Below are 144,179 nucleotides of genomic sequence, written 5' to 3'. Positions count from 1 at the left end.
ATATAATTTCGTTTTTTCTCCTTTGTTATATTCTTCTTCCAAATTTGCCCCCTGCCTTTTTTTCATTTCTGTTCACATGGTACTATTTTTGGTCATTACATTTTTCCCTTCATTTTTTAGAGAGGAGAATTAAATTCTTCATGTATACAATTTTATTTAATAGTGATTTGAATGATAATATTAACTTAATAAAATCTAAAGTTCATCAGCCTTTTTAACCTTCTATTTGAACAGTAAAAATAAATGTAATAATATAATATGAAGAAAAATAGTTACAATTACTTACCCCATTTTCATTCTGCTATTGTTTAATATTATAGTTCTGGGTTTTACAACCCAGACATTGTTAATATTTAGTTGTACTGTAAATATCAGCTTAGCTTTTATCTATTATTTACAATACTTATGTTTCATTCTAAAATTTTCAGTTTCTCTGAGAACATTCTTCTTCCTTGATATATTTCTTAAAATTATCTTTACAGATCTTTTGGTGAAAGGGGAAGCTATTTCCAGTAGGGAGGGATACTAAGACTTTGAACCCTGGCACTGATTAGTCATTGGCTAAGGTCTGCCTGAAAAAGAAGCTGTGACCTCACTCAGTAAAGCAGCTTTCTCCAGCTGAGATGATGCCCGAAGTGGGTTAAGAGTTCAGAGCTGTCTTCCTGAACCATTCTCGGATGCTGGTGTAATAAATTCTTTATTCCTGTACATTGATCCTGGCAATTCATTTCAGTGACCCCCTCACAAAGAATTTTATGTTGGCAATTGTTTTCTGTCATCACAGGGAGCTAAGTGATGGGTATGTTTGTTTGGAACTATAGAACAATGATTCCATTGTATTCTGGCTTCCTTTTTTTTTTGCTGTTGAGAAAAGACTAATCAGTTTAATTGTTCTATACAAGATGGTTGACTCTTTGTTCTGTCTACTTCAAAAAATCTTCATCTCTTTCAAAAACACTTTTTTATGTGTTTATTTTGTGGTTACTATGATGTTGCATGTGGGGACTGTTTTCATTAACTTGTAAGAAATTTGGAAGGCTTTCTAGATATGAGTGTTTCACTGCCCTCAATCATAGGAATGTTTAAGCAATTATCTCTTTAGTTTCGTGTTTTCTTTCTGTTACAGCTTCCTAGACATCTAAATAGACTTTTGTTAGACCAAATTCTATGGCGATGTTTCTTAAGATGCCTTTTATATTTCCCTTAGTTTTGTCTCTGGATTGCACTCTGCATAATTGATTTTGCTGTATAGCAATTTTTTATTAATTCTCTTTTAGCTGTTTTTAATTTGTTGTTTAATCTATCCATGGAGATTTTAATTTAAATTATTAAAAATAATTTATTTCTAAAGGTTCTATTTTGTGACTTGGGAAACATGATTTGTTCCCTCTTGTTTCATATCATTTTTTTATCTTTTAGTTTTTAATACCTTATACATTATTGCTTTATGTTCTGTATCTGATAAATCTTACATCTTCTTTTAATATAAGATTGTGAACTTTCCTATACCTTGTCTGTTATCTTTGATACAGGGGACATCATTTACATGTTTAAAAAAATTAAATGTAAACACTCTATTTCCCTTAGGCCTCTTGGTGTGTGTGTGTGTGTGTGTGTGTGTGTGTGTGTGTGTGTGTGTGGTTGAGTAGCAAGAAGTACAGTTTCACTAGTAAGCATTTGCCTTGGTCTTTTCAGTCGAAATGGTGGTGCTTTAACTCAAAATCTGTAATGTTTTCCAGACCAAATAGTGTTAATTTCGATGAAAGCCTCTGAAACTGATGATTCTATGATTGCAAGTCCACAGGGACTGTCTTCCTCCATCAACTTAATACCAAGTTCATGGTAGATTACTGTTCTCCAAAGTGAGATTTCTTTCTCATTTGTTCTTACATTGAAACTGTAACTATTCAAGGTCTCAGCTTTATACCAGATATCAGGTTTATGTTGAGGTATTTAATTATATTTCTAAAATTGGGAATAAGTTCTAGATCCTTTTTTCAATATCTTATGCAGGCCCTAAATTAGATGATTAACACTTCCAGGTTTTGGCAGAAATATAACTTGAGCTCCTAAATGCCTTCTAAGTTTTCTGTATTCAATTTGTTTCTGATATCTATAAATGTATTATTTTAAATATTTAGCAATTCATTAAAAATTATACACACACATATGCACTATATCTTTATCTCTATGTATTCCAATTATTTTATATACTATAATAAAATGATAATTCAAGTATGTATTCAACTATATTTCTTCAAATGTTCCATACATGAGTAGAAATATCACATCTAAATGTTTCAGAGATTTTCCAAATTGTCTCTTTTGTGGATAAAACATAAGACAACCTTCATCATACTTTCTGACCACTAATTCAAATATCTCCTATTATAACATACTAAGACTCATTGTTTTTTTAGGTCACCCCTTTAAAATTCTCTAAATTATAAAAAAAAAATCTTAGTTACAATTCTGCTGATAGTCTAATAATACACAGTATAAATTATTAACAAACATAAAGTCATAACAAAGTAAAATTTAAAAATAAGCTCTAACATGATTGTGGAAGTGTGATTAATTTAATATAGAAATCCAAAATCTTCAAAATAACAGTATATTCTTCTACCCTCATATATTTTGTTTAAGATAAATGGAGGGAAATCACACTAAGCTATGCAATACAATGTAATTAATTCCTATTTCAGACTTCTCAAATTTATGTGAAATTTATAAACATATGTATACATGTTTACATGTATATTTTTAAAAATAATAATTGGGAGAAAATAAAATAGTAACAATCTCCTTATTTCAATTATTCTTACTCTTCCATTCAGATTATTGAAATAAATAACACATTTTAATATAACACAAAATAATTCAAAGAATAAATACAGGAAAATAGAAGATTCTATAGTGTCCTATGCTGTGAGGAAACTATAATTAATTCTAGGATGTCAAAAAACCTGATAAACAAGATATTGTCATTCTAATCCTATTATTCCTCAGATAAAGCAGCCAAATACTTCTTGTTATTTTTGCTTTATATTGTGATGTGATTTTGTTTTATTCTTTATGAGTTATCTCCAGTATGTCAGAGATGCTTAACACTTTCACTAGATAGTGATAATCTTTGAAAATTACTTATGTCTCATAAAGATATATAAATATGTAAAATAGACCAGAATTTTAGGAATTCTGGCGAGAGATTATTAGAAATAAGGGGTCTAAAATGTTAGCTTATAGGTTAGCATTAACCTTCATTGGGTTGGAGTAAAGTACCAATATTAAAGGCTGTGAAACAAAAGGTAATATGATTGAGTGAAATGGTGACGTGCAAAACAGCAAGGCATGATGGGAATGAAATGAGCTCTGAAGTACATGCTTCTTGGCAGTTCTTACTGACTCCAGGATATTATTTGAACGTAGGCTCTACGAACAGATTTTGTTTGTTTATTTATTTATTTATTTTCCGGAGAAGACATATATCTTATTTTTTGATGAGTCTTATAGAAATTTAAGACTTACAATTAAATTGTTACTGTTCTTTAGCTTAAATTCCCTTTTCTACTCACTCCCCACTTTGCTTCCTCTAAATTGGAGGCTGCCAGCCTGCCAACTTATATCTCTTTAAGGTCATTGATGTTTCACTGATGGCAGAGATTGGCAAGTGTCACATTTGACCTAAGATTCATTATGTGTTTTCAGTCAGGCTCATTGAAAAAGCAAAAGCTGTTCCTGATCCATATTACTCATGCCAAAAGTAGCTCCACTTTTCTATTTGTGAAAAAAACAGATCTCACTTTTTATGTGAAGATCAAAATAATTTAGAAAGACATTCATACAATTAAATTAAACAAATATTTACTAAGAAATGCCTGGGTCTTAAGCACATCACTAATGCACTTTTGAACTGTGTTTATGTATTTATATGCTGTGCTGTTTTGCACTGTGTTAATATATTTATATGTTGTGCTGTTGCATTTGTTGATTGTTTGATGGATAAATAGGATCTTTGGCTTTTTTTTTCCTGTAGCTGTATTTATCATTGTTTTTGTCTTTTGGATTTAACCAGACTCAGAAATACCACATCTCCTCACCATTATCCTTAACAGAGCACTCTTCTTTGATAAAAATGTAGAAATCTTACTGAATGTACAGACATGTAGCATGAGGGTGATTGCATGTATTTTGAGAAATGGGTTTCAGGGTAAGACTTGAGCACTAAACCTCATCATCCTTGACCCAACTCTTGTCAGAATTTTAACCTTTCTGCCTGTGCACTCCAAGCTTGAGCCAAGGGCCTTGTATGACAATCCCAACAATAGTTCAATAGTTAAACATCGCCTAGACCTTTTCTGTTCTTCTTCCAGAGTTGGATGAGGTAATGCATTTTTGTATGTTAGTAATGCCAGACTCTGCCATGTAGCCAGTTAGCGCGCACCTGCCTTAGAACTTTGAAAGATAGAGAGGGACTCTGAAATTTTATTAAGATCCTACAGTTTCAACATCTCTACTATTAGAGAGCTGTAAACCTTCAGAAAGGGAATGTGTAAACCTAGTTTTTTGTTTGTTTTATTGAGGAAGGAGGTTATAATTGTTTTAATTATTTTTTCCCAAATATTCCTGAACATTGTTCAGGTTTTTAAAACAATAAATAGGTAGAGATGCCCACAAAATATTTAAAGTTTGAAAATTTTGCACAGAGGCTCTTACATGCATATAAACAATAGATATTGGACAGATAAATAAATTGAACATTTTATAATCTTAGAATATTTTCCATGGGTCTAAAAGCAGAATTTTCTCACTCTTTTCCAAGTTAATGAATATTTCATAGATCTAAAAAGAAAAAGAGAAGTGGAAACATGAATAAAATTTTAGAAGTCCAGGAAAATAGTATATTTTTTCATTCCAGAGTTGCTTTGCTGTGTCTTTAAAGAAATTATCATTGCCTTCAACTGCATAAAATTTGATTTGCAATTAAACTTAAACTACCTTCACAAATAAGATGTGATTATTAACAAATAGGATTTAAAATATCAGATCATTTATAAGAGTAAATATTATCCTGAGAAATACAAAATAGATTCCTGTAGCCCAAATGGTAGTAACTAATATGAATTACTAATATAAATTTTTCATGTTATAAGCAAGATATTATAGTAAGTTCTTTACAGAAATTACCTAATTAAATCCTTTGCACACACTCATGAGGCAAGTATAATAACATCTACACAACACTATTCAGACATATTCATTTTCTTAGGAGCAACATCCCCTTTTTATAAAGACACATACTTTCCAGACTTAATAATAGGGTAAGTCACTAGCGCTGTGGTAGCAAGTAAGACCTCTCCCGTGAGCATGTTAGAGGGTGATCAATTTTCAATGCAATGGCCTCTGGCTTTTATTTGACAGACTAGGATATTGAAGTGAGGATTAAGAAGTAATTTTAAACATCAGATTCATGAGGTGATTTAATTCTTTATAGAGGGGAAGGAGACAAATGACTTGCAGAGAAAAGATCTTAATGGGGAGAAAACAAGCTATGAATTAGGCAAGTTGAGCTAGCTTTTTCTGTAAAGCATATAATGTAAAACCTGGTCACCTGTCTTCACAGTATCTTCAGTAAGCTCTGTGATCTTTGGGAATGCAGAGTGCATTGGATCCGTTTGGTTGGTAGGATAATAGCAGCTGATATTTACTGAATTTTATTCTGAACCAAAAATATGATGACCTTCATTCTTCCCCCAAAATGTTTCAGTAGCACTATTGTTATCCCTACTTTTAGAGGAGGAAACTGATCCTTCAAGCAGTTTTGTCATTGCCCAAGTTTATTGAGTTGCTGTAACAATAGGGAATGCTAACAACATAATAGCGGGGACTTACAAACCCTCTCCACCAGTCCTTTTGACATTGTTTCTGAAAATGCTGATTCCAACTAATCCGAGCTTGTAGAGAAAGAGCATGCTTCTATAAGAATTCTTGGAATTAATTACAAAAAGATACAGACTCCAATCTTCAGGCATCCTATCTCTGGGAGATTTGCTGACCTGCAAACACCGAGCCAGATGATCTAAGGCCAGGATGACTGAACCAGGGTGACAAACACCAGGTCATCACTTGTCTCACTGGAATGGACTGTGCTCATCTGCATATAGGAAACTTTTTCAATCTCCTCCCTTGATTTCTTTGTTCTGCTTACACTTTCCCTCCTTATAAAAACCTCTGCCCACACTGAGATGTGGAAATGGGATTTCAGACATGAGTACCCCATCTTGCAGGTGGCCAGCCTCTGAATAAACCACTTTCCTTTACACTAGCTCCTGTGTCTTGAGTATTGGTTTTCCAAGCCCCAGGCAGCAGGGCCTGCATTCAGGTACACTCTTTAGCTACTCAGATGGGAAATGTGGATCCTGGTAATTAAGCCCTGAAGGGCCCAGGTTAGAGTTTTAACTGCTTGTGGCGAGTTAACCCCATGGTAGGGATTGTAGGAATTTTCCAGTAGTTTCCAAAAGGTGTTTGTCTCAGGGAATCTCCCTGCTTCCTTTCTCAAGGCATCAGCCAACTTTAAATGTTTTGCTGGTGAAAGAAAATAGGTCTCTGGGGAGTCAACAGACTTGAATCTGGGGAACTGATGGACTCCAAGCCTGGGTGAGTCTCTGGTGTGCATGATCAGGAGCTTCTGCCCTACCACTTGGTTTTTTTTAATCATTTGGATTCTGTTGGAATCAATAGGGGCTATTCAGTGGTAGGCATAACTAGGTACCAAGAAAAAACACCATTCTTCAGCTTGAGATTTGGTCAGAGTACTATTTCTGGTCTGATTACATTAATTCTAGGTACTATTGCTTTCTTAATTGCTTATGTGTTGTGTTTTTTTTTTCATTGTGTTTTTACCCTGTTCCTCTGTGTGAGGAAGGCACCTTCTGTCTGCAAGCTCTTATCTGTCTGAAATAAAATGTATACAGAGGTTGGCAAAAGTAAGTGTACATTTATGAGTATTCAAAAAGTTTATTCTTGTATTATTATTTATTATATTATTTATTTGTATGATCTATCCTCTTATTATTATTGTTATTATGTCATATTCTTATGATTTAGCCTTTAGGTAATGATGGCTGGTCATTTAACGTACTATTGCCCACTCCTATACTTAATAAAGCAAAGCATCTAAGTAAAAATTATATTTCCCAGTCTCCCTTACAATTAGTGTTAATAAGTTTTGACCAGTTAGAGGTAAGAAGTTTGTTTTTATTTACTTTTATGATATTTCTTGGAATGATCCTTAAAACAAGAACAATTTGTTCCTTATTTAAACCCTTCCCTGTGCAGAATTTACATGGTATACTAGTTTGAGAAAATTTTGAATATCGACCTGGAATAAGCCTAGGTTCTAAAAGAGAAGGCCTAGGTGAAATGCCTTGAGAGAAAAAGAGCAAACTTCTTCATCCATTATTTATGTTGTTTGATTTGATTTTAGTTGTGTTTTGTCACATGTTTTTGAGACTAAAACTAGCACATTCAGGTCCAAAATTTCCTAGCAAAAAAAAATTATTGACACTTTTTAAAGTTCTAGAAATGCATGCATTTAAAATTAATAATACAAAAAGGCATAAAAAGAAAAACTAAAACTATTTGTACTCTATTTCCTCTTCTTCACAGATTGTCGGCTGAAAGTTTTGTTTTCTTGCTCTAAATAAATATCTACAAATCTAGATAAAAACATGTAGAATGGGTAACTACACATGTGCATTTGACTGTGTTAGTTATGTTTGTGGTATTTTAATCCATAAAGACAAACATTGATGCAGATATATATGGATACATATACATACACACACACACATATATAGTCACATGCATTCTTTTTTCTGATTTTCCAAAATTCCTGATTTTGAAATACATTATCTACTTATATGTTATGAAAGATAAGAGGAAAATATTTTCACTTTTTTCTATCCTTCCTCTCTCCTTCACCTCCTTAATTTTGTTTTTTAAAACAGTAATGGCTACTCTCATTTTTAACCTTTATTTTTAAGTTTATTCAATATTTTTAATTCTCTACCAACTAAATTGATAGACTAAGAGAATTTAATATCTACTATTTTTCACTCTGCTTTACAGTTTTTGTGCTATTATTATGACTTCTACATGTGTAGTATTACAGTTATTATGTCATATAGTGCATAATATATAGTGTATGAAATTTAATGTCCATAACCATATTTTATGTAGGTTTATATATAAATGATTTCAGTACTGACAACTGTCCTTTCATTATGGCTTATTTTTTATCTTGACATGCCTGAATTTTCCTACTAGTTATATCTCAAGAGGCTTTTCTGCCCTGGCCAGGTTGCTCAGTTGGTTAGAGAGTCATCCCCATACACCAAGGTTGCAGGGTTGATCCCAGGTCAGGGCACATACAAAAAGCAACCAATGAATTCATAAATAAGTGGAACAACAAATCAATGTTTCCTTCTCTCTCTCAAATCTATATATAGATTTTAGAAAGAGAAAAACACTAATTTGTTTTATGTATGTGTGTGTGTGCTTTTATGTTTGGAAATGTCTTTCTGCTTCCTGTGCACTTTAACACCCTTAGGTGCACACTCCTTTGCTGTGTCTTCATTATTTTACAGTCATTGCTCCATTGTTCTCAAGGATTGTTTGGGTCATCATGATTCTCAGGAGCATTGAGTATAACTTCCTTTATTTGTCCTTCTAAATGTTTGAGAAGTTCTTTATCCTTAATATTCATTTGTCTCTGCATAGATGACTTAGAATCAGCTTTTCCTAGATTAGTGATTCCTTTCAATCTCAGAAAATTCAATTATTTTTTAAATTTCAAGATACATTTCCATATTTTTGTTCTTAATATTTAGCCCACTTTTTAAATTTTATATCATAAACATTATTTTCTTTAGATAAGGTCAGTTTTTCTATCTTTTAATGATTGTTCTGAAATATAAAGTGGTATTTGATTTTTGTTTACACTTGTGGGTAAAAGAATGTTTTTTTTCATATACATAATTTGACTTCATTTTTCCTACAATTTAAGGACACTGTTAGGTAAACAAACCTTAAATACAACCAATCTATGTTCAAATTTATTCTCAATGCCTGAAAAAAAGTGACAGAGGTAATTATGGTAGGGTTTTGCCTACTGAAAATGCCTTTATTCTATCTTTAAATATCATTTGGTGGGATAGATAATCCTGGCTGGAAGTCATTTTCCTTTAAATTTTGAAGACTTTACTTAATTTCCTTTAGCTTTTAGTGTTCTTGTTTAAAAGTCTTATGCCATTCTGTTTATAGATTTTTTATATTAGTGACTAATATTGTTATTTCTTTCTGAAATCCTTTAGAATAGTTTCTTTATTGTGAGCTCTAACATTTCAGTATACTAAATGTTGACATCAATCTTTTTCATTTATTTTGTTGGGTATTCAGTGATCCTTTCCAAATGTATGTCTCAGATCTTATGACATTTTAATATTACTCGTTTCGTATTTTTCTTTTCTATATCTTTTCTTTTCTACATCTTTTTTCTACATATGAAATACTTTCACTGACAGAAAGAATTTTATCCCTTGAAAAGAATAGAACTCCAGACTTCTGGTTTCACAAAGGAAGAGAAATTATCTGACCTCGTTAAACTATGTTTTTTTTTAGGAGTCTAACTTCTTATTAAACACATTTTCAAACTACCTTGATTTAGTTCAGTTTTATTTTCACCTCTTCTTTCTGAGAGATACCAGATGCTAACAATCCCCAGCCTTTAGGTCTCTGTAATATAAACTGTGTTGTTTTATTAATACCAGAGCTTTAGAAGTGAGCTTTAGGATTTGGTTTTCTTAGGTATGTTAACATTCATAAATCTGTCTACAGTTCTTAAAATTGTTTGGATATTTCCCCCTCTCCACCTTGTGTCCTTTTAGGTGCATTGTGACTTAAAAAAATTAAACCCTTTTCTGTCATTTTTATAGGGGTTGGGGGGTGAAAAAATACAAATATATGCCTTTATTCTATTTTCTTTAACTAGACAATTCTTATTAATTTTCTTGATAAAAATGATGGCCGAATATTTTATAAAAGTTATGTTACTTTTGTGCATAAAATAGAAACAAAATAAAAAAGAGAGATCTTGAGTAGGCTGCCAGGATACAAATAGGAGGAGAGAAAAAGATGTGCAGATTTTCTCAACTTGAAGGTGAGGATTATGGGATGTGGGTTAATAATGACCTTGGTAAGAAATATTACATTCTTCGGGGCCTTATTTATATTCTAATGTAAGTATTTAATTGTCTAACTGAATTCAGCCCAAAAGAAGTGGTCTGAACTATTCTGATCTAAATTATGAAAAATACTTACAATCTTTAAAATTTGAGTGTTGCAATAACATCTCACAGGGATAAAAATTACCAGTGTGACAATTCTCCTGTCTACACAAGGTTGTAACAGCTTCAAGAAAGTGCTCTGAGTTGATCCCAATGTTTTGTTTTTCATTGTCTCTCCTTTTTTCACGCCTCCTCCATTTCCCTCCTACTCACTCTCTTCTTCCTCTATCTCTCTGAATCTTTCATTCCCAAACCCATTTTGGCATCTGAATGTGAGTGCATGTAAAATGTAAGAAGAAAAGAAAACCCTGAATGGTATGGACTTGAAACTTCTAGACAAAAATACAGCTGCTTATGTTAGAGGACATTTCGTTGAAAACATAAATTCCCATAAGTGGCACCTGGAGTCCAATAATCTTCTAGCTGACAACACTGTGCTATGAACATTCTAACCAAATATTTAACAACTGTGACAAATGTCAAGTATGTAAATGGTGAAAGGATATACTCTGGATTTATGTAGCAGAAACTGAGCTCATTATAGGGCAAGTCCATGCAAATAATCACTGGTGGAATATTTGAGTTCTTAATAAAATATTCCAGAAAACTCTTAAAAACAGGAGTGCAAACCACTAGTTTCCACTAGATAATAATTAATAAATGCATATGGAATAGGAACTCACAATGTGATATGGAGGAAGTTAATAATGGAATTGCAGTTTCCTGACCACAAAGTGATATTATAGATGTAGCACCAGTTTCTCTCTGTGAACAGCCTACTTCCCCTTTTCCTACCTAAAAACTTTTTATGATGCTAAGCATCTGGACGAGAATTACATTTTTCAGTTGAAGGACTAAATATTTAAAGATATTTGGGTGCTCTTTGTTGAGTACACCAAACCCATAACTGTATTTTTTTCTTAATTTTCATCTGTTATTGTTCTAAAACATCTCATTAATTTGTTCAAAAGTAAATTATTTAAGTGTCCTCTTTTTTATTAAACTAATATACACAACGTAACCTCAGGTTCTATTTAGGTTCAGTATTAATCATATCTTCTTGGGGCCCAGATTCTCAATGAGTATGACTATAACCATGATCTTCAAGGATATATTTGGTTTGGAGGTGATGGAGTTTTTCAAAACATAAATTTATCCAACCTCTGAAACTGATGAATTCCTAGAAGTAAATAGTTTCTCTTTCTCAAAATCTTCTCATCTACCTTTAGCAACATTGCACTAAGAATCTATTGTGCACTACAAAATTATGTTACCCAGGTTAAAATAGTTATATAGTATTGCTTCAGAGTTGCCTTCAATCTTGTACTTCCAAGATGCCTTCAAACTTGCCTTCAGTCTTCAAGGCATACAATGGATGGCTATGATAAAAACAATACTAGATTGTTCAGAAATAATTATTGATTGTCAGAATATAGAGTCAGTGCATGCAAACATCGCACATTTTCAACTTTTAAAAGTAGAAAATTAACTTTGAATAATTGTAAAGAATTATTAAATAAATAATTTTAGGCTTTGATTCTGTGTGTGTAACTAATTGCATCTTCAAAAAGATGTAAAGCCAAAAGTGGGAAAACAATATGAAAGAACCCTACAACTGCAGAAGAAATTTAAAGTTGAAAGACAAGATCGAATTAATCATTGGTCTACACCACAATGTTTGCTCAAATTGTTTGAGTGCTAATTGTATACCAAGCACTGTTCTAGGTGCTTTATGTGAATTAACCAATTTACTTCTCATAGCAACACTTTGACATTATTCTCACTTTCTCAAAATGTAGGCTTATGTTAAGACAATTGTGGGTTAGGAAAGCCTGTATCCAGTTGTGGTCTTTTCATTTGGCTGGGGAGTGTGTAGGCATAATTCTGAAATGTTTCATCGATAAAATGAGATTCTGTAATAAGGAGACTTAAATTTATCTTTTTCAGTTCTAAAAAACCATAGATTTTAAGCTTTTTCACTTATGAATTGAGAAGAATGAAGATATATGATTTTAAGCATTTTCTTTTTATTGGTTCTGACTCCATGAACTGTACCTTAGTTGTTTTTCTTTAATTCATTAATAATAATAATAGTAATAATGCTATTCTCAGAGGGTTTATTGGAAAAGACACTGAATTATTATGCGTTAATTCAAGTAAATACTTAGAGCAGTACCTGGTCTGTCACAAGCAGTCAGTAAATTTGGCCTGATATAATTTTTAACTAAATATTAAAATATAAAGATTTTTATTATTCTTTACATTTAAAAGGATATTTTACTACTCATTATTCAACAAATCTACATGATGCTTTGAGTTATACAGAGATAATATAGCCATTAATGATAATAGTGAACTTAACTGTTAATCATAAATTGTTAATAGAATTTTAACATGTTAGTATTATGATGTTACCCATTATCAGCATTTAATAATATCTGATTGCTTGGACCATATTTTATCTAACATTTACAATATTGTTTAAGTATCTTATATTCACTCAAATAAATTTTTACCTTTTTCCCCTCAGTGTTCCTTTGACGTACCTAATTTAGAACACTCATACATATTTTATTGACACTTAATCTAAAACATTGTTTGATTTCAAACTTCCCCACAGTCTTGATCTCACAATAGTTTCATGTTGCTTTTAACTTCCATTACCATCTACCTTTCCCTGCCTTTCATGGCTGTACTTCTAATAAAAACTTAGTACTACCTAATTTTTCATTGATTTTTGATCCAATTATGAAGTGACGAGGACAAAAATTCTGTAACTCTGTTATCAAAAATGAAGTTGGCAGCCAGTATAACTATTTTCAAAGCTTCAAATTTCAACATCCTCAAAACGAGTAATCTTCTAATATTATTCTTTGTATATCCTCAAAAAAACTGATTTAAATTATACACATTTTCACATATTTGTAAATTGGGATCTCAAAAATTTTCATTACAAGTTTAAATAGTAAGAAAGAGTATAATTTCTAATATTATGTAAATAATGCCATTTGAAACTAAAGGTGTTAGGTCACTCTTGTGAATATATCCATTGGAAATGAAATACCATATTGATCTAATACCATTCATTTAAAAATATAAATAAACAATGAAGAGTATGAACTTATCATTATGCTCTTTTTTTCTTAAATAACATTGACATTCCATTCCCTGCACTCATAATGTGCCCGTTACATATTTATGCTTGAAAGTGTCTGTTAGACACTCTATCATTTTTCACTGACTCGAAAATATATATGTGTATTTAAATGTAATTCATTCAAAAACATAATTTAATTAGGACTAATGTTAAATTTTGGATTGCATTTTCATTATTAATGCATATTTATTATAACAATAAATAAATATATAACATAAACATAACTGGATGTACATAAACATACCTGGTATGGCAAAAGTAGGTTTAGAGTTGTCAGTATGCAAAACAGAGTTTGTTTTTATATTATTTCTTAATTGTATTATTTATTTGTATTACAACTTTTGTCACACCCTGTGTGTTGAGTTTATATTCATAGTAATTAGTCATAAAGCAGAGTTGGAGAGTCTGCATTATACCTTGACTGTAAAGAATCTAGCGTTTTTAATTAGATTATGTATCTATAGGTGAATGGTAGCAATAAAATTGAACATTATGTGGCATCACTTTTGTCTTATGGACCTAAGTTTGAGGAAAATGTCTTTACATAAATTTAAGTTCCTAGAAATGGAAGAAGTTTGGTATAACAATGTTAGATGTCTTTTGAGAGTTTTTTTTCCTTAAGTTATATTCCCAAAACTGTATTTTGACATTTCCATTGATCTAGTAATGTATAACTCAAGTTATTATTTATTTTTTTAATTAGAGATCTAGAAAGTATTTAGTTTATAAGAGAATGTGTTACTTGGCCTTTTTCTCAATTTTTTAGAAGTAACAAATGCTTTACTTTGTCTTATCAGATAATTATCAGTTAATATAATTCTTTTAGTTGATGCACCAGAAAGGGCTGGATAAATAAATTTTTCAATATATTGAGTTAATGCTTTTAATAATACATTTTTATGTTAACATAGGCCTTAATATATTTTATTAAAATATTGTATCTGCAGATTTTACTGTTTCTATCATTAAAATAAATTTTATCTTATAAACGAAATGTTAAGAATGTTTCTTTTTGACAATCAGCTACATCAGACTAAGATTTTAGCAAGAAAATCATAACTTCATGTTTTAGTACAAATACATTTCTAAGGTAATAATTTGACTTCTGAATTTTAATTCTAAAATGAATGGATGAATGTCCATCTCAAAAAAGGGATAGAGCCTTATGGCAAGTTTAAGACTAGATGAAAAGAGGCACTGCTTTTATCAATATTTCCTATCAATACTTTACTTTGATCTCATGATACCCCCTCAGGAATAATACGTTTTTAAGTGAGTACTAGAGACAAGCATTGAGGAGGAAGGCTGCAATATAGATAAATAAACAATTTCATATTCCATAAGTTTCACCCTGCAAAATATTTAAATTCCAAAAACTTAATCACTAGTCAAAATACACCATTTCCAAAGCCATGATTCAAGTTATTAAGACTGGCAAAGATGTGAAGCTCTATATATGTTTTGTCTTACTTGTCTCTAACAGACATTGCTGATACCAATACTTTGAATTCTTCCCATAGTTTTTGAACTAGGCTTTGACATTGTGGGGCAATGCAACATAGTAAGATTTAAACTTAACGAGAGGTAGAGATGAACAGTTGTGTAAGGAAATGTTGCTAAGAAAGCAGGCTGGTTGCCCCCAGATTTTTCAGGCAAATGAATCTGAAGATGGAATGCATGTATGTTTGAGATTTGAAATTTGATTCCCTTGGAACCATGAAGGGCGATGTGTACATTGTAGTCTTAGGGAGCCCTGTAGGCTGCACACCTCAGCATGAAGACAGCTATTTTTAACCAGAAATTCCAGTTGGTGATAGACCCAGGTGGGTACCATAACTGCATTGAGTCTTCATAGACTTTACTGTGGTAAGCAGAGAACACAGGAGCAGTGGTAAATTCAAGAGAAGGTGCTCTAACAAAATATTGCAGATATTTTGACATTCAGGAATACAATGTTAATTTTACAGTTTAGTTTTCAAGGTTAGAATTTAAGATTTTTTTACTCCTCTGAAGAATTCTAATGTCTAAATGTTGGGAATTCATTCACTATTTTCTAAAAACATCAAATAAGCTAAATGAAACATGCCTGTAGGCAAAATTTATCTCAGTGCTATATGTTTATCTGCCTTTATTCTTTCTCTTCATGTTCTTTACCATTCACATGTGTTTATACTGTCATTTTTTTATTAACATTTCATTACATAACTGAGATTAGAGACTGGTCTTGCTATAAGCTCATTAACACCTGCTTTGTTCTTGACATTGCTCTCTGATGTTAGGGTGGGTAGCTTACTGTCTTCACCCTTGGTGTGTCTACACATGAATGGACAGATCACTTAGGGTAATGCATTTTCAGGCATTTATCTTAAAGGTAGCATTCTGTGTCAGATCCTCTGTTACTCACTCAATCACATTTTTAAAAATTTATTTTTGTTCAGTTATAGTTGTCCTGCCTTTTTCCCCACTGCTTATGCCTTCCCCATCTCCCCACTCCCACAGTTAATCCCTCCTATTGTCTGTGACCATGAGTCTTCTATTAATGTTCCCTTGCTTGCCCCTTCCTTATCTCTCCCCCATTATCCTCTCCCCTCTGGTCACTGTAAGTTTGTTCTTTATTGCCAAGCCTCTGGTTCTATTTTGCTAATTTGTTTCTCTTTAATGCTACACAGAAGCTTTCAAAACTATGTCTGAATTTGATTTGCTTTTGCAAATGCTATGCATTCAACCACCCAGTGGCTTGCAAATAGTCCAGTCTCTACAAGCACATTAGCTTCCTTAATATATTCCATCAGTACTCCTGCCTCCTTTTTCTGTTTCCAATTGGCTCTGTTGCTGTGGACACCCAAGTAAACTCACCAATTTCTTTATATTTCTCTCCCCTGTGTCTGACGCTTGTGCTCTACTTAGTGCCTACTGCATACTTTGTCATTTACCACTTTGCAGTGGACTCTCCCTTGAAATTCTTCTTGTATGCTTACTCCTTGTCAACGTTGTACGCATTTTTCATTACTTAATTCCAGCTTTATACACTCCACTTACTCTAGGAGTGTGTTTTTTTCCCTTTTTCCTTTTTTTTTTTTTTTTGCTTGAGTACTTCAACCTAATTCAAGCTCTTTCTTTTGAGCAAAACTGCATCATTAAGTTCAAACTACAAAGTGAGTTACACTATTATTATGATTATATTTTAAACTTCTTAGAAACTGGTCATGTAATTCAACTCAAACAAATTGCTTTAAAACTCATTAATGACAGGCCTACAATCAGTATTTACTAAATGCTTGTTGTTTAATTAATCATGGAATTACAAATAAATGCTATAAAAGTAAACAGAATGTTTTAAGTAGTATAATTAGGGCTCAATGACTATCTTATGAAAGTAGTTCAATGCACAATTCTTGTGAAAATAATTGGAATTTAATTATTAATTGATTTTAAGTTACTTTTCTGTCTTTTGTATTGTTTTCTTTCTACTTTTCTTTGAATTTTAGTGAGTTATATATTTTCTTTCAATTACAACATTTGATACTCCAGATCACATCCTAAATGTCATTCAGCAGCTTAGAAGAAATTAACAAGAAAAAAAACAACAGTATTCAAGAGAGAGAATAGCTATAAAGTGATAAAAATAGCAATCTTTAAATCTCCAATATTTATCAGCTGTATATACAAGGATCTTTTCAGAAAAGAGGCTTTCACCAAGAGTATGTATCAGAAAAGTAAACTTCAGTTCCTTCAGTGTTAGATAGAGAGAAGTTTTGGTATCTTTTGGGACAAATTCGATTTAATCTATGTTCTCTTATATACTTCTTTCCTCATTTTTGACTACCAAATATCTTTCTGAATTCTTAGTATTCTGTTATTCACACTTTTATAATGTCAGTGAGATTTTCTGATTTTTTTATTCTTCTTATTGATATGTTTTACAACAGTCAACCATATTGAGAAAACAGTGATGCCTAATATTATCTTTAAATTAGTTTCACATTTAATTTACATTTATACACAAACCCTTTGCTTAATACAGTTTTAGTGTCTACCCAACCTCACAGCCAGAGCTAGCCCTTTAAGGTAACATACAGAAATTAATCTACTTGCCTATTTGTACTACAGTTAAGTTCATGATGATGTAATTATCAAATTTGATGGAAAGAACTATTTTAATGCATAGAAATGTTCTAAGGTAATTAAAGTTAGAATTTATTTAAATAGCAAGGAATATAGCTTGTGGTTTTTCTTTGCCTTTACATATTCTATTCAGGATTACAATAAACTAATCAGTTATAATCAGTGCATTAGCATTCCTACCTTCTACCGACCCTTCTGTGAATGGCAGACTCAATGTCTAGGTTCTACTACCTGCCTTCTGTGCTCCCAGTGGAGTTCGTTCTTCAGTTTATCATTTACCACCTGTTAGGTGAACAGAATAGTAAGTATCAAACAGATTTCACTATAAATATAAAAAATTTGAAATCACATTTTCTTCCACACGGATTATTCTCTCCAGTATACTTACACTTGGTAGTGTGATCTGTTAATGACTAAAATTCTGATCAGTTGATTTCTGGGTGTCAACATTTTTATTTTCCTTTGATGAAGCAAGTTTTATGTTGCAGAAAAGCATTTCCCATGTGAAAGCTTACACAAGCATATTCTGCATCTGTACATCAATGGTTCCTCTGGTTTAAATTGAAAGCACTGATTTTTGGAAAATGAAGTGCAAGCTTATGCCATAAAGAAGTTGAAGAGCTGGACCATAATGAATCAGTAATGAGTCATTAGTGAATAAGGTGAAGGGGAAATTGCTGTGAAGTAATAAATGGCTTTTCAGCACTTACACTATTTGGCAACAACCAAATGTCAATGGGAATCCAGGTGCCAAGGCTTCCTGTGAGTTTATAAACTATTCAGAAAAGCACAAACAATTTATACCTTAGAGGAAAGAATAAAACTGAATGCTTAAATGCCAGGGCGCATGTAGCCTAAGCCACTTAGGTGATAGAACAGTAAAAACAGTTAATAAATCTGTGTAGCATACTGATTACTTGCAGCTCTTTCTAAAGTCAGACCTATAATCATAGTCCAAAACAGCTGATAGGAGTGCTCCTCATGTCTCTGAAACTGCTTTTCTTTTCAGAAAATTAAGCAGAGACTTTAAATTCTCTGACAGAACCATGTACATCTTATTCTGAGAGGCAGTTGGTACATTCAAGAATTATTTGTTAAAAGCAAAATATTTTAAAATCTAATTTATAACCAGTATACCAGGAACTCTGTTTTATTAGAAAGGGTGTGACCTGTGGAGCTAGAGCAGGATTCTGGAGGATCTTGCTGATCCTAGCCTTGTCCTTTATTTTTTTGGACAGGAAAAAGGCCGTATGGATTCAGGAAAAGAAGATGGAAGACACAGCCTAGGAAGTGCAGCGGCGCTCAGGACCCTGAGAAACATCTACTGTGTCTATTATCCAGGAAGTGTTTTAGCATTACGATCACCAGTATCAGCCTGATGGCATAAAGGCTGAGCATCAACACTTCAGCAAGGCTGAAAATGTGCTGAGCAGAGAATTTGTTAGTGCTAATGTAACCACATGACACTGTCACCAGATGTCCAGTGAAGCTGACACCTTTTATTTCAAATAGACATTTTTTGTTCTCTTCACAGATTAAAACATAAAAGCTCAGCCAAGTTATGTGACAATTTACAGAGCTAGGCAATGGCAGGGCAGGACTTTAGCAAATGCAACAGTTTGCCATGCTCGTTGCTTTTAACACTCTCTCTCCAGAGAATAAAAAGCCCCTAATGGAACCTTGTATGAGGGCTCCAAGTCCAAGTAAAACCATGGGAAAAACTGGGGTTCTGCTCAGTACAGTGGGAGGGAAGGGATAAAAAGCATATTTTAGGAAACCCGTGGAACACTTTGCCCTTTATAATTAAAAAAATAAAAATTTCTGTGTACTATCCAATCAAATACTTTGCACGAATTATATGTAGATAGGGCTTAGTTACTGTCCAGGGGAAATAGGTGCTGTGGACACAGACACTCCCTAGTGAATGATAGGGAGCCTGAACTGAGTTCTCTAGGGTATTCTGCCAGGTCAGTTCCAGGCTGCTGCAGTGTGAATCCTAACAGTACTCTTCACTGGGCATAGTACATTGGACATTGAATCTCTCTACGACTCAGTTCCCTTGACTTTAACACAAGCATGTTTTTCTTAAGTTGATTGTGAAAATTTTATGAGGTGAATTTTATTTGAAGCTTAGCACAATGTTTGTTTTTTATTGATTTCATCTTTATTGCATTTTTTATTACCATTTAGTCCCCTACTACCCCTCCACCAGCAATCAACACACTGTTGTCCATGTCCATGAGTCCTTGTTCCTTTATTCTCACTCCCTACACCAGCTCACACCTTGACCCTAGTAGCTGTCATCCTGCTCTCCAACTGTGAGTGTGTCCCTATTTACCTTATTAGTTCAGTTTGTCCATTGGATTCCGCATATGAGTGAAATCATATGGTATTTTCCTTTCTCTGACTGGCTTATTTCACTTAACATAATGTTCTCCAGGTCCATTCATACTGTTGCAAAGGGTAATTTTTTCCTTTTTTATGCCTGAGTAGTATTCCATTTTGTAAATGTTCCATGGTTGTTTTATTCACTCATCTATTGATGGACACGGGCTGCTTCCATATCTTGGACTGCTTCCATTGTATTATAAATAATGCTACATGAACATAGGGGTGTTTATGTTCTTTCATATTAGTGTTTCAGGGATTTTTTTATATAGTCCCAAAAGTTAGATCACTAGGTAAAAATGTATATACATTTTTATTTGTTTGAGGTATCTCCACGCTGCTTTCCACGCTGATTGAAACAACCTGCATTCCCACCAATAGTGCAGAAGGGCTTCCCTTTCTCCATATATTGGGTTAATATCCAAAAATTTTAAAGAACTTATAGAACTCAACACCAAAAAAAAAACCAATTAAAAAACAGACAAAGGACCTGAATAGACACTTCTCCAAAGAGGACATACGGATGACCAATAGATGCATGAAAAAATGCCCAACATCACTAATCATCAGAGAAATGCAAAAGAAAACCACAATGAGATAGCATCTTACACCTGTCAGAATGGCTATCATCAATAAATCAACAAAAAAGCAAGTGCTTTGTGACAGTATGGATGGATCTGGAGAAAATTATAATAACTGAAATAAGCCAATCAGAAAAAGAAGAATGCCATTTGATTCACTCATATGTGAAATCTAATTAACAAACTGAACTAATAAGAAAAATGGGGCCAGACTCATAAATGGAGAGCAGGGTGACAGCTAGGTTGGGGGGAGGTTATTTAGTGGAGAGACTGAGCAAAAAAGAAAAGGGACTAATGAACATTGAAAATAGTGGGCTGATTGCTGGGAAGAGGATGGATAAGGGGACTAAATGGTAACAGAAAAAAATACAATAGAGATTATTTTTAAAATTAAAAAAACTATGATACGGTTACTCATTTTCTACCTCTTTTATATTTATCTTTTAAAAAGTATTTTATTTATCCCAGTTTTATCCATTTTGTACAATTTTCATTAGACAGTCCTTTTTTTACATGCTACCATTATTATATTTTAAGTCTTCTAAGACCAAATATCTACAATTTATTCAACTATTTCCAAATAATGCTGTTTCTAGGTCTTTGATCATTTAGCAAAGATAAATGTTTTTTCAGTAGCAAGGATAGATTTGAGATTACTAATAAGAGCTGGGGTATCTGGCCACTTTATTCTAAAAAGAGCCACATTTGCTGATGGCTTTTTTAGAATAAAGTACCTGCAGTACTTCTTTGTCCCCACCTTTTTTGTTATTTCTTCCAATTTTCATATTAGTTTTTATAGTTCTTTGTATTCTGTTATAATTACTTGGCTTTTAGATAAACTATCAGTCTTTTCTTATTGTGATTATGGTGGCATTATATTTTGATCTTTATAGTTGATTTATTAGAAAGGCAGCAGCTTAATCTCACCTGTGCCCATATTACCACTCTGCACCTCTAAGTTCCTCTTCTGCAAAATAGTCATGATCAGATTAATTCCCAAGTAAACCTTGGCTCTAAAGTTTTTATTCCACGTGTCTATTATTCTATTTGAATAAATGGGGACATAAGAGGTAAGTATTCTCTTTGCTGACTACATAACATCAATATTATGTAACAATAATAATTACAAAACAACAATGACAAAGAAAATTTTTGTGGAAGCAGATATGTTATCTTTGTCCCTCGCTAGATTTCAGTAGAGTGTATATAATTTATAGCAGAGAAAAAGCAGGAGAGGGAGGTGGAAGGCTGACATGACCTTGTAATGAGGAGCACAGCAATTGTTCTTCTCCCATGAAAGAGAAAAATAAGGACAAATAAACACCACTTCACAGAGTAACAGACACCAAAGAAAAGAAAGGACAACTATTGGTAAATAATGGGGCAATGCTGCTATCTCTCGCCATTCTTTATTCTGTCCATGACATGAATGTAGCCTTATAAATTACTTTCTAAAGCTAGAAGTGTTTTTCTTTGAAAAGAGATTCATCATCTATGATTCTGGTTCCCTTACTGAAATGAATGGAATCAACTGCATTCCCTGTAATAATGCTGAATAAAAATGACCCTTTAAGATCATAACCTTCTCCAAATAGCATAATAATTGAAAAGCTAGTCTGCTACATGACAATTGTGAGACTCTTACTTCTTCTCCTTCTATTCCATATGAGACCTGAAAATTTCTCAGTGATACAATGAATGAATACACCTAATACTCTACAAGTCCATCTCCTTTCCCCTGAGCAGGTCAAATTATCTCAATTGTGCAAAGCCTCAGGAGTGCGCAGCCTCAGGAGAGGTTTCTCCACGCTGCTTTCTACATTGACTGAAACAACCTGCATCCCCACCAATAGTACAAAAGGGTTCTCCTTTCTCCATATATTGGGTTAATATCCAAAATTTTTAAAGAACTTACATAATTCAACATAAAAAAATTAAAAACAAAGGACCTGAATAGGTTACATACAGATGACCAACAGACACATGAAAAAATGCTCAATGTCACTAATCATCAGAGAAATGCAAAGAAACCACAATGAGATAGCATCTTACACCTGTCAGAATGGCTATCATCAATAAATCAACAAAAACAAGTGCTTTGTGACAGCATGGATGGACCTGGAGAATATTATGCTAAGTGAAATAAGCCAATCAGAGAGAGACAAATGCCATTTGATTCACTCATATGTAAAATCTAATGAACAAACTGAACTAATTAGGAAAATGGGGACAGATCCATAGAGATTCATGGAGAGCAGGATGGCAGCTAGGTCGGGGGGAGGTTATAGGGTGAAGGAACTGAGCAAAAAAGAAAAGGGACTAATGGACATTGAAAAAGTGGGCTGATTGCTGAGGAGAGGGTGAATAAGTGCAAAGCTGTGATGTGTTCTGGTAATGTATAAAATTACTAATTATCTACTTTCCCAACAATTGTATCTAATAGATTATAAATGAATAAAAGATTATAAGTAAAAGTGTATACTGCATAAATAAGCAATACATACTTATATATGTGTGCACACACATGCATACTGCAAACGTGTGTTTCAGTTCATGTAGTGCTTTTTCTAAGTGCTCATACAATCTTCACAATTCACAATAAACCTATAGGGTATTATTATCACTGTATTATAGGTGAGTTGTATGAGGTAAAAAAAAAAGGGAAGTGACTTACTAAAGTCATACAGGACAGGGGTGGAGGGTACTGTGTGACTCCAGGCACATTAGTCCTGTCATTGCTCATCTCTTTATCTATATACACATATTCCACAAATCTATATGATGAATATCTACCTCCTATTCCCTACTTATCAACTATGGAATTGATAGTTAACTAAACTGAATATTTGCTTAATAATGTTACATGGATTCTTTTGGACTCTTATAGTAGAAAAGTGTAGAAAATGATGGATAGAATAAGTTTCCTCCAAAACTTACCACTTGAAGTTTAAAACTAAAAATTAACCATACCCTTTCCTTCTCATATACATTGCCCCTTCACAATGCTTTAATGTGTCCATAGGATGAAGAAATAATCTGTTACCAAGGAGTTTTCCTTTCTAAATCCCAGGCATATCTGTAGGGTCCAGTAGAAGATAGCATACAAGTCATAATTCTTATCACAAATCATATTCGGTCGTATTTAATTTCCCTTAGAATAAGCTTGAAAGTCTGAGAGGGATGTAGAAGGAAAAGGTACACCATTCAAACTCAGAGTAAAGAGGAAAGTAATGAGGAAAATTGACCTTGAAAGTCTATCCTCACAGTTAGTCATCTCAAATGGAACTAGTCATCTAGATCTCTGCTTTACTGAGAATGCAAACATCTGCCAGCAAAACTCTAGTGTATTATCATACAAAAGGACTCACTATTTTATCTTTAATTCATCATTCTATTATCTTAACTCTTCTCCTTCCAGGTCATTAGAAAAGGAGTTAGATAATTAATAATGAAAATTCTCAAATATCCAGGAGTACCCTGGTGTAAACCCATCCGTATGCTACTTCAGTTCAGCAGATACCAGAAATATAAGCTCAGAACAATTAAAAACATAATCTTCGGCAGTGAGACCCAAGAATGGGATTGTTATGATCACTCCAGGTGATTACAATGTACATTGAGAACACTTTGTGCATTTCCACTATAGGTAGATATTGCAACCCCACTTCAGTGGCTAGGATGCAAAGTCAAGAAACTTGGGCTTTCTGAGGGGGCAAGCAGAACCCTCTGAAGGAAATTGTGATTACATGCTGTGCCATATTCATAGCTCATGTGGCACTGCAGAATCTCAGTCCCCATTGTCTTTAATGTCATCCCATGTGCCTCTCCTTTACTATTATCCAACCACTTTCATTCTTGATTCATCAAATGTACCAAACACTAATGTCTCAGGGATTTCACACATATTGGCTCCAATGCCCAGAATATATGTTTCCCTACTCTTTACCTGACTAGTGTAATATTTTTTGGTTGTATTTTATCAACTTAGCTGAGAGGTAATTGCATTCCTTGAATTCTTTCCCATATGATTGCAAATTAGAAGCAAAGACAAGAGATATTTGGCAGGAGATTTGAAATACAGAAGAGGAGCAATGAATATACACTTTTTATTCATTTTCACACTGGAACAGTGGATGAAAGGGAAATGCATACATGTGCTGTAGTTCACATGTTTTTTTTCTTTTTCTCCTCAGCTTATTCACCTTGTTCACAAGAAGCAGCAGTAAGGCTTATGACTCCTTCAGAAAATACCGTGTCCTCTGGCAGCTCTTTCAAATCCTGTGCTCAGTAAATATTTAGCTCCATGACAAGCATTCCAGCTTTTTCTGAAAGTAACTTGAATCATTGAAGTTGGCAGCTTGGCGGTGGTGAAGAACTGATGTCAGTCCAAGTCCACCCTCACCTGTTCCAGTGTGTCCTCACTCTCCACATCCATTTTTCCTTTCCAACTTTCTGCACTGCTGACTTCAGCCCCAGCATCAAGATGCAAAACTGGGAGCCTTATATTGGCTTCATCATCTTCCACATCATTATGTCAGCTCCAATCTCTGTAAGAAATTCTGAATGGTGTTTTTCTTTGTTTTTTTTGTTTCTATAAGAGAAAGAGTTATATCTGTTCTTTTTGTCACTTCAGTTTCAATGTCCATTACAGTGCCTGGTATTCAGAAAATGTTCGTTAAATTTTTTTTTACATGCGAGTAAGTGAAATAAGCCAGTCAGAGAAAGACAAATACCATATTATTTATCTTTCATGTGGAATCTAATGAACAAACTGAACTAACAAGCAAAACAAAGACAGACTCATAAAGAGCAGGATGACAGCTAAGGGGGATAAGTGGTGGAAAGATTGAGCAAAAAGGAAAAAAGATTCATGGACACAGACAACAGTGTGGTGATTGTGGTATATAAGGGGACGAAATGGTAATGAGATAAATGCAATAATTTTTTAAAGAATAAGATAAAAATTTAAAAAATAAAGTCCAAAATAAAATAAATGGTAGCTCTGAGGTTCATATGAACAAAGAATTCAAAGATTGATGGCTGGCTGACCAGAGAGGAGAAAATTGAAATGGATAAAGGTCTGAAAGAGGGCAGGATGAGAAATGAAGGTGAACCATCTCAGACAAGGACAAAAAAAAGCCTAGATAAGTTAATTTGAATTTTCTATGAAGAAGGTGGTGAAACAAGAAAGAAGAATCAAGATAGCAGATTCCTCATTTGATTGAAGAGGCAGAATCCCTAGAAGTGACATATAAAGAATTTCTTACAGTGGTTTGAGCACACACAGTGCAAGAGCTGATTAAGCCTCTGCAAGGCTTCCCTCTGCAATTTATGGGCTGAAATCAGCAGTGCAGGAAGTCGGATGGATGTGAAGTGGGGGGAATGAGAACACACTAAGACAGGTGAGAGTGGACTGGAACTTGCATCAGTTTCTCATTTCTCATTGCTTGCAGCCCGAAAGATGATGATTCTTCAACAGATTAAAAATGAAGAACAGGCTTTAAGGAGTAAGATACTGATTTTTGAAGTTTTTGATTTGGATGGAAATTTCTGGATTAAAACCAGAATTGGTGACATATACTACTTTAGACATATCAGATGGTAGTATTTTTTAAAGCCATGACAATAATTAAGATTATCCAGACAGATTGTAGAATTGAGTTAGGAAGTCCAAGGAATCCTTAAATATTTATGGTGTAGGAGGGCAAGTAAAAATATGAAGCTTAAGAGATTGAAAAGATTTTCTGTACTTTGAGTATAAAGTGAAATTGTTTCAGGTCAGCAAACTGCACAAATGGTAAGAGTAAACAAAGAATCAACACCTCACCATCTAAACCAGCAGCCTAAGAACTTGGCCAAAACTATGAATATTAAAGACTTATTTTTATTTTCTTTATTTTTCTTTTCCTGAGCCCTTCTGCCAAAATACTCATTGTAGTGTTCCAAACTCCCTTCACTAAGTTCAAACCTGAGTAGAAATACTGCATTGTCTGTATCAATACTTCTCAAACTGGGGCAATTTTGCCCCCGAGAGTACATTTGCAATGTTTGGGGATATTTTTTATATTGCCTCTGGCATCTAGTGGGTTGAGCTCAGGATGCGGCGAAGCAACCTACAATGCACAGAATAGCAGTCCCTGCCTCCAATAATAGTGCTGAGACTGAGAATCACTGGTTTAGAGGAATGTTTTGCAAATAAATGTTTTTTAGAACACAATTTGCACAAGTTTCTTAAAAGCTGAATAGATTTTGTAAATATACATACATACAGATGTGCATACTTATAAACAGCTACGTGGTCAAATTGATTGATTAAAAATGTATATAGGTTTATTCGTTTCAGTACTCCCCAGAGTCTTAAATATATTAATGGACATTTAAAATCTCTTAAATGGTGTTCTGCATGCCCTGTTCCAAACACTTCATTGACCTTGGAGCCTATTTCTGATTAAATATGTTGAGGAAATAATGTTCTACAAGGAAACTTTGGGAAGCCCTCTTTTGGAGTTCGGGACCTGAATCTTACAGTATAAGGCACACGGTGCTATGGGTATTGCCTCTTGAAGTGTTTGCTAAAAGATGAGCATGCAGAGGTAACATTTAGTTTTGGTCTATTAATCAAAGGCTAAGAAGCAATTTAGTTTTTCAGGGTTGTAACTTAGGACCTAGTTGTTAACAACATTTTGATTCTGATAAAAATGTATAACTTTAAGAATGTATTAAAAATTCAAAACATAATATAAACACCATAAATATTTATAGATAATTTAGAAATAGGTAACATACAAACTATAAGCCAAACCAATAAATTCAAACCAAGTAAAATAATTATTTAAGAAATATAAAGTAAACCAATCTATTTAAAGCAAAGAAGATTAAAAATGCACTAAAAGATAATTCAAGCTAGGTAGGTTAAAATCATACTTAAAATTGCTGTTTGTGATTACTTGACATATCCATAAATACATATCAAACTTAATGACTGGGCAAAAATCACTGACCAGAATGTATTTTGGATTCACTTTGTACTGTGATTGCAGGACCACATTATGAGCACCTCTTTTGTTAAAGCAAAGCATCTTATTTGTTAAATGATGCTATTGCTTAGGCCTTATTTTTATTTGGAAAAATAGTTTAGGTCATTGACAGACAAGTATATCAAGGTTTTTTTGTTTTGTTTTGTTTTTGTATCAAGTTCAAGTTATTTTGAGAATTTTATGGTATAAATGTTAAAGGAGAAAACAAAATCTGGAAAGAACAGAGTGTAGCCATGAGTGATGTTAATCCTAACTGGCCTAGAAAATAAGATATATGAAGAAGACTTAAAAAGGTAATTGGCTTATAAAAGAGAATTCTAAGGAATGAATTACTTAACATTCCACTTGAACTCCAAACATAACATATAAAAGTTTACTTAAATTGTGCCAGGAAAAAGGTTAAACATAAAGATGAAATGTGTTGTTATACACTAGAATCATTTCTGAGGTCAGTGCTTTAATAGCATTTTGAGGGCAAGATGCTGAATTATAGTTTGTGCTACTTGGATTTTAAAAATGTTTATGTTTTCTCTAGATACACCATTTTATGATTGTAATAAATGTTTTTAAATATATATTGCAAAAATTGGTTAAATGAAAAGTACATGCACCAATGACACAATGAAACTATTTCAAAAGATCTTACCAGGATGAAGGTAGGAATTTGTGTGTATAAGGATAGAGTAGGATTCATGGGGGAACTACTGTAGTTCAGTACCAGAACTCAGTAGTTTAGGCTCTAAAACTTTTTTTTATATGTAGTAGAACTCTTTATGTTTTTGATAGACTAAAGTTAACAAAAACAAGAATACTGATGCAAAAAATCATACCACCGATGTATTAATTGACAATGGAGTATGTACCTGTCATATATACAAGAGTTATCATGTTGGCCTGATCAAATATTCTTGTTCAGCAATCAGAGTTATGTGCAGAGCAAAACTATAGTTTTGTTTGGTGGATATAAAATTACAATAAAAAGTAAGTTAGTGCATTGAGCAGCTATGTCAGTTTTTACTTTGGTCACACAGTGCACACTAAAATCTTAATGGTTCAATATAACAAAAGTTATTTTTTCTCTTGAAGAAGTGAAGGAGTATATATTGGTTCTCAAATATTCAGTTGAAAGTGACACACACCACTTTTGCTTACAACCAATTGGCCAGAAGGAGTCATATTGTCTAATTCAAAGAAGGCTGAGAAATGTGGAATGCATACAAATATTTGGGGAATTGTAAATTACTTTGTCCTTGTTAGATCAGTGGATTATTTAATAGCATAGGTTAAGATAGGCTGCTGAAACAATATTTGTAGTTACAATTAAAAATTTATTTTTGACAGAACAGAATAAAACCATCTTAATCATTATTGGACTATACATTTCTTCATCCAAAGAATTATATTTCTTAATATCACTAAGTACATTATAATATTGAAAAGAAATGTTGGGGAAAATTATCATTTAAATTATAGTGGAAAGACTCTGAAAAACCAGCATTATTAAAAACTGCTGAAAATTCAAAATCTAAGTAGATGACTAAACACCTGGCTTAGAGGAAGAATAGAATAATTGGCTAAAGAAGACATTGGCTGTTAAAAACTTAATTTTTCAAACACTCTGAAATTATACTGAACATTTCTGAACATGTGAAAATAAATGGGTGTCTTTGGGGAAGAAGGCTTTTGTATGAAGGTCTCCTAAAGAGAAAAGAGGCTTCGGATAAACAAACTGCCCGTTGCCTGTTCTGTTTGTCAGTGTCCCTGCTGTACTGATTCTTAAATACCATGTTCAATATAATCTCTATTATTATCAGTTAGTTTATATTTAATTGAAGGAGGTAATTTTTAGCATTTTTTTGTTTTCTCCTCTATATTTGATTGAACTTCTTTCATGTTTGGTCTTGCAATATCATTCAACCTATATCATTATTTTTCCTTAGTTTTAATTCCTTAACATTTTATAATTACAATCTAAGCTTCCTTACTTCTGAACAACTCATAACCTTGTTAAGACCTGTAAGGTAAAGGCTCAGTAGATGTTTCAAGAAATTCAGGAGCAGTCCGGCCCACCAACTGTGTTGCCACAGTGTTTTACTCATCCGTGCTGTTTCTCAGCAGTTTTACAATGGCTGATTCTACCTAATACACAGCAGTGTAGGCACAAGCGAAAGCTGAGCATTCAATCCTTCTCTCCTGAAAACTCTTTTTCCTTTAAGTCTTTTTTAAGTATACAACTCTTCTTCAAATGTTTATTACAATGTCTTTCCTTTATGTTTATTTCATCTTAACATTTCCTCCCCTAAGGTGTGAACTCAGTCAACACACTGTGTCCATTTATACTGGGGTGTCATTCACTTACTACAAAAATATTAAAAATACATAAAAATAAAAATAAAATCAATCTTCTATTAGTGTAGATGCCAGTGAGTGGGCTTAAGTCATGAACAGAGTGTGATCTCTCTTCTTCGGAGATCACAGAAAGGTCGCAGGCATTGTGGCAGAACAGAGGAATATTTGACTCTGGTATTGTCAGAAGAGGTTTCTTGGGTGAGGAAATATCTAAGTTGGATTTTAAAAGAGGCATAAGAAATATCCAGATAGAAAAGAATGGAATTAAGTAAAACACATGCAGTTCTAGCTATGAAGCGACCTCAGTTTAACTAGTTGGATTAACTGCCCTCTATGAATCAGTATAACACAATCCTAAAGCAGGGATAAAATAGAAGATTGATTCCTAATGCAACCCGTTCTCGCCAACTCCATACAGTTGTGTTGTATGCTTATCACATGCTGGTTTTATTCTCAAATAATATGATTTTATAATTAATTACAAATTATATAAATAAATGTAGCAGAACAAAATAAAAATCTCATATAAAACATTACTGCAGCATTTTGAAAATAATTGATTTTTGAATACATTGCCATCAACTTAGGTATAGGACAATGCTGAAAGACTGGTGGAAAAAAATTAAAGTAGTTACTATAAGAGTTTTTTTAAATGTTGTTCAAATACAGTTGTCTCCATTTTCCTGCCACCATTTTACCTTGACCCCCCCCCACCTCCCACACTCCATCCTTCACCCCTTTGGCTTTGTCCATGGATCCATTATACATGTTCCTTGACTACCCTCTCCATTCTTTCCCCAATCATCTCCCCTCCTCCTCCCCTGCTGTTACTGTTAGTTTGTTCTCTATTTCAATGTCTCTGGTTAAATTGTGCTTGCTTGTTTGTTTTGTTGATTAGGTTACACTTGTAGGTGATATCACATGGTATTTGTCTTTCACCACCTGGCTTATTTCACTTAGCATAATGTTCTCCACTTCCATCCATGCTGTCACAAAGGGTGGGAGCTCGGGAGTTCCTTCTTTCTTCCTGCTGCATAGTATTCCATTACGTAAATGTACCATAGTTTTTTGATCCACTAGTTTACTGATGGGCACTTAGGTTGCTTCTAGCAGTTGGCTATTGTAAATTGTGCTGCTATAAAAATTGGGGTGCATAGATTCTTTTGAATTAGTGTTTCAGGATTCTTAGGGTATAATCCCAGCAGTAGAATTGCCAGGTCAAAAGGCAGTTCCATTTTTAGTTTTCTTAGAAAATTCCATACTGTTTTCCATAGTGGTTGTACCAGTCTGCATTCCCACCATCAGTGTACTAGGGTTCTCTTTTTTCCACAACCTTGCCAGCACTTGTTTGTTGATTGTATGATGGCCATTCTCACTGATATAAAGTGGTATTTCACTGTGTTTTAATTTGCATCTCTCTAATGGCTAGTGATGCTGAGCATCCTCTCATAAGTCTCTGGGTCCTCTGTATGTCCTTTTTGCAGAAGTGTCTATTCAGGTCCTTTGCCAAATATTTTTAAGTTTTTTTAAATTTATTTTTAGAGAGGAAAAGGAGGGAGAAAGAGTATAGAAACATTAATGCATGGTTGCTTCTCACACGCCCCTCACTGAGGACCTGGCCCGCACCTCTGTCACGTGCCCATGTGCCCTGACCAGGAATGGAACCTGCGACCATTTGGTTCACAGGCCGGTGCTCAATCAACTGAGCCACACCAGACAGGACACAATTTTTTTATTGGAGTATCTTCCTGGAATGGAGTCATTTGAGTTCTTTATGTATTTTTTATATCAATCCCTTGTCTGAGATAACATTGGCAAGTATATTTTTACATACATTTGGTTCTCTTTTTCATTTTGCTGATGTTTTTCTTGGCTATGCAGAAGGCTTTTATTTTGATGTATTCCTATTTGTTTATTCTTTCCTTTATGCCTGTTGCTCTAGAGGACATTGTGGTGATAACATTTTTTTAAATTCAGATTGCTTTTTAGTAGAGCCCTACTCTAATTCAAACATCCCCAATGTAATTGTTTATGGATGTGCCTATTACAAATCATGGAATTCTAGTCAGTGGGCCCACAGTAAAGAAATATACTCAATTCCACATCAGAATATATATTTTAAATTTATAGCACATTTTAAACTCAAAATGTATGTTACTAATCATTGTCCACCTGGCAGTTGTTTTCAATAAACTTACCATTGTTCACTTTGATTTTTTCAGAAAAAGTTTTTAAAAAATCAGATAAAGTAACCAAAGTATGGTCCAAAAAGCCACTGTTGTAGAATAAAATAAACATGAATTTTTTCTTTTTTAATAATTAGTTTATGTTCTCATTTGATTCTTAAACAAAATTCAAAGCTAGTTTTTAATTAAACATTTATTGTCATGAAGGAAAAAAATAATACCAAGAGAAGGAAGTTTTATTGTTTTTTTTCCAAAAGAGATACCAACAACCTCTGTAGTTGACACAGAAAGTATACAAAATATGAGAGTAATAAAACTTTTGCCATCATACACAAAAGAATGTTCTATATTACCAGATCACTGAAAGAGTACTTATTCTTCCACTCAACTTATATGCCATGCATTGCACAGGTTACTCAGGGTATTCAAGAGGAGTTCCTGTCTTCTGGGAAGTAAGATCTGGTGGGAGTCAAACAAACAGAACATTATAATTCCGCATTCTGAGTAAGTTCTCCAGTTATAAATACTACATACGACTATTAGATTGTCATTTCTGTTTTAACAAATTACTACAAACTTGGTGGCTTAACGTGACACGCATGTACAATCTTACCATCCAAAAATCCAGAAGTCTGTAATGCGTAGAATTAAAGGATCTCTCTACCACCAATAAAAAGAATTCATTAACTAACGTGATTATTAAGGACTTTCTACTGTCAAGGCTCAATATATGGTACCATCACTGTTTTTGGGTAATTTATAGCTCTTTAATAGGTGAGGTAGACATTAATAAAATGATCCCCAAAATGTAATTTTGCAGTTACAACAGAGTAAAGCCCATGAAAATAAATTCTATGAGAATAAGGGAAAGACCTATTGCTGTGGACCAGGGAAGGTTTCCCTGAGGATTTACCACAGAGAGGAAGGGTGGGAAGTGCATTGAACCCAGAGGACAAAACATGTAAAAGGCCTGGAAGCAAAGATTGAGGTTCAGTTAAACAATTACATGAAGAAAATGTAGGTTTTTAAAAATAACTCTTTTGTTAACACTTTATAAAGTATTTTGAGTAAGAAACTTGATCTGATTAGACTTGTTTTGTGAACTAATTTTATTAGTAGAGATGGGCAAAGGTGGACACGAAGGGATGGGTTAATAGAACTTCATTCTAATAGCCCAAATAGGAGATGAGAGTGTTTTGTTTTATTTTGTTTTGTTTTGTTTTTCAGAGATGAGAATGTGGAGAATAAAGAAAAATGAATGGAGTCTAGAGATCTGTAAGAGGAAAGATCACAAAAACTGCTGGCGAATGTGAAAGATGAGATAAGATGAAATATAAACAATGATTTCAAGTATTCTATATTGGGACATGAATATATGCTAATGCCATACGGGGTTAAGTACCACCTATGGAAAGTCGAGTTTTTTGGGAGAGGATGCAGATGTGTAGAAATAAAAGTCAATTTTCTCTGAATTATGATGCATTTCTGGTTTTTGGGGGGTAATTAAATCAAATAAAAGGGTATCAGTAATGGCTTAGAATAGAGGATCTGAAGTGCCCATTTTTCTACTAGTAAGTATGGTTTTATCAGGGGTGAGTTGGCGGGTGGTGGGGAGTACTGCACACACCATAGCACCTGGAAATTGTATATGTTTATATAGCAAGAAACAGAGGCGTAGGGATTTTTCTACTTTCAGGTCTAACGTAAAGATTAAGAAGTGTAAAAGGAAGGTGAATTGTTAAGACAATAAGTAAATTAGAAAATTTTGGTCTGAAATTAGAATATTAGATTATAAATTTTACAGCAGAGCATATTAGTAGGGCAATATCAAGGTTTAAGTATTGACTATGGAGCTAAATTAGTTGTACTTATAATTTGACATTAGCTCTTTTTCCAGCTGTATCACTTTAGGCAGTGGACATAAATACCTTGCACTTATGTGTCTTATCAGAAAATGAGAATAATGACAATAGCTGTGTTGTAGGCTTATTGTGACTTTTAAATTAACTAATATATAAAATATGTAGCAAGTACACAGTACATAATGAATTCTGCATGTTATTTTATTGTATATAGTACATGGATTTTTTCCATATTTATACTATAATGCCCCCTAAGTATAGAAACTCTTACTCAGCAGAATAAAATGATACAATCAATTTTACTAGATATTTCCTGTGTAAATCTTTCTTCAAGAAATAAGAAAATAGTAATATTATTCTTTTAAACAACTTAATAGCAGTTTCTTTTCTTTTTTATTGTTGTTCAATTACAGATGTCCCTATTTTCCCCATTACTCTCCCCTGCCCTACCCACCCTCACCTCCCACAGTGTATTATCCCTCCCCCATTGTCTTTGTTCATGGGTCCTTTATACAAGTTCCTTGACTTGAACCTTCTTATTTCCCCCATTATTGACCTCCCCCCTTCCCTCTGGTTACTGTTAGTTTGTTCTTTGTTTTTATGTCTCTGGTTATATTTAGCTTGCTTGTTTGTTTTTTTTTATTAGGTTTCACTTATAGGTGAGATCATATAGTATTTATCTTTCACTACCTGGCTTATTTCACTTAGCATAATGCTCTCCAGCTCTATCTATGCTGTCATGAAGGGTATGAGTTCCTTTTTTCTTCCTTCTGTGGAATATTCCATTGTGTAAAGAATTAATTCCAAGTAAAGGTCTGCAACCAAGACTACTCCACCCAGGAAAGCTCTCATTTAAAATGGAAGGTGACATAAGGAGTTTCCCAGACAAAAGAAGGTTAAAAGAACACAGCTCCACCAAACCAGCATTGGAAGACATACCTAGGGGCCTGTTTTTATAGCAATTTCTTAATTGTACTAGAATTCTAATGGCTACAAAAAAAGATTGCCTACTTGTTTGAAGCATTATTTAGTATATTTCCATAGGCACACTTTATGGTCTTATAACTCTTATAGTTCCCTCCTTACTGTTATCGTAATTGTTAAAATTTACCTGCCACTGAACATTTTCAGCATTAAAACATTTTTTTAAAGCAAGAGCACAATTAAGTTGAAATTAAGTCATTAAGCTGACATTAATTTGGAGAGGTTCAAATTGAACAAGACCCTTTGTAAATAAAAAAAAGAAGGAAGAAATACCACTCTTGGAAAACTTACCACTTCCAAATCATCTGCTACATACGTTGTCTTATTTAACCATCATAAGATACCTATAACTTAGGCGTTAAGCTGAGGAAACAAATGCCTGGAGACAAAATGTACTTGTCCAATAGTAGTTACATATTAGTGGATGCAATATTCAAATCCAGGCATCTAGCTGGTTTCAACATTTGATTTCATTTTTACTAGATTTGTCTTTATTCATAGAAGAATTTGAGCTATCCGTAATGGAAGTTAGGTGTAATTTAGAAAAGAGAAAATTATTTCATTTTATGAAAAGTTTTCTAGTAGCAGTCTAGATATCAGAAAATATTCTTCAGGGAAATAAAACGCTCCATGTTGGTAACCCAGGAAATACACATCTGGAGATTTCATAGTAAGTGTGGCAGAAATTAGGAAAGCTGCAAATGATATTTTTATAAGTGCACTTGTGACAGATCAGATTCCTGGAGACTAAAAAACGGCTGTCATAACACACTTATCGAAAAGGCATTAAGTGATGACAAGCACAAGAACAGAAAATTGGTTAGCATAACATGCATTATGGGGGAACTACATTAGAAAACCAAGTACAAAGAATAAATGCTTATAAAAGCATGCCACATTCAAAATGAAAAATAAAATTACTTCACTATTGCTTCAACAACTTATTTCAGTTATCATATCAGACACAACTTCCAATTACCTGTGGAATATCCACAGATATTTATATTTATAATAGTTTCCCACCTAAAACCATGCATTTGTAATTTCCAACACAGCAAATGAGTTCATGGCTCAAAATCAAGAAGCACATACAGATATCAGTAGCACTCTCCCAATTAAATATACTAGCATGATTTTGTGCTTACTCTTCTTATAAATATGCCTGGCCAGCCAGTTATCTGATGGGTAAGTATTAGATGAATAGATTAATAGTTGCTGCATATCCAGCCACTCCAAATTCAATGGCTTAACAAAAAAAATATTTTCATGTGACAGTCACTTCTACACGTGGCAGGGGAGCTGTGCTTCATGCTGTGGGTTTGGTTGGCCTCAGGCGTAGAGCTCTGCAGGAGATGTGTCCACCTTGGGACTCAGGCTGTGGAGGCAGCAGCTACCCATGCATGTTGGTTAATTTTAGGTGTCAACTAATCTCTGAGCCATGGGGTACCCAGATAATGGGTCAGTTTATTATTTGAGGAGTTTCGGGTGATGTTAGCATCTGAATCAATAAACTGGGTAAAGAAAAATTGCCTTGCCTAGTGTGGGTGGCCTGCATCCAACCAGCTGGACATTCGAATAGAGCACAAAGGCTCACTGCCCCTCCGGGGAGGAGGAGCTCTTCTTCCTGACTACCTTGAGCTGTGACACGGATCTTCTCTTGCTTTAGAACTCCAAATGAAACATTAGCTTTTCGTGAGTCATGAGCCTCCTGGCTTGCGGACTGCAGGTGGGTAATCTCTTCTTATGAAAACAGTTTACTTAAGGCATCAGCACAGAGCGTGCTTACTGATGCTTTCAACTCTATGTTATTAGCCAGAACAACTACATGTCCAAGCTTATGGGAGAAAGGGACACTGTGCTTATTACATGGTCCTGCTAAGGAGGAAAAGTGGTGTCGTTTATTCCTCATACCATTATTTTCTGATCAAAGGAAAAAAAGAAAAGCATAGATTTGTAATTGGCATAATTGTTATGAATGAATTGGACTAAAGTTTGTGTGAAAAAATAGAATATTACAAAAAAGTCTGAGGTGGAAATAAGCGTATATAATAGTGTACTTAAAAATGATAGTCTCAATAGTCTTAATGATAGTAGAAAGACAGTAAAGATGGATAACCTACAAAAGAAAGGTTGGAAAAATTGGCAGGAAGTATGAAATGCTATCTTCTGAGTTAATTAAAATGTTATCATTAGTTTAAATGAAATAGGATGGCACCAGAGAGTTTTAAAGAGTAGGAATAAAGTGATTATATCTGTTCAATTATGAATTATATCTGATTATGATAATTTCATCAATTTTACTCTCTTAAAGAATCATCCGTTGTTTAATCATGGGTCACAGAGAAAATGTGTACTTAATTGTGAGGGTGAATTTGATCATGGATCATAGGACTTAAGTCCCATATAGACAGAACAGCGGTGACCTACACTATATGGTTTCACAGACAAATAGAAATTACTTACCTAAAGTACATTATTTAATTTATTTATTAATACTTATATTCCTCCATGCCCTTACCCCCAGTGTGGCTTACAAAAGGTAACATATGGTTTTTAATTTACATTAAAAAGCAAAACATATATAAAACTTTTAGATTGTTTTATCAAGGTAATTTTTTCAGTGAATTTAGCAAATCCTTCTTTTAAAGATCTTATTCTTACTTTTCAAGACTTATTCTCTCATCTTTTTTTTCCTTATGCAGCATGATCATTAGCTTCACAGACACTGTTTTGTTTTTTGTTATTTTTCCCGCTGGAATTTGCATGCCAATTACTCCCTATATATTGTAAGTTGTTGGAGGACATAGACAGTAAATTACTTTTTATCTTATCATTGTTTATGAAATATGTATCCAGCATATTTTTTTCAGATATTAATGTACATACCATGGACAGAAAGAGATTGGATATGGTTTTGTCTTGATTCTAGTAGTACTGGCCTATAGCAAGTGCTAAATATATATTTCTTGCTTGTTATTATGTACCAAAAATAATTTTGACTAGTTTTATTCAATTTGCTTTTTAATATTTAAAGCTTAATTTGTATGGATAAAACTTTATTCCTAGTCAAATACATATTTATGTTTTTTCTTATCAAAAATATCCCTATAGTAAGCAGAAATTCTTCTTCATGATTTTTATGCTTGGTGTCACATCCGTGAATATATTACATTATTGGGCAAAAATAAAGCTTTGCAGATGTAATTAAAGTTACTAACTGATTATTTTTTAAGATAGAAAGATTAATCTCAGATTATTCAGGTAAGCCCAAAGCAATCCCAGGAGAACTTAAAAGCAGAAGAGGAAGCCAGAGAGATGTGGATAAAGGGTAGATGAGAGAGATGCAAAGCATGAGAAGGCATCCACCTGCTCTTGCTGGCTTGAAGATGGAGGGAACCACATGGAAAACAGGAGTATTCCTCATGGATAAATATTCTGCCACTGACTAGTGATCTCGAAAAAGGACCCTGGAGCTTAGATTGACTTACATCCCTGCAGACACATTGATTTCGGCCTTGTGAGATTGTAGGAAGAGAATCCACTTATGTTCTGCCAGACTTTTGACCTATTCAAACTTGAGATAATAAATAGACCTAGTTGTAAGCTGCTATATTTTTGGTAATTTGTTATGCATTGACAGAAACCTACTATATGATCTAAATCAATGTTCATTGCTATCACAGTTTTAGTTTCTGAGGTAACACTTCAATATTGGCATTTATCACATAAAACTGATAAATGTATTTCATTAAATTTGTGTTTTTAATTTATTAATTATAATAATGATACTGTATTTACTTTTAGTAAAAGCATAATCAGTGCATGAACAGTATACAACTTTATATATATTTCCCAAGAGGACTTATATCATAATAGAAAAGGGACTGGACCTGTGGGGGTGACTTTCTTTGCTAGTCCCCTGTGTGCCACAGATGAGAGTAAATATGACTGAGACATGATGTGATCTGCTGGGGGAGGAGAGGTGGCCATTTTCCCAGGGGAAAAAGGCCTTGAGCAGTGGCCAGTTTCTCAGGGTAAAAAGGCATTAAGCTCCCTCCTCCAGGGCCTTTTATTGGGTTGTAATACACAGGAATACAGGGGGGCAAGGATCAAACAGTGGATAACATTTCCAAGAAATCTGAGGGCTTAGTATGAGTCAGAGTCTGTCAGGAACAGAGTTTTAGGGTTTCCCATCTGAACGCTTAACATATGAATGAAAGCACTCTTAGCAGAGCAGATTTCACAGGTTTATCAAGAAGTCTTTGTGATGCCAGATTGTTCCCCAGGACAACTCTCTAGCAAGGCTAGGAGCTGCACCCCTCCCCATCAGGTATACAGGTTTAAGAGGATTAGAGCCAGGAAGCACTTCTCCCAGAGGACATGGGGACTCAGGCTGTGTCAAAGCTGGGGGACAAGAGTCCATTGCTCTTTGTTGCATCCCCCCAAGTCCTTCCATGATGGCCTCCTACGTGATTGTGTCTGGCCTAGGTTGCCCCTCCTCTGAGGGGTCTTACCCTTCAAGGATTTCCGACCATGCTTTGGGGGCAGGGAGGAAACTGAGGCAGCATTTGCTACCAGAGACAAGCTTTGTCTCCTGTGGCTCACATTCCAGAGGTCACTGACTCATCCTTAGCCAGGGGAATGGGGGTGGGGGGATAGAGAGTTACACTTCCTGAAACCAAACAGAGCAGTCCACAACATGGAACAACTACCTAAATAGCAGACTTTAAGCCCAATAGTGCCCTGTAACACTGAACACATATTTTGTTTTCTCTGAATACTAGATTTTTTGTATTCAAAATAGGGGTCATACTAGGTCTCTTCTTTACTCAACAGAGTTGTAAAATTCTAATGCTGTAATATGTTACAAATGTGCTTTGTGAAATATAAAACATTATGTAAGTGTAACTTATTATTAAACAACAGCTAAGTGAAATATTAATGTTTACTTTTTTCTTAGTTAACTCAAAATAGTTTTCATAATTCCATAGTAGTTATTTTTTATAATTAGATGTAACTTTTTCAAAAAGTTAAATGAATTGGTAGATAATTTGGTGGATATTTTAAGGTGTATGTATTTAGATTTTAGAAGTCATGTGTTGTTAGGAAGATTTAAAATGCATTTAGAAAACCCCTCTTTCTGCATAAATGATTTTAGAGGGTTAATACCATTGCAAATGTCTCACTCTTTAAATGTCACTGTGTAATTTATGTACTTTTTTAAAGCAAAGTTGCTCAAGCAGCAAATTCAAAGTGACAAGGCTCTTTATATCATATATGCAGCATTATTAATTTTGCAACATTTCAAGGAGATGCTAAAAATAGTATGTCATTAAACCACAAATGTACATAGTTTTCTAAGGTCTAAGTACTCACAAGCGTAAACTCACAAAGAAAAAATGAAAGCATTACAAAGTCCATAATATAAATAATAGAGTGAGAAAAACATATATTGCCTTTGACATTACAACTGTTGATCAATGACTCCTTATCAGTTGTATATATTATTATCTCAATTTTAGAATTTTGCATATTTTCCTTTAATGTGGTCATTCTTTTTGTACACCTGGACCTTTCTGTTATTTGCTGGCAATCGAATTAACCTAGTGGATATTTAACACAAACAATCTACATGTGAGTGTTTTCATTAAATCTTTATTAATACAGAATTTTAAACGTTTAAGATTTTTTTCTTTTTCAGTGGTTTTGAATATATTGCCATGATGCACTTTAAAAATATTTACTCTGAATGGGTCTGCTGAACTTTATCTGTGCGTTCGTAGTTTTCATCAGAGATACTGCTCGGCAGTGATTTCTTCCAGTATTTTTTTCTTGTCGGATTTTGTTTTCCTTGTGCTTCATTCTGTCACTGCATCTTCAAATGCACTGATTGCTTTATACCTCTAAAAGTTCCATCATCTTACTTTTTTAAAGTTCCGGTCTTTTTGCTGTTTTCTAGTTCTCTCACCATAGTCACAGTTTTGTTTGTATTCTTGAGCCTGTGGGGCCCAGGAATTATTTCTATTTTAAGATACACGTCTACTAATTCCCTCTACTCTCTCATATTTGCATCTCTTTCATTTGACGAAATTTTCAGTTGGCTATATACCATATTTTTTTTCTTTCTTTTTTATACACTTAGTAATTTCACACTGGATTCTGGATATTATGAATTCTATATTGTTGGGTGGTGAATTTTGTTGTATTTCTCTATGGAGGTTTAGGCTTTTCTCTTTATGTGAGAAAATTAATTGCCATCAAATTGATATGAGGCTCTTAGAACAGGTATTAAGCATTGTTAGGATGGGTTCAGAGAAATCTCTAGTCTGCAGCTGATTTGGCCTACCTTCTAAATTGACACTGATATGTAGACTGTCTGATGTCCCATACATTTACATTTATTTTTCTTTTTAACAGTTTTTGAGCGCTACTTTTTGTTTAATGGATATTACCCTAACCACCTCATGAAACGTCACCACATTCTGGTAAAGACTAGTAATAAGTAGTCAAAGAGACCCATCCGTAGTTCCTGGAAGCTCTCTGTGCTGCGGCTCCTCCCTGCTATGGTGCCCAATACTTTGGAGCCCACTCTACACCCTTATCTCTGACTTCTGGCTCTTCAACTCAACGAGATCTCTTGCCTTTGTTTGGTTTCTCTTTCTAGAACCACAGTCTGGAAACTGTGTTCAGAAAGTAGCTTGTGACAATCCTAAGGCTGTCTTATTTTTTGCCTTTCCCCCAAAGATCACAGCCTTGTTCTAGCTGTTGTCTAATGTCTGAAACATATTATTTCACATATATATGTGTATGTACATACATACATACATATACACATACATACATATATACACACAAACACGCAAGTATATATTATAATAGCAGGGGTATTCTCATGGCAGTGCTTTATGGGAATGCCCTTAAAATCATTTAAAAAATAATTTTCCTCTATCCTTCACTGAAAATATCCAGAGAAAATGGTATATTGTAGGCATAGGATACCCAGTGCCCAGCTTTTTTGCTTTAAAATACTATTATGCAATGACACGAACCAGCACCCTATAGGGGTGTCCAACCTTTTGGTGTCTCTGGGTCACACTGGAAGAAGAATAGTTTTCTTGGCCCACACATTAAATATATAAACAGCAATGAAAACTGATGAGAAAAAAAGCTTTAAATAAATTTATGATTTTGTGTTGGGCCACATTCATAGTCATCCTGGGCTGCATGCAGCCCATGGGGTGTGGGTTGGACTCCCCTGCTCACAACAAGGACGACTGATTTCAAATATGGGGCAGGAACAGTCTGGAAATTCTCATTACACTAGGAAATAAAAAAAGCTAAACAGTAATAATAAAGCTGATACGATTATACTTTTAGATAAAGCAGACTTCATGACATGGGGCACCACTAGGTATAAAAATAATCATAAAGATAAATGAGTTAATTTAACAAGAAGATTTAAAAATATTAAACTTGTATCTACCTAATAATAGAGTTCAACAAAACATGAAGTAATGATTTTCAGAACTAAAATGAAAACTACCGAAATCCATCATTACTGGTTGGACATAACGTGTGATTTTTGTTTACAAATCTAGAACATTAAAGGCTAGAACATTTCTAGAACATTAAAGGCTAATCTAATCTAAAGAAAATCTCATTAATGGCTGTTCTTGGTGGGGGTTTGACTATAAAAAGACTATGATATTTTCTCATGGTGATGAAAATACTTTCTTTTTCTTAATTGGGATAGTTGTTTAACAGGGGAACCATTTTTCAAACTTCTTGGCTCATACACTTAAATATGTGCATTTTGTTCCATGTAAAACCTCATATCACTGCCTAGCGTTCTACACAATGCTCTTTTGTCATTTGCTACATTTAATATTGTATGTTCTATACATTTATATGTCTTACAGTGGTATCTCAGTACTCTTCATTAATTCATTCCAGAACTCATGTCGAGTTCTGTAAACCCACAAGAACCAAACAATGAAGCATTTTCTCTTGCAGGGTGGCATCGTGACTCATACAAGTTCTAGCAAGTGCCCTGAGTCCCAAGGAAGGACCCAAAGCTGAAACATTTTTTTTCCTCTTCAAAATTTGATGACTACAGGGTTTGATGGATTTTGATGCTGACAGTACCAAGATATGACCCTATTTCCCTGTTGTGTTTATAGAGTCTTGCCTGAGTTATTTATTTACCATTGTCATTTTACATATATATATATATATTTATTTATTTATTTATTTATATATATATATATTTAAAAGATTTTACCTATTCATTTTAGAGAGAAGAATGGAGGGAGAAAGAGGAGAGAAACATCAGTGTGTGGTTGCCTCTCGCATGTTCCACACTGGGGACCTGGCCCACACCCCAGGCCTGTGCCCTGGCTGGGAATAGAACCAGTGATCCTTTAATTGGCAGGCCATTTTAATACACTGAGCCATACCTGCCAGGGACCTTTGCAATTTATTTACTTTGTCCAATTTAGATAATCAATAAATTAGTTGAGAAAATAAATATTAACTATAAATATTCTGCCCAGCATTTTAAGTTGGACTAACTTTTTTTGTATTATATAGTAGGGGCTGGGAAACAGTACCCCACATGCTCAGTTCACCCACTGTTTGATTTTGCTTGATGGCCTACAAACCTGGCCATCTGCTTGATGGCCTATAAACTCAGAATAGTGTGTCTGCATTGTAAATGGTTGGAAAAAATTATAAAAAGAAAATATTGTATGGCAAGTAAAATTTTATATGATATTCAAACTTCAGAATGACTAAAGATTCATTATAGCACAAGAAAATTAAAGATGAAAAAGATATACCATGCATATGCTGAGTACAATAAAGCTGATATGGCCTTAGGATTCAGGGAAAGGGGTAATACCAGATATAAAGGAGTATTCATAAAGGTAAAAGTTGAAAGTGTTACTGCCAGTGCTAAGATAGATTTCAGGAATCTAATTTTAACAAGCTCTATGTAACATTACCTGTTCTAGGGAAATTGGAATAACAAAATAAATTCTAATCATGAGCCACACAAATAATCAGCTATTTCACAAGATGCAAAGTAACAGATGGGGTCATGCAACAGATTTAATAAGAGGAGTGTAAATGATTACGTTGGCTACAGAGGAAGATACGATTTGGAAAGCTGTGAGATAAGGAGATAACTGGTTTCTGCCTACACAGTTTCAGCAGCTTTGCAAAGATGAGATTTATAAATACTTTATAAATTAAATAAATTGACTAGAGCATTACTAAACTGAAAGTACCACCTACACCACTTGCATGGTTTTCTATTAATAGTGAGTGAAACATTAGCTGCCAAGGCCTTGGAATAAATTATTTTGGAATTAGAGCTTGCAGAAATGAGTTATTGCTTTTCATATGCACATTACTTGTAGCAAAAAAAATACCATATTTGGAGTCAATCTTTTACAGAGCCCAAAAGCTACACAGTTACAGTGACATAGAGCTTAGACTTATAGCCTTATTAATGTTTTACAGAATTAGGGTGGGGAAGATAAAATGGATAATAATTTAAATGAAGATGAGGTGGTTCTTCAGTGCATCTTAATCCTTTTTTGGTCTCTCAGCTACTTCTAAAACTACAAGAAGGTACTTCTTGTTTTAAAAGAAACTCATTATTCTGTGACATTACTTATTAAGGAGGGAATAAATTCAGTATTAATTACATGAAAGATTATAGTTAGAAAATGTTGAGGTCCATGCTTAACAAATTGTGATCCACCTCATCTCTGCCATGTTGGGGAAAGCAGGTTTCATTTCAGGATTACCTATCCACAATGGATGCAATGATTATAACTCTTTCTGGCAAATAACAAAAAAAGGACAGAATAAAATATACAAGGAATTCACAGTTTACAGGGACCTCCTGTGCTCAGTCCTCAGGAAAAGACCTCAGAACCATCACCAAGATTGCCATTAGGGCTATCTATCTCTTCCATGATTACTCCGGGGGTTTTTCTTGTTCAGTCTCGCTGCCCAAGGACCTGCTCTCATAAATGACAATGGCTGCCTTCAGTTTTCAAGGTTAGAATCTTCAGTGGTAGAGAGATGCCATAATCAAGGTTAAATGTCTAGGATCTTTGCTAAGATCCTATTTGGCTCAGTTGGCGTCAGGAAGCACCTCTCCTGTTCTAACCACAATGTGCCCTGCAGCCCTGTCCAAACTGAGAAGTCTCATTGTTCTAATTGGACAAGTACTCACTAGTCAAACTAGAAACTAGAAAATACAGTACTAAGGTCAAACTGATGAAATACCAGTTGCCTAAACACTGCTCTCATCCATAAAACAAGAATGTTTTGCTTGTATTGGTGACAACTTTATAGGGCTGCTGAACAGAAAAATGAAACGATTGTATGTTAGTGATATTGGCCATTTGTTTTGATACCAATGATATAAAATTCCTCACTTATATTTAAATAATTTCTTGCTTTATGGTTCCTGTTGGGAAGGTAAGCATGCTGCACCCACTATAGAAGTTCAAAATGTGAGACTCTCATATTCTAAGACTCCTTGACAAGGCATGGACACATAACTTAGGGGAACTACCCAGGGACATTCCACAGGGACTGTGCATCTCCATGGAGATTTTTATGTTGGGCCACCACCGCTCAGGTATTCACGTCAACTCACCCTTGTCTTAGTGCTGACAGTGCAGCTGTGGCGATATTCAGTGTTCCATCATGTCTTCCCCTGACCAGGTTTAACAATCTTCCTAGACTATGTCTCTGCTTCCAAACCTGGCCTTCCAGCTCCTGGTGGTTTTGTTTTTGTTTTTCTCTATGCTCTTCAATTGAAACATATAAAGTCAATATATCTTTCAATAAACTTATTTTCTGCTTAGGCGGAAAAGATTTAGATTTACCTGAATTGGTTTCCATCCCTTGCAACTTAGAACTCTAATAAAAATAAAAACCAGTAAGTAGTGGAAGTGCTCATGAAATACAATTCATTAATGTGGAAATTGATTTTTATTTAAATGCCTCAATCCACCAACTGAGAAGACTGTTGAGAAAAAAACAGTAAGAAAAAGAGCTCAATATGAGTCCATGTCCCTTTTTTATTATATTTTATTTATTTTATATTTTTACAGTTTACCTTTAATAGCGGTTTCAGGTATACATTGTAGTGGTTACATGATCATAAACTTTACAAAGTGTTTCCTCTGATATTTCCAGTACCAACCTGGCACCATATATAGTTATCACAATTTATTGACTATATTCCTTGTGCTCTAGTCTCTATCCTTGTGACTATTTTGTAATTACTAATTTGTATTTCTTAATTGCTTGACTTCTTTCATCCAGACTTCCAATGCCTGCCCCCACCTGGCAGTCACCAGTTGGCTTCTTGTGTCTGTCTATAAGTCTGGTTCAATTTTGTTGGTTTATACTGTTCTTTAGTTTCCACACATAAGTAAAACGATATGTGAGCACATGCCCTTTTGAAATGAACGTTTAGATACATTTGTCAGAATTCATTGAAAAGACATTCAGTATTTATGCATTGAATTTTATGTAAATTATACTTCAAAACAACAAGAAAAAGTCACTGGAAAGTACTGAATGCTGATTAATATATATGGATGGTGAAGTATTTATGGGAATGTAATGATGTCTGTAACTTTATTTAAAATGCATCAGAAAAAAAGATGGATGAATCCACAATTAGAAGGTTATGTAGATAAATGTAGATAAATAGATATATGATAAAGCTAATACAGTATAATGTCAATTCCAACAGAAATATAGCACATATATAAATTTGAACTATAAAATTCTTTCAGCTTTTCCGTTTGAAATTATTCTAATAATATGTTGGAATAATAAAAACAAATAAAATGAATCAGGAATCAGCCCTTCCTAAGATTGAGAATGCATTCTGAACTATTACTTCTTGCATTTGAGAATCTAGATGAATCTGTATTCATACTATTTTCATAATCATAATGTACATTGCTTTAACTCATGTACTTTTGGAGTTTCTAAATGTAGTGTGTACTATCCTCACTGTTTACCACGGATCATCTTAAATATTCAAGTTTTTAATTTTGCAATAAATAGTTATGCATTTTAGAAATAAAAAAGAGCAAAATCTGAAAATATAATTTATCTATATACTCAGTACTACTAAGAGATACTTGGTATACATTATCCTAGAATTTGCTCTAATAAATGCCCTTTTAAAATCTGGAGACCAGGGGGGTGAAGGATAAATACCATATGATCTCACCTTTAAGTGGGACCTAAGCCACAAAATCAAATAAGCAAGCAAAATATAACCAGAAACATTGAAATTAAGAACAATCTGATGGTAACCAGATGGGAGGTGGCTGGGGTCAAAGGGGAAGAAGGGGGAAGGGTTTTCAGGAACAGCGATAATGGACACGTGAACAAAACCAAGGGGTTGGAAGCAGGGGAGGGAGTTGGGGATGACTGAGGTATTGGGGAGTAGTGGGGGGTAAATGCAGACAACTGTATTTGAGCAACAATAAAATAGTTAATTAAAAAAATTTGGAGAGACTAAAGCAAATATATGGGAAGCATGTACAATATTATGTTTGTCATTGACTAGATCTGGGCAGAAACCCTGCTTTCTAAAGTCCAAATTTGTCATTTTGAGCCTGAACCTTATCATGACAGATAGTTGTTTTTATTCTTCAGATTTCTCATTTACCTAAACCAAGGTTATTTTATGTTTTATTGATTTCCTCAGCTAGCACAGTATTATGCAGATACTTCATAATATGATATTGGTTTATACTGTCTCAATAGCTTAGGGACTGAAGTATTTATTAAGCACTACTCAAATGGCACTATTATGAATAGTGCCAAATCCTATCAAGGAAATAAAATTTATTCGAAGAAACATTAAACAGGTCATTGTGTCAAATGGTTAAGGAACTTCTCTGAGCCCCAGTTCTTGAAACTTAATACCTTTAAAAAATAAAATAGAATGCTGTAGCACCTTATTGGGTGTAAATCACATGCTCCGTAAATATAGGTGATAATTGCTGTTAGTATGTAACCTTTGATTTGCACTTGTTAATATACTGACACACGAAAGTGCACAAAAACAATTTGGGCTCAAAAGATGTTTCACAATTTTTCCATAAATGTTTTGCACATCATTGATATTTCTATTAAGCCCCTTTTTCATTGATAATTGTGTTCTATCTCCCGCTTAGATAAGTACCGAACCCACAAAGTCTGAATTTTTTGAGTCTCCATAAATGAGATTTTGTTATTTAAGAATGTAAGAAAATGAACCTCACCTAATGCTTAGGATTCTTTATTAAGACATGATTTTTTTCTTTTTCTTTTTTTTTAACTTTATACTGGACTAGTGACTCTGACACTCTATTTGTGAGTAATGGGTCACTAAAGTAAGTAAAGGTTTTGTTGTTTAAAAAAATATATATATATATGTGTGTGTACACATATATTATTTTTTCTTGTTGACTTCAAGCATTTCCATCTGTCATGTAACAGCGGTTAGTAATCTATTCAAATCCTTTGTAAAATTCCCACTTTCCATCATTACTTGCTATATTTTTCAATCACAAACAAAAACAAATGATATATGTTAATTTTGTTATATCCCTTATCTAATGGAATTTCCCTTCCAACCCATCTTATGTGAGCCAATTCACATGCAGCAGGTACCAGCTTCACAGATGGATTACTAATGGCAACCACACAGTTGCTGAGTTTTGCAACACAGGTGCTTAGATTGGCTTTGTTTGCCTGCCAGCAGTAGGCAGAATTTTTTGGCAGATCCCCTTGATTGTAAAAAGAAGCAAAGAGAGAGCACATACCCAATCAACTGACACCCATCTTATTCCACAATGGCCTACAAAGTTGAGTTAGGCTTGTGGCTATTATTGCCTCTTAGTTTCTGAGTCACCGCCATGTTCTTGACCCCTCTGTGCAACTTGCAAGGAGACCATTTTGGTTTAATTACAAATGTGCAAATTCAGTCTGGAGATAATGTGTTTCTTCATATAATATTTACTAACAACAAAGAAACTTGAAGGCAGTATTGTTTCCTCCCAATTCATAATTGTTTTGAATATATATATTCATAACAGAGAATATATATATATATATTCTCTCTGTGTGTATATATAGAGGTTTTTTTAAATAAAAATTAGTTTTCAAACTAAACCTTTGATTTTTAAAGTATAACTTTGTCCTTTGTACTTGTGAAAGAATGCTTGCTATTTATATATATGTGGATGGGCCTGAAAATACTGCTTGTGAGCTATTTTTCAGCATGAGTGCATATGAAAATGTGTCTGTAGTGAGAATGTATGCACTGGGCTGGTTTCCAGGAGTAGTAATATGAATTAGAGATAGCTCACCCTTGAGGAATTCATAGTGGCGTTGATGAGAATGTTAGTGTGACACCTTATATTAGAAAATATAAATAAAGTGAAGTGATACTGCTAGGGTAAAGACACCTGTCTGTGATAAGGGTCAAGGAGAGCCACAGAAAAGACATTGACACATACCTAGAGCCTAGAAGATGCATAGTACTTCATTAGGAAATTATGCAGATGTCGGTAGTTGAAAGGAAAATGGAAGAACAGGTTGGCTTTGAAAATGAGATTTCTGTATGTTAGAAAAATAGTCATATTAGAAATGATGATCTAGGAATTTATCCAAAGTATGGAATTTATTTAAACATAAACGATGTAAATTTTGCTCACCTTTGGAACAGAGCACTTGAATTACACCCTGAACTAATAAACATGTTCTGCTTCCTGAGTTTTCCCACCTCAACTGCCCCATGTAACTGCACCACAATGCATTGAGTTAATTAGACCAAAAATCTTAGAGTCATTGTTAAGTCTTCCTCTTTCTTCACACTCATATTCAATACATATAACACCTCGATCATTTCATCTCCAAAGCACATTCTTATTTGGATCTTCACTGTGATTATTCACCTTCATGCCACAGACATCTGTCTGTACTCTTTTGAAAGCCTCTTTACTGGAGGCTTATTACCCTCTCCTTGTACTGCCTTTCCCAGGAATCTATTTGCCACACAGCAGTCACATGAACTTTTAAAATCTAAGCAAGAGCCCATCATTCCTATGCTTATTACCCTTCTAATAGTTCTTTACTGATTTAAGACAAAATGCAAATTCCTAATGCTCTTTTAAGACCCTACAAAATTCGACTTTATTTCCCGTGGTTCCTGCTATCCTTGCTAAGCTTCAATCTTTTTGTCAAACATAATAAGCTTATTTTTGCTTTGGTGTGTTTGCACTAGCCTAGAATGTTCTTTCTCAGATTATTTGAATTGTGGATGCCAAGGAGAAGATCCATTTGCTGTGAACCTCAAAAGGAATTTATTTCCTGAGCTGGACTCTCTATGGTCAATTGAGGGCCCAAATTTTATAATTAATAAAAGCTTAGTGGCCATTTCCTTACAGGGGCTTCTCACACTCTGTGTATGCCAACACTGACCTCTCCGCCTCCTGCACTATGCCCCGGTCAGTTATGCCAGGCTGAATAAGCTTTACAAGGGAGTTCCTGCCCCATCTAATCAGAACTGCTCCATGATGGCCAGCCAGAAAGTGCACACATTTGGGTACCTCACGTACATAAAAAGGACCTAATTGGGACCATGGGCAGGAACTCTTGCCTTGCTTTCACTTTGTTTTGTGGAACATAATTTAGGTTGCTCACTGAGTCTGTGTCTCCTAGGCTACAGTCTCTTTAGCCCAAATAAGTGTTTCTCATTCTCTATTACACTCTAAAATTAATTTTAGTTTACAACATGAAGGCCGTGTTCTTGTTATTTGCATCTCAGATTTAGGTCATGACCACTCAGCCTAGCTTATCCTCCAGACACAGTTTATCACAGTGCTCTCTCAGTAAGGCCTGTGGGTAGTTGGCAATGTAATCAGGAATTTGTGACAATATAAAACGATGCACTACTTTCTTTATAGAGATTTTTTTTTGCTGTGTGACAAAAATGTCAACAATAATAGCTAATATGTAAGAGTCATACTTGTTTTATTCAGAAACTATGGATGCCAATATGGTGGAAATTCTAGAAAGAAGTAGCTTTTTATCTTTGTGTGTGTGTTGTCTGTTGTCATGTTCTTAAATTTTTTTATCACAATTTATCCCCCCATACCCTTTTCTACTTCCACCCAGCCCCTACCCCTATAATCACCATCCCGTGGTCCATGTCCATGAGTTCTTTCTTCTTTTTTCTTTTTTTGCTCAATCCTTCCACCCCCACCAACCTCACCCACCCCTAGAGTTGTCAGCCTATGAGCTTGCCTCTATTTTGTTTATTTAGAGTTCAGTTTATCCATTATTTTCCACGTGTGAGTGAAATCATATGGCAGGAGTAGCTTTCTCTTGGTCAGAAATCAGTCCTGATGATCTGATAAAGACCTGTCTGAACATGATGTTTTTTTATAAATTATGAATGCAGCTATTTTATTTATTTTTAAATTGCATTTTAATTATAGTTGACATTCAATATTATTTTATATTAGTTTCAGTTGTACAATATAGTGGTTAGACAATCATATACTTTACAAAGTATTCCCCTCAGTATTTCCAGTACCAACCTGGCACCATACATAGTTATTATATCATTGACTCTATTCCCTATGCTGTATTTTACATCCCCATGACTATTTGTAAGTACCAATTTGTAGTTCTTGATCCCTTCACCTTTTTCATGGGCATAGTATTCTTACTTTTTACCCTTAGTTACCATCCTGTTACATCTTATCAGCAGAAAAATGGAGGAAGGACAAGTGTCTGGGTAACATGAAGGTCAAAGAAATTCTGTTAGTGTGTAGTTATAAGACAAAAATGTCAGTGCTACTTTTCCTTTATCCTAGGAGAGGAAGAAATGACCAAGGCTTGGCGGGTCCTCATATCCATTTTATCTATACCAAAGGTACAGATGCACTCTGTGATCGATTGAAGTAAACTGTAAGTGCCCATTTGAACATTGTGTTATGGAAATTAAAAACTCTAAATTGTATTTTCATTTAAGGAGTTTTAGTGTCTTTTTCCCCCCAGTAAAATAATCAATGTCCTGATTGAGATCCCAGAATTATGTGCCACAAAGCATGGAAGAGCCATTTTGGCCTGGAAATGTTAAGGGCAGGTGTGCCCAGTTATCCATAGACATTGAAGAACTTTAGTAAATCTCTTGCCAAATGTGTAATTTTGAAAAGCACAGCCTTCATGGTTTAGTTAGCAGTAAAATGCTATTCATGTAATTGAAGGTATTAATATTATGGATGAAATTATATCTCATCGTGTTATATTTCTGAACAATGCCTGCCAAAAGCAACTGTGTTGGTATTCAGTTGTTATTGAACATTTTCCCCCTGAGACTAATTAAACAACAGGTTTAGCTGCTTCTTTAAAAGTACATGTTATTATTCGTTTCAAATGGGTGATATATGTACATGTTACAAAGTATAAAGGCACTCAAGTGTAGAACATGCAAAACGAATTCTCAGTTCCATATTTCTATGAGGTCATTTAGTTCCTTCCTCGGAGTCATTCACAGTTATTCTTTTTAAATGTGTTCCCAGGGATAATTGTTTTCATTTGTTGACTTTCTTGGAGAGGAGGAAGTGAGAAACATTGATTTGTTCCACTGATTTATGCATTCATTAGTTGATTCTTTAAAAAAAAGATTTTATTTGCTTGTTTTTAGAGAGAGGAGAAGGGAAGGAGAAAGAGAGGGAAAGAAACATCATTGTGTGGTTGCCTCTCACATGGTCCCCTACTGGGGACCTGGCCTGCAACCCAGGAATGTGCACTGACTGGGAATCGAACCATAACCCTTTGGTTCACAGGCCCACAGTCAATCCACTGAGCTATACCAGCCAGGCATTTACTGATTCTTGTATGTGACGTGACCAGGGATCAAACCCACAAACTTAGTGTATCCGGACAAAGCCCTAACCACCTGAGCTACCTGGGCAGGGCCCAGAGATCATTGTTTTCAAATAGAAATATAATACATCCATAGTGTTATGCATGTTGATTTCTTCCAATTCAAAAAAAAATGGAGACTTTGCTTATCAACGCACAAAGACTTACCTAATCTAACTGCTAAGTGGTGTTCCATCTTATGAATAAACCAAGTTAGCTTCAATACTATCCTAGTACTGGACACTTATTTTTTGTCCTAATCTTTATATACAGAAGAAATGTTTTATAGTCTTGTTGAATACCTAGGAGATGCAAACCACTCTCACTCTTTCTTTCCAGAGAAATCATGTCCTTTCTCAATTTATAAAGAAAAAAGTTGTATTTAGTGTACTTTTTCTTGAATTATAAAATAATTTTCTGTCCTCCTATTTCAGTTTTCACATTTAGCAAACTGATTGTATTAGATCTTTTTTTCTTAATCTTTTCTATTCATCTTTTTCTTTTTTTTGTACTTTCTTTACTTTTATTTTCACTGTGTTTTTGGCTAGGATAGTTCTGTTTTTGTGTTGCTTCTAGTGTGGAATTTATACCTGAGAATTGTTTATCCCTCTTACTTTTTTCATCTGATTTACTAGTACATGTGCTGTCTTTCTCTGGTAAGTGCCAGATCTTTTTAAAATTCTTGTATCTCTGCTTTGACGTATTGGTCATACTATCTCTTATTTTATTAAGATTTTTTAAAAATCAGTTTTTAAAATTGTGGCAATCAGTTTTAAATTGTGGCAATTTTTTGTCACAATTTTATCTGCTCCATAAAAATCATTTTTTCCTACTGAATGTGTTTGTCCATTCTTTATTTTTCTGTTTCCTTATTTTTATTCTAGCATGTTTCTGTCAATCTGGTGCTGGTTTCTTAATTTCAATGAGTTGAATTCTGGGATCAATAATTTGTACAAATTTTGTGTAAAGCAGGAATTTTTCTCAGAGCATTATTGAATTAGGGCATGATTTACTTAGTTTATATTGAAGAAATATATTTAAAAATATATATTTATATTTAAGGCATTTAAAATATCTTAGCTTAGTGATCCCTTCATTTTGAACTTCATCAGCCAGGACTATCTTAAAATAATGAAAAAAAGAAGCATTGGGTAAATTTAATGTTTGAGTAACAAGAATTTAATTTAACTTAGCAACATGATGCCTCCTGGCTCTTAATTAAACATAACTCAATAAAAAAACGAGTCTTTAAATTTTAAACAAATAATTATATAAAGTATATTTGAGAGTTATTGACCTATTTTAAAGAAATAAAATCATTGGTAAAGTGCTACTCAAACTGAAAATATACTATTGTGATTTAGTAAAATAAATTTAAAGCTTTTATGATTTATCTGATGTGGTAACATACATTTTTTAAAATATTTTTAAAGATTTTATTTATTTATTTTTTTAGAGAAAGGGGAAGGGAGGGAGGAAGAGAGGGAGAAAAACATCAATGTTTGGGTGCCTCTAGCTTGCCCCCTACTGGGGACCAGGCATGTGTCCCTACTGGGAATTGAACTAACAACCCTTTGCTTCGTAGTCTGGTGCTCAATTCACTGAGTCACGTCAGCCAGGGCTTAACATACATTTTTTTTTTTTATTTTTTAGAACAAAAGCGTGATCAGCAATTGATAATCAGTGTATTGAAGTTACTTTTTCTGGGTGACACAACTTTATGAGATTCTAATAAAAATTTTTTGTCACTGATTTATCTACAGTTTTTGAGAATGTAGGTTTCTTTTTTTTCTTCATTTCAGCAAAGAGATTTGGACATTAGCATAACACATAACACCAACCTATACCTCTATATATTTTTAAGATTTTAAAAATATTTACTCTTGTATGTCAGCAACATTTGGACTCTGTCATATAAAATAATCATTTCTAGTACTAAAACCTGAGTAAAGCTAACAAAAAAATGGACCTTTGAAGGTAAATCCAAGTGTATCCAAGAGTCATGCAAGGTTGAAATAGTTTGAAATAAAACAAAGAAATAAAATGAAAAACAATATGTAAGAGTCACACTTGCTTTATTTAGCTTCGACAGAAGCTAATATGGTGGAAATTCTAGGTAGAAGTAGCCTTATATTTCTCTGTGTGTGTGGTGTGTTGCCCATTGTCATTTTTTTAAATACATATTTTTATTTTATTTGTTTCCCATCGCAATTCATCCCTCCATATGCTCTTCTATGTCCACCCACACCCCTTCCCCCATAATCACCACACTGTTATCCCTGTCCATGAGTTCTTCCTCTTTTATCTTTTTTGCTTAATCCCCCCACACCCCCAACTTCCCTCCCTCTCCAGAGCTGTCAGCCTGTAGGTCTGTCACCATTTTGCTTATTAGTTCAGTTGGTTCATTAGATTCCACATATGAATGAAATCATATGGTAGAAGTATCTTTCTCTTGGTCAGAAATTGGTCTTGATCATCTGATAAAGAACTGGTCTGAACATGTAGTTTTTAAAAAATTTTTGAATACCATTATTTTATTTATATTTAAAATTTTTGTTTTTAATTACTGTTGATATTCAATATTATTAAGGTATAAAACATAGTGGGTAGACAATCATATACTTTACACAGTATTCTCCTCAATATCTCCAGTACATGATTAAAGCAATTTTATGTCTATCACACCTACCTTGGAGAAGAACCCTTCTGGAACTTACATAAATATCCTTTTTGTGACAAGGTCTTCCATTAGAATTTCCTCTTAGACCCTACCATATGGTGGATTTGCCCACTGGTAGGTTAAAACTGTATTAAATATAATCTGTTTCCTCTTCCTTGTCCTGTTTCTTAAGGATTAGACCAAGAAGTCCCACCTATTTCTGCCAAAATTTATGTCAACACTTATTCATATAACACTGTGTTAGCATAGGGTCATGGGAAAATAATTAATTTTTAAAAAATGAAAAAAATGATTATGTCCAAAGAATACTTGCTTTTGAAATTGTTAATGCATAAAAATAAGAAAATTTTAGAATATTTATGAATAATAACATTTTATTTTAAAAGGTTTAAAAGGAGTTTTTGCATTTATGAAATTACATCAACCAACCATAAAGAGAATAAGTTGAAATAAAAACTATCTGAGAGTCAAAACAAAAAATTACTACCTTTAGTAACAGTGGTAATAAAATAATAGATTGTATATAGAAGGCAAATCAGGGAAGAAGAGCCAAATGTCAGAAGGGAAACATCCCAAGTTAGAGTATTTCTAAGGAAAGCAATAAAAAAAATTAAAGAGAGGCTAAATTGGGACAGTTTCATGTAATTAGACTCAAGAATAATAGGACCACAGGAGGTGAGAATAGAGTGAACAGAGAAAAAATAAGAAACATATATCTGAAAATTGTGCCAAAATGAAGATACATTTTAACTGGTAGATTGAAATACCTTTGAAGACAGGGAAGAATATGTTAGATAAATAATAATTAGATATATCTTGGTAAAGTTATATATGTACGTGTGTGTGTTTCTGTGTCCTATGACTGCTGTAATACATTAACACAAACTTAATGACTTAAACAATTCAAAGTTTCCTCTCTCAGTTCTAGAAATTAGAAATTTGACATCAGCTTCATTAAGTGTAACCAAGGTTTCGTCAGGGCTACTTTTCCTCCATCGGCTCCAGGGAAGAATTCATATTTTTGTCGCTTCTAGATTCTGGTAACTGAGGACATTCCTTAGCTTGTGGCTGTATCTCTCCAATTTCTGTGTCTCTGGTCACATTGCCTTCTTTCTCCTCTTCTGTGTTTTCAAATCTCCCCCCGGTCACTCTCTTATAAGAATACATGTGATAGCATTTAGTGCCCTCCTGGATACTCCAATAAACACCCCCCTTCTCAAGATTTGTAACTTAATTATTTCTGCAAAACTATTTTATGCACTACAAGGAAACATCTACAAGTTTCAGAATTAAAAAGTAGGTGTCTTTTGAGGGCCCATTACTTAGCCTTATGAGCTACATATATGCATGCATGCATATGTAAATCTTATACGTACCCAGAAAGAGATATGGATTATATGCATGGAGCAAAGCTTTACTTGTTTTTAGATTTTTATTCTATAGATAATTCAATATAGTTGAAGGAAATACATTTAAATGGTGACATTATAAATTTAACCAAATATTTATTTATTTGCAAAGGCAACCAAAAGATCCGCCTAGCTATAAAAAAGCTTGGTTTATTTTTCCTAAAGAAAAAAAATTTGTTGAATTGTAGAAAGAAGGGAGATGAGTCAAGGTTAGAAACTGAGGGAGAAGAAACTTGTTTTATAAAAGTCTGGCAATAAGCACTATAGCTTAACAGAGACTTAAACATCAAATCAAGTCTCAGTGCTGGAGAGTTGGCTCCGCTCAGTCCAGATTTACACTTTATCTCTAGGTAATCTCCTTCAGTCCAATGGCTTTATATACTATCTCGATGCTTGCGATAATTTAATTTATATCTCTAATCTAGACATCTTCCTTCAACTCAACTCTCATCTAACAAAGTGGTTTGTTTTCTCTCTCTCTCTTAGATATCTAATAGGCATCTGGAAGTTAACACACTCTCAAATAAACTCTTGTTTCTTCATTTAGACCTTCTGCACCCACAACTTTCCTGTTCTCAGAATAAGATAAACCTATTCAACCAGTTACTTAGGCAGAAAATGTTTATTTACTCCTCTTAATTGACATTTTTTAATTCCTGCATTGAATGAATAAATAAATTGTGAAGTGACATTTATCTCAGTACATACAGTGTGGCATATATTTTAAAATATATACATTATGTAAGCATATACATTTTTGGTAGTGGACAAAATTCATATATATATTAAAAAACTTAAAAAGTTATCTTGAGTTAGTATGATTACCATTTAAAAAATATTTTCTAAGATTTATTTCAATGAACACACACCTTAAAAACTTGAACCAGTACGATTAACATTTTTTACAGATAAGTAAAAGAAACAAGAGAAAATTAATTGGGACATGGATATGAATCATCAAATTATTTTGAAGATGGAGGGTCTCAGGTACCTGTCTTCTTACATGGTACAAGTAGTTTATCTCTAAAGTTGCCTTTAAAATCTGTTGAGTAGGGGTGTTTTATATGGGAAAATTCCCCAAAATATTACACCGTTGAATTCCTTTTGGTGAGTTCCAGGTAAATTTAATAAAACTGATACCCCCTGCATTGGATTAAGACTAGCAATGTGATACTTTTCATCAGGATATTAATGTATAATAATTTAAATAGTTCTTCAAGGAATAGTGAGAACTAAAAAAAGTTGAAAATATGATTAAGAGACATCATGAAAATGTCAGAATGTTTTCCAGGGATTGAAAAATATATATGAAATAGAATTCCATATAGTAGTGCTAGACAGTGATCGAGAAACAGGTGTTCTGGAATCTGACACAGTCCTTGGAAGCCTTACATCTACTCTAGGAGGAATAAATAGTTGCCTCTGTACTTGGCTTTAATGCCAGGGAAATTGAGAGAAAGAACATGGTACTTACTCTCCATCTTTGAAATCTTCAAAAATCTAAAAAGAAAGAAGAAATAGTGTTCTGTTAGAATTTTCACTTAACATTTCACACATGACTTCAAAGAGAAAACTCCAAGGGGGATTATTAAAATTTTACCGTTCATGGTTATGTGAAAATGTTAATTCACTTACCAAAGAGAATATTATACACACATTTGGTTTAAAATTGAAATGCTACAGCAGATGTTAGCATTTGAGTTTTTCACTCACTTATTACCTTGCACAAAGATAGTAACTTCAAAATTATCATATTACAATGCTGTAAAACAAAGACACATTTCAATTAAAGAAAGCCAGGGAAATATCTTTAAGAACAGTGGGAAAGGAAGAGTCTTCTTGGATGAAAGATATTGTTTTGTGCTTGGGGCTATAGACTAAAGGCTCATTTCCACTGATGTGAAGAAAACGTAGCTAAACCGAGTTATGTTCTTTCCAAACTCATGTTTCTGGGAATCGCATTTCCTACGGTCTGTACACAAAAGCCTAATAGTATAATGAAAATTTGCATTAAACACATAAATGTAATCCTTTATATCACAAGGACTTCTAGACAACAGTACAAAAATCTGTAGCTATTATTTTTCATTAAAGAAAAAGATAGGAGAAGAGAAAAAGAAAAGTAAAAAAAAATATTATGTGAAAACTGAATTTGTTCATAGCCATTCTATCAGGAAAATAACATCACCATGAAAGTTAAATTTTATGTAGAAAGGAAGAAGAAAAATATGCTGAGATATTAATTAAATGGTAAAAATTTAAAATGTCAAAAACTTAAAATTGACACAAATATGCAAATTATTATCTGCCTAACATCTTACAGGGGTGTCCAACCTTTTGATGTCTCTGGGTCACACTGGAAAAAACAAGTTGTCTTGGGTTGCACATTAAATATATTATGACATAATATAAAAATATTTTATAAGGTTTTAATTAAATTTATAATTTTATTTTTTAATATATTCATAGCCATCCTGAGCCATATGTGGCCCTTGGGCCACTGGTTAGACACCCCTGGAAGTCCAACAAAAATGGGTATTTTAATACCTTATAAATTCAAGTTCTGCCACCCTTTTTATTAGAAAAAATAAGAAACATATATCTGAAGGTTGTTAAGAGAGTCATTGTTTCTGAAGGATATCTGCTGCAATTGAAATATTTGCGTTTTTCCCAATTAGGAAGTAGAAAATTGGTAGGATTGTGATTGGTTCCTAGGTCTTTTAAGAAGTCTTGGATATTGGTTTAAACTGTTAAAGTAAAAACTTGCTGGACAAAGTCAACAGGAAGGGATGATTTTATTCAATACTGCTGAAATAAAGGAGAGAAATTGAACTTGTCTGTAACAAAAACTGTGACAATGTTAAGTGCTAAGGTGAGTCAAAAAATTCTTGAGGACATTTGGGATGGGTTGACCAGTTGGTTGTGTTGAACACACTGAGTTATTGAATTTGTAAATGTTTTTTTTTTGTCTATGATTAGGCCATCGATGTTTGGTAATTGGCTCCCATCAAAGTTATGACCTTACCTTTCACAGAGCCTGGCAGATGAAGGCATGACCTTTTTTAATGTCTAGTTTCAATGCAATAGTTCCCAGGTCTTTGAGAAAGATATTTACTATGTAGTAAATCTGACCAAAGGCTGGGAGATTTACATACATTTCAAGGGGTCGAGAAAGAAATAAAAATTGTCACATTTCTAAAATAGGTCAGTGGCCTGCAGTCCGGAAGAAATCTCTGTCCAAAGTTGCATCAAATTGAGAACATAAGAGCAGGGAGAAATTCCTACTATTCATGACAGCATGGGTGGAACTGGAGAGCATTATGCTAAGTGGAGTAACCCAGGTGGTGAGGGACAAATACCATATAATCTCACCTGTAAGTGGAACCTCATCAACACAACAAACAGCAAGCAAAATAGAAGCAGAGACATGGAAATAAAGAACAAACGGACAGTGACCAGAGGCGAGGTGGCAGGGAGATAACAGGGGAAAAAAGGGAGAGTCAAGAAACTTGTATCCATGGACAAAGACAAAAAGATAAGGATGGTGGGGAGAGGATCAAATGTGGAAGGGGAGTAGGGGCCAGTAATGGGAAGGAATGAGGACAACTGTAACTGAACAATTAATAAAAAAACAAATAAATAAAAGAGTATCTTGGTAAAGGCAATGACTGAATTTATACTGCAGGTTGAATTAGCTGCATCAGTAATATTTCTCTGGTGTTTTTCTTTTTTCTCCCCCTTGGTTAAAATTAGGCATAGCTATCCTAAGTAGATAATCCATGCACAGATAGATAGGCAGACAGACAGACAGACAGATCATTCTCTTGGCATATTCATTTCAACAATTTTTAAAATTCTTAACATTGTTAAATAAAATATTGTAGTTTATTCTTCAGAGACTTCGTTAAGTATGTATTTTCCTCCCTGAACTGTTGAAGAAAATTTGAATCAATCAATCAATCAATAAAAACAAATTGAATGAGGATTTTTTTGCTTAATCCTTTTACCTTTTTCACCCAGACCCATAGCCCCTCTCCCGGAAGTGTTAGTCTGTTCTCTATCTGAGACTCTCTTTCCATCTTGTTTGTTATTGTATTATGTTAATTAGATTCCACATATGAGTGAAATCGTGTGGTACTTGTCATTCTCTGGCCGGCTTACTTCACTTACCATAATGATCTCCAAATTCACCCATGCTGTTGCAAAGGGTGAGATTTTCTTTTTTTATGGCCTTGTAGTCTTGTGTAAATATATCAGCTTTCTTATCTACTCATCTACTGCTGGGCACTTGGGCTGCCTTCAAATCTTGGCTATTGTAAATAACACTGCAATGAACACAGGGGTGCATATAGTCTCTCGTATTTGTTTTTGGGTTTCTTTGTACATATTCTCAGATTATATCTTACTTTAGTTTTTATACTTGATATACAATTAGATAGCCATCATATGACTATGATGCATTCTCTTATATGAATATGACAAAATCCCCTTTTTACTCTCTCTTGGAATAGTTCAGTGAAAGTTTTTATGGTGCTCTTTTGCTGAACATTAATAGACTTCTATATGTATAAATGAATGTATTTATGCAACTCCCTCTGTTTGTGTAATTGTGGTGGTCCTTTCTTTATTCTTTGACCTTCTGATGATTCCACCAAGATTATGTCTGTAAATAACCTATTGGTTTATCTTCACATTAAGTACATTCAGTCAAAAACCTTGTATTTCCTTTATTTCTTACCATCTTAATTAAAACAAACTATAAAGAGAACATTTTTTAAAGATTTCGTAAGGCTACAAACTACCACAGGAAATTTGACTGTTGAGTTTGTCTTCTTTAGGAATGTTGGGAAGGTTCCATTTATTAAAATATTCTGTTAAAATGTCACAACAGAAATTACATTAAGATTTACCCATGGAATTTATCTTCTGATTGATCAGAAATTAATTTACTTTAAAAAATTACACCTTTCCTCCTGATGTTTCATATATCAAAGATTCCACATCCAAAGGATGCTCAAGTGATTCCGAAAAACACAATGGATCCTGGAAGGATCCTGAAATGGCCCCTGATATTAAGGTGGTGGTGTTGAACTGAAAGCCTGATAATTCACCTACCACTTGTGTGTGGGTGTGTTTTCCCTTCATCTCAAGATGAGGAAGAACCATAAAGCAAACATTTCCATTTCTAGTGATACTAAAATGCTATCTAAAGTGACTTGACTTTTATACCAATTCTCTAACCAGCTGAAGCTGATCAAGTACCATGAACTTTGAGTGAGGATGGCAGACTCCTACTAGCTCTAACAATAGTCACACAGGAAAAAAGAAAATGAGACTGACTTAGCAAACAGTGTATGGACATGTAGACTCACTTTGTTATATCTTGAGTACTAGTTTTCAATTCTTAACATAATCAACAAGTCTGCAGATTTCTAAATCCTAACACCCTGAACTTGTCCCCTTTAGTGAACTACAATAAATTTATTCACTAGATATGATCCATTGTCATATAAGTTAGTAAATGTAGCTTTGTAAATTTTAGGTTTTAAAAATAATATTATTTGTTTGTCAAAAGTATAAATATTTGTCTCTTAGAATTGAATAGCGCTTTTGTGAAAACTGAGCAATTGTTCCTAATGTTTTCAGGTCTAACCAAGTTTTCTATGCCAGCTGGTATGTGACTTCCGACTTTAGATTTCTGTTCATCTACTTTTTTTTTTTTTTTTTAGTTTATAGGAAAAGCAATTTACATAAGTACATGTTTGGGGAAGGTCAAAGAGTGGAGAGCTGCAAAGGAGCAAGAGTTGAAAGAATAAAGAATATAATTTGGTGATTATAAGCATGTATATATATTTAAAAAATACAAAACTGATGTATATTGTTTTACATTTTGTCTCTTGGTAGCATCATTTTGTTTCTACCCTGTTGTAGACTGCTCTGCCTGGTTCTAGGAATTGTAACTCTACCTTTGTGGCTAAGGGCAAGGGATGACCTTTGGAATGCAAGCCGCAAGAGACAATGCTTGTCTCTGGTAGCAAACACTGCCTCAGTTTCCTCCCTGCCCACAAAGAATGGCCTGAAGTCCTTGACGGGTAAGACCCCTCACAGTGGGGGGCAACCTAAGCCATACTTGATCACATGGGAGGACATCATGGAAGGACTCAAGGGACTGCAACAAAGAGCAATGGACTCTCGCCCCCTGGGCTTTGACAAAGCCCGAGTCCCCAGGTTCTCTGAGAGAAGCGCTTTCCTGCTCTAATTTCCTTAAACCTGAATACCTGATGGGGAGGGGTGCAGCTCCTTGTCTTGCTAGAGCATGTCTTGGGGGAAAATCTGGCATCACAAAGACTTCCTGATAAACTTGTGAAATCTGCTCTGCTAAGAGTGCTTTCATTCATATGTTAAGTGTTCTAGCAGGAAACCTTAAAACTCTGTTTCTGACAGACTCTGATTCAGACTAAGCCCTCGGATTTCTTCAGAATGTTATCTACTGTTTGATCCTTGCTGCCCTGTATTCCTGTGTATTACAACCCAATAAAAGGCCCTGGAGGAGGCAGCTCAATGCCTTTTTCCCCTGAGAAACTGGCCACTGCTCACCGCCTTTTTCCCCTGGGAAAATGGCCCTTCTCCTCCCCAAGCAGATCACATCATGTCTCAGTCGTATTTGCTCCCAACCGTAGTGGCTGGGGGGACTTGCGAGGAAAGTCACCCCCACACTCCCTAAGGAATCAATCTTCTTATTTTAAGATTGGATCTTGTTTTATGATGAAAAAAGGGAAGCATGTATATTTGGTTTCTTTTTGTAATTCATATTTGACATTAAATTCATAAATTAATTAGATGAAACAATATTGTTAATTACAGTATCCAGTGTTTCAAGATCTAATCACTTAAAAAAAGATACCCATCTATGAGTGGTAATTCAAATAAACATCCAACTAAAAAGAGAAAACATATTTTTAGGAGATAAATGTTGAAGTTATTTGGGAAATAAAGAATTTGAAGCTGTAAATCATCTTAATATGCATATAATTAATTGCTGATTTTAAATTGTGAAATTTAATTAAATATGTTTTAGATTTTTGGGTTTTGTAATGCTAAGTAAAATGCTAAATGATAGATGTGAGAAGTCGATATTATCCTTCGGGCATTTGTGTTCATCTGTATAATAGCTTTCTCTCTAGATGTGTAAGAGAGCTACCAATATTTTTGCCTTGATTTACAGGAAAATGAACATTCTATAAAGGGTAAATCTATTAATTAGAGACCTGTGCAGCTTTCTTTCTTGCTTGTGTAATCATTAAATTGATTTTTCCAGTCCATCATGTAATTGCTCCAGCGATGGAATCCTGCTTTCCATTCTTGTTCTGCTTCATCAATATTTCCTTTAAAACATAGAATAAATTGAATTAACCTAAATTTAATTTTTCTTTATGTTAATTTTAAAATAATTTTATAACATGCCAGTTTTTTCAATTACACTGCACGGCAATTTCTATTTCTCATGATTTATTATCAGCTTTTCTTAATACCTGAGTAGCTTTTAATAAATTATATATATATCATATAATAATAACATAATGCATTTGTATAAAACATATATAAGATACGAAAATGTATAATACATAAAATGCAAACATTGGTGTATAGATCATATATCAAATTATATTGCATTGTTTTTGTTTTTATACAAAATTATATATTTGTTTGTTTTAAAAAAACATATATAATATTCATTTTCTTCATTACTCCACTCATAACAAAATTGTAATACATCATACTTACATAATGTAATTATAATTCAGTCTCATTTCTGATGAATCACTGATCAATCACTATATTTTTTGCATAGATAACTTTATAAACGGCATTATGTATCAATTTTGCACTCAGCCAATATCAGTATATTTTAATTCTAAACAACAATTAGTCATTAAAAACATTTTATTGAAACTAGTATAGAAAAGCCGTTTATTTTTTTAAATATTTTATTGATTATGCCATTACAGTTGTTCTATTTTCCCCCTTCATTCCTCTCCACCCTACACACCGCCTCCCCCACCATTCCCCACCTTTAGTTTATGACCACGTGTCTCAAGTTCTTTAGATTCTATATTTCCCATACTATTCTTGCCCTCCCCCCATCTATTTTCTACCTACCATCTATGCTCCTTATTTTCTGCACCTTCTCCCCCCTTTTCCTTCTCCCACTCCTCTGTTGCTAACCCTCCATGTGATCTCCATTTCTATGGTTCTGCTGCTGATCTAGCTGTCCTCTTAGTTTGCTTTTGTTTTAGGTGTGGTTCTTAATAACTGTGAGTTTGCTGTCCTTTCACTGTTCATCTTTTTTATCTTCTTTTTCTTAGGTAAGTCCCTTTAACATTTCATATAATAAGGGCTTGGTGATGATGAACTCCTTGAATTTGATCTTATCTGAGAAGCACTTCATCTGCCCTTCCATTCTAAATGAAAGCTTTGCTGGATAGAGCAATCTTGGATATAGGTCCTTGCCTTTCATGACTTGGAATACTTCTAGGAAAGCCGTTTGTTGATTGCTTTGCAAATTAGAGAGATTACTAAAATAATCTCTGCATTCCAGTAATTTGCAAAGTATATGCATGTGTCGAAGGAGAGAGGTGTTTTGTCAAAAATAATGTGAGGCCATGAACCAAAAATGGTCTATGTTACAACAAAAATCTTGGAATTCTGACTTATTTGAAAACATATATCTTGCATTAAATAACAAGGTTTGTGAACAATGGAAACTTTTAAATTGTAAAATTTTAAAATGATATATTTATATTTCAAATATAAATAGTCTAGAAGATGCTTTTCACTGTTTAAATTATAAGTGTTTATACCTCTGTAGCTATCTTCCTTTATAAACATTTATGTTGCTGAGCTAGACATTGATTTTTTTATATTTTTATTTAATTATTTTTCAAGTGCAGTTTTCTGTCTATTTCTCCCATCCCAGCCCACCTTGCCCTGTGCTCCCCACCTCCCTCCCATTAACAAATTGTTATTTCTATTTTCCTAAAAATAAGACTTAGACTATTTTAAATATATAATTTTCAGTGAGAAATTTTAAATAAATGATTATAAATTTTAAAATATTAACTTAGAGAAGACAGCTCATATGATGTTATTATAATATATGTAAAAAGTGCCTTTCTTTCATTCATATAATAATGGGGTGCATTCATTGATTCATTTTTAGTTTATATAAAAATCTAAATACTTAAAACATTTTTACATCAAAATATTCTCTTTAGATTAAACAGGTTTGCAGTGTTCATAATGTTTGGAAATATTCAAATATTTGAGAATTTATTTTTAAAATGTCCAATTTTTATGCAAAAATTACTTCTAAAAGTCAATGACTATAAAGACTCAAAAACATTAGATGTGGGAGAAAGATGTTTAATATTGTAACCAAATTAGCTATTTTTATATTATTTCTTATGATAACTACTATGTTTAAAATGCTACATGCATGGAAGAAGGACTAGAAAGTTCAGAAAGAACTAAATATTTCACATAACAAATAAACCATTGGTGATTTAGCATTTAGATCATAAATTCAAATACTTAGATAAATTGTCTGAGATGTGATTTTCTTTTCTTGTTGAAATAATTCTAAAACTATCAATTCATATACAAGCAAATTTATTTGCTTATGTGTCATAATCAAACATCTGTATGATATATTGTATTAACATACTTAACTTTATATTGTATAAATGCTCTGCAAACCTGATTATATTTTTTATTTAGAAGTACTAAACTTTGACTGAAATAATAAAACATAAATAATTTAAATATTTTCTAACAGACTGCAGAGAAACTGAATATACTGTAATAAAGAATAAAATATTTTGAGTCTCGTGACATAAATCAAAACCAAAACTGAAAGTTTTTCTCCTCCCCTCATCCCCTCCAAATTGAGACTATTATTTAAGTGTTCCGAGATTTACCATCTGTGAGATGTAGATCACAATGTACAAATAGCTCTGGCCAGTGTGGCTCAGTTGGTTGGAGTCTCTTCTCATGGGCCAAAAGGTCACAGATTCAATTCAGGTCAGGACACATGCTTAGGTTTCAGGTTCGGTCTCCAGCTGGGTTACATTTGAGGCAATTGATTGATATTTCTCTCTCACATCGATGTTACCCTCTCTCTCCTTCTTTCCCTCTCTCTCTCCCCACTTCCTCTCTAAGCATGTCCTCGAGTGAAAATATAAAAATAAAGCAACTCATCCCCCCAAAAAAACATGCAAGGTACTACAGTGTGAAATAAAAACAACAACAACAACATCAGCTTAGACTTTGTAGAGATACGGGTCAAAATTCCAGATTGACCACTTATTGTATAAGTGATAGAAAGAATTTACAACTTTTCAAATTAGGACTCTACTCTAAATGGGGATACTAATCTGTTTTGTAGCGTTACTGTGAAGGACAAATAAATGGTGTACATGTTACAGAATCAAACTCTATGAACCTATTGGAAGCTCCATTAATGAATTTATTGTCCTTGTCACAAAAATTTATTTCTAACTGCTCCTTATTGGACTCATGTACAACTAAATCAGTACCAGTAGTTCACACACACATCGATACAGTTTTTTCTGTAGTCTTGTAATCTTCGATTTACCTGCATTGTTATCTTCTCTGGAAACAAAAACCAACCCACCAAAAAACAAACAAAATAGATCAATCCTTCTTCCCTACAGAAACAGTAATAAAAATAAAGCCATATTTTGGCTTGGCAATTAAAAAAGAACAATATTTCAAAGGAGCTGATTCTATTTAGTCAAGTCCGAGAAGTTAAAAAAAATCAACACCAAGAGGTAAGTCAACCCAAAATTGTTAACAGAGTTCAAGTTTGAAGAAGGAATTACATTGATATTGAATTGTGCTGAGCATTATAATAAAACTATTTTATGTATTTTGAGAGTTCACTGAAAATCCCTTCTGCTCCTCTTACCATTTGCTTATTTCCATATTTGTTGACAAATTATTATAATTACTTAGAAATGCATATTCCTTATGCAGTATATCAGAACTTATTAGTTTCCTGTCATAATTTTGAGTATGTGATGATAGAGAGTGAATTATATAAACTCAAGCTAGGTTTTGTGATGATTTCATGTCCTTATAAAGTGAAACAAAAGAATGGAACTTGATTTAATTATTGGTTACCCCGCATTTTTAATGTTGTAATGTTTTGTTTTGCTTTTAATGAGAAGTAGAAAATACAGAATATGGAAACAGAAAACATTTTGATTTTTTTCTCCAAATTAGTTTTCCACTTTCATTTCTGGTTTTCATTTTTGCTAAATGATTAGCAAACAGAAGTACATGATTCTTCAAAGTGACCAATCCGAATGGCATCTTAGGGTCTTAAATGTATATGTGTTCTTCTTTAGAATTGACAAGTAACAATGTGTCATCATTTATTCAAAGGCCTAAGGAGCCATTGGATGTAATATATGAAACTCAAATGTTTTCTTTTCTTTTAAATAAATGTACTCTTTCACTTTTTCTGAAAAAATGTTAATTTCTTATTGACACTGACTGGGTCATTTCTCTATTTTCTTTTTTACCCCAAATGATTCTGAAATTTTATAGCTACATTTTTAATGAAAACTCTGAGTTTGATAACATTTGAAACAAATATTGTGCATTTTATTTCTTGCAGATGCGCATAATAACAGCATAGGCATGTGCTAAAGTGTGGCTGGGAAATTAAGTGCTAGAATTCATGTGTTTAAGCAAGTCTTAGGGGTTGTTTTGTTTGAGAACATTTATTGCTCAAATGTAAAACACTACTTATAAAGCTGATTGGATTTTCATCTTAAGTCAGGTGAGCATTATTACTATTTTCCTTTTAAGAAATCCAGCCTTTAACCATTCTTTGAAACTTTCTTTTACTTGTAGAGCTTCATTTTATTAAACAATATTTTCATTTAAGATTCCACCCAGGTCAGCTGAATAACTTCAATGTTCAAAATATCAAAACTTGAAATGTTTGAAGTTTTACAACTTGAAAAATATAAGGTTTGATAAAACATGTGCTTTTAATCTTCTAAACACCTTCATAAAAATTATTTATAAAACCTAAAAACCTTTAATTTTACATTGTTTTGCTTTGTTTAAATGTGACTTTATTGTTAATGAATACATTGTTGATGTTATAAAACCACATGCATTTACTATAAAATGTATAAAATACATTTAATGTAATTTTTTTAATAAAGTCTCTGAGACGAATAGTGTTAAAATATTGTTATATTTTCAGGACACATGGAAACACTAACCCAGAGCTAGCAGGACATCTCCCCACAGTGCTGCTCAAACTACAAAGCTGTTCAGCACCGCATAAGAAGGAGCAGAAGCTAGCTAAAATGTTCAAATTTTGTTTATTAAATCTACTTAATGGCAGTTTAATATTTAGAGATAGAGACTTTGAAGTACATCTTCAGATACTGCTAATTTTTAAATTTCATTTTATCAACAAATAGATCGCAATAGAGCATATGTGACTGAACCAGAATAGCTCAGTTTGGCCTATAATTAGTTAGTCATTTACAATCCCTCCAACCTCTCTCTTAATTTTTCTCAAATGATGACCTGATTTCAAATATTTAAGTAAAGACTAGGAATGTGTAGTGTGTGATATGTTAAATGGTACCTCTTCCCTTGGCAGATTAAACATGTTACTTCATTGTTATTCACACCCAGAAGTCACAAGGGCATCACTGTATCTCTGCCAAGGGATGCGGAGCCCATCCCTGGACATATATTATGTCACAAACATTTGATAACTTGCAGAACACTGGTATGTAAGAAACATTTCCCAGACAGATGGAGTACATAATTATAATTTGATGAATAATGTGTGATAATCAGAAGGCATATTGAACAATAAAATAGAGTTGAGGTGCCCCTATTTGTCTGAAACTAACCCCTTCTCTCTTTAAATAAGAAACTAAACACATCTGTTAATTTGTGACATTTAATATATAGTCTGAAAACTACAGTGTTATGATGAACAGAATAGTAAAGTGTAAAGGAAGTGGCCAGCAATATGTCTAAAGGTTAAAAGTCAATTACTTTGATTTGAAAAAAATTAGGTAAAAATTGCCTAGAAAAGTCAAATGGATTATAAACAGCTGCTCATTTTAAACCCAGGCATTGAATTGAATTTTTTTTTTACTATCACAAAAGATGTGATTGTTCATGTTGGATATTCAAGTTGATTTAAATAATTTTTCACTAATAAATTTTCAAATAATATATTTTGAACCAAGTTTCTTCATATTTCCCTACATAATTCTAGGAAATCACTTCTTGAAGACTAGTTAACTAAATTACTCTCCATTTATGGCATTATGTAATATATGTACATGTTCTTACATAAATATCTCCAAGTTCTGAATACATTTAGAAATATTTATATTGTGCTTTAAATGTAAATTTTAGAGTTTCTTCTCTTTTACTGATAAAAAGTTCCACTATCAATAAATTTGTTTTATCTCTCACTGAGTATAAATTATATTTTGTTCTAGTTGTAGTTATAGACACTATGTAGTTTATATATTTATTTATTCATTACCATTAATTAATTTCACAAAAATGGCTGACTAGCAAGTAGTACCCTATTTTAGTTCCACAACTGTTTTATGTTCTTCTAGGGAAAAATTTGTATTTTAGGTTTATTCATTTAACTACAAAAATATTACTCATGTAGTAAGCCCTCAAAACATACCCAAACTTACTGGAAGAATGTCATTAATATAATGTACTTACTGGAATCAAGTAATTATAAAGCCACAGATTAACTCCATCAACCATAGCTTGGAGAGTCTAACCTTTCCCGCTTTTACATAACCCACAAGCAATTATTTAACTAAGTACTAAAACCACACACTTGTTATTTCCAAGACTTTGGGAAAGAACAGTGTCCAGAATCGGCATTGTTGAGCACGTAGCTTAGTATAGACTTTCGGTGACTCTGTGTTCAAGGTTAAATATTTTTGTTCAGTGCTTTTGAAGACAGGCCACCTGGTGCTGCTATTCTGGTTGCCATCTGGATTTCTAAAAAAGAAAAAGAAAAAGACGCTATAGCTCTACTGAAACCATTGTTAGATAAAAATATTGTTCTCAGAAAACAGAGGTTTTTAACAAGTCAGAAAAAATTGTGCATCTGTGTTAATAAGGTCAAGCATAAGTGAACTTGGTTGAATGTTTTCAGTACCTTGAAGCAGTATGTCAGTTAAAATTGGGGGAAGTAAAATTTGGAGAACTTTTTACATGTGTTTCTGCATAAATAATACTCATAAAAACATATTTTCTATTCTGTAATGATTTTTTAAAATATGCTTAAAGGTTAGTGTTATTATTTTTTCATCTTTTCCCTTGTTCCAGGCTCAGTCTTTCACAACAAACATTAATAACATCTACTAAACATCTCTTGCATCTATTTCATTCTATCCATTATCCTTATTGACTGAGTATGGGACCAGTTACACATTTCCTTATTATGTAATAAACACATTACTCCAGGAAACTGCCTTTAGTCTCACTTTTAAGTTGATCTTACCTTCTTGAAGATCTGTTCACAGAACAAAATCCTCTTTTTTTAAATAAAATCCTTTTAATAACTCCAAGTGAGTTCAGATAAAGGTTAATAAATATGATGCCACCCATGTTTCCAAGCTTATTTTCAGATATTTTCTTCATAAGCCAACCAACAGAAATTAGGAATAGTTCCTTAGTAATTTCCTTCTTTATTTTAATTACTTTGCCTTTGCTTCAGCTATTACTTCTGCTTGAAAGTATTTTATTCCCTAACATCATACATCTGATTCAAAACTTGTATATTTCCTTTTTGTGATGATAATTTTCATACCTCTCATTATATTTTTAATAGTCCATTCTTATTGTTTTTTCAATTACTATTTTTTCTCATATGCCCTCTTCTACCTTCCCTCTAACCCCCACAGGAAAACAAATGCAGTATGTAGAATCTTATGAACAAACAGAACTAACAAGCAAAATAGAGACAGACTCATGACCAGTGAGCAGGATGACAGTTGTGGAGGTGGGGTTGCGGGATGGAGATACCCATCAAAAGAGAAAGAACTCAGGCACAAGGATAACAGTGTTATTGTGGTTTTTACATCAATATCACTTGACTCTATTTTTAGAAATTTATAATTCTGGCCTCATTCACACCTTTACAGCACTCAGTAATGCAGTACTACTTTGATCACACAGATGGAAATTCCAATGGTGAACATTGCAAAAGTGGCTCCAAGTAGCAAATCCATAGGTTTTCCTTTAATATATATTTTAAGCAATAATTGTGAGACAAACATTGCTCAAGGCACCAGAAATAGAAATAAATATTGGAAACAGTTTCCTTCAGGGTATGTACAAACAAGCATATCCATGAAAATAAAGAACCACCAAGGTATGGTAGCCTAAACCAAGTATAACCAGCAGGGCACATCATCAGAAGGGGGAACAATTACTATGTTTGGAAGGATAGTAACTGAAGAAATGAACTCCAGCTGAAGGAGAGGATACAAGGAACAAAAAATTTGGGAAAACTGAAGAAAGGGAACAGAATTAATATAGGCAGAAATAACGAGTGTTCATTTTAGTTCAAATACTAATGAAACCTAGTTTTCTTGGGTTCTAGGACAGGGATATGCTATTAGAGTTATAGCTTTAAGATGTTAGTGTTATTACATTAAGAACTGACAGTCTAGAAAAACGGTTTAGACTTTAGCCTGTAGGTACTTACTATTTGGGGGAGATTTTTTTTTTTACTAAATGGCTTACTGTGAATAAAACATTTTTTGAATTATTGACCTAGGGGTAATATCTAGAATAATTAAGCAACCTGTAAAAATAGTCACAGGTACTTTCATCATAAACAGAAGATTACAGTGATGAGGATTAACAAGCCATTCCTTTCTCTTAGAGGCCTTCTGCCTTAAGCAAAGTCATATACAAAAAATTCCAGCTGAATTTTCCTGAAAGTTCAGCACATAAAATTCTTCATCACTCAATACTTTGTGTACAGAAGGGAAGTTGGCAGTAGCAATAGCAAATATATTTTCTTTTTTACCGCAAGCCTGTGAACACAGTGGATTTTGGAAAGAGAAGCAGACTTTTGTCCAACATGATTATCTAGAGGCAGATTTTGCCATCAAGAACTTACATCAAACAACCAATTTATATGTTATAATAGATGCAAACATACTCAACCATGAATTCGGGTGCTTAAGCGATAAGTAGCTTTTGATGGACTAGTTGATTTTACTTAAGAATTGGATGATTTAATAAGACCTATTAATAAGCAGAGCTATTCAAGCTAAACCCATAACATAACAAGATTGAAACCTCCTGCTTTAGGATATTATTTGAGAGAGGTCATGAAGCAATTTCTCCAGTTCACAGATGGCACACTTGTCTAGGTGAATTATTGAGTCTTTCTTTTTTCCTTTAAAGCCTTGGAAACCAACAAGTAGACCTGCTGGAGGCCGGATGTTCAGCCGGAATAATCATTGGTCTGATTCGTTATAGCAATTCTTATGTTCCTAAATTGCCCACTTGCTTTCTAACTGCACTCTAATTAACTTATGACAACATTTTAACTGCACATTCATTTCTGGCTTGGGCAAATGGCGACTTAAGCAGAGCTGACTTGTACTTGAGTTCAACAGCAAAGCAGTAATGGCACTGCCAGTGTTGATTTAACAAACGTTGTCTTATGAAATAACTCATGACACTCCAAATTACAATGCAGAGATAATACAGTTCCTTTGCCTATGGATGCACATTGAGTTTTCAAGAAGTGATTAAAATAGCTATTGAAGGGATGAAGCATTTTACTCTGTAATTTGAAGAAATCTCCAAAGACTTTAAAGTTTAACAAGAGATATTAGTCTCTTCCTATCTGTAACAATTAAAAAAACTTTGTGAAATACAACATATTTTCCAGATATATAATTATAAAACACATATAATTATAATCTCAACATTATAAGATGCGTTTAAACTTTTTAACCTTGCTATTTAAGAAAAATTCTGTTCTTATAACAAAATAGAGACTTTTAAATGCTAATGCCTAAAATTTTCTATGAACAAGTGAAATAAAGAGTGAATTTAAAAATTTTTTGTTTTATTTTTATTATCATATTATTTTTGTACTTTGCAATATCTAAAAGTAATCTACAGATCTTCTGTTATGCTTATCTTTTTAAGTAGGTTTGAAAAATTTAGATTTTATTTTAACCAAAAAAGGTATATTATCTTTGTAACATCTGTTAGGTGCTAGAGATAATAAAATGGAGATAATAGGAAATAATAGGAAATAAGCAGTAAGTATCAGTGAGGGGGGCAGCAGTGAGGGGGTGTAATAATGATGGAGACACAGATGAAACAGCGACACTAATAAGCAGCAAAGAATACAAGAGATCATGCTTTTCCTAAAATCATATTCTTGGCTTCATTTTGTATACAGAAAACTCCTGACAATAGAGATAGACATAAAAAGAAGTTTTTGACTCCTTCTAGGGGAATTTTCTGTGACTGCAATACATTTTTGAACTTAACCAAATTTCATTATTGATTTGGTTTAATTAAGTGTTCCAAAACCTGTGCAATATTATAGCTGACTAAAAGAGAGCTTTGTTAAGTTATTAACAATTACATTTATTTTTAACTATATAATCAACCAAGATGAGTTTAGGACCCACTGAATTCTATTATAGCCACTTTGTAGTAATTTATTAATTCATTTCCAATATCTCAATCATACTGGCTTCATTTTAATCTACAAAGCTAATCCTAAATTGATTGGTTTTAGAAAACTTCTTATACTGAACTTCATGGTTTTCTATAAGCGTCTAAGATGAATATTCATAAAAATGAAATAGTTTAAACAACTTTTCTTTGCATAGATATACAAATATGCCTATTTCTGCTTGAGTCTTGTATATTATACATATTACATATGCATATTTGTGCATATACATGCATGTGTCCATGTGTGCCTATATTCTGCAACTTGAATATTAAAGAAACCAAACACAATTGAACAAATATTAGTTACATAAAAATTTAATGTATATCATAACATTCTATTGCACCTCACTGTAAAGATGTCAAATTATATAAATAATGAGTATATTTTGAGCATTTTGCATGCTCAGCATCTATCATAAACCTAAAGAGAAAGTTCTGAAATATTTGTTAAAATGTGAAGTGAATAGCCTTCAGAACTTTGGATAATATTTGCATTAATTTAGTATCTGTTATAAATTATTATTTTTCATAGTATTAGAAAAGAGAAATTCACTTTATTCTCATATGTTAAGATAAATGTCTTGTAAACATTACTTTAAAGATTAAAAACTTGAAAACTCCCATTGAGTCTTCAAGTGCCTAATGACACAATAATACTATATTTATCTTCAAAGTCCTGTATCAGCTGATGAAAAATAATAATGTGCATGAGTGTCCCCTAAGCCTGTTCAATTATGTCCTCCATCTAGGCTCACTGTCTATACTGTTTTTCCTCTGGATGAATAAAGACAAAAATATCAGTTACTAAAGCACCTTGGAGTGTATAATAATGTAGTCATGCATAGAGTATTCTTTATAAGTGGATTATATTTGAATTATATTTAGTTTAGATTATATGTAATGCAAATATCTAGATCTAGTTTTTATTTGTTATTCGCTTTCTCCTATTACTTTACATTTTCTTTGAAAACTGCAGAAACAAGGGCAATAATTTTCAAAGAAAATTTCCCTGGATTCCTTAGTTTGTTAAGTTTCCTCCTCACTCCAACAGGTTTGTCTAGGCAGGAATCTGGTCACCTGAGGGGCTGGATTGAGTTGCTACAGTGGGGACATTTGCAGTGATTCAGAAAGTGTCTACAAACTCCTTCTTAAATCTAAACATAATATGGAAATAGAGTCTGTGTTCAATTTGGTTATTAATTTTTATTATATCATTCTTAACTACTGATTGGGATACATTCTCAGCTTCTTCACAGAGAGATTGGAATATATATCTGTATGAGAAAGAGAATAGAAGGGACAGGAAGGAAAACGAAGGGAAGAAAAGAGACTGGAAGGGAATCCAAAAGGAAATATATAAACTGTGATTTTGTTACCAAATTCTCTGAAAAAATACATCAATGACCCAAACTTTCTAGTAGAGGACAAAAAAGGAGAGGAATATTTATTTCCACTCGACACTGATAAAAAGAAACAGATTACATTTCAGCTTTAAAAATACCGTTAGAAAATTGAGGTATATTTAGCTGTACATCATCTTTCAATTTGAAGATTAATTAGCAACTGAGGTAACATGAGAACTGCGTAATATGGGGTGAGACTTTAGCATTAGCAATGGGCAAAGGCCAATTACATTATAACGCAGTTAGACATGTGCTATAAAAACAGATGCCAGGCAAAGTAAGAAGAAACATCGGTCTAAAAAATGATTTAAAAAATAAACCTAAATACAACATACAAGGTAAATTTTAGATGATTCATCTAAAAATTTAGGTCCTGTTTAGCTTCCAGCTAAAAGGGTGAAGCTTTATCACAAAACAGACAAGCTCTGCTACCTGGAGATGAAAACGGATCAGCTAGCAGACCAGGTGGCCCAGCTGACACTGGCCAACTAGAAGAAAACAAGCACTGGATTCTGGTGCCAAAAAAGACAGTTTATGTTGCTAAGTATTTACTAATTTATTTTTTCTGTTCTTATTGACACTTTGTGTTTTCCTTTAAAGAAGCAAATTTATGCTGCAAGCAAAGAGCAATACAGTGATTACTATCAGTTTTCCATAGTAACTATAATTGGCCTGCATGCCCAGGAGAGGATTTATCATACTCAATTCCTCTCCAATTCCTCCTTATACTTTAGACAAGAGCCACAAAGACTCAGTCTCTTGGTCTTTGTGCAGAAGACCAAATGCTACTATTGCTTTTCTCCCCAAAAGTCCTTTTATAGTAGAGAACTGGGGAGCTATTTGGAAAGTACTGGCTAAGTCTGACAAAACAATAGTTTCAGCCCTGCCTAAAGTCCCATATATTAATATGTGGTAGGAGGGGCCCAGTACTGGGGCACCTATAATCAGAATTGTTTCTCCCAACCACACTAGCCCTTGGCATTACAACTAATGAAAAATAGGCTTGCCTTTTATTGCTAGAAAACGCCTGTATAAAAAATTTTTTAAAACCCTCTATCAGGGTGGCCCTTTAAGACAAGACTGGGTCACAGTTTGCACCTCCCACCCTTACATGTTTTTGGCAACTCCAGGGACAGCTCAAGTCTTTTATAATAAATCAGCAAAAATTGATTCTTTGCCTGTTCTGGCAGGCTCCATACATGCCAGCTGTCTTACTCATCTCAATATTACTCAGTCAAGCCTCACTACAGTTTATATAGTTAGAAGACAAACTCAGATGTGGGTGCCAGTTAATGTAACCAGAAAATGGGAAGATCCCCGTGGCATAATAGTGCTTAAAAATGCACTGGCCTCTTCAAGAGTCCAGTGGTTTGTTGGCACTCTGATTGCATTTATTGTCTCTGGTATAGTTGTCACAGCTGCTGCAGCCATGGGAACCGCTGGCCTCAGGTCAGTTCAAATTGCTCATACTGTTGATGTTCTCTTAACCAACTCCACTTTAGAAATGCTTCAACAGGCCCAGATTGATCAAGAAATCCTGACTTGACTTTCTGCAGTTGAATCAGCACTCAACTGAATCGATGAACTCCAGGATGCCCTAGTACTCCATCAGCAGCTGACCTGTGATCCTGGTTTCTCCAGACTGTGTGTCACCCCACTACAATAGAACTCCAGCCAATACTCCTGGAGTAATATTCAACATCACCTAAGAGGAGCTTTTTCTACTAATTTAGAGGGAAAAATCAATAAATTGCAACTAGAGTTACACCAACAATTACAAGACATTCAACACTTAACTAAGCAGGATACTAATTTTAATAATGTTTTGCATATTATGATGCATTTACAAATTATTTGCCCAGGGTCGCAAAAGAGACCAGCAAGTAGCAAGTCTTGTAGAATATATTACCACAACAGCCTTAACAAAAAACAAAAAAGGGAGGAATTATAGGGGACTGGTTTGTCTTGGCCTGGCAAATGTGACTCAGCTCTGTATGGAAAACCTACAGAAGTGAAGTGGTGGGCAGGAGCCAGACCTTCAAACCAAGTTTTCCCATGAAAATCAGGCCTAGAAAATGCATACAGATTGTTATGGCTTGCTCTTGCTAAAACTCCATCACCCTGGTCTAAAACAACAAATGTGTATTGTCTATCTTCAAGGTAATATCCAAAGACTGTATGAGTTTTCCCAAGGACAGAGCTAATCAGCTCATCGTCATTCCCCTCTGCATGTTTTTATTTCCTTGATTGTACCTAGAATGTAGACAATAATATTCTATGTGATAGATAATAAATCTTTCTATGATGTAAGACCCCAGGAAAACAATAAAAGCCTGTCTAGGCAAGGGTCAGGGTGCTCCTCTCATGAGGGAGTGGCCGAGATACCATAGGCACTCTCCCCTTGAGAGAGTAGTCGTGCCTGTTCCCTTTTTCCACACAGGGTTACTGTCGCCAGTACATTGATTCTCATCATATACCACAACAGGCAGACTATGCTGGACAGGGTCTGCAACAACTACCTTTTGACCCAGCAATTCCCCTGCTGAGATTATACCTAAGAGCCCTGAAACACCAATCCAAAAGAACCCATGCACCCCAATGTTCATAGCAGCACAATTTACCATAACCAAGTGCCAGATGCAACTGAAGCTCCCATTAGTAAATAACATATTTATAAATTATATAATCATGTGTTCAATATTCAATATATTGTATATTATATAATTTATTCATATAATATATCATATTATACATATAATTATATGTTACATATAATTATATGTATATATAATTCTTTTTATATTCTTCTCCTTTCCTTTTTTATTTTCTTGCATCCTTTCTTTTTTTACTAGCTTAATAAATGCATACAGATATCTTGCCTAATTTCTAAGTGTTGTTCACTAGTGACAGAAGAACTATTGCTATAATTTTGTCTGTACCTACCTCTTTTCTAGTGTCAGTAGAGCAGCTGCTGCCTTTGAGATGGAATCACATGAATCTCAGAGGGGCTACAGCCTGAAGGTTTGTGGAAAGTTCCAAAGCACTTGCATATATGACGCCAGAGCACTTATTTTAATAAGAAGTCAGACAGCAGTGTCTATGGATAAGATAATAATCCCAAACTTGAAACAAATTAGTGTTTTTGAGTCCTTTTGAGTCTTTTTGAGTCCTCCAAATTCTATCAGTTTCATTCTTCTTCACAACAATTTGCTCTAGTCTGTTCCATAAAGCTGATGACAACAAGCCCACTCTTCCAGGAATAAGCCTGGGCAATTTCAAGGAAAAGTTATGGAAACTCAATTTTGTAGCAGCACACAAAAGTCTTTAAGTAGCTTGATTTTAAGGGAACATTAATTTGACAAAGGGCCAGGGAAATGAAATGCTCTAAAAAATCATGCACAACCTTAAAATATTATAATTTTTCCTCCAATGGATAATTTGAGCTTATCAGATAATTCTTCTTGAATTCAAAGTTATTTCCTTTAGAACCCTATTTGTTGGATGTTCCTATATTGACTGATCTTCTCCATTCGACAGGAAAATTCTGTGAGAGCAGAGAGTGAGCCTGTTTTCACCCATGTAACCTGGTACAGTCAGTGCCTAGTGAAAGCTGATGGGCGAAAGTTCTGTCTACTCGGGAGCTCGCTGAAATGAGGAAACCATTATGCTGTAGTTGAGTACAAGTGCAATGCTATTGTAAAGATACTCACAGAAGTACCTCCACTTTTCAAAGAAAATATTTAAGTAATATGATGAAAACATTGCAAACTAAAATTTTTAAAATGTATATATTTGATTTTATTTTTATATTTACAAAACAACATTTCTAGGGAAAGTAGGGTAAAATGAATATGTCATGTTAAGGTGTATATAAGAAAATGACACTATTTTTGAAGGAAACTTTTAGCACAACAAACAGTTTTTTACTGCAATACAAAATAAACCCCCAAATCATGCTTGGGAAATTTGCCAAAGTGAGCGGCCAACCATATTCCATTTGTAATCATTAATATGGTTATCATATAAAATAATACTATTTGAATGATTAATTTTGTATAATTTAAGTAATGGATGAAAACACTTTATCTAAGTAATATTAAATCTATACTTACATCAAAGAGATAAACAGTAAATGTTTGTTACTTACCATATAATAGCCTATCTTATTTTTCAATATATATTCTTCTATTATGTTAATTGACAAATACTTATTAAATTAAAAATCACCCTATATTTTTCATTATTGAACATGTTTACAATATCTCATTTAAGCCTTCAATTATTAATCATTTAAGCATCATATTTTATTAGCATGGAGTTGAAAATATTTTATAATTAAAGATGTCCATTTCTTACATTATTGCAGTTAAGTTTTTTCTGGAGATTTCCCCTAGATTTTCTATTACTTATATCATTTTTACATTTATACTCAAAGGTACATGTTATGTTCTTCAAATAAACTTGAAATTTTCTTGAAGTAATGCTCTCTAATCTCCTATTCAGCATTTTATTCTAACAAATATGCAGAAAGGTATTCTAGCTTCTATATGCTAATTTCCCACACTCAGGTGCATGTCCTTTTCTGGACAAGATCATTCCAACCCCAGACAACTTTACTCATTACTAACTCTAGTTGTTAAAACAGACTTGTATTCAAGCCCTACTGGAATTTCAGGGGCTGGGGTTACTTTTTCACTCATTCTAGAAAGAACTTTTTTATACTAATACTGGTCTTTATATAAATTGTACCCAAATGTTCTTTGCTTTTGCCCACATAGCACATACCTAACATCTCCTTAATGACAGACTTTTTGTTTTACTTGAAGGTAGAAACATTTATGTCCTCACACAAGCACATTTTTTTCCCTAAGGACCAAAGATAACCTCTTCATTTGTGAGACAATGAGGCCTTTCTATGGGGAGATGTATTACTTGATAGCCAGTATTCTGTTGAATATTTTTGAATCCATAATAAAACGTTGAACATTTTTTAGGAAGCTGTTTGTTATTCATTCATGGAAATTTATTAACTTTTCTATAGACAATGCACAGAGCAGTGAACAGAACTGATGAAGTCCCTGATCTCAGAGATCCATCAATTTAATCCATGAAAATAAAAAATAAAAGTGCAATAAATATTTAAAAATTCAGATGGTAATATTGTCTATGAATAAAGACAAGATGTATAGCCAAATATCCATAAAGAGCATGCGAATATCCATAATGGGCTATTAAGTCACAGAAAATTGTTGTAAGAGGAACTGAAGTAGGATTATGCAAGCAAACCTTACTTCCTGCCCTGCATCTTGGCTACAGCTTTCTGGCTCTTACCTAGAAAGAGAAATGTGAGAAGGAGGAGCAGAGTGGACTTTGCAGTTCTCATAGATTCTAAATACAGCTCAGGCTATTTCTTCCAGACTCTACTTTAGTGACAATGATGTATGTGACTTCTGAATGACTTACTAATTACAGCTAAGTCAGTTGCAAGATTTCACTTTCTATATCCAAGACAGAGGGACTACAATAAAAACTACAGTGATAATTATTCTCTACTGAAAAGTATGATTTACTAACTTGTTCATTTAAAGGTAGTGTTGCCTGGAAGACATTTTATGCAAAAATATCTAAGGTAATGCTGAAGAATTAAAAGTATTGTTTCCATTAAAGTGTATGCTTTTTTATAATTAGAGCTATATACACATTTCTTGATATGATCAGATATGTTTTCAACAGTTTATATGAATATATAATTATGAGATTTAAAATATAAATATGAAATACAATAAATAAAAGTAATAAATATAACTTTTAAAATAGAAATCTGAAAATGTCCATCTGAGAAGTGAAATAAAATTATTTTATATGTAGAGAATGGTAGTTTTATAAAGATATGCAATATTCCTGCAATATATCCATTTTATGACAAAGTTTGTTATGTTTTTTCTGACACTAGGCACTCTAGAGAATTACTTTAGGTATAATAATTTGAAAACAATTTTAGTATTAAGAAATGAGATAGAAAAAGCATTTATTAAAAATGTTATTTGGTGTGACCTTGGGCAATTTGCCTAACTCATGAATCATAGATTGATTTGTGAAATAGGGATGTGAAAGCATTTTGCAAAGAATGATTGTAAAGTACACATTAAATATCTCTTCAGAGTATTCAGAACCATGATGGATTAAAATGTTAAATGAGCCCTGGCTGGTATGGCTTAGTAGATTGAGCACCAACCTGCTAATCAAAAGATCACAGGTTAAGATTCTCAGTCAGGGCACTTGCCTGGGTTGCAGGCCAGGTCTCCAGTAAGGGGTGTTCAAAAGGCCACCATATCTTGATATTTTTCCCCTTCTCTTTCTCCCTCCCTTCTCCTCTCTATAATTAATAAATAAAATATTTCAAAAGTAAAAAAACATATTTATAAAAAATGTTTAATGAGTAGAAGTACAAATTTGATGAGAATGGCAGGGCAATAGTGAAGATCATAGTGAACAGTCCATTCCGGCTGTTGCTTGTAGGCTTTCTACAGCAGCATACACATTACTGGATATGTTTTCCCAAAAAAGCTGTGAGGTAGGTTTTTTTTAAGGAAATACAGACACAGAGGAATTAATTCCCTTAGCAACTACGTGGTAAGAATAGAGTTCAAAATTAAGTGTATCATCTTTTGCTCTTTCCTCTACAGCTTTTGCTCTTTCAGTTTTTAAACCGTAATAATTTGTTGAAAGTTAACAAAAAAACAAGATTTTTTGTTTCTTTTTGGAGATGAAACAAACATCTAGATATTCATATGTAAGTGAGCATTTATATTTTCAGTATTTATTTATTTATTTATTTTAATAGGTTCTAAATCGTTTTTAAAGAGATTTTATTTATTTATCTTTAGAGGTGAAGAGAAGGAGAGAAATATCAATGTATGGTTGCCTCTCGTGTGTCCCTTGCTGGGAACTGGCCTGCAACCCAGGCATGTGCCCTGACTGGGAATCAAACCATGATCTTTTGGTTTGCAGACCTGCACTCAATCCACTGAGCTACACCAGCCAGGGCAAGATTTTCAGTTTTTAATTTGATTTATTTCAATAATTTTAGGATTAAGAAATAATTAAAATTAAATAGTATTTCATTTTTTAAAAGTGTAATTTGAAAAATTTCAACCCAATGTTTTTAAAAAACACATTCTATGAGGTACGTATTTATCAGTAGTTTATATTATCTGTACAGTGTTAAAAATAATATCTGTATGTATTTAATTTAAATACATACGGATATTATTTAAATATGTATTTTTTATTTAAATATGTATTTATTTTTATGCTGTGTTTCTTTTGTTACTACCATTATTTTCTCTTATATTGTTAGCCTGCTCTTGTGTGTGTAGTTTGAAAAGAATATGTGAGGTATATTTTTCCTTCCTATGTTATAAGTCAGTGGTCCTCTATTTAAAAGGAAGTAAGAGGAGGAGAAAATGTTGGTGATGAGGAGACACATCTCATTAAGGGTCATACCAAACTTACCTGAAAAACTTTTTAAAATTGTGCTTGCCTTCCTAGAGATTTTTGATAAAGATACTACCTGTCTTTATGTCTTACTTTTAAAATCCCTGTCATTGTGACCAGAAGCAAGTAAGATCAGGTTATTCAAATGTTTGTAATAAATTTAAAACAAAAACAGCCATTTAGACTCTAGTTTCCCAAGGCATCACCTTAACTCAAATTTACTTTCTGCTTCTATCCTCTTCCTTGACCAACTTGTCCAAACTAAGTTTTAATTATCTTTGTATGTGGTGGACTCACATATCTCCAAATTTCTTTCATCAACAATGCCTTGCTAGGCTTACAACCGTAATGCTTCATATTCTCCTTACCAAGTCATGAGGGTTTTTTTAGTTAATAAAATGGAGATAAAAACTCAAACAGTAAGTAATTTTCATTTCTTATTTTTGAGATAAATATTACAGAACAACAACAAAAAAGTTTCATTAGGTTCCTCGCTTTAATTTATTCAACTTTCTAGCATCTGGTATATTTTTGGAAGTTTAGAAAAAAATTCTGCAGATTGATGTACATTACAGTTGAATTGTAGTATTTGTTTATTTTCTGACATTATATGATATTCTTTTCTGTTTCTTTTTTTGCCACAATCTCAAATAATAAAGATCATTTTTAAAGTAAGTAATATTTTCTAGAAGATTGTTTGTTTGCCCAATAAGTTTCCTTAGAAATTATAGTTGAATTTCTCCCTATCTAAAACACAATCATATTTAACATGTTTGAAAATATTTATAGTTGTTTTTTAAAAAATTATCACTGCCCGGTACACTGAGATATCTATTTAAAAATTATTGCAATCAGAATGAAGAAATTTTGTTATTAGAAATTTTATTGTAAGCAGTATTTTACTCACAGTAATATTATTGTAGTTAAGATTTTGTTGAGTGAAATTTCACTAAAAAAAAAACAACTACCCAGTATGGTCCTGCCTATTTTAAATAATGTCAAGTATTCCGACACCAGCTATTGAAAAAGTAGTGATGGATAGATATGTCAGATGTTGTTTATGAATTCATAGATGCTGATGAAAAATCAAATTTTAAAAATTGGACTTTTCAACTACATACTTATTCTATATGCCAGTTATAGACATCATAAGGAAACTAACAATTTTCATATACTTTTAGTATTTTTTCTGTTTAATTATTAATACTCCAGGGATATTTTATAAGCAAATGCTACATAATTCATTATGGTAAGATCATCTTTAAGAAATATCTTCTTTTTTAATTAGATATCAATTTGCTCTTTTTTATACTTAATAAATATTTAAGAATAAAAAATAATTAATTTTTAAAGGTAATGGTTATTTTTGCTAAAACTTTGGAAGACAATTTGATTAACATTTAGACTGCCATGTATATATTTCTAAAATGCTATTCATATCAATAAAACAGAGGCATATACTATAAAACTGCTGAATATAAGCTTATCTATGGGCAAGTTATGAAAGTGAAGTGGAAAAAATCTATAATCAATTATGGAGTGATATAATTAGAGTTATTTACTCCATTTGATTATATACATTATTGACTGTCAGCACTGAGAAAGCTACATCTTTTCCCGTATGCTGTACATTTAAAAAGTGAACAATCCATTTGTATTCCTTAAGTAATTATGAGATTTCCTTTTATGATAAATGGGTGTTCATAATAGTATATGATATTTATCTTGGGAATGACAAAACAATAATAAAGGTTTATTTTTCTATAGTGTAAACACATCTCACCTTCATTTTATGGGGGCTATTTGCGGGTTTGGGTAGGTGACGTAAAGCCAACATGAGTGAAAATATTAAAGTCTAGGTACAAAAAATAGCTAAATCCAATTCCATGCAGTTTTAATTTTCTAAAAAATATGAAATATTCAACTTTTATGTCAAGACTACACTGATATTTAATTTGAATGCTTAAAAAATATTTTCTTTTATTGACATTTAGAAAGAGGGGAAAGGAAGGAGAAACAAAAGGAGAGAAACATTCAATCCATTGCCCCTCACATGCTCCCACTGGGGATCAGGCCTGCAACCCAGGCGTGTGCCCTGATGTGGAATCCAACCCACAGTATTTCATTGCACAGGACCATGCCCAACCCACTGAGCCACACCAGCCAGGGCCTTAATATGCATGTCTGTGTATCTCCTATGTAGCATACTAAATACAGCTTAAATACTTAAAGAACACCTTTTATTTTTTAAATGTTATGTAATAAAAAGCTAAGATGCATAAATGGAGTTTAAAGGTTTTTTACAGTATATATGCTTTAAAAGATGTTACTTCCCATTATGTCTATGCCTGTGTCATTATACATGTAGAGCTATTTTAATCCATTGCTTGTATTTAAAATCAGTTTGTCAGTGGCACATAAAGCAGGTGTTTGTTAGGTATTTTCCTCTCTAAATATCTCATGCATTTTAAAATACATTGTTTTTTTTTTGTAATCCAAGGGTAGCGTACTTTCATATCACAGTACCTCTCAAAGTAAAGTACATATATGATATTGTAAAAAATACATAGTTCTCCAAAAACGGTGGCATGCTTATTATGATTATTAAATTTATAACAATAGAAGTTGACTTTAAACACAACTACTAGGACATGGCCTCTCTTTAAATTTCCTTACTGTCAAACTTAAAAAAAAGTCATCAAGCTAAGCATTATTTTATTAACATAACATTGAAAATTGCCACTATTTATTTGGTCTTTCACAGAGTTCAGTAGAGTTTAACACATCTTAGAATTTTTTATGTTTATGATTTCTAGTAATAGCTCAATTATCTTTGTTAATCATGATTGCTGTGTGATAGACATTGTGTTAGTTGATTTAAATGCATTCTTTATCTTCAATCCAATTATAGAAGTTGAGACTTACTTGGGAGACATTAATAGCATGTTTTAGGTAGGTTAAATTGTCGCTTACTGAATTTTTAAATATATATATCTAACAAGAAGAATTAGTTTAAGTATCTACAGTTATATCAATATGAGCTACAAATAATATATGTCTATGTCGTGATTTTCCAGCTGTAGATTCAAAATCACAGAGAGAATGTCTGTGAAAGTTTTCCATATTGTCTTAGTAAGCAGATTATGCCCATGTAAAATATCTTCATATGTGCTCTGCATAGTGGCCTGGAAGAGTGTTTATTTCTACTAGTACATTCACTCCCTCCATTTGTGTGGCAAAGGTGTATTTTAAGGGATTCACTGCAGATTTCACATGACTTTATCACTTTATAGCATGTGTTCCCATTCTGTCCTTGAGTGTGTCACTTTGTTATCAGCTTTCCACTTTGAGGGTGGGCCATGTCACTGGGGCAACGGTCATCACCAGTCAAATTGCCCCTGAGATTAGGGATGCAATGTGCCATCAGGACTGCTCCAGTGACCATCTGGGGAGCCGAGTTCTTCATTTGAAATGAGTAGGGAGTTGTTAGATATTGGTTTCCTTACTGGTATTTGAGGCAAGCCATTGCTCTTTTTACCTCTTACAAATGTTTCTTTGTTTTTTAGTATACCATAAAATGAAGAATTGGTATGGTTATTTTGTCTTATAAGACAAACTGTGGCAAGATCAAAGGATAAAACTGTGGGAAATCTCTGGAAGAATACAAACATCTGAGGCAAGGTTAGTACATGAAAATAGGCAGTTAGTGATAGTTGCCTCTATTTTTTTACAATTTACTTGTTATAAGTTAACTTCACTGAAATTTATTTCACAACAATTATCAAATGAAGGTGCTGCAGTACACTATCAATAACTAAAACAAATACAATTATTCTTTTATTTTGTAAATCAGTCGTGGAAAGAGCAGCTTTGTTAAATTTTAATTAGTAGACCATAATATAAAAGCAAAAGCAATGAAACAATTTTGCTCAAAAGTGGATCACTCAAACTGCCTAAACACAATTATTTATATTTAATAACTATTAAATATATTTTAATAGTATAATTCTTATGTGCAAAAAGTGGTCCTCGAGGGCTATTATTTTTACTATAGCATAGTCATTTTATTTTATCCAATTCATTTTTCTACACTGCAGATTTCCCTGAATGCTAAAAGACACATAGAAGATACTGCATAGTATGTTTCATGGTCTCTTTGGTCAATATTTTGTCACTATTGTTACTGGTTCACATACCAGAGGTTCTTCCCCAAGCTGCTTGCCTTGTTGCTAGTCTCCGACCTCTGGGTCTGTGGTAAAGTTGCTCGCTTCCTGTTTTAACTCTTAGAAAACTCCTGCTTCTGATTTGTCTTTCATCTTTTCTTTTTCCCCAGAACATCAGGGTTGCTTTATTTTTATTATTCAATTACAGTTGACATTCAATATTACATTAGTTTCAGGTATACATCAAGGTTAGACATTTATATAACTTACAAAGTGATCTCCCAATAAATGTGTCTCTCATCTTAACAAACAAAATGATAATTCTCTAAAATTTAGGGCACATTACAAGTCAATAGGGTACAAGGGATAAATACAGCCCTTCATGTGGAATACATACAGGGGTGGGTGAAAGTAGGTTTATAGGCATGAGTATGCAAAACATAGTTTATTCCTATAGTATTACTCAGTTATAATATCTGTCATTGTTATTAACCTACTTTTGTCCAACCCTGTATCAACTAAATATTTCATGATAAATTGTTCTGGTGTTCAAAATATTTGGGTGTTGTTTTCTTCCCCATCATTTCTTATCTTTTGATTCCCTTAGTTTGTTCTCCACAAAATCCAAGTTACAAACGGCCTCACTTCTAAGGGCTTGCATTGTATTTCTATGCACTGTTTTCTTAAAAGAAAATAAATAATGTAATGAAATTAGGTGGGTGATCATGATGCTGACGCAAAACCAGATTAGTCACATTAATCACTGTACTTTTCCCATCAGAATACAAACATGTTGTGATATGTCCCACATAAAAGCAAAAACAAAAAAGTCTCGTTCCCGCCCTTGTCCCCACACACCTGGATTTGATTTCCTCACTCCACTTCGGAGTAAAGTTCTTTGTGAAAGTTGTTTCAGATTGTAATTCTAATTCCTCTCCTCCTGTTCTGTCTGGAATCTTTGTTAAGGTTTCTGTTCCTACAAATTCTTCAAAACACCACATATTTCTGCTACAAATAGCATTCACATTTCCAAACCCACAGACCTTTATATAGAGTTCCATGTAATTCATTCTATATTTGATAGATATATTATATAGAGTTCCTTTATATAGGATCTTTATATAGAGTTCTGTTTTATTCCTTCTATATTTGATAGATATATGAGCTCCCTCCTTGAAATGCTTTCTTCATTTGGTCTTGGGGAAATATTTTGTTCTCCTAGTTGCCCTTCCAACTCATTGGCTCTCATTCTCCTTGCTGGTGGCTCTTCCTCCACCTGACTTCTAGTCTTGGAGCACTCAGACATCTGCTCTGTCTGCCACCACGATAAATGACAGAGTCATGTCTCATGGCTTTAAATGTCATCTTCATGCTGTTAAATTTCAAATTTGTATCCCTAGCTCCTATCACTCTCTTGATTTCCAGACTTCAGTGTCCAAATAGCTATTGTGCTGCTCCAAGTGTCTGCAAATAAGTGACTTAAATTTAAAATGCAATTGTGACTACACAGTCCCAACTATACACTCCCATAGTCATTCTTCTTTCAGGAAATGGCACCCCTGTTCTTCTGGTAAGTCAGGTCAAAATCCAGGGAGGGTCTTTGTCTCCACTTATTCTCTCGCATCTCACATCCAACCTATCAGTGAATATTGCCAGATCTTCTTTCAAACATAGCCTGAATCTGACCATTTCTTTCCACTTCAACCAAATCCAAGACATAATTATTTCTCACCTAGATTTTTATATGGCCTCCTAGTCTTTCTGTTTCACCCTCATTTACCTACTGCTCAGAAAGATGCTTATAACAGTTTAGTATAATTGTAAAATATAGTACAATTAACACAACTGCCTCAAACCTTCTGTGGCTTACTATTTCATTTAAAGTAGATACTGAGGACTTATCTCACCTTCAAATCATACGCAGCTTGGTCCTCTATGCTTCTGTGACTTTACGTTCTACCACTCACCACTCACATACATACTCTAGCTTTCTTGTTGTTCTTTCAACATCTTAAAAACTTCAGTCATAGGCATTTCCTTGCTGCTTTCCCTTCTGAGAAAACTTCTCCAGGATATTCACGGGGTAACTTTCTCCCAGATACCCACGTGATTCCACTCATATCATGCTCTGTGCCTCTAACTATGTTTAGTAGTTTTAGAGTTCGGTCATTATGAAATACATTACATGTGTATTTATTGTCTTTTTCCCTCTATTAGATTGTAGAGCCCTGCGAGGTAGAAATTTTCTCTGTTCCCTTTTTTCCCAATGTTTTTCTTTTTGTTCTTTTTAATCTTTTTTTCCTGCATATTTTTTATTACTGCTATATTCCCATTACCTAGATAATGCTTGATGCATATAGGCTTTCAAATATATTTCTTCAGTGACTAAATATAAACAAATCACCATAATACATGACACATCTGCATAAAAATGTTTTAAATTTTGATTAGCAAGTGTTCTATAAAAATATGGATTCTTATTTTAATGAGATTGATAAAATGTATAATTTTTCATACTTCCAGAAACATTACCAAACCAGCAAAACCATAACTGACATTATGGATTTTAAGTAAAACATGAAATCTAACATGTGACAACATTGTTTATTGGTTATTTTATTTGAAATGAATTATCAGAAAAAATCTTTAATTAATATTTTAACACTAATAAAATAAATATTATTTTGATATCAACCCTTTCAACCTGATATACCAAAAATAATTCAATTTAATATATATATAAGGTAAAGACTCACTTGCTTTTACATAACGGTGATCTATTGACAAGTTAATATTAACATTTCATTTATGATAAATCTGTCGGCCACCCCAACAGGTCAATAGTAACCATTATAATACTAGGAAGAAGCCTAGGAAGTACACTAACATGTAGAAAATAAAAAGAAAATGCAGCTGTGCTTCCTAGTACTCTGACCTTGAGTGTTACTGACCAGGACAGCAAATGTGAGCAAGGATAATTTCTTGGAACACCCTCAATTCAACCAAACACGTTTTAGTCATTTTTGATGATGAAAAAGTAGAAACCACAAATCATTTATACAGTAAAAATATTTAAAGTCATTACATGATGTTCTTTGTGAAGTTTGAAGTTATTATTTTGTATCTGAAAAGTTGTTTAAACTATTACATATTTTGTGTCTGACAAGTTTTTGAAAGTATTACATTCATATTATATTTTATTATACTATTTATACTTACAGATTACATTTATATTATAAACTTAATTACAAATAATTGATTAATCAATTCTAATGTGAGAATGAAGTAAAGATTTATAAATGTTATAGTTTTTTCAAATGCAGAACATGCTTGGGAAAACATAGAGAACAAATCACATTATTCCCAAGTATATGGGTTCTATAAAGATGATTTTTCATGTTTTAATGACCCCCCTTATAGTGCAAAAGCATTACTTTCTCCTCTTCCCTATGGCAGATAGAGTATTTGCAAACACTTAGTCAAACATATTTTAGTTTTATAGCTCTTTTTATAGATGTAGCCCTTTGGCGATCTGGTTTCTCCTCATTCCACTGCTACTGACCATAAAATATTGCTGCACTCTTAAATGGTTCTGCAAGTGATCTTATGTACACTTTAAATTGTTTCATGATGTCATCCTTCCTTTTCAAATAAGTTACATGAATGAATATACTTTTTTTTTACCTACATATGTATTCTATGTGGTGAACTTGAAGTACTTTAACAGGAATACTGCAGCTAACACTTATAGTTTTATTTCTTGAAAAATAATTTCTCACCTAACTCTTAAGTAGGGATAAAATGACTTGAAGTAACAGAACATTAATGCCATCATGATAGCAATAAAATAAATCCAAGGGGGTTTGAACCCTTGCCCTTTTGCAAAGCCATCAAAATGTTCCAGTTAGGTTAATTATGATAATGCACCACGATAATGATAGAATCAGAGGGTAGGAGTTTTTCTTTACTCTGGAAACCACATGAGCTATTAGCTGTCAGAAAATCTAATTATATGCCTGATAATAATTGGACTAGATGGCCAGATGACAGACTTTCACAAACTTAAACTTGTCTCTATATGTCATGATGTCTAATTTTAGTCTGTTCTCTGTCCTTAATTCTATAGCATTAACCAGGCAGGTATCAGCATGTTAACATGTGAAAATTATAAGTTTGCAACCAAATGCATTTCCTAAGCATATTTAATGAATGCTTTCAATAATTCATAGTGAAAGCAGCCTGGTAAATGGATAATACAAGGAAATGAAAGTTAATAGCCTTGAGTCATAGTTAATCTTTGTTCCATCCCCTATTTGATCTAATTCTCTTTTCTCCTACAGCCACATTTTTGTCATCCGAAAAAAAATGTTTGACAGTGTCATCATTTCAGCATGTTTTATTCTAATTGTTGTATACCACACCTCATTGGTGTAATAGTAGCATTCATGGTAACACTGCATTTAACTGCTATCTTTTTGCTATATTTAAAAAATATGTTGTCATGATGTCCTGGAATATTATCTCAATATAATACTGAAAATATAATAAATAAATAAATTCAGGTGTAACTTTAAAATTAGTTTCTCAGTGAAGAGATTTGCATAAAATCTATGCACTGAGTACATACACATGCTAACTTCCTATATAGAGATTTAGAATAAGAGAGCACTGAATCTCCACTTTCACTTTTTACTTTTCCTCAGTTTTTCTATTACCTTTTAGAAACATAAAACAATGCCAGGTATGAGTAATCAAGGAGTACATGAAGAAAACACAAATATACCCATTTGAAAAATAAACAGGATTAAAATATTGTGTTTTAAATTGCTTTGTCTGTCATATACAAGCAAATAAGCTAGGAACATACCTACTAAACACTGAACATTATTAAAGCAACTTTACATTATACACATTAAGATATGCTGTTATTGAGTGCATTTCCAGTAGTAAATGCACTTATGGTAATGCACATGAAATAATCTTTCCTCCATATGTGTGTGTCTGTCTGTCTGTATCTCCCAAATAATTCAAATCAGAAAGTGCATTGCTCTAGGAATCTGGAAAATCTGTAATTTTAATTATTACAATTATAATTTAGTCTACAGAAAAGTGTTTACTTTTAAATTGTCTCAATTATTTTTTTAAAATATTTTAGTTATTTATTTTAGAGAGACGGGGAAGGGAGGGAAAAAGAGAGGAAGTGAAACATCAATGTATATTTGCCTCTAGCACACACTGTGCTGGGGTCCTGGCCTGCAGCCCAGGCATGTGCCCTGACTGGGAATCAAACTGGCAATGCTTTCCGTTCACAAGTCTGCACTCAATCCACTGAGCTATACCAGCCAGGGCCTGTCTCAATTATTTTACGAGTATTTTGTGAACTCAGAAATTAGGACTGCATTTAGTTTAATCACACCTACTTTCTAGCACAAAAATCAAAATCTGTTCTCATTTTTAAATAGATTAGTGAACTATGAGAATGACAGTTTAATAATATGGTTTTGTTTCTATTTAGTAAATCATACCTTCTGTGATAAATTTTCTTACAGTGTAAAGGAGTAAACAATAAAATACATGAGAACAGTGGCAGTCATGATATTGTAAAGTTACTTATAACTACTTTAATTGTTGGCTTTCAGGATATCAAAATAGGATAAAATAAAAGTGACTTGTGTCATAACATTTATTTCTAGCAAAAACATGTTAGTCATTTCAGAGGTGTTCTAAATAAATTATCACCAAAAAAATTAAAAAGAACCAGAAACATGTTAATTTCCACATTTTTCAGTTTACCTTTATTTGTTGGAAAACTTAATTGATCAATTAATAATAAGCCAAAAATTGTACATTTTTGGAGGGGAACCCAAGTTTAATGTTAGATAAAAATAGACTGAAGTAGTTTGTGGTTGGTAGAGGAAAAATTCAATTTTTTCATGGAAAAGAAAAAGACAATCTCCTGCCAATAATAAGGTATATTTCAATATGTCTCTAAGGGAGGCATATTTATATCCCCGTGTTACAGGTTATGAAAACAGTAGGAAATTTTAAATAGCATGCCTAAGTTTATGTATACATAGGATCTGTAGAAAGATTAATATTGGGCACATTAGGGCAATCACATATGACAGGGAAGACGGCATAACTACTCAGGCAACAACTACCCTTGAGTTAATCCAAGAGAGAAGCTCTGAATATAATACCAGAAAGGATATAATAAACAAAAATGTTTTACTACAACAGTAGGAGGCAATTAGAAGGATACTGGAATAATGATCTTCCTCTGTTGTAATTGTGTTTTGTCTTATTTTCCTTTTTTAGCTCTCCTGGTTTTGCTGATAAATCAAGTTTGATTTCACAATTTCCTGTATCCCTGGGATAGTGTTGAAAAAATGTCATTAGGTAATGCTTAATTTAATTTGTTGGTCACCAAGTTATTGCCTGGATGAATAATTGATGGATATATGGTATTCTGATATTTCAACATATATTAGAACTGTATATCATATATAATGCATATAGGGACATCTGTGCTATTTGTGTAAGATTTTAAGTTAATTCTTAAAGATGGGATTGAGGTTAAAGCAGGAGTAATCAAAATATATATAGATGGTAATTCCAACTAGCAAAGGCCTACTTATGGTTCTATTTTGTAACTACTAAACACTGCAACTAAAGATACTGAATTTGAACAGCGCTTAATGTTATCACAGAAAATGTTTTCTTTATTTTTGTCAAGGATTCAAATTATAAATGTTTTTATGTATGTTTTGGAAATTAATACAATATTTTAAAGTAACTGAAAAAACGAGTTCTTATAACCGAATGAGAAATACAGGGTTAAGTTTCCCTTAAAATACAGATCTGAGAGAGGCTGGACTTTTATTTTTGTCCCTAGAGGAGGATTGAAAATGGATTAGCATTCCCAACATGAAAAACTATAATACTGGACAACAACAGAAACAAGGCAATGGGTTTCAGGAATTTGATATTAGACAATGCAGGAATAAGAAGATTGAAACCAGGGGAACTTCTAGGTGAGTCCATGTTTAGTGTGGTTACTTATGAGGGTCATTCCTTGTCCAACATGCAGGATGCTTCAGCCACAGCACAGTGCAGTAGCTCCACTGAGGTTAAGACACAGAAATAAGAGTTATGGAATATGGAAGAAGCTGGAGTCTGTGTGGCAGTGATCCAGAAAGAAGAGAACTAGGCGAAGGGGTGAGCTAGAATTCTCTGCAGGGGTTCCCTGCAGGTATTTGACTGAGGCCTAAGGCAAATATATACACCAATTCTACACACACACACACACGCACACACACACACACACACATAATTGACAAATTTCGTTTACATCTCATTGATATCTCATTAATACTCGGTGTTCAGCTGAATGAAACTTTATACCTCACACATAAGGAGCATAATGGGAGCCAGTCTGTACACACCCTAACAGATTCTTAAGCTAAGTACCTGCAATATCCTTAGTGAAGACACCTTTGAGTTCAAATGTGGCCAAGTTGGAGGGCTATAAAATATCTTGGACTTCCCATGGATCTACTCTAACAATATATAAAACTAAGCTTATTATACACATGAGACAAATTCAAGTGCATACACATTCTTTAATTTAACCGCCTGATAAAACATCTTTTTCAGTGGAAGCATACATTCTTCAAAGGAGGATAAAATGATAGAGAATTTCTACTGTATGTTATCCACAAAGTTTAGCATAAATTTGAAAATTATTAGACATGCAAAAAATAGGAAAATAACAACTAAACTCATGAACCAGATATTAGATAACCTAGAAATTATTTTAAATATGTTTAAGAACTCAGAGAACAATAACTTTTAACATAGGAAACAAAGAGGAACTTTTAGCAAAGAAATGAAACTACTAAAAAAAAGAACTTCAGATTCAAAAATTATAATAAGTGAAATAAAAAAGAATTCAATTGATGGGTTCAACTACAAATTGGGGAACATAGAAGAATCAGTAAGCTTGCAGCAAAATCAATAAAAATAATCATTTGAAAAGTAAAATAAAAACTGAAAAAAAGAGAAGGGGACTTTAGTGACCTGAGGAGCAAGATTAAGCAGTTTAGAATATGTATAATTGGAGGTTTAGGAGAAGATTTAAGTGTTTATGATGCAGAAAGAATATTTGATGAAATACTGACCCAAAATATCTCAAATGTGACTTTACATTCAACAAGAAGTATCTTAGCAAACCCCAGAAACCCTCAAAAATACAAAGAAATCATACTACATAACACTATGAGCGCATAAGTGAATATCAGAAATGAAGGTAAATTTTGAAATCAACTTGGGGGTAGGGCAGGACAGGTATTGTATGAAGGGCATAATTATAAGAATAAAGGCATGCTTCAACTCAGAACTGAAAAATTAAGAAGGTAATGAAACACACTTTTACACTGATGAAAGAAAAATGTTTAAAAAGAACAACTCAGAAAACTCAAAATTTTATATTCTTAAAAAATATTTTCAATTTAAGTAAACTGAAGATGTTTTCAGATAAAAGAAAACTGATAGGATTTGTAATGAGCCAACCTGCACAATGAGAAATCCTAAGGAATGTTCTTTAGCATTAAGATAAATGATACCAGATGAAAACTAGAATCCACATGAAAAGAATAAAGAACACTGGAAATGGTAAATATGTAAGTAAATATAGAAGACTATTTTTATGTTTTCATTTCTACAGTTACTGATTGTTTAAAGCAAATAACATTTAAAAGGGATTTTATATTACTACATTGAATAAATATATGACAATAATGTAAAAATATGGAGAAAAATGCATGAAATAGTCTTAGTTTCTTACATTATGAAGTAGTAAAAGCAGAATAGGAAGTGGGAAGCATGAATTGTGAAGAAAGAGGGCAATGTCTGTTGCAAAGTACAAAGTGGTTCAATATTAACTCTAAGTAGACTGTTTTATGTTAAATAAATAATTATTGGTCCTAAAGCAAAGACTAGAAAAAAGTAAAGGGGAACAAAAATTTATGTAAAAGTGGAAATTAATTTTAAAATTCCGTTAATGTAAAAAGGAAGCTGCAGAGGAGCAACAGAAACAGTGAATTTATTTTTTTTATTTAGTTATTTTTCAATTACTGTTTTCCGTTTATTTATCCCATCCCAGCCCACCCCACCCTGTGCTCCCCACCTCCCTCCCATTTCTGCCCCCCTTAGTTATTATCCCTGTGTCCTTTATACTTGTTCCTCCAAATCCCTCCCATTTTCCCCCTTAATTTCCCTCCCCTCTCCCCTATGGTCGCTGTCTCCTTGTTCTCTATTTCAGTGTCTTTGTTTTTATTCTGCTTGCTTATTTGTTTTGTTGTTTAGCTTCCTGTTAAAGGTGAGATCATATGGTATTTGTCAGAGACAATGAATTAAAACAAAACAAGGGGTAACTGAAATAAGCCAGACAGAGAAGAACAAATACCATATGTAGGATCTAAAAAACAAAATAAATAAACAAAACAGAACAAACAGAGTCATAGATTCAGAGAACAAACTGATGGAGGTTAGATAGGAAACAGGTTACAAAAGATGATGGGATTAAGAAGAACTAATTGCTAGTTATAAAAGCATGGGGATGTAAAGTACAGCATCAGGAATAGAGTTAATAATACTGTAATAACTATGGCGCCAGGTCATTGCCTGTATCACTGGAAGGAAGATTTTGTAACCTACGTGAATGGCCATCTACTGTGCTGGATATCTGAAACTAATACAAAAAAGTGTTCAATGCAAACTGTAATTAATAAATAAAATTAAAAAATATATATAACAAGGTGAGATGCTTAAATAAAACAATATTGATAACTACATTAAATGTTAAGTGGATTAATTATAACAACAGTAAGGAAGGATAGAAAAAAACAGAGGTGTGTTAGTAGAAAAGATGGAACGAAATGCATTATGTAAACATGGAGGGGAAACTATACATCTATTGGTATCAGACAAAGTCAATTTCAGGACCAAGAGAGGCATTTCATTATGATAAAACAGTCAGGAATATATAATTTTAAAATGTGTGTGTGATTAAAAGCATTGATGTAAATTATAAAAGGAAAGTCAGCATAGATAAATGAAGAAACAAATGAAACTGCAATTATAGTTGAAGATATTAAATACTTATTTTTCAAAATTTGAAACAAGTAGACAACAGAAAGAATATCAAAAGACCTGGTGGGGTAAAAATTCAGAAAATTGTACTTAAATAACAATAAAAATATAAGTAAATAAAATTTCAGACAAAACAATTCAATAAATAATCAGTTTTAAAATTAAAAAAAGAAGGCCTGAGTAACCACAAATTAGTTATTTACAAAACACAGCAATACACCATGTCAAATAACTGAAGAATGAACATTTTTTTCCAAGAGCACAAAAAATAATCACCTATGTTGATCATATATTGGGTAATGAAATAATTCTCAATATATTTCAAAGGGGACATTTTACAGAGTATAGTTCCTTACTAGAACCAGGTTAAATTAGAAATCCATAACAAAATATCTAAAAATTTTACCAATATTTGCAAGTTAAATAACAGACTACTAAGTAACTCAAGGACAAACTAAGAAAAATCACAAAGAGAAATGTAACATTATTTTGAGTCTAATCATAATGAAACATACAGTATATACTTGACATTTTTTAAGAAAGAGAAAAATTTATTAACATTTAATAAACCACAATCTTGAATTTTTCTGAAAGATAATTATCACTCAGCTCTACTTTTACCTTTCTTAATGTATCTTTTTTGGAAGATGTGGAAGTGTAAATCTGCAATTTTTCAATATTTGTATTGTTGACATTTGGAATAACTAATTCTTTGTTGTGGGGACTGTCCTGTGTTTACTAGGGAGTTCAGCAGCTTCCCAGGCCTTTATTTACAAGTAACAACCACATTCCCAATCACAACAATTGAAAACAGCTCCAGATGTTACTACCTGGATTGAGAGTCAGAGTTAGGTTTCCAACCCTAACACTTACAAACTTTGTTTCCATTGGAGCCTACTTAACTGTTCTAAACTTCTGTATTTGTTCACAAGTCTGCTTGAAAAAGGATAATGCACATCTGAAGATTAACATTATGTTTGCCATAGCCTCAACTCTTAACAAATATGAAATATCTCTGTTTGTGTGTAATTATTGACTTTACATAAACCCATCAACTAAAATGATTTCTTGTTATGACTAAACCACTGAAAAAGTTTAATTTAATCTTTTGGTTTATAGTCTTATTTACATGAATTTATCATTATAATTAAAAAATGTCATCCCTCATTTATTTATTATTAATATATGTTAAGCATAGAAATAGATTAAGATTAAACAATCTGTTCTACTAAGCATCACAGATTCTGTTGTTTCATCTCTCACTAGCCAGTGCCATAAATAAGACATTTCCACATCTGATTTTCAGTGTTCTCCATTGTGACATGAGAAAACATGAATTTCTTGATCATTGCAACATGCAAAATATGAAGTCCTTTAAAATTATAGGCATCAATAATTTTAAGAAATATTTCTCATTAAATTGTTTATAATCTCTAGAATTGTAAGAAGTAAAGATATATTTAACTAATTTAATATGAACATAGGAAGAGAACAGAATAAGTAATTCTAATTCAGCTCTAGAAATAAGATAGTGCTTAAGCAGAAATTTACATTGATGTTAAAAAGGTACAAGATGTTGCACAATTTCAAATAATATAATAATCCATGTATCTTAAAAATTACATTTTTACTCAGGCTAGCCTTTACAGATTCTCATTCAATCATTAACTAAATATCTGTTATGTATATATACCCATCACTACTTTAATGAGTATTCAAGATGACCACAATTTTTCTTTCAAGAAGCAAGTTTAGTCTAGTTGAGGAGGCTCAGAATACAATAAAAGATAGTGTAAGGACAAGGGATGGTCAATAACTTCTGTCAGAGTAAAAAAGTTGTCTGGAGCAATTAAAACTCTAAGAACTATAAATACGCTTGATGAAACATTAGTTGCCGAGGACCTTAAAAAACAGCAAGACTTGTATTATTAAAAAAAGAAGAGGGTAGTTGTCCTAAACAGGCCACAGAGCAAGAACAAGATGAATCTTGAAATCTCTGATACTCACGTCATAACTGCCCTAACAGGCAGCCAGGCCTTGTTGAGAAATACGGTTGGCAGCAAGATTAGAGAGACTGTTTAGTGCCAGGTGGAAGAAGTTTAGCTTTATGCACAGTGAATCAGTATCAACATTTTTGGGAATTATATCAGAAAAAGTATTTTGTAGAAAGATACACAGAGTAACATGGATTACAATAATTTTCAAGTGGGAGTTGGAAAAGAAAACCAGAAAGCAATAATATCACTATCAACAGTCTTTTCAATTATAAAAGGCAGTATGGACTTCTGCCAAGATGGAGGCGTAGGTGGAAGCACTGCACCTTCTCTCACAACCAAGTTTAAAAACAACAAAGTTTTAGCAACAAAAACACAGCCAAACCACAGAAAATTGAACTACACAGAAGTCTGACAACAAAGAACCCTTCAGCCAAACCGGTAAGAGGGGCAAAGTCAGCAGCAGAGCGGGGTCTGGCAGGAAAGATCCACCAGACCAACCCGGCGCGAGACCCAGGTGCTCCAGCAGCCGTGGGCGGATCCCAGGTGTGGAGTAGCAGACCTATTGAGGGTGCAAGGCGTTGGACCCACTGAGGGCTGATCGCAGTCACACATTCTCACGCAGATAAACCAGTGAAGGAGCTAGCAGTGAGACAAAGTGCACAGGCCCCAACAGCAAGAAGCAGCAGAGGGAACTGCCATTGTCCCTCTTTGACCCCGGCCCCCACATACAGCGTCACAAACCAGCGACCTGGGTGACTCCACCCTGGTGAACAACTGAGGTTCCACTCCTCATACATAACAGGCAAGAACAGAGCAAAACATGGCTCAAGAACAACTCAGAGCCCCAGAGCCCATAACTCTAGGCGATGAAGAAATAGCCAAACTTTCAGATGCACAGTTTAAAACACTGGTGATCAGGATGCTCACAGAACTGGTTGATTTTAGTCACAAATTAGAGGAACATATGAAGGCTAAACTAATTGAAATGAAGGGAAATACACAGGAAACCAATAGTAATGGAATGGAAACTGAGACTCAAATCAAAGGAGTGGACCAGAAGGAGGAAAAAATGACCAAACAGAAAAGGATGAAGAAACAAGAATTCAAAAAAAGGTGGAGGGGCTTAGGAACCTCCAGGACATCTTCAAACATTCCAACATCCGAATTATAGGGGTACCAGAAGGGGAAGAGGAACAGCCACAAGTGGAAACCTTATTTGAACAAATAATAAAGGAGAATTTCCCCAATCTGGCAAAGAAAATAGACTTCCAGGAAATCCAGGAAGCTCAGAGAGTCCCAAAGAAGTTGGACCCAAGAAGGAACATACCAAGGCACATCATCATTGTATTAGCCAAGATTAAAATGAAGGAGAGAATCCTAGAAGCAGCAAGAGATAAGGAGATAGTCACCTACAAAGGAGTTCTCATCAGACTGTCAGCTGATTTCTCAAAAGAGACCTTACAGGCAAGAAGGGGCTGGAAAGAAATATTCCAAGTCATGAAAGGAAAGGACTTACATCCAAGATTGATCTATCCAGCAAAGCTTTCATTTAGAATGGAAGGGCAGATAGAGTGCTTCTCAGATAAGATCAAATTCAAGGAGTTCATCATCACCAAGCCCTTATTATATGAAACGTTAAAGGGACTTACCTAAGAAAAAGAAGATAAAAAAGATGAACAGTGAAAGGACAGCAAACTCACAGTTATTAAGAACCACACCTAAAACAAAAGCAAACTAAGAGGACAACTAGATCAGGAGCAGAACCATAGAAATGAAGATCACATGGAGGGGTAGCAACAGGGGAGTGGGAGAAGGAGAAGGGGGGAGAAGGTACAGAAAATAAGTAGCATAGATGGTGGGTAGAAAATAGATAAGGGGGAGAGCAAGAATAGTATGGGAAATATAGAATCTAAAGAACTTGAGACACGTGGTCATAAACTAAAGGTGGGGAATGGTGGGGGAGGGGGTGTGTAGGGTGGAGAGGAATGAAGGGGGGAATAGAACAACTGTAATGGCAAAACTAATAAAGTTTATTATAAAAATAAAATAAATAAAAGGCAGTATGACTGATTGGATTAATGCATCAATTAATTGGTGATTTTTGATAAGCACTCCTTTTAAAAAGTGATGCCCACATTTCTATTTCTTTATTATTCTACATTTAGAATAATATGTAGATTAATATGTAGAATAATATGTAGTTATATACTGGACACAAGTTAGTCCAGTATATAAAATTAATATTTGATTTACATAGGCAGTTTTTTTAAAGTCTTATTTTCTATATACACAATTGTGTATGTAAAAATATACAGATTAAAATATATATTCAAGAAGATTATTTTTCTGACTCTTGTTTTAAAGACTTTATATATTTATATATTTATCTTTAGAGAAAGGGGAAGGGAAGGAGAAAGAGAGAAAAAGAAATGTGTGCAAGATCAATCTGTTACCTCTCATGCACCCAAAACTGGGGACCTGGCCTGCAACCCCAGCATGTGCCCTGACTGGGAATCCAACCCATGAACTTCCAGTTCACAAGCCAATGCTCAGTCCACTGAGCCACACCAACCAGAGCTGACTCTTGAGGACATATTATACTATTTTTACCATATGAGGGAAAATATGTTATTTGTAAAGTTCTGTTTATTTATTATCAGCCATATGACTTCTCAAGTGGAAAAACAGCTTAGCTAAACATGAGGATCCTTGTAGCTCCTAACACCTGAAAGTTCTGAGCAGATCTGTTACGGGGTAAAAAATTCAACAAAATGGCAAACTCTGTATATCGGGCAATCTAAGGACCAGCCCCATGACTATGTTGGGCGAGTGTGTTCCCTGAGCCAGTGTGTTTCTGCATGTATCAGTTACTGGTGTCCCCCTGCTTAAGAGAATCAGAAGATAAATTTCTACTCTTTCCAAAACCTGTGAACATTAAGAACTGTCAGGTTAAAAAGCACAGTCACAGTAATTTCAGTTCTCAAGGTAAACATCTATTTCCATACAAACTTTGGCTTACATTGCTAAAATGTTGTGCAGTATTTTGGAAATGATATCAGAAAATATTTTTTCATAAAAGTATGTTGACAATTTCCTTCAAGCACACCTATGCAAAGAAATGAAATCTACTACATAATAAAAAACAAAGCCAGCCTAAAGTACAAAGAGAATAAATATTTAAAATGTTTCTGCCCTTTTAATAGAGTTTGCACCAGACACCAAGTAAAGCTAAGCAATACAAAATAAAATGAACAAAATGAAACCAGAATAATTACAAAAATTGGCACTTACCCATATTTTGCAAAATTTGCCCAACGTTTCATTATGGATCTACTCAAAATTTCTTCAGCTTTTGTGTAATTTATCCTTCTCTCCAGAGGTAAGCCAAAGACAAATTCAATTTCATAACCATGCATTACTCCCATCCATTCAGGCCAAGGGAGTTTGGATGATTGGTGTTCAAAATTGTAGAAAAAGGCATCATTTCCCAAGTCTGCAAACTTTTTGGTGAACTCTAAGGCAGGGCATATGAAGTTATAATCCCCAACAACATCGTCCAAGGCCTCACGGTATTTTTCAGCTCTTGGATCATCTAACAAATCCGTGTAATGGAAAAGTATTGATTCCCTACCAAGTTCACTGACTCCTTGAAAAAATAATTTTAAACCTTCTAGAAATTCTCTTCTAGTTATGACACTGTCATTATCTTTGCTGAAACCAGGAGAACCATACACCAAAAATGCTGTTCCTTCATCTTTATTAACACCCACCAAGATCTGGGTTTTTTTGAACTGTCCAAGTTGAAGTAGTGTGTCTGGCATGTCAGTGAGAAAATCACCATCCACCAAGGGACCAAAAGGTACTTGCAAGAGTGTACCATAGGGAACAATAAATACTTCATTCAGAAGAATTTCCTGGGGGTCTTTATTTTGGAGGCATTTGATTATCTCAGTCTCATTTTCTCTCAAGCAACCCATAAATTTAGCTAAGGTCAATGTTCTGTTCCTAGCTTCCTCAAGAGAGTTTACTGCCCAACGGGTGTTAGAAGATCCACTTTGCAGAATGGCTCTGGTGAACAATGGGTGGCTTCTAGGGGAGAGTAAGTGAAGGCTCACTGAAGCGGCTCCTGCACTTTCTCCAAAGAGAGTTACACTTTTAGGATTTCCACCAAAAGCTGCTATATTCTTTTGGATCCACTGAAGTGCCAACTGTTGGTCAAACAAGCCCATGTTCCCCGGTGCCTCAGAATTTCCTGGTAAAGCTAAAAATCCTAGGGCACCCACCCTATAATTCATTGAAACTACAATAACTCTTTCAACTCGCGCCAGAAACTTGCCATCATAAACAGGCAAAGACGACGTCCCAGTTTGAAAACCACCACCATAAATCCACACCATCACCGTAGCGTTTTTCGGCTTAGGTACTGGAATCCACACGTTCAGGTACAAGCAGTCTTCACTGAGGTCAGTATTTGGATTCCACATCTCCGATCCAGTAAAGCCTGGAAAACTTTGATCTGTGTTCTGATAGCAAGAATTTGAATATTTTGTGGCATTCCAAATATCAGACCACTTGGTCATCGATTGTGGCTTTCTGAACCGAAGTCTACCAAGAGGTGGCTGTGCATAGGGAATTCCAAGAAAAGCTGTTACTGCGCCACCAAGAACTGACAAGTTTATCCCTCTGACTTTACCATTCTTGGTTGTAATGATGATGTCTTCTTCAGAGTGTGATTCCCCAATAAGCACCCAGAGCAGAAGAAACAGCAAAAGAAATCGGATGTTTAAGATTACACCCTTGCTGTGCATATTGGTTTCTGAAAGAGAAGTAAATAGCAAGTTTTAATAGCCTTATGTATCTGGCATTATATTTTATTGATGATCACTAACTAATATATAGCAGCTCTAATTCAGCTTACACATAATGAAAACTAGTAAGTATGCAACCACTACAAAGGCTTATATAAAAAACCCAGAAAAGAGTTGGAGATATTTTAGTTTTCAATTTTCAAAATCAAGTAAGTGGAATGAAAAGGCAGAAACTATTTCCCTTTGGCAAAATTTATTATCGAACCTCTATAAGGAAGATTTAGTATTTTATATGATGAGGACCCAAATAAACTGGAATTGTTTTCTGGATGGCAGACTCATTGTAGTCCCGGCTTCCCCCACTAGGTGACTGTTCTAGGAAATCATCTCTATCTGTGTACCAGCTGGTGTTGTGAAGCCAAGCTGCACTTGGCTTCAGTGAATTTTTTTGAAGACTCTTTGAATGTGTTTGCCCATTTCATAATGGGTGATTTATAAGCGCATCTGCCCACACTATGTTAAATATTCAGCAGCTTTTGACCAAAAATGGCATGAACCACATCCCCCACCTTCCCCAAGCAACATTTTTTTTGTTCATTTCCTTGAATGAAAAAAAGTCCTCAGAGGGAAACCCTTTGCCAAAGTGGAAGAGAATAAACAAACAAACAACAACTACAAAAAACCTGCAGAAGCACTAAAAGGCATCAAAATTGACCAGTTCAAAAACGATTTTGAGCAGTGGAAAAATGTCTTAATAGGTGTATTGTATCAAATGGAGAGTACTTTGAAAGTGATTGAAGTTTAAACATGTAAGAAAAGATACACACTTTTTTAAACAAATAAATCCCAGGATTTTGGGGTCTCTCCCTTGTATAGGAAGCTCTTCTCGAGGATGTACTAGTTTTTATACTTCTTAGCATATACCACACCACCACAAGTGGCATTAAGTTGTAGTCTATTTATTACAGGTGTAATTTCTACCTTGTTTAGAGGAGGAAACAGAAGCTCATGCAGTGTCTGAGATATTTCCAGTTCGAATCATGGCTGGCTGGCTCTTGACAAAACTGTGAAGTAGGTTAAGAACATTTAAGGATCCTTAGTCTATTATTGTCTTTTTCTGTTTCCATGGTTCCTTCTGTGGTTCTTTTTGCTTAATGGCTTATTCTTTTATGCAGTCGCAAAGAACTTTTGCTTCTCCCACTTTTTCTAGTAATTTCTCAACTTTATCTTTCTCATAACTATCAAAATACAATATATAAGTAAATATATATTACATATATGTAAATATATATAAATAAATCTGACCATATTAATTAACACATTTGAACTCACTAGCCTATTATTAAAAATTTAATAATTTAATAATTAAATTACATTAATTTAATGAAAAATTAAATGAAATAATTGCAGTGAAAAATTCCTTCTAAGTCAGTATCTCCTCTCATATATTATCAGCCACTGGTTCTCTCCATTAACACTGTAATTCAGGTAAAGAAGGCCACATGAATTTTTAATTTATTCAATTTCAGATAAATTATCTAGTATACATCCACAGCCCTACCCTTCCAATTTTTCCCATAGGTCTTATAGTGTTAACAAATTAGTTTTCATAATATAAAGAATAAAAGGTGAATTGTGGTATTATTTGCTATTTAACATGCAATGAATAGATTGTCCAAAATCTCTTCTGACTATACACTTAGATTGTATAAGGGAAGAAACCTTTAGGCTAAAAGGACCACAGAAGGGACCATGGACACAGATTAATTTGTATTTTGGTAGTTAAGAAAAAGACTATAGTTGAGAAATTACTACAAAAAGTGGGGAAAGATTAAGTAATCTTTGAGACCAACAAAATTATAATTGTTCAACATTTTATTAAATAATATTTATTTGAAGACATGAAAGAGTATTTGGGGAGATCAAATCTTTATTAAATAATTATAGTGAACTCTCAAGATATTAAAAATAATATAATTAAAAATCAGATTCAGAAGCTTTCTGAGGTTGTAATATCATTCTCATTCCGCTTCCTTTGACTTACATAATTGCTTCTTGTGTGTTTTTATTTATAGTTTACGTTGAGTGGATCTTATATATGATATGATTTATATGAATAATAATCTTTCTCTTTCAACAATAATGTATAATGAGTAATCACCCTATAAATTATGTAATTAATAACATTAAAAGAAGAATTTGAAGCAGGTATTCATTAGAAGAATGGCAATATAATTCCAACTCACCTTTATGCTACCTGCTGGAAAGTGTTACATACCATATTATTAAATATAAATTTTAATACTAAAACACGCATTTGTTCACTCACTTATTGTTAATGTAGCCTAACATTTTTCTACTTAGCTGCAATACTTTATTTAAATAAGCGTTTTGTTGTCCATTTGTTAATTTGTTATTCTCAAACCTAACCTGTTGCTCTGCAGTTTTATCCTTAAGAGATGTTTATATTTTTAATATATGCCATCACATGATCAAATAGTGGAAGTAGAAATAATTAAAGGTAGCTAGGAAAAGGTCAATATCTCTAAATCATTATTAATAATTAAAACATTCAACAACTTAATTTTTTTGTATTATAAATTTTGGTACAAATGGACTACTATCACATTAAATAAACACTTTAAGCACAGAGAACACATGTTGATTAGAAAAAACTGCAGTGAATTTTCATGCAATGTACAACTAAGTATCTGAATTTAGGTTAATTAGCTTACTTTCATATTGTTTAATATTTGAAAGAAAGGCTGCAGTTATTGTTTGGGATGGCAAAAGGAAGTGAATGATGAGAGTAAGAAGAGGAGAAACCTGAAAGATAATGAACCCTGTAGTGTTCAAAGTTTATAGGATGCTTCAGGATGTGAAAGTCAACTGGAAATTTTTGGAAAACATTCTAAATTTTTAAAAATATAATTTACAAAATAAAGAGGGTAAAATAATATTTTTTTACATTTTGCATTTTAATACAAGTTTTTAAGTAGTATCAAAGTTTCTAGACCCATTAGTGGTTACAGCATGAGGTAAGGGTATAAGTAAATGATTGATATACAGAGCTATATATTTGCCATATGTTTTCCATAATTGGATATCAGCCAAATTTTCTAAACAATTGTGCATCTTAAGATTCACTTCTTATGAATGGTCAGGTAAATATTGATAACACTTTTCTCTGAATATAGAGTAATTTATCTGTATTTTAAATAGTTATAATAAAATATGTTTTTATACATAAATAATGGTCTTAAAATTGTGGGGAAATGCTACATGGATAATATGATTTAACACAAGCACTGCTAAAATGAATTTAGTTAAATTAAAACAACTATGCTATTATACTAAACCTTAAAAGCTTGTTTTGTTGCCAGCGAAATGAAGTTGGGAGCTGAGGAAGTCTGTTTATAAATAGACTATAGCGCTGTCTTTCACGGGCCCTTCGGATACCCATTAGGCAACAAAAGGATGTGTGCAGAGAGAAGACACTATATTAGGTATGAAAAACATAAGATCTGTATCTGTCCTCAATCAGGAAAAACATTCACAAACTTTTTAATGTGTGAATAATTTGAACATTTAATATTAGAGACATATCTTGTATCTCCTTTGAAAGTTGGATTTGTTTTTAGGTTCACAACTATTCAGTTATAATTCCCTAACATTTGGAACAGTTTTTCTAAGAATTAGCACATTTTGCTAGAAAAGCACTAAAATAAGACAGCATTCAATTTAAATATGTTTCATTAATTATTACCAAGGAATAAATCAAACCACAAACTAAACTTGTTAATAAGATGCCACTTAAAAATATTATTAGCTTGTATTTAAAAATTGAAATGTGGAGTATATCCCACATATTTTCTTAGAATTAAAGAGCAAGGCATTATAATCAAACAATAACAACAAATATAGGTAAATAAAGCAAAATTTTGCAAATCAAATTAGAAATTTTATTCAGCATCCAAAAAGCCATGTTACTTAAAATTAATAGAATTCTAAAGATTCTCATTTAAAGGATAAAGCCCACTCTCTGAAAGCTCATTCTTATTATTTTAAAAAAGTAACTACATATCAAATATATCTATCATAACTATGAGATAGTTTACATTATGGCAAACATTACAGACTATTAATATCACCTCCTAATTGAGCTTATTATCATGCAATATATTCATAAAAAAATTGGAAGGCATACTCTAAATATTGAAAAATATAAATATAAATCATGAACAATGAAATAATTTTGTTCACATTTAGCTTACTTTTAATAATTCATACATTTTACTCAATACTTAATTTTCTGTTTATACAAGAACTGATATCATCAAAATAAAGAAAGGTTTACAAGACTAGACTATAGACAAAAGTCTATATTTGCTTATAGACTATAATAAAAATTACAATAAATATAAAATAGTATGATATAATTTACATACATATTAAAAGAGGACAAACAAGGCAAATGGGCCAAAAGTTTGTAAATCCAATTAGGAAATAGATTTTCCTTTTAGATATAAGTAACTTAGATTTTCCTTTGCCTATTGATACTGTTAAAGTTTCAGATGGCAAAAATGTTAAGTACCTTATCATGCCAGATGAGAGAATTATTCTTTTCATACAATTTAGAAAAATAGAGTGAAGCTGGTGAAAGACCACTTTTGTTACTCTTTTAGGGAAAAATTCATTAAACATTTCATTTAAGGGAAAAGCAGCATAAAATGTTTGCACTTAGGGAGTGTACTAAAAATAAACAGAACAGTGATTCCACAAGTGCTAAGATCCTTTATACAAAGTTGAACAAATTCTTTATTTCCTCAGCAGTTAAACGGACTCAGTCTGTGTCCCCTGAATAATAGGAAAATTTCATGCACATGTCTGCTCACTTGTTTCATCTGACCTTTTCGCTATGACTGTCCCCCACAGTGCACCAAAGGGGCACAACAAACACATGAAGGTCTCACAATCCCCTACAGAATGAGCTTCGCAGTAACTTGCGTTGCTACACAAAGATGCAAATTCAGAGCAACTTACCTGACTCACTGCAACAAGATGATAAAGTTTGCAAGGAGTGGAAATCATGTATTACTTCAGGGAAATGCAGTATGCAGCTGCTGCTCCAGCCTGTAAATTGGACTGCACTGACATTACAATCAACTGTTACTGACAAAGCTCGCGAGACTTGGCAGCAGCAGCTAGATCTGGAAGCAGCCAATCTTTACTTTCTGACATCTGTTCAAGGCTAATGGTATGAATGCAATAGTGAATCATTTACAAAAGTATTACCGGATTCATGGTTTAAGATTGCAGGCACTCATCTAAGAGGGAAGAAAAAAAAAGAAAGAAGTGAAAGCTTCTTTAAGAGAAGCTGAAGTTGAACAGAAAATGTAGGGGTTTTTTTTAAACACTACCAGAACTTCTAAGAATTTTTTCTCTTTTATTGACTATTTTCTTAGGATCACGTTAAGATTTAAAGATGTACAAATTCTATAAAATGCCGTTATTGAAAACTTTGTGCCTTCCATTTGTGCCAGTGATAAAGAAATGTAAAAATTAAATTAGGAAACAACACAATTACTCCCAGGACAAAGGTATGAAAATCAAAGATTAACTATATTAAGTGAGTGAATGTGTCTTATATGTATGTCCTTTTAGTCCTTACACCCAACACTTAAGTCATAAAATCTCATTAATTTTCAAGGGCCCTGCGGGCAGTCAGCACAAAAAAATACAAAGAACAGTGTGGAACAAACTCTATAGAAAAGGCAACATTTGGTAGCTGGAAATATGCAAGCTCCCAAGAATGTCTGTGTGTCTTTCAGGCTATGTTTCTTGAATTAGACATTTGGAAAATGAAAAAAGAAATTAACTGTTAGTGCCTGACTTTTCAGTGCAGTTATATTTCTTATCTTTTGCAAATGATTACTTTCACATTTAAATTTCTCAGTCTTGGCTCACTATGTACTAACCAGGAGACATGTAACTGAAGATAAGCCCATTTTTGCTTTTTAATATTGTTTAAGATTTCAAACATATAAGAAATGTCATTGTTTATGGATACTGCCTTATGCCAGTCATTTTAACAGATGGATTCCCTATTTTATACTAAAAATACATGAGTTAAATATTATTTTTTAAAAGATTTTATTTATTTTTAGAAAGAGGAAGGGAGGAAGAAAGGAAGAGAAACATCAATGTGTAGTTGCCTCTCAGGCACCCCCCAACTGGGGACCTGGTCTGCAACCAAGGCATGTGCCCTGACTGGGAACTGAACCAGAGACCCTTTGGTTCACAGACCAGCACTCAATGCACTGAGCCACAGCAGCTAGGGCTAAATATTATTAATCGTAATTTTAATTGATGAAGCTAAGTAAGACAAAAAGATCACAAACGTGCTCTATATTCTATCACTAGTAGCTTTGGAATAAAAATTTTAACCTAGATTTGTCTGATGTCATTTCATGTCACCTGTTTCCAAGCTAATAGTTATTTTGTCTCTTAAAGTTATCTATGCTGGGGAAATTATTACATAAGAGGCATTTATTAGATAAACTTTATATGGCATATTAATAATAATTTATGGTTTATTTAGAATATAGTTTATGTAATGACAATATTCTCTGAAGGAGAAAACTTTTTTTAAAAAATGATACACTGACAATTATGCCATGTTTTTTAAAATGATAGCATTTTTGTAAAAATGTAGTCATTCTGGCGGTCCACATGAAAAATAATTCCTTGGTTTAATATATGTTATTTTGTATCCAAATGTCAAAATTCTTCTCTCCACTGTACTTCCAATGCATTGATGTCTCTATCATCTGTGGTCAGTCTTATTCTCAAATCCTGCAATTTCTGAGAGATGTCTTATCTGTCGGCAAATTCAACACAGCATTTGGTATACTCCTAATATCTATCTACTCCCTATTCTGTAAAATATACCACATGCATGTGCAGATTTTAATTTTAAACAAGAACCTAAACAATAATATCTTATAAACAGTTTTTTTAAAATACATTTCCACTGGCTGACTAGCAATAACACCTGATCACAAAACCTGACAACTTTTTTTCTGCTCAAATTTTGCTTCAGTGAACTACCTTTAGCTCCTGCCCCTATAGTTCATGATTTCTTGGTTGTGCCCATTATTCGATGCATAATTTCAGTGCATTTGTCTTTCTCTCTTATCTGAGGGTTTCTTTCTTTGTGGCTGAACATACATCTGCTGCTTTGCTTCCGTGGTATTGTAGTGGGAAGACATAGGCACAGGTGGTGAGTCTCATTTCAGGGTCATAGGCACATGTTCCCTGACAGCCCGGTGGTTGCATGCTCGTGCTGTTAGATGTTGTGTATGCCTTCAGGTGACGCTGCTGAGATACCACACCATGCTGCACAGATTTAACACTGTTCAGATTTTGCAACCATGTATGTTGAAGCTCAGGCAAGATAACTAAGATGGCTTGACCATGGTTATTGCCAGTTAGCCTATTTCAGCTACTCTTTGCTTTTAAGGTTTAGTGAAACTTAGTTACCACTGGGCTGGTTGTTTTCTAGATAGTGGTATTCAAGAAAATTTGAAGCAGTGTGGGAAATATTAATTAGTAGTATAGATTTGTCTTGCTTGGGCACTCTGATGTCATACAAGACTCTACTTTTGTTAGTAGTTTTTTATAAGAACAATGCATTCTCTAAACAAAACATGAATTGCAAAAAGTGTGTTTCTACATTTTATATATAACACAGATGAAAAAAATCATATGCTATATTCCATTCTAGTTTTTTAAATCTATGTACAGTTGAGGTTATAGATAACAATAATTAAATAGGTTGTTATCATAATTTTGTTTCCTGTTTTAATGCCTTTCATATTATTTTGATTAACATTTTTAAGGACTGATATATCAGCAATGTGTATATTATTGCACTATTTGTTACTTATATGATGGCAATAATAATTTTAACTATTAACTACTATGTGCATACACTGTTCTTGTTGAGATCTGGGAAATTGAGAACATAGCCTGACCACAGCAAAACAGGAACAAGGAACAGCATGCAAACAAAGGCTGAGCAGACATCCTGCAGTATGTGAGTGCCCTACTTAGAGCAAGATAGGCAGATTGTAATCTGCTTAGTTTTGAATTTTGAAACCCCACCCTGTTCCCACGCACGGTCTCTGTCAGCAAATAGCTAACTGCCACGTCCGCTTCTGTTCAATGCGTGCTTGCTCGTCCCTATATAAGGACTTAGCTGTAAGTGCTTGGCGAGACTCTCATCTGCAGCCTTTTTGGGTCTCCGGATACCCAGACACCCGGAGAGTTCGCCCCTGCGCAGGTTAAGCTTGGCCAATAAAATAAGATCAAATCCCTGAAAGGTCTTCGAAAATTATTCTCACGTCCGGTGGATATAACATTCTGAACACTTTGACTATATTTTAATATATTAACTCATTTCAAACTCAGAACCACCTTTTAAGTAAGTATTATTATTATTATTATTATTTTATGGTTGAGGAAATTTAGCCGCAAAGAGTTTTGAGTAGCATGCCAAAATATCATACAGGTAATGAAAGTGATTTCTAATATAATTTTATGCAAACACTATTACATTTGGCAATTTTGCGTATGAATAATTTAATTGCAAATTTTGTTTATTATCTTAATAGGTTCTTGCAGAAGTTAAATAACTCAGTGTGACTTGTACAAGATAGTGGTTTTCTTTTCTTCTTTGCAGTCTTCTAAGACCCCCCCACTATAGCTGTTGAATAAGAATAGGTTTTCAACAATTCCTGCAAAAAATAGGAAATGTGTTTACTCAGAATAAAACTGAACAACTCCCTGGAGCCAAGAGATCAGACATTCACACCTGGATGTGTTTAAAGTGGATTTCCTGACAGATTTTCGAAGTGAGCCAGACTCTGCAGTCAATACAATCGTTTAATAGTAGGGCGGCAGCTAATATAGAAGTGCCTAGAGCAGGCACTGTTTTCTCGTATCAATGAGATAAAACAAAGGTGTTTTAAAGTGAATGAAGAATGAGGGATGGGGTCTGAACTAGCCTCTTATGTGAAACCGATTCAGGAAGTTCACAGACCACACTTCAAGAGGCGGAGTCCTGGGGCCTGGTTCCTCAGGACCTTGTTGTTCTATCGTGTATATAGTTTGTCTTTTTTTTTTCAGATTTAATCATGTTCAATTATGCCTTTTACTTTAAACTTATTTGGAAATGTGTCAAACAGTTTTTTATGTCTATTTTCTTTTTTTTAAAGATTTTATTTATTTACTTTTAAAGAGTGGGGGAAGGGGAGAAAGAGAGGGAGAGAAACATCAATGTGTGGTTGCCTCTTGCACGCCCCCTACTTGGGGCCTGGCCCACAACCCAAGCATGTGCCCTGACTGGGAATTGAACTAGTGACACTTTGGTTTGAAGCCCGTGCTCAATCCACTGAGCTACACCAGCCAGGGCTGATGTCTATTTTCATATAATTAACATCGTCAATTATTTTTCTTTGACTTTAATTCATCTAACTCACTTTTGTTGTAAAGGTAAATTGTTTTAAATTTGTCATGGAAATGGTAACATAAAAATGGACAAAACAATTATAAGGATTTTATACACTTATCATTTTTCATGAAATAATTACTTAAACCAGAGTTTTTCCAAAAGATATATACTTTTATGGCTAAGGTACATGTGACTAACTACCTGCACAAAATATTATCAATTTATACTCCCACCAGCAAGCTGAAAAATATGTCTCCTTCATGCTCAAAAGACAGACAACAGTATCATGGTTTCCAGAGGGAAGCGGGGAATAGCAAAGCGGGTCAGATATAGGGTGACAGGGAAGGATTTGACTTTGGGTGGTGGGCTCACAATGCAGTACACAGATCATGTATGATAGAAATTTATACTTGAAACATGTATAATCTTTTTAAAAAAGATTTTATTTATTTATCTTTAGAGAGGAAAGGAAGGAGAGAGGAGAGAAATATCAATGTATGGTTGCCCCTCCTGAGTTCGCTGCTGGGAACTGGCCTGCAACCCAGGAATGTGCCCTGACTGGGAATCAAACTGCGATTGTGTGGTTCACAGGCCCGCACTCAATCCGCCGAGCTACACCAACCAGGGCCCGAAAGATGTATAATCTCATTAACTGTCACCTCAATGAATTTAATGAAAGACAAATGAGCTGTCAAACTATGAAGACATGAAGGAAACTTAAATACACATTACTAAAGGCAAATAGAGGACAGATGTTAATGATCGCAACTATATGATATTCTGGAAAGGCAAAGCTGAAGATATAGTTTAAAATATCAGTGGTTGTCAGTCTTTGGGTGGAGGGAGGGATAAATACGCAGTGATACTGTGATACAGGATTAGACTCTGATGATATAAAACCTGTAGATACGTGTTATTATATATGTGTTCAAACTGAGACAATGTACAGCACCAAGAGTGAACCCTAACATATCATGTAGACTTTGGGTGGTGATGATGTGTCAATATAGGTTCACCCATTGTAACGAGTGTCACATTCTCATGCGGTATGCTGATGATAGGTAATTCTATGCATGTGTGGAAGTGGGGGTATGCGCGAAATCTCTGCACTTTACTCTCAATTCTGCTGTAACCTGAAACTGCTCTAAGAAATAAATATTATTAACTAAAAATACAATTGATTGTTGTATATTTCCCATTTTTTAAATTTCACTTCACAAAATAGAAATCTACATGTAATTAATTTGGTTACTGCTGTGATCAATCATAATTTCATGTTTATTAATTTCCAAAATGTTACTTTTTATTCAGATATAATTTTCGACTTACAGAAAAGTTTCATAACAAGTCTCATATACTTTTATCTAGAGTCACAAAATGTTAATATTTTGACCCATTTCCAACAGCATGCTCTCTTTCTTCCTATATATCTATATGATAATACATATGTACAGATACATGCCTATTTTTAAAATCATTTTGCTGTTATTTGCTGACATCATATTCCTTTGTCCCTAAATACTCCTGTAAGATCTGTGGATACCACCTGCTCTCTGGCTGTATAAATAAGGGAATTCAATCAGCAGTCTCACAATTAAATAACACTCTTATTGAGGAACAATTCTGGTTTAAAAAGACACCTAATACATATAAAAGGGATAATATGTCAGAAAAAAATTTCACAGACCCTTATGAAAATATTAATACAGGCAAGTGTTAACAATTCATATTAAAATCTTTAGATGTGCAATTGATGGGGAACTGGACATTCTATATTCCTTATAAACCACAGGAGTTACATTAAGAATTTTATAACTTAAACAAAGGGTAAAATTTAGCATCATGGATGATGGAATCAACAGAATATTGGACACACAGCAGCCCCTAATATATTTATTTTTTTAATTGAACTTTTATCAAGCTTTAAGCTATGACTTACACTTTGCATAAAATAAAACAAATAAATGAACCAATAAATTATATCACAGTGAAGTAACCAGGCAACTCCTGAAAGTGGCGCATCCCAGCCTGGTCACTTCAACAAAATGGGTTCTGGGTGAGACTGGACAAGATGTCAGGGACCAGACCAGAAAAAGTGGGCGGCGCAGGCTAGAAATGGGTTGGGATGTTGGAAAGGATATTTAGAAGTCACATCTGAAGATCTGAATACTTTCTGGGTATTAGATCAAATGAGAATAATGTGGTGAAAATTCTTGGTTAAAAGAAGCGAATGACAACATTATGAGACTATGACCCCATTACACTATGCACATGCACACACAGAGAGATTTGGAAGGACATGAATTAAGATATTAATGGTGGTTATTGCAATATAGTGGGTATATAAAATATGTACCTTTAAGTGTTTGTTTCTCTTTACTGCCCAATTATCTGTAATGCATATGTATGGTTCCTATAATTATTATTTGCATATACTCAAATAGAAAGTAAAATATAACTATAGTCAAAAATTCCAGCCAGTACCTTATGTTCAGATGATCTAACTGGAGTTTTAATCTTGTGTTAATTATTTTAAAAAATTGAGATGATACAATGCTGTCCATTTGACATTATTGAAATTAATATGTATTTATGGCAAAATAACATAAGGGAAAAAAGTTTGAAAAGGCTGGAGCTAAAAGATTTTGTGGTGAGAGGAGGTGAATAAAGTGAGAAGCACATAAAATTTAATACAAGACAGTGATGTGGGGAGCTGCCCTAGAGTAGAAATTTGGGGCACATTTATTGAAATTACTTTAGGAAAGTTTGGTATTTGCAGGGAGGTGTAAATCCCTCCTGAGAATCCTCAGAGGTGTTAGTAGAGACAATCATTGTTTTTCAATGATTTTAGATAAGTGTGTTTATCTCTGTGTGTTCCCCAATAGAGACACTGGCTGCAAAATAGGCAGAAGGAGGTCTGTTATGGGGGGGATTTATATAATGTAAAATAAAGTTGTTATGCTACTATATTGTAAAGTGGACCATTATAACATTTGGCTCTCTCCATTTCTACAAATATAATTTGACAAGTTTCTAATTTGTACACAACACATTTAAATAAAAAATAAGCTTTCATAAAATAGTTTTGACCATTTTAAGAGCACATTTCGGAAGCATACAGTGACTTCTGAGACAAGAGTTTCAAAAGAGCAACCAGTGACACTTCTACAACGAAGTTCTTGTCCTCATTCCTAGGTAATTTCTTCTCATTTTTTTCCCTCCAGACAATGTTCTGGTTTTTGTTTGTTTGTTTTTGCTGTATTTAGGGGTACTTCTTTTTTTCCCTTTGACTTAAAACTTTATTTTAATTACCCCAGGATGACTTTGCAAAGACCAAAAATAGACTTTATTTTGGGGGAGAGTAAGAAAAATAGCCAAAGCCAGATGTGGAAATTGTGAACTGCTGAGACTCATTTCTGTTTTGCAACTGGCTTACAAATGCGCTGCCAAGTAGCCTGATGCTTAGCTAAGCACTGGATTGACAGTACATTACTTCAGTTACTAAATATAACCAGGAAATTAATAATTAATCTTTCTGTGTTTTATTACAGTCGGAGTCTTCATATTGTTTTTCAGTGTTTCCATGTTTGATGATTACATTTATGGAAATTTTTTTATTATGAAAAAAAGATATTCAGAGTTTATTACTCAATGTGGAGAAATGTATTTTGTTGAACATGAGAAAACTTACACTAAGATAATTTGCTGCCTCCAAGGAATGATTCTACCTTTGATTTCCTTCTTAAACCCATCAAGGTGCCCCGTTAGTCTTTCTCTGCATAATAATTTTTCTGATGTCAGATTTTTGGTTTTGTTTAAATAGTCAACATTATATAAAATACAGATTAGTTCTGCAAATTGAAAGAAACATGACTTGAAAGGGGGACCTATCCAGACCTTACCAAGTATTCCTTTCCAAGTATATTGACACACATATCTAACTAATTTTATGCAGTAATTGTTAAAACTATGGATGCATAAGCTTTATGGACATAGAAAAGTGATTACTTCATTTAAAACATCTGAATAGATCAAGGGAAGTGGTCAAACAATAAAAGAAACGGTGCTTTTAGAATGAATACCTTAATATGTAGTTCTTTGTGTGTTAATTTTCTTGTGTCATCCTCTTATATTTGAGTAGATAAATTGAAAGTCAATTTGCTTATCTTTGCATTCAGGGTACTTTTTGAATTCCTTGGCATCATAGTAGATACTGTATAAAATCTGGTAGTTGTTTTAATGTAAATGTAAATGTAGATAGCATAATTTTTCTCAAAATCACTTTAAATGTATAGTGTGTGTATTTCACTAAGAGTTTCATTATTAGAAAGAGAAACTACACTAAAAAAAAAACAAGAAATGCTTCTCATCACTGGAGAGATCTTTTGCAGCCACTCATCTGTTATAGGTGATTATCTGCTATGGGATTTGTCAGCCCCTTTCCCCAAGGAGCTTTCTCAACCAGTTCTATTCTGGCTGGATACACTCAACGCGGCAATTTATTAGAAGGTTAGATATAGCTCTCTTGTCTAAGGAATAAAAGTGAAGATCTGAAACATGAAATTTGGAAAGATGTTTTTGAACTACTCATACACATCCCCACATTGAGTTTAGCTCTTTGTGGTAGCCATGAAATTCAATGGCAAAGAGAGACTTAATGGAGCATATGGGTACACCATGATTATAGCTCTTATGCATTGACAATTATAACTGAAATCTACACCTTGCTATTCTTGCTTTTAGAAAAATCTGTGTAAGATTACAAAAATCTTGCTTTTTCAGTGCACTCAAGCTTAACAACAGCTGATTACTTATGATGCTTTGAAAGCAAGCCATTAGTGGTATTTTGAGAATAGTTTTATGAGAACTTGAGTTTTACTTACATTTTACATTATTTAATGGGACTCATATTTCTCAATCTACAGACTTGTATTAGATTTGTCTGGGACACTACTGGTGAATACCTCTTTTCTCTGCATAATTATTAATAATACTGTTTTTTTACTCTCATGAATTTAAAGACAAACCATATAAGCCTGTATAGATAAGTTAAAATGAGCCAGTGAGAAGTATTATGCATATATAAGTGGTAAAACATAAATATGAACTCAGAGTTTTTAGTTACATCTTTTTCTATGATGATATAGCTGTTAATGACTTGTATATATTCAATCCAAGTGAAGAACAGTATCCTTTCTTATGAGGTCACTCTGTAAACAAGCATGATTTTCAAAATCTCATTAGAGTGATTACTTTTTATCATATTTTCTTCAATGCATTGCCAAAGCATTTCTTCACCTAGAAGGATAAGCATGACATAGGAAGGATTTATTGACTCTGTAGTCTGGACTGTGATATGGTGATGAACACAAGCCCTGCTTCTCGCCACTCACACTTCACCTTACAGGGTTGCAGCTGTGCTTAGCATCAGGATGCCAGATGGCACGGAGACATCAATTGATTAGTACTCAAGAACAATGTCACCTACTGGAATGAACCACAGACAAATTGACAAAGACAATGCTATGTTTGCAGGCCTGAATGATGAAGCCCTTTAAATAGGTTTATGTCTGCAGTTTTTAAATGTGTGCTGCTTGGAAAGTTTTGTTCTGGGAGAAGGGAGAATCTTAATTATATAAGTATGCATGTTTTTCTGGAAACTTTTCTTTAATGCTTAATCCTCTTTACTCACCTGCACATCTATAAGCATAATATAACATATTAAAGCTATTTGCTGTCTGTCACTGCAAATCCAAAATTACCCAAGCTCCCTCTTTAAAATGCATCCTTAGCCACCTTATCGTGAGCTGGAGACAATGGCAAATAGAATTACCTGAAGAGTTCTGGAATTCATAAGCTGTCAGTGTGAGTTATCTTTTCACGAATAATGTCTTTTATGTATTCCTTGTTTTGTAGAAGGTATTTATCATCATGTTTGGCATCATTTATGTAGCATACCTTGAATTGTTTGCACTCAAACCTTGGATACAGGCTGTACCTGATGGCCTGAGAATGGGTGCGATGTTTGAAAAGCACGCATGCCAGCTTGTTCAGCTTAGCTTCAGTAAGTAAATCATAGTGATTTTTCAAAAAATATTCTGGGGAAACTTTCTGATTGTTGTAGCTTCTTCTCAAATTTATGTGAATTGATGCTAGTACAATAGTGGAAATTCTATTTCAACAAATGCAGCATACTGCTGGTTTTATAAAGTCTTGGGTTGCCTGTAACTGTTGTTTCAGGTAAATAGTGTGCATTTACTTAAGTGAAAATATAATATCACTTTGGACTCAAAATTGATCTACTATCTGAGATGTTACCAAAGTGCCTCACTTGCTGCAAGAGAGTGCTTTACTGTGAAGATCTACAAAGGAGTATCAGAAAAAAAGAAGTCCGTGGATCCTGGCTTCTGTGTCTATATACATATTTTAACTCTGAATATATGACTTTATTATCTTTAACTAATCTCACTGTCTCTTGGAGCAGACATTCCTGCAAATGACAATGACACAGGAGTGGACTTTACATTTTCTTATTAAATGTAGGTTGACCTATTTGGGTTTTTGAGTTACTTTCACAGAAGTATTTAGTAAATACAAAGTTTAAGTATGTTATTACTGCGATTTTCTGCTTCAATGGATCTTTTCTCACCTTGACTTTCTAGTTTGATACCTTTGTTCAATGCCAAGTTTTCTAATCTTCATGGGAGGCACATCTTGTCTTCACTGAACTTGACCCCAACAGTCACTCCTGAACTGCTGTCTGCTCAGCTGCACCTACCTGGTTTGGCTTCATTTTAGACCATCAGGCTGGTACTCACAGGTGATGACTAGATAGCTCCCCACTGTCTCACATCACAAAAGTACCAGATTCTGCTGTCCCCTATTCCAACCTGGGGCACCTTGCAGCTACCATTTCTCAACATTGCCATGTTGTCAAAGAGCATCTATAGCTCTTGCATGTTTCAAGAAAGCTCTGTTCAGCTCTCCCTCTGCATATGAACATCAACCTGCTACTACTTTTTTGTGACTCTATAGTGCCGCAAGCACCAGGTCTCCCCTTTCAGTTTGTTCTTCTCCCTACCTTGCATTTATTTTTATCCTCTTTCCCACCTCACCCCCATCAGCCTGCTGCAGTGGTAAGAGTGTTGGTCCCTTATCAGAGGGCTACTCAATATCTTAACAAGCTCTCTATTCAATATATTTATATTACCATCATTGCTTACACATTTATTTACTTTCTAAGTCACAGTAAATATGTCCTAATTTTTATATATGTCCTTTCTACACTTTGGTTTTGACAAAAAGATATTCTCAAACCTCTAAGTTCTATCTTGATATTTGAAATTTCTATAATGTAAAAAAAAGCAAATTCTATTATTTTCTTGTACACTAAAAAAATACTTTCTGATTTGAAACCAAAAATTGATCAATAAATACTTTATTTAGGCTGCAACTGAACTTCCTCTGATACAATGCATTATTTCAATGGGTATGGAAGTTATGATACAACTGAAATTATTAAGAATATAATTCTATTGTTTTCATATGCAAAAAAATATTACTTCGATTTCATCCTATGCCAGTAAAATGTTGTTTCCTTGAAAAAGATACTTAATCTTATATAAAGGTGTAATTTCATTATAGAAGTTGAAAACTAATGTTGTCAAACTTAATTTTTCTGTTAATTGCCACGTTTTCAAAATCAGAACAGTAGAAGCCACGTGTCTCAAAGTATTGTGCATTGGAATCACTGGAAGGGCTTGCTACAGCAGATATCTGGGCACTACTACCAGGGGTACTGATTCAGTAGGGTTGCAGTAGGAGCAAGAACATTCATTTCCTTCTCTAGTAGCTTTGCCACCAACACAGGCAAAGCTTTCTCTGACCAATTGTCTGTCTATTCAGTTGTGAGTCACAAATGCATCTAATACGAGAGAGATGCCAGTGTCTCCCATCCTCAAATATGACAAGACTTTGTTCTTACTTCCCAAGACATCGTCACAGTGACTTAGTGTCCACATTACCAGCTACACATGTTCTTCCTGTCCTGCCTGTAGAGGCCAGTGTTGCAACCTCTTCAGATATCCTCTAGGCCACGACACTTAGGAACTGAACTATACAAATTTGTATTATATACCTGAAAAGAGGTTCTAAAGTTCAGAAAGAAGCTTTCATGGTTTTTTATTTTTTTAATCCTCACCCTAAGTCATGTTTGTTGTTGTTATTATTGTTTATTTTTTTAAATTTGATTGAGAGAGAGAGAAACATCAACATGAGGGACATTGATGAGTTGTCACCTGTATGTATTCCAAATGGCACTGAACCCCCAACCTAGGTTTGTGCCCTGACCAGGAATTGAACTGCAACCTTTTGGTGTATGGGATAACACTTCAGCCAACTGACCCATGTGGCCAGGGCTCAAGGTTATTTTCTCCTTCCTTCCTTCCTTCCTTCCTTCCTTCCTTCCTTCCTTCCTTCCTATTTTTCTCCTTCTTCTTCTTCTTCTTCTTCTTCTTCTTCTTCTTCTTCTTCTTCTTCTTCTTCTTCTTCTTCTTCTTCTTCTTCTTCTTCTTCTTCCTTCTTCTTCTTCCTCCTCCTCTTTCTCCTCCCCCTCTTTCCTCCTCCTCCTTCTTCTCCTCTTCTTTCTTCTCCACCTTCTCTTCCCACTCTCCCTTCTCCTCTCCTCTTTCTTCTTCTTCTTCTGAATAATCAGTTCCTTCTTCAGTGTTTTAGTGTGATTTTCTCCCTAAAGCATCATGGCCCTGGGTTCACATGACTATGCTTCTTTCTCTCTCTCTCTTCCTCTCTCTTTTTACCCTAAGGATTGGTAATGACTCTGGTGCTGATGATAGTCTCCATAAGCAACAGGTCTGGGATGTTCACACATTCATTTTTGAGTTCTTTCCTTTATATATCACTCCAACTTCATACATTTTCTGGTGTTATTCAAAAGGTTTACAAGAGGTCTAGAAGTAAATATTGAAGCTCCCACATTTGACATTTTCAATGGTTCTCTGAATTCTTTCACATAAGCAAGAATCTTCTCCTTGTGATGATTCATGGGCAACCTTCGGGAAATTGTTGATGATGGCCTTTAACAGGCAATGGGGAGAAGAAGTCGTAACCTATGTGACGCCTCTGCCCAGCACCTATGAGGCACACGCCCATGTGGGAGCCGATGTGCCTCAATCATTGTCATGGATCCCATTAGCTCCGTGATGACAGTGTGGCCCACGCTGGCCAGGCTTATCATGTTGCATTTGCTTCTCCATGTACAGCCTCCAGAACGCTTATTTCTTATTGCAGGTTTCAGTGTCCTCTTCCAAACCTCGTTCCAGGCCAAATATCATCTTTCTGATGCTCAAAAGCCTTCCTCTATCACCTCTCTAATTCTTCTTGTGACATAAGCTTACATTTAATGTTAAATGGGTAATAACTCCATTTTTGCTTTCTAGAAATATTTTATTCTTTTCACAAAGCTCAAACTTTACAACCAAAAACTTGGATTTTGAAATAGCCTTCTAAAGCTCATATTGTAAGGGTATCTTTCTTTCTTTCCTTTTTTATTACTTCAAAATAAACTAAATTTCTTGAAGCAGTGTGCATAACCCAGGTGGAACCTGTACCTTCTGTAACAAAGGCGCCATGACCTTAGCTGTGTGCAGGCTGTCACCTTGATTGTTTGCTATAATTGCAGATAAAGACTATCCAAGGTTTGATAATTAATATAAAATGCCACAAGCAGTATTTTAGTGAACAATGCTTCATATCAGACACATGCTGACATTTTATAAGAGGATACTGACCTCTGAGTTGTTAAAACATGATAATCCAACACGCCATTTTCTTCTGGGATAGACACATCATTTTATTAAACATCCAGGACCAGTGCTTAACATGGTGATTTGAATATATAAAGTCCTAATATATTTTGGTTGAACAGGTTAACAGAAGAGAGAGATGTATATTTCTTGTTCATACAGAAAACGGCAACAATATGAGGTGTTGGAGGTTAATTTATGGCAGAAGTTCTTAAAGTTTGGGAATTTTGGATTCTTTTATATACTTAAAAATTTTTGAGGATTCCAAATAGCTTTTTTATATGAATTATACCTATTAACATTTACAATGTTAAGACTTAAAATAGAAATGTTTAACATATTATATTAATTCATTTAAGTATATATAAACACACTATATGTTTGGTTTTTTCCTCTTTTTAAAAAAATTGTTGTTTGAATACAGTTGTCTCACAAATTAACTAGATTTTTTCAGATCATAAACAAAGTTAGTCAGAAAAGTAGCATTAACATTTTTGAAAATCTTTTAAATGTTTGTCTTAATAGAAGATGGTTGGATTCTCATATCTGCTTCAGATTTACTATGTTGTAAAATCACATGTTAGGTGGCCTCTGGAATGTTCCACTGTACACTCAGGAGATAGTGAGTGTGAAAAAGGCAAGTGAGGTCTCAGTGTTACCAAAACAGTCTTGACCTTAGAGAGCCCCTAAAAGGGTCTCATAGAAACCCAGGGGTTTCCACACCATATTTTGAAAACTGTTAATTTGATTATTTCTTAATAGTTTTCTTGTTTTATTATATCTATCATAATACCTCAAAATAAAGTAAACAAGTAAAAGTAAAGTGTGGGGGCAATTTTTCCCATAAGTCCCCCCCTGTCCACCACGGATGGCAGTGAAACTACCAAGACACGATCTGCTTGGGGAGGAGAGGTGGTCAATCTCTCAGTGGCGAAAGATCAAGAACCTCTTCTTCGACAGCTTTTATTAGGTTTGGAACACACAGGAATACAGGTAAAGCTCATCAATCAATGTCAGGTGGCAGGGATCAAGCAGTAGATAACATTTCAAAGAAATCTGAGGGCTCAGTCTGAGTCAGTGTCTGTCAGGTAAGGGGGTTGCAAAAACTGTGGGAGACATACTCATTTCTTGCTCAGACCTTTATCATATGAATTTTCACTCTTAGCAAAGCAGGATTCACAAGACTTTAGGAATTCTTTCTTATTGCAATCACCCTGGATCCCACTCTAGCTGGCAAGGGGCTGCACCACCGTCCCCATCATAGGTTTTTAGGCTTAAGTGGATTAGAGCCAAGAAGTGCTTCTCTCAGATGGAAATGGGGACTCGGGCTATATCAGAATAGCTGGGGGGCGGGGGTCCATCACTCCCTCTGCAGCCCCTGGAGTCCTTCCTTGATGGTCTCCCAAGTGATCATGCCTGGCTTAGGTTGCCCCTCTGAGAGGTATTACCCATCTCTGACTAACTGACCAAGCATTGGGGGCAGAGATGGATAAAGCAGAAGCAGCACTGCTGCCAGCGATAAGCTTTGCTTTCTTAGTGGCTCACAGTATGGAGGTCGCTCACTCAACCTTAGCCACAGGCGGGGGGCAAGGGGGGTTACAACTCCTGAAACCAGACAGAGAGGTTCCCAACAGTAAAAAGTAAAGAAAAATTAAGATACACAGAAAACCCTGTTTTCTTCTTTATATCTATTTAATCTATCCTTTGAAAACTTTTCTGTATATTTTTAACATTTTTCTTAACAAAACTATATTTAATTTGAAATATAAACTGAAGGAAAAAATACAGCTTTCACAGTTTTCTCTTGACCCAATAAATTATTATCACATTTCTTTAAATCAGAAAATGACTGTTTATGGGCCACATTAAAGAAATAAAAATATTAACAATTCGTAAGTTGTAGTTTTAGTATTGACTGTCACAGTTTTCTCAATGCAAGTCCCTGAAAGTATTTAAATTCTTTAACTGGATACATAAAATTTATTTATGTCTCTAAAAATATACCTTGTTTAAACAACTTTCCAATGTACCTAGGCAAAGAGTGCCCATAATTTATCTCAGAAATGTAAAACTGAAAGACAGTTGACACATAATTGGAGTCACAATTATTCCCCATTGTTTCATGTATTTAAAGTTTATTGATGACTCCTAATACAATGCATATGTAGATAGATGACGATTTCTCCTGTGTAATTTTGAAATATTACAACCTAAATGAGTTGACATAATCAGCAATATTTACATATGTTCCCTATGGTCCCCTATCTGCCCCACAAAATTTTCAGAAAGTGTCTGCATGCCAATGTGTGAGCAACAGACACACAGAGACACACAGACAGGCTGCAGATGTAAGTCATGGCTGAGAAAAAGCTAGGGCTTAGCTGTGCCTCCACAGGTAAGTCAGAGCAACTCCAAAACTGTGTTCAGAGTTGAGACTCAGACACGGAACATTAGAGAGTTAGATATTCCATAGTTAACCAAGAAATATATTGCTATGATCCATGTTTCTGCCAGTGATTTGTATTCATATCATGTCAAGTAATTTATCTACCTTCCTTGGGAATCATCACTCAACCTTCCAGTCACTAGCTCCCTGTTAACATCATCTTAAAGTACTTTACAGCTCAAGTTGATTAGGTTTGTGCCTTTAGAATATATATATATATATATATATATATATATATATACACACACATACACACATATGCACACATATACATATATACATATATTTGTCTGAATTGTCTGTTTTACCTGGTATTCTTTAACCTGCATTTCAAGGAGAATTACTATAGCACTACAATTCACGTCTCTTAATACAAATATTTTATTTTTTGCGTCAAACAATATTTTCTCCCTATAACAAAATGAAGTTTTTCTCCTGACAGCCTGGAGAGTTCTGTGATTGAAAATTAAAATTGTATTGAGATCTGCAAAGACAGTTTTGTAAACACCTTTAAGCCCAGAGTATTTTTCACTTTTTTGGTTAAAATAAATGTACTCTAAATTAATATTTCCTTTCAAAAATGTATCTGGGAAACATTTCACCTTAGAGCTTAAAGAATAAAACCACCAAATATAATAAGTCCATCTTGAGGGGAATACATCGCCCTTAAAGCACAGCACAGCACAGCACAGCACTAAATATTACTGAAAGCAACCTCACCATATCAATGCCTTTCACGACAGAAGGCTGTGTCGTTCTCTGAATGTGCAAGTGTTATGTGATTATGAACATCGCATTATAAGCATCTGTGCAAAGTTCTCAGATTCATGCCATGATTTCTACATATTGGATAATTTATCATAGTGCCATCTGTTTCAAAAACATAGTTGCCAACATAGATGGATTATCAAAAAATAAATTATTTTGTCTTTATGTAAATGCTTCTGATGATATGTGCATGCAAATTCTGCTTAGATTATTAGCTGAAAGGCAAAATAGCATTGTAAAGATGGCATAACTATAAAAATTAATATAATTTTAATCAAAGCAATAACTAAACAAAATTATCACCAAGTATTAGTCATTCTGGTCAGTATATGAAAAAATGTTTGACAAAATAATAAAATAATTTTGGGGGAAATCTAGATGCTTTTCCTCTCCCCATTTGTGTTGGTATCCTTTGGGCATAAACTTATTTCCTTAGAATAAAAATATATGTACATGGTTGGTTATTTTGTTTGTAAATACAAATGTTGTTCTCTAACGCTAAGGATTATGTCGTAAGTGATCAACAATGGAAATAGAAGGTAGCTACATAAACTATTATATATCACAATTTTTTGGAAGCATAACCTTAAATTGTAGCTCATAAAAATTCTGACTATAATGGGTTTTAAAGTCAGCTAGTCCAATTCTTTTTTATGGTTCAAAAATTGTTACCCAAAGTAGTTAAATATTTACTGTGACAGAAATAGTTGTAGTAGTCAAGCTTCTCCAGCTAAACAGAATCATTAAGATATGTATGTATATACAATTTTATTTGAAGAAATTGTCTCACATGGTTGTAGAAGTTCAAGGCCAAATCTTCAGGACAGGTCAGCAGGCTGGAGACCCAGGGGAGGATCACAGCCCAAATTCAAAAGCAGTCTTTTCACAGAATTTCTTCTTGCTCAGGGAAGGTCAGTCTCTGTTTTATTTATACCTTCAACTTTTTAGAAGAGGTTCATCCACATTATGAGGCTAACCTTCTCTGCTCAAAGTTTAATAATTTAAAAATTAATCTCATCCAAAAGAAAGCATCACAGAAACCTCCAGAACAATGTTTGATAAAACATCTGGACTCCAGGACCCAAACAAGTTGACACACAAAAAGAAATGATCAAACTAGTGTATGTATGTGCCTTCAGTGTTCTATGAACAATGATCAGGGAACCATTTGTGTAGTTCCATAGATATTTCTTGCACACCACCCACCCTTTAATGAATCTACTATGAGATTCTTCTTTTAAAGTGTATTTTAAGAGGGTACTAAGTATATAACTTCTTATCAACTACAGCAAGATTACTACTAAGTTAAATAATCAGTTTAAGGGTGTTATCTAAATATGAAATAAGTTTTTCTAGAATTTTCACACAGCTTATAAAACTTAAGTCTCATCTCAGCTCTAGGTCTATTTTGAAACGAAAAGAATATTAGTGTGTTAGAGTAAAAAAAAATTACATAATACTTAAACCAAAAATCACAAATGTTGAAAGGAAGTTTCTCAAAGATACTTTTTTATAGTTACTGTATTTTTATTTTTATTTTTTAATTTTTATTTTAATTGTTGTTCAAGTACAGTTTTCTGCCTTTTACCCTCATCCCAGCCCACCCCCAGCCCTTCCCACCTCCCTCCCATTTCCACCCCCACCCCTGTTACTGTCCATGTGTCCTTTATACTTATTCCTGCAAACCCTTCCCCCTTTCCCCCTGAAATTCCCTTCCCTCTCCCCTCTGGTCACTGTCAGCCTGTTTAACTAAAGGTACCTATCCATCCTTAATATGCCATTATTTTACATTTCTGTATCTATATGTTTGCTATTCCTTCTCTGCTTTTCAACACACACTTATTCTCTAAAACAAAACTTAACTATCTCCTGAGCTTATAATTATGTTCTCGTGGCCCCCCTCCTCCATGCTCCCTGAGCCACTTGTACACATTTCAATCCCATCACCCCCTGTGACATAGTTTGGAAGTTTAAGTGAATCAATTTTACTTTGTACAATAAGTATTCTAACATTATTTTGTTCCTTATAGCAACTATACGTTAAAGTATTAAGTCAAAAAGTGCTGGAACTATAAAAGGAAATCTTTAAATATTTTAGGACTAGTCCTGGGCAATTTTATTAAATGAAATAGATAGGATTCAACTTTTTGATGAGCCTAAGTATAGGTCTCACTATAATACCTATATTTGTTAATGCTTTTTATTTATTAAAAAGTAATGCCTGTCCCATGTTATATTTTAAGCTTTAATGTAAAAGTTTCACATTTTTTCATTTACAAACAGTGAAAGCAGTGGCTTTTTATTTCAACATTAATTTTAATCAAGGTTGAATCAAAACTTTTGGGATGTATAATATTTATCACTTTAGTTGTAAATTATCTGATAAAAAGTATGGTGTTTTATTCACCTCTTTGTTGGTGGCACATGTTATCTGTTGTCATAGGTACTACTCAGTACTTGCTATTTTTAAAAGCACTGGTAAACTATAGATACTGTGTGACTGTTATTTAAAAATTAACTTTGAATTTCTACCCAAGGTAAACATAGTAAAATTACATATTTATTTTCTATGTCTTCACACCATTTTTAAACACCCATTTGGCTACTAACACATTTTTTTTACTTCACTAAATTTAGGGATCACATGTTGTCTTTCTTTCTTCCCATCAGAGATAATTCTAATTTAAATATCTCATTAGAGAGTGTTTAATAGCATACATGAGTACATTGCCAATGATTTTTTTAATTTACATAATAAATAACAAAAATTGATAGGGGTAAACATAAATTCATGTTTACAGTCAACTGCCACGCTTGGCATTTAGGTACATTTTATTTTGAAAATTATAGTAAGTAAAATATAAATTACTTAACTATGTATAGAATTGCATACTATAGTAAACACATTCATTTGTATTCTCAAACTTGATTCTCTTCTCAGAAGTCTGTGAGATGTTTAGGGGCACTTCTTAGTTTTAATGGAATTAAGGGAATCTAATTGGCCCAGTTCAATTTTCAAGCAGGAGCACCACCTGTCTTAGTTTAGAAAATGGCAGTTGTCCAATCTTGGTTTAGTAAAATGTGGCTAGAAACATAGGGAAATGGCCTCATCGGTAAAAATCTGGGGGCTGGGTTGGCAGGGGAGATGTCTATTTATATGACAGCATCTTTTAAGTGTATTTACATAGGGAAGCCACTAAGATGTGCAAATTCGATGTACTCATCATTTATTGCTATATACAAACTCCCACAAACTTAAAGGTTTCAAACAACACACATCTATTACATCTACTATCTCCAAGTTGTTTTGGTTCTGGAGTCTGGGCCCAGTTTAGCTACCCACATTACACAACATCTCAAAAGGCTGCAATAAGGGTCTTGCTTATCTGGAGGCTGGACTGAGAAAAATCTGTTCATAATTCATATTTCATATGTGTTTTCATTTCATAATCCAAGGTTTTGAAAACACTCATTTCTCCGCTGCTGTAGGATTGAGTGCCCAAGATGCTGTCTGGCTAGAGGTTGCAGGTTATTCACAGCTGCTGGAAGTTGCCCCCAGTTCCTAGTAATGGCTGCAGTTCCTAGTCTGGTTGGTTTTTGTGGCAAGCCATTTTACTCCACCGAGTCACAAAGGAGGTTATCTAGCGAGACATCTAGCAGGATGGAGTGTTATTTAAAGTAACAGCTACAGAAGTGACATCCATCAGCTACCTTTGCCGAATTTTATTGATTAGAATCAAGTGACATGTCCTGTTTGCACTGAGAAGAGACTATTACACGAAAGCATGAGGTTCACTAGGCTGGGATCATGGCACAGGAGCAAAGGGACCTTAGGGTCTGTCAGCCACAGTTGGTAGGGACAGGTTTCGTCAGCCCCAGATGAAAACAACAGAAGTTAAAGATTCTGTCAAGTCTTACAAGACTAGCGAATGATGATGCTAAGGCTTAAAAATAAATCTTTCTTGTTCCCAGAATAAAAACCTCAAGGTGATGAAAAGTTGATATCTTGGTCCTTTTTTTTTTTTTTTTTTTTTTTTGGCTCTAGGACTTCTGTTCTACATCACAGCACCATGAGCCAGTTCAGTCCTGGCTCCATTCCCGACACCAGCTCCATTCTTGGCCTTCACCCAGTGCTCACTACTGCATCTTGTTGGCCAGCGAATTGTCTCAGATGCCTGCACCCCACTCCTGCTTCTGAAACTCCACACACAGAGAGCCAGAGCATGAGGAACAGGCCACTGGGACCATGTCTGCAAAGAGAGATCCTAAAGCAAGCAGAAAATAACTCAATAGAGAGCAGAGTAAAATCTACTGAAAATCAGAGAAAACAATAGGATTAAAATAAAGTGGGGGTTTCTCTCCTCCTTATATCTTGCATGATATATATTGTTTTATTTTAATTACAGACATGGTTATAAATAAAAAAATGTAGGTGGCAAATTAGTACCTTTGAAGGTTGCATATTTCAAGAATGTAAAACTGAAGTACGCTGCTGTCTGCTTCTCTCCCTTTGGGCAGAATGACAAAGGTCACCACCCTTTGTGGGTGGTGAGCAAGGACGTGGCATAGAGATTAATTAGAAGATTCGGGGCCCAAACCAATTACCCTTCAGCATGAAGGGACCAGAAATTGAGGTATAATCCTGAGGTATACTGAAGCCAAGGACCAGGGACAGTACCAGAGGAAAGGCTAAGCAATAAGTCTTTCAGGGTGTTATCCTGGGAAAATGTTTAATAACTAATTTGTGCTTGAGGATGATTCCTTGCGGTTCAATTAGCTGGCCGCATGTGTCAGGAGTGTAACTGACTGGCGGATGGAAGATATGTATACTGTGGCATCAGGAAGTCCTGAACACCCTTTACTTTGTTCGTTCTACATGACGCTACAGTCATTCATCACATATAGCAGTGTGTAAGAGACAAAAATACCTGCTTTTGTGGAATTTTCATTCCACTGGGGGGATTCGAGTGCTAACATACTAAATACACATATTATACAGTGATAGGTGATAAGCCCCATTGAAAACAAGTAACAGGACAAGGGAGTCAAGAAGTGTTAATTATTAGAAAGTGACATTTAAATAAAACTCTAGAAGGAAGTAAAGGTGTGAGCTAATCAGATGCACTTTGAGGTGAGTTCTACTTGCTGTGTCTGAGGGATCACAAAGAAGCAAGCCCGTCTGGAACGGACCAAGCAAAGGCAATTGCAGGTGAGGGCAGAAAGGTTATGAAAGGCTATATCATGCAGGACATTGTAAGTCATCATCAGGGTTTGGGCACTGACCCTGAGTGAAATAAGAAGCCATTGGAGAATTTAGATAGACAATAGGAAGCCTGGAGAGATTTCATTATTGATATGTTATCTCTACAAGCAAGCACTAGTGTTCTCCACTGTGACTGATTTCTGTCTCTACTCTTTCCTACCTTCAAGTAATAATAATCTTATTAGAATTACAGACATTTCCTGACATTGCTTTTGTCCTTAATTCAAGCAACAGGTAAACACTTATGTTCCTTTAACATGGTTTAAGAAATAATGTACAAGAATTTACAAACGCACCTTTAACCAAGCAGTACCTGATGGGTACTTTATAATTTTACTTTATTCATGGTGACGTTTTGGTATTGTAATAACATCTTTAAAATCTGTCTAAGTATGCAAAAAACTCTCTTGATGAATTTGTAAATCACCAAAACCCAGTGATAATAATCTGCATTATATCGGGCTCAGGACTAGGTCAGCGATGCCTGCAGTTCATATTCTGATTTCACATATTTTCTGTATATGTTTTTCAATTCCTTGTTAAATATAAAATGACCCCCCTTCATACTTCTGATTTCAATGTTCTCTAAACTTTTTTCCTCTGCTTTTCCCATTACTTTTACTCTCACCGGTATAGCCAATTATGTGGTTGCTGGATAGAGCTATTGTTACGCATTTTTCTACTTGGCTGAGCAAATCTATCAAAAGATACAAGCACTGAGGATTTTTGTCTCTTTTTCCATCTCCATTTTAAACCAGTGTAAGTCAAAGAGCACTTGCTATACAGATTTAAACCCTTTCCCAGTTGGGCTCTCCCTGGCCTGGAGTCAGGGTCGGTCCATTTGACTCTCATTTAAATGGTACCCACTAACATAGCCTTGGAAACCTAACATTTTGGCCTTTTCTAGTCTTTTTCTTAATTTGTTAAGACTGTTGAGAGTGGTGAGGAATATTTATTGAGCTTCTTCAAATCCTAGATACTCTTTTTAGATTAAAGTTTTATGTTGGCTTGCAGACACAAGAAACTAGGGACCATGGTAACTGCAAGAAGGAGATATCACTGAGAAGCCATGATTTTCTAATGTTTCAACTATGGGCTACAATTCTCCTTATAAGTCTCATTTCTAAAATGGTACTATGCTGTTACTAAGAGACGATGTTGCCACATATTCTAGATTTCAAGGCTTAATCCATTTTGACTGAGCTAGGAGAAACAGTCATATAATTTTTGTCTCTGTGTTAAAAAAAAACCAGTGTAAAACTCCATCTTAAAGTGCAGATAAAAGACATGAACATGGATCACTCTATTTTTAATTGAGGAACATTTATGTATAGGGAATTCATGCATCAGTTTTAATTGTACAATTCAATGAGTTTTAACCAATATGTAATCCTTAAAACCAAAACCTCAATGAAGACAGAGAACACTTTTATCACATCAGGAAGATTCAAGTCATTTTTACAGAATATAATTTTTCAAAGAAATGGAGTACAAATAAAACAGAGACAGATCCAATTTAGAAAATATCAGAGTATCCAGGGTTAAGTACAGTTTAAAAACCACCCCTCATCACGAATCATCCGGAGAGTGGGAGGGCGGTGTCCGAATGCGTGTCCTTTGTCTGCCTTCAGAGTGTTACCTGCAACAGTGCATGGTGCAAGACAATGCTCTACGACTGGAAAAATGAGACAGAAGCCTAAAATATATAATGAAATAGGTTTCAAGAAACAATATGACACTTACTCCAGTGCTTTTCAACCAAGATTTCCTTTAATCTCAGACTTCACCCATTTGTTAATTTGAAGGCAGAAATCTTCCCCTGAGGTTCTTAACCTTATTGTTAAACCAAACTGTGGGGTAGGTGCAGGGTAGCTCAGTGACCAGGGTGTCTCTCCATATTATCAGTTGTTCCTTGTCATAGGTAGCTCATTGATAGCTATTCACTCACAAGAACCTCTGCACCCTTGCAGTGTGGTGTTTACTTCCACTTGCCCAGCTTTCTTAAAATATAATTGACATATAACATTGTGTAAGTTGAAGGTGTACAACATAATGATTTGATACATGCATATAATGTGAAATGATTAGCACTAAACATATTTCATCATCTCACATGATTACCATTTGTGTGTTTCTGTGGTTTGAGAATATGTGATATCTATTATTTTAACAACTTCCATGTATATAATAATGTTAACTATAGTCTCTATGCTATAACTTAGATCCCTGGAACTCGTTCATAATAGAATCTGAAGTTTGTACCTTTTGACTAACATCTCTGCATTTCCTCCACCCTCAGCTCCTGGCAACCACCATTCTGCTCTCTGTTTCTGTAAGTTTGGCTTTTTAGAATCTACATTTAGTCAGTGTCATACAGTATTTGTCTTTCTTTGTTTGACTTATTTTACTTAGCATAATATCAGGATGCTTGCTTTTGTCATAAGGAAGGAAATATAAATGCACTCATGAAGATGAACAAATTACAGTTTCTAGATATTTCAGCTGAAATTTTACATCTAGATATAATTTGATATTTTTGTTTTTTCTCCCCTAAGATGGCTTAGCAATATGCAATGCTTATAAAAATGCAAATTTCTTTGTAAAACAGCTCTACAGATTTTGTCTTAGGAAAACAAAACAACAGAAAAAAAAAATTCAAAGAAAATATAAGAGCAAATTGAAGTTTTTAAAAATGTTATAAAAAGAAATAGTAAGCATTGAGGAAATATTCTTCTTAATTTAGAGTGCTATGCTGTATGCCTTTTAGATGGTAATGATAATGACAATGATGTTGATGCCAAAGATGACAGCAGAACTTAACGGTTCCCTCCTAGTGCCAGCCTCTGAATTAAACACTTTGACTGCATCACCTCATTGCATATCTACCACGACTCTAAGGTATAGGTAGCAACATTACCCTTGGTTTGCAGTTAACTAAACCAAGGCTTGGCTACTTTTAATAAGTAATGTCTGAGGTGCCCAAATGAGAAGTGGCAGATCCGGGGTTCAGGAACAGGCCATATGACTCCAAAGGCCTTGAAATCAGTTTCCAAGGCATGTTTCTTCATGTATGAACCATGAACGATCTACCTCAACGTCAGGGGAAGATGCAGACTCTTTGGTCTCACGCAAAACCTTAAATGTTTATGTTCAATGTTAATAATTAAAGTTGACAAATCTCACATTAAATATTAAAACACAACTTCAGTACATATGCTTGTTTAACATCTGTATGTGCATCTGTAAAAACAGAGAATGAATACCAAAGAACATTCATCCTTAAAATACATTATTGGAGACAATGAAACAGAAACCACTATCCCTGAGGAAGCCAAATCCCTGAAGTTTTGACTACTGAAACAGAGATAATTTTTGTCTACTTCTTTGTCTATGAAAATTGCCTAAATATCATGGCTTCATAGAGAACTACTTGTTTTTACTCTATGTAAAGTTCTTTTAAATGTATTATAATCCAATGGATCTCAACTATTTGCCTGTCCAGTGCAAATAGTGCCACACATAAGTAATAAAACACACCCCTGTCAGAAAGAAAGACTGACTAAAGCAATGATTGAAAATGAGCAATGAAGGTGTATGTGAAAAAGAATATATTGGTGGAGGAAGTAGTTCATTAAAATGACTTCCCTACATCATTCTGATATAGCACCTAGATTAGCTGTGAATCTTTGATGTAATTTTTGTTAACAATTACTAATGCTAATTTCAATAACATGAGATTTTCTTTTTTCATCTTAGTAACAAAAAAGCACAGAATGCATTACTGGTGAAATTTATAAAAACATTTACTTATAAACCAAATATCACATATATAGTAATAATATGCACCAAACTTTCAGATACTAGTCAAGATGACAATCCTTTATATCCTATTTTATCAAAAGAAAATTTAAAATACTTTTTATTCAATGAGGGGAAAAGAATATTCTTTTAATACAAATTTGTGGTTAATAATTTTTCCTATGTAGTCAATATTTAAGAGAAAAAGAGGTTTATAATATAGTGCCTTGCTGATACAGCATATGACTTTTATATGAATATATAATTTATAGAAAATAGCCATTTCGAAGATCATTTTACATTTTAGTACTGTAAGTTCTAAATATAGTGATGCTGAAAGTCAATGATCAATCCAGTTTAGACTGACAGATGTCTTCAAATTAAGAGGTCAGATATTGAATCAATAATTTAAAATAAAACCATAATGCCAAGTGTTGCTACAAATTGTAATGGAAATTGTCATATCAATTAAGATGAAATCAGCAATGAGCCATATATTATAAAGTCATAATTGTATGGCTGAGTCATTATGGAAGCACTTAAGTTTTATGTGTTCATGAATAGATCATTGACATTTAAACTCTTTTCCTATTTTTGGTTCTATAAAAATAGTGATATGAAAGAAAAATACACTATTTTTGTCTCCAAATTTCATGGTGTTTTGAGATAAAAAAAAACTTATTGCAAATGGATACACTCTGTAGGTCTCCATAATCATAGCTCTACATCTCCATAGGAGTTCAAGATTGTCACAATACGGTGAGCAAAGCCATCATTTTCTTTGTACCTTTTATAAAGCCTCATGAAATCTTGTCTGTATTGAAGCTCTCTGCAAGCATTACTTATCAACCCTACTGAACTATAAGTTCTTTGAAGGTAGAGTCATAGTGTTCATCTATGTTTTCATATTTGTAGCATAGAGACTTGACAACGGTGGATTTTGAGTAAAGGAAAATGTACTTTTCTGTGCCTTCTCTTTCCATAAATGCCTTGAGCAGAGAGGTTATAAAAACAGCTATTTCATTTCCATGCTATAAACTATAAGAGAGCCAGGACCTGTGGTTTCTGCGAGCTGTTATCATAGAACTACACTATTTGTAGTTGTCGTAAACATTTACTTCAATAACAGAAAAATTTAAAGAGCATTTTCTTGTGTGGATATGATTTCATTAAAATTTTTCAAGTTTCTTCTCTCCAATACATTGTGAAAATTACTTCATTTGCTTCATCACCTACAACATGCAAGGTTCTAAAGGAACAGGAGAGGGAAATATACACCTGTCCCCTGCAGCACTCACAGACCTTACTGAGCATCTCAGAACTAAAGCAATCAGGATTCAGTCTTAGGTTGCCAAGAGAGGAAAGGAACATTGTAATTTAAGACAGCAAGAGTAAGAGGTGGAATCAGGAATATACAGCCCCACCAGAGCACTGCAGGATTCTAACATAGTACAGAATTCTAAGTACGTTGTTCGCAAAGTCAGTTTCTGAAACAGCAATTGTGAATTATGCATTTTAATATGAATCAGCTCTTCTTCTTGAACATTGCGTACAATGAAACAGGCTTTTATTCTTTATCATGGATTTTTGTAGTGCAGATCTTATGCTAAAAGAACGAATGTTGATATTGGGGGTTATGGAAGGTGGGAAAGAAGAGGTCAAAGTAGCAAACCTATTGATATCTCATATGACTATGCTTCCATGTGGCTGGAATCAGGTCACCAAGCCAAAGTCAGGAAATCTCTAAACCTAGGTCAGAGATAAGGAATATGGATATACAAGGGTAGACTTAGTCAATGACCTAAATTAAGTGAATATCATCAAATACTATTAATTTTGCTAAAGTACTTAATTTAGGAAGCCCAAATTAGACTAATATGTTATATATTAGTGATCTAAATTACATTTACAGAATTAGTCAATTTCAATAACACAGAAATAATCAATTTCTTATGTTAATTGAGAATTATAAGTGAAATTATATCTTACATTTCTGTTCACATTGGCATTTTTAATTATTAAGCCCCAACAATTATATATTTAAGTTAATAAGATTTCTTCTTCTTACTAAAAGAGAGCTATCAAGAAACATAATAAAACTGATTTTTAATTCCAAACTACAGAATGTTTTTGTGTGTAGCCATCCTTCTAAACAATGCAGAGTGTGATCTTTAACAATTGTTTAAAAATATAAATCTAGGAAGCATACATAACATAATTATAATATACATATAAACTTAATTAAATTTTACCTACAAAGAGGGAAATTCAGTTTGACATAATTTAGAAATGTGTATAATGAGTGCTGAAATAAAGAAATATTCCCTTTAAACATAAATTCCCCAGAGAAATTAGAAGTGGGATTATTTTCTTTAATTAAGAGAAACTAAACTTGACAAAATTTTCCAGTGCTCATCTTAGGCAGAGCTCACCTCCTCTGTATAGCAGTTTTCTGTGTTAGTTGTTATACACATTCTCTCTGAATACAGGAAAAGAGGGACATACTCTACAATTTCCAAATAAAATCATCACTGTCAGAGTTTCACATATACCTTAATGGTAGTTTTTCTCTTTTGCTCCTACAACCTATTTAACTAATTGAATAAATAATACTTTCTGCTTCGATTGCAGTAAAATATCCTCATGGTCCCCTCCTTTCTTTCATGGCAGTATTAACATCTAAACATAATTAATAATCAATCTAACAGTTAGACTTGAGAATCTGTCTTATCCCCCCTTATATTTCTTATGCAACTTATTTTAGGTTTACAAAGGACATACTTCTGAATGCAGACTGAATGGACTCCCAAGAGCTGGCTAGGGTGAGACAAGTGTGAGAGGTAAAGAAAATAACACTCTCATGTCTTGAATATTGTCATTATATGAAATGATCTTGACTTTTCAAAAATTAAGAATAAAATCGTTTCCAATAAAATGAATATAACTTTTTCCTTAACCAGAGGAGGAAACTTAGGATCAACTAAATAGAACCTCCAAATTATTTTAATCTTGATTTCATCAGCAGAGTTAAATTTGAGAAAAGTCACTGTAACTCTAGCAGTGCACTAGGCAATTTTACCAATGAAGATATAGTCATGCATTGGAATATTTTAAAGTTTTTATATTGTGGATATGCTAAATCTCCCCAACATTTTACCAATGTACAACCAATATTCTAGAGTGGACAAAATGTGCTCAAGCTTTTAGTCACATTGGAAAAGGTCAATTTAAAATTTAGATGCTAGAATCAGCTTGCATTAGGAACCTATTTTCCAAATTACTAGTATGGGTGTTCTCGTAAATCTGAATGTTGACAACAAACTTTTCTGTAGGAAAATGGTCAACTCCAAATATATGAAATCAAAGCAGAGTTACACTGAGTCATATTTTTAAAAGGCATGGTAATATCAAAGTCTGGTTGACAATATTAAGCTTTTTAAAAAAAGACTGAAGTGGAAGATGGTTAGTAAAGGAAGAACAGAGTGTCACTTAAGTTCATTAATTCGCATATTGTATGTTCCAAGGGCTGTGCTAATTTCTATCCTCCTGCTTATAAAATTAAATGAATAAACAAATAAACATATAATAAACATTAATAAAATAGTTAAAACATATTAATGTAATAAGTGTATAAATGTATAAAGTATATTTATACATTCAGATATATTCTTTCTGTATGTATATGCTATAAGGCAAAGTGGGTGAGTGTAGCGGATAATAGTTTTCTACTTTAGATTGGACTGTCAGGGAACATAGCTCTTGGGAGTTACTATGCATGCTAATCTATGAAGGGTGAGCACAAGCTAGCCAAAAAAAAGTAGAGGACCATTTCATGCAAAAAATTTAAGGAGGTGAAGTGAGATAAAGATTTACCTGTTGAGAAAAGATAAGCAGATCATCTGGAATGGCACCTAACAATAAAGAGAGTAGTCAAAATTAATTTTCAATTATTTGAGGGCAAAAATAGGGCCACCTTTTATTCTTGTCTAACATCTCCATATATAAACTGTCAGTAATTCTTATAGGAGGCACCTTCCAAATATTTTCATGTCTGCCCTCTTTTATCAGAAGTGGGCCAGCTATCATCATCTTTCACATGGATTATTGCAAGAGCCTCCTCAGTGATTCTTCTACTTCACATTGTTCCGCTTGTCTATTTTTAATACAACTGTCATTTCTGTGACCTCATTTCTACCTCATCTTCTATCTTTTTTCTTTGTACCCATAGCTGTAATCACATTAAAAGGCCATAATTATGTACTATTTTTTCAATCTTTGGTTCATCATATCTATCTCATGAAATTGTTTAAAGAATTATATAAAAATAAATGTGTTTGTTATATCACTTCTAATTTCTAATTAAATATCAGCTGCTAGTAGGCTTATTGGTTATTTTTTGTTATAAAAATGAAGAATCAATGGAGACAAAACATGATATTTATAGAGACTTTTACTTTCATTGTTCTATTTCTGGTTGTTGCCATAAGTTAACATGATACCATTTGAATTTAAACAATATATTTTCTTCTGTAAGGCACCTACTTTAAAAAGTTATTAATTTTATATTAAACCTGGATCAAGTAGAAAAACAATACTATTGAGACTCAAGATTCAGCTTTTAAGTACCAGAAAGATGCAAACTAACACCCTTGAAGGACAGCTGCCTTACAAGCTATGGGCACAAGGGCTTGACATATTGAATGACTCTTATATATTAATGAATGTGTGAATAGTGACATGAGACTCTTAATCTCCACAAACACTGAAGTTGAAGGGACTTATCAAGAAAAGGTTGCAACAAATGTGTGCTCTTTTATTATGTACTCATAATTTCTCATGTTGAGTCCTTTATCCTTGTATTTTACATCTCAAAGAAAGTAAAAAAGGGACTTGGAGAAAACAACTTACTCCACAGTGACATTTCTTATTTTCAGACTTTCTTACTCTATAGATTTCTCTTTATGCTATTTTTATTCTTTCTATTTAAATGATAGAAGGAAGTTCATGATAAAGGACCAATCACATTTTTTAAAAACTCATGTCCTATATGTGGTAGTGAGAACTCTATTGTCAATTCATGGTTATTGGCACAAATTCAACACCAGTAGTAATCCCCAGTTTGTGGTGTGGAAATTTTATCCAGTGCACAATAGTTCAGTTTTACACAGCTCCTCTGTGAGACAGCCAAGGAGTCAGGACCCTCTCCAGCTAGACAGTTCTGCTCTGCTTCTTATTGGTCCACTTGGCCCTGTGCTGGTCTGCTCCACTCTGCTCTTGCAAGACCTGTGCAACGTTTCAGCTCCAAGTAGGGAAATAAATGCAGGCTTCAAGGAAAAGGGAAAGTGCATTCCCTGAGCCAAAGGGGAGCTGACTTACATAGACAGAAGTTCCCACCCCTGGTTCCTGATTGGTCCATCCTGATGCAAATGCAAAAGCCAAATCCCTGAAGTTTGGTCCAGAAGGCACTGTCTTGATTGGTCAAAATGGAGACACTCTGATTGGTCAGTGAAGATGTTAATGGGGGCATAGCAGCTGTTCAGCTCAGGTTAAATGGAGAAAAGTTTAGTCATATTGGTTAAAACAGAGTTCCAGGAACTCTTTATAAGGTCTGGCTAACACGGCAGAAACACTGTGCAGACAGGCAGTTCAGTGTAGAGGCAGGTAGTTCAGTGTAGGCTTTGCTCTGTGACGTGCAGTTTGTGTGAGAGGCCCTTGTGAAGAAATGCCTATTAGGCTCTGCTCTTTTCAATTTTAGCACAGTTAAGCTACCAGGAGCCCTTCTCTGTATGTATCTTCTTTTTTATTTTATTTTTTAAAGATTTTACTTATTATTTATCTTTAGAGGGGAAGGTAAGGAGAGAGGGAGAGAAATATCAATGTATGGTTGCCTCTGCAGGGGACACACAATGTATTATGTGTTCTCTGCTGGGAACTGGCCTGCAACCCAAGCATGTGCCCTGACTGGGAATCGAACTACGATCCTCGTTTGCAGGCCCGTGCTCAGGTATCTTCTTTTTAAATATATATATTTTATTATTGTTTAATTGCAGTTGTGTGAGTTTACCCCCCACCATTCCACCCCACCACTCCCCAGCCAATCCCTCCCCCCTCCCTTGCTTCCAACCCCCACCTTGGTTTTCTTCTTTCACAGGGTCCACACTATCAATTTCCACACTTTTATAATATTTATTGCCTCATCTGGTTCATTCTAAAGTTGATGGAAGTATCTCCACTCTCTGTATTTAAAAAAGTCATACAACTTATGTATTCTATATTCTAATTAATCAATTATTTATGAAATGGTAGTACAGTGCCTAAAAAAAGAGAAGACTATTTATACCAAGGTACTTAAACTCCTTTTATAAAGAATCTCTTGCCTGTTACAGAAAACAACTCAGCCGCTTTCGGGTGTATGGAGTGGAAGTTTATTTTCACAGCACGTGGATCGAGAGGAGTCAGTCTCCAAATTCTGGGCCCGGAACAAAGTGTTCTTGGGGTTTATATAGTCTGCAGGGTCTTCCTGTCTACTTGGCAAAGCGGGATACAGAAGCGGAATGTGGGTGTTAGTTCTGGCTACAGGGGTCCCTATGCCTACATGGCAGAAGCAGAGTACAAAGGCCAAATGCAGAAGTTAGTTCTGACTGCGGGGGGGCGGGGGGGGTTGTAATCTTAGTCCTTGGGAACATCCTGTTGTTCGCTTTCCCAAACGGCCTTATCGCTCTTCCTGGGGTGCTTGGGGTTTGGGTGAACAAAAGGTTTTACAAAGTTTCCCTCATCATGCCAAGAAAGAATTGAACTGTAAGTACAATGTTATAGACCATGCTTTTCTGAATATATTTGAGCTCTGTAAGGAGAATGATATTTTTTTAAATCCTCAACCAAAAACACTCCCTCATTGCTATTAGTAAGATGGGAAAGGAGAGAGAAAGGGAGAGTAGGAGAAATAAAATTTGACGCAATGGAGAAACACCAGTTAGCTGCCTTCCATACACACCAGACCAGGGAGCACACATTCCTGGACCTGGAATCAAACCCACAAGCCATGTTTGTTGCTTTGTCAAGAATCTGACCTGCAACTCTTTGGTGAGAGGATGGTGCTCCAACCAACAGGGACACACTGACCAGGGCCCATTTTTTAAATAAATGGTACATTTTTAAAATAAATAATAACAAAAATATTTTTTCATTTAAAATTCATAAAAGAAGTTCCCAATCAGCATGTTTTGTGTAAATTAATGTTCCTATTTGATAAACATGTAATTTTGTAGACAGAATTAAGTTTTGTTATACATGAATGTACAATATATCTATTATAAGGCAGACTGTTTTTCTCCAGTGTACTTTATAAAATTTACAATGACAAAAGTGCAAATCTTAGTTTATTCTGGAGTCTATTTCTATTTTCTTTCTTTTTTAAAAATTATTTATTTATTTTTAGAGAGAGGGCAAGGGAGGGATAAAGAGAGGGAGAGAAACATCAACATATGGTTGATTCGTGTGTGAGCCCCACTGGGGACCTGGCCTGCAACCCAGGCATGTGCCCTGACTGGGAATCAAACCAGCGACCCTTTGATTGGCAGACTGGCACTCAATCCAGTGGGCCACACCAGCCAGGGCCATTTATATTTTCTTTATAAAAATTATATTTA

The 144,179-nt window shown here is 33.9% G+C and overlaps 1 protein-coding gene across 3 annotated transcripts; it reads right to left on the bottom strand.

The window, feature by feature from the left end:
- Nucleotides 1-32,417: 32,417 nt before the first annotated feature.
- On the bottom strand, nucleotides 32,418-110,090 carry BCHE (butyrylcholinesterase). 3 transcript variants are annotated; one of them, XM_053657799.1, is made up of 6 exons: nucleotides 109,964-110,090; nucleotides 103,404-104,928; nucleotides 71,011-71,177; nucleotides 64,346-64,462; nucleotides 58,552-58,577; nucleotides 32,418-32,628 (listed from the first exon to the last, which is right to left on the bottom strand). In XM_053657799.1, the coding sequence occupies exons 2-5, from the start codon at nucleotides 104,918-104,920 to the stop codon at nucleotides 58,570-58,572; spliced, it is 1,809 nt and encodes a 602-aa protein (XP_053513774.1). In that variant the 5' UTR covers nucleotides 104,921-104,928; nucleotides 109,964-110,090; the 3' UTR covers nucleotides 32,418-32,628; nucleotides 58,552-58,569. The 3 variants fall into 3 exon arrangements, with proteins under 3 accessions (XP_053513774.1, XP_036996995.2, XP_053513773.1); XM_037141100.2 differs by lacking the exon at nucleotides 32,418-32,628 and adding an exon at nucleotides 55,344-56,820; XM_053657798.1 differs by lacking the exons at nucleotides 32,418-32,628; nucleotides 58,552-58,577; nucleotides 109,964-110,090 and having other exon boundaries at nucleotides 64,338-64,462.
- Between the last annotated feature and the right edge of the window lie 34,089 nt (nucleotides 110,091-144,179).

Source organism: Artibeus jamaicensis, unplaced genomic scaffold, assembly GCF_021234435.1.
Source record: "Artibeus jamaicensis isolate MK-2021 breed Jamaican fruit bat unplaced genomic scaffold, CSHL_Jam_final scaffold_474, whole genome shotgun sequence".
NCBI lineage: Eukaryota > Metazoa > Chordata > Mammalia > Chiroptera > Phyllostomidae > Artibeus > Artibeus jamaicensis.
Note: the sequence above shows the minus strand (reverse complement) of the source record. Positions and strands in the feature narration are given on the sequence as shown.

Coding starts and splice junctions, on each gene's coding strand:
- BCHE (XM_053657799.1), bottom strand. CDS start 104,920: ATGCACAGCAAGGGTGTAATCTTAAACATCCGATTTCTTTTGCTGTTT. Junction 71,178..103,403: donor GCAAATTTTGCAAAATATGG/GTAAGTGCCAAT, acceptor TTTCTTTTTTAG/AAATCCAGATGGCAACCAGA. Junction 64,463..71,010: donor CAAAGTCTTGGAAATAACAA/GTGTGTGGTTTT, acceptor TATGTTTTAAAG/GAAATATTGATGAAGCAGAA.